Genomic DNA, 129,354 nt, shown 5'->3' with positions numbered 1-129,354 from the left:
ATTTTAGTGTTAATATTTAAGTGTTTTTTTACGTGTAGGGCCCCTTTATAACAACATGTGCTACAGGCCCCGCACTAGCTTCATCCGGCACCGACTGGAGTAGATAGGCACGTGAGGGGTAGCCGCCAGAGTCATGGCGAGATGCACATGGTGGATGTGGTGCGCCGGGCGAAGACATATATTCTGGGTTCGACTCGAGCTGGTGTATCGTGACGACGAGTCGTCGCCACAGTCCCCAGTTAGAGATATTACTGACTGGGGTTGTGGTGTGCCGGGTGGCGTCAATATTTATCCGGGTCTCCGGATGATTTTCTGCTGGGCATCTGTGAAACTACCGGACATCTGTGAAACTACTGGACATCTGTTGCAAAAAGAGCTTCATAGCTCATCAGATTCCTCCAGTATAAATACATATTCTGACCGTGTTGATGAAATTAAGCCCTGGATCCAGTTGACATGTGTTGCTACGATAAACAAAGACCTACATGTGAAAGTCGCAAGACGCGTCCGTCAGCCATGTGTAATATGAATGTACAATCGATAAGGTTATATATGTTTGTGTGCTAAGTATCGCGATTATAAAGTATTACCCTTGTAACAGAGTCGATTACAGAAAGAAAAAAAATTCGCGACCGCCCAAAATATTTAAATATATACGACACGTCATCGTGAGTTTGACTACTACGCTAAAGTTAACAGGAATGATTTAGGTAAAATATATGTGTGAGAAACAATAAACAAAAAATTGCTACAAAGGAATCGAGTTATAACAATTATAATAACCGTAAAGGACAGAGCAATTACTGGGAACACGTGAAACAGACCCCCCCCTCCCCACCCACCCACTGACAGAGGCATGCAGTGGCTCGGTCAGAGATTGAACTTTCACCCCGCGGGGCTGAGGTGTCTGTTGAGTGGGAAGCGGACGGCAGAGAGGGCCCCGTTAACGAGGCGAGATGAAGGACTTGCCGTTCCGTGCAGCAAAGCCAAAGTGTCTATTTAGACATTTACCTCAGGGTAAAGTACGGATTTTAACTCCACGTCAGTCAATCTCTGCTCTGGTTAAGGCCCATTGCCCAAAACGTCAGCCTGTTATATTTATTTTCCGCTGCAAAGCAGTGTTTCAATGACCGATGTAGCGAGTTTGTTTTGAGTTCGACCTTTGCAGCACCACCACTTTCAATTTCTATTCGCTCAACAAATGTCCCAATTGTTTGAATTGCAGTAACACAGAGAATCTCCATTAACTTGGTAGTCATTAGACTTTCACCACCACCACGATGACACAAACCTTCGTGCTGGGTCACTGCTATTGTAACATAGCTATTTTCAATTTGCAAAACTTTACTTGTAAAAAAAAAAATCCCAATCCCGCACGGGGGCTGCGAGCTGGCCAGCAGATGGCATGACAGCAAGCGGCTCACAAGCCCCATCTGGACTATCCCCTTGCTTGAATCGGCTTCCTCCGGGTTGCCGTGTTTCCTCCTACACGAAGCCAAACTCTCAACTACACACAAGATTGAGAAAGAGCAATTGGTGAAATATCCCAGTGCAGCAGAACCCTCCATGGCACGGAGCGTTGATACTTGGCGGAGCTAATCCCGCGTAAATACACCACATCGGTATCATCATTGAAATACTTTCCTTGGAACGGGGTCCCCATAAGCGAAATCGAATTTCCACCGTTCTAAGGAACTGATTCCAATCAAATGGAATGACAACCGCTTTAGCCGGTCTCGATCAAAGTGAATGGAGATTAATTATATCGTGGAAGGGGGGGGGGCTGAACTGTGATGCAGTTGACGCTGTTGTAATGATTTTAATATATAAAATAAACTAGTGTTCTTCACTGGCGGCCCGTCGTGGCCTATAGTGCGGCCCCTGACAATACACAAAATGTGAAAACACTCCCCATCATCATCATCGCCGTGCTGCTGTCAAACACCAAATGGTTTCAAATGTGTGGAGGCCCTTACACTGCTGATGTCTTATTGGCACAAGTGCCCCCCTCCCCCGCCCTCTAAATATTAGTGAAGAACACTGAAATAAACCTTCGCATCCTCCTCTTGCCTCGTGCTGCACGGGGGAGACACGCAAGCGACCCCCCAGGAAGGGTCAAGACTTTGCGGGGTATGTGATGTGCCCGACATTGATACTCCTCTGCGCTACGGTCCCTTTAGCTTTGGCAATAATAAAAATAAAATACAGGCTGGAACCCGACAGACCAGCCGTGTGTAACTTAAATTATTTAGTTCAAGCGACACCAACATAAAACACGATTGTTCAAATACCCTATCAACCGAAAATGAGCTGCACATCGTCATTATAATTACAATAAAATAATACCGAGGGCGATCCACGAAAATATTCTCTCCCCCCACTGAAACAAAGGGAGCCATGAATGGAGCAAAACGTGCCCGCCACCAATCCCAACACAGTACGGCCATCTTCTTGGTTCTTTCGGTAAAGTCACGTAGAATGGAAATAATAAAATAATAAAAATAGAACATAATAAAATAATTCTCACGACGTTTCGGCCACAACGCAAGCAGCCGTCCCCAGGTGAAGAAGAGGTCTGACGAGAAGACAGAGTCTTGACAGACCTGTTCTTCTGTTCTTCACCTGAGGACGGCTGCTTGCGTTGTGGCCGAAACGTCGTGATAATTATTTTATTATGTTCTATTTTGTTTCATTTTTATTATTGTATTATTATTTCCATTCTACGTGACTTTACCGAAATAACCAAGGAGATGAATCCCTGCAGTCACGAAAGCTTTAAATCGAAAGAGTACGGCCAGTTGACACCTCACTAACACTCGCTCCTCTCTGAGGACATGGAGCCATCGCTTTACCACGTCTCTGCCTCCTGTTGCGAGATGCTGAGACCCAGCCGAGATCAGTGGAGGGCGTGTCTGCGCGTGGATCACCCTGCATGTGTATTTATCTGGATGTTTTCTGTTGACATCCCTAAACCTCTGCGATAGGGTACGCCTGGCCCCTCACATATTGGTGCGACCTTTGAACTTAGCCCCTCTGCTCAGGCCTCGCATGCTGCCATCGTAGTTTAATTTGGGGACGTGAGAGTCATTGATGGAACCCCCGATTAACAAAGAAAAATCTAAGCTGTCAATCCGCCGCGAATGTGACGAATACTCAATCTGGAGTCCGATCCGCCTTCAGAAACTCCAGAGGCTCCCCCCCCCTAAATTAGAGTATGTGGTACATACTCAGTTCCTGAAGCAGCTCCTAGGACGCGGAGCAAAACGTCGGACGTCATTCCGAAACAACGCGGCATGACCCCGAACCAACATCAAGCGCGTTCTCCACCCTGCAGAAACTAGACCATCTCCCATCCCATGCGCAGCGCTGATCACCTTCAATGTGGCAATGGCTGTGCGGGTTAATACGTCGCGACCGCACTTGTGGGTTAGTTAATTCAGAGCTGGGTAATAAAGTCCACGGTTTATCGAGAGCAGGCACCGACCCACCCGCGTTAAATGGTGTTAAATGTTGCACAACGGGCGCAATGCAATCGTCGATGAAAGATCGAGCGCGTTGTGCACAGAGGCGACAAGCTCTGAATAAACGAATACGACTCGTACAATAATAGGCAAACGGATAAAATATATATAAACAAGTACTGCTTTTATATATACACTTAAAACGTAATGGTAATAAAATGACGCAGCGTGTTCGTGTATATTTTACGGAATAACCGCCCCCCCTCCCACGAAAAAGAAAACATTTATAAAATATATATAAAAAAAAGAAAACGTGAAGTAACATCATTACACGTGTTAAAAAGGGCAGCGAAATAAAATCCACTGTCGCCCGTCCCGACTTGTAGTTGTTGCAGTTGTTGCAGTTGTTGTTGTTGTTTGCCACAGACGGTCAGGCATCGTCAGCGCCACGCGGGCCGGCACAGGCTGAGAGATTTAAACAATAGCCGGGCGATGACGTGGGGCTGCTGGAAGGGGATAGAGGTTAGTCGTCCCAGGACGTTCGGGGCGACTGTTTCTTTTGTTGTTGTTGTTGTTGTTGCTGCTGCTGCTGGAAGCCAAATCGTGGCTCCCAGGATATTTCCCCGATCCAGCGACACCGCGGACAGGCGAAACTCACGCGTCGGCAGAGTAGCCGCTGGTCTCGGGGGGGCGGTGAAGGAAATAATAAAGACGGTGCCCTGGCACCATCGGCTCCGTGAACACAGCTCAAGAGCATTCGAGTCTCCCAATAAATTCCAAACCTCGGGGATGGAGTGGGAAGAGGCGGTGGAGGGTGGTGGTGGAGGGGGGGGGGAAGTGGACTGATCACGACCCCCCGACACCTCGACGCCGCTCATCGCATCTCCAACGGAAAGTTTAAAGAGTCCCTCCAGGTAGGTTCCAACCACCGGGTTCGCTCCTCCCATCACCTCCATTCCTCTTCCTCCACCCCACTGCCGCCGCCGCTGCTGATCCTCGACCCCTTGCGGGGGCAGCATCGAACGCGCCGCTCCACACAGCGCGTCTCCAGCTCAGCCGCAGAATGTGATCAGCAGACGCCTCCTCTACTTGGCTATGAGCCACGGCGTCTCGCCCTTGAAGGAGCGGCAAAACGTCAACGTTCGCTCACGATGCCCCCCACCCACGCACCCCGCCCCCGGCCTTCACCTCCTCCGCACCCTCGAACTCGCACCCCGCACAATCGGGCCACGTGGCAGCTCGTGCCGACACCCATCGCCCATGTGGGTTCGTGCGATTGTCACGTGGGGCAGTGTGCACGTGGCCCAGGTGTCTCTCCCTGTCGTCACCGTGACTTTGAATGTCGGGGGTTCAGTGCGAGTGGAGCGATTAATGACGGGAAATTAGAACGGTGACGGACACAGCACTGCACGCGTTAGGCCATGCGGTTTTCGATAATTCAGGTGTTCCACCACCATGGCCACCACCACCTCGTCCTCCCATATTCACCCCGAGCCATCCAGGATTTTGCTGGTTGCACACTGCGACGGCGCAGTCTCCTCCATGTTAATGATTTTAGGACACCGCAAGGAATTCGCTGAATCTATATATTTTACAAGAAACGATACGTTTACGCGTCATTAAATTTAAACCGAGCAGGTAACTCACAATTTGAAATGACTCCACTTAATACAATGTCAAATCACTTCTCTACTCTATTCTGAATGTATTTTATAAACGTGAGTCGGATCTGCATTTTGTTTTAAAGATTGTCACCCTTAAATAATTATTTTACTCGAACGAATAATTGATTGAAAGAAGCGTAAAAACTGAAAACCCTGTGAATTTTCGTCCAATGTGGAGACTTTTTTCCTTCAGATTTTATTGCCTTTACGTTATCATCACGTTAGTTAATTGGAAGGCCATGGCAAGTAAACCAGACATTTGTCTGAGGCCCGGGAGAGGTGGAGAGGAGATGGTGGGGATGGGCGCGGGAACCAAAGATTTGAAAACCACGCCGTGTTACACACACCATCATGCGAACAATAACCACTGTCCCATGTCACATGTACAGCCCATATGTGAAGCAAATGGGCTTTGTACGAATTTACGGGGGAGTGGGTCAAAAATATATTTGTTCTGCAGGTTGGTTATAGTGGGCTCTTTGGACTATAACATGTTGAAAGGCACCTTTCCCCCCCCCCCTCTATCCTGTGTCCGCATGGATTTCTAAAAAATGCAGGCACTTTTCAGGATCAATTTGAGAAGGCCAGTTTCACTGTTGTGGGTTTAAAGTGTTTTCTCTGTTCTCAGAGGAAACATGCTGTGATCTTCACAGGCTGCAGTGGCGCCTGACAACACGCCTCATCTCCAACAATACCGCACGAAAAAGCAAAGTACAACCCATGCCACCGAAAACCATCGTATACCATTGAAATTGCTCCCATGTTTAATTCATAATACTGCGCGGATGAAACGCGGTTGTCGTGTGCGGAGTGATCCACGGTTTCAAAATATACGACGGGATAAAAGCCACTTTTCTTTTAAATTGCCGTTCATGCCAGTCTCAAATGTTGTTTTTTTACATAACCGGGGTTAGAGATTCTGGATTGCTGCCAGGGATTATTGAGGGTTTTCAATTCGCAATTACATTGCTTCCAGCCAAGGTGGTTGTGCAATATTTTGTGAATTACGAGTGGAAGACGCATATCTTGAAATGGTTCAAGCAAATATCACGCTTCCTTCTATCCTGTGTTTGCGGGCATTCGGGCATTTGTGCATGGCTGGGAGAAGGCGATGTGACGTGAGTGGGCTGTGTTTGTCTGTTGTGTTTGTGAGCGTTGCGTGAGCGCGGTGGTCGTGTTTATGGGGAGCTGTGGTGCGAGTGGTTAGCGTGCTCTGCTACGGACCCCGGCGACCCGAGTTCGATTCCCACTCACGGTCAACGTCAGTGACGATTATCAAAGTCGATTCGGCCTTTAGTGAGTATCTGGTGTGATGTGTAAACATCGCCACTGGGGAGACAAAGGCGGACGAAGGTGGTTCTAGCCACCCACCCCCTCGTGTGCCGTTCCAGCCTTCATAGGTGCTCGCTAACAGCACTTTCTCCAAAAGTCTGTTAAGGCTACACGGGGGATCTTTGTCGTTACGAGTGCGGTGGCTGTGTTTGTGAGGAGTTGCTGGTAACAGCTGCCATGCTATGGACTGTGATCATCAATAAAAACATGGAGCTGCCATGATCCTGGAATGTAAAACTCTCTGTTCTACTAGAACAAGGTCTAGGAATTGCTTGAACCACCCTCGCATGTGGCTGGTAACATTAGTAAAATATTAATTGAGCTTCCATTCCAAATTAGAGGTGGGCTCCCATCTTGGACTATCTCGGACTGTGCCAGGAGGCTGTTTGGTGCTGTGGAAGCTCGTGTCACGTGATCAGCTTCTGCGTGAGGAGCTTTCATAGGTGCACAGATTACGAAAGGGATGGCACGATTCACCATTTCCTCAACCCCGTGGAGATTCGATTAATTATTGTGATGCCGAAATGAATGAAAGATTGAATTCCTTTTTGTAACATTGTGGCGAATGTCAGGAGCCTTCATGTGGCCGCACGATTGACGTGACCCAATTACATGCGTCATTCTTTCTGAAGCAGAGACCTTTGTCAATCCACCGCTGGATGAAGGCCTCCCCACGTTGTGTCGGTCGTAGGAGTTCACCGTGTTGGTCAACGCGCGTTGGTGCAGGAACAGTTCAGATGTGGTCACTTGCCACCCATGTTGGCTGAGCCCAGGAATGGAACTCGGTCGCAGGGTTTAGAGCGCAGTGACTTAGCCGCTGCGCCATTGCTACACCCCCCCTCCCCACAATTACATTTACGAATCTAAAACAACAATATATTCTTACACGTGGCACGAGTTTAAAATCAGTGATTCATCGATGAATGGATGTGTCTCGTTCCCCCCTCGGTTAATAAGTTCCATGCAGCGATGATCACAGCTATATTCTTCGAAAGTTTTGTTCTTCACTAATTTTCAGAGGGGGGGTGGGGGGTTACTTTCGCCGATATGACATCAGTGTGAGAGCCGCCACGCATTCGAAACCATTGGGGTCTGACAGCAGCACGATGATGATGATGGGGGGTGTTGTCAATTGTCGTGTATTGTCGGGGTCTGCACGCCAGGGGCCGGCACTACAGGCCACCAGGAGCCGCCCGTGGCCACCCCGGGCCTTGCAATGAAGAGCGCCGCTCCAAACGAATGTGTTTTTAGATCAATGGGAAGCATAAAACATGGGATCACGGTGGTGTATTATCCACAACAACAAACAATTGCCGGCGCTTATAAAAAAAACCGTCTTAAAAACACAACACAAAGCAGGATGCATTATCTGATAGCTTTTTTTTTGTTTAAAAATAAAACACGAAAATGTTAAAGACAATTGGCGTGATTTATGACAACCGCCGTACGCGACGTATAAAAACACACACACGGGCAATATTAAATCACACACGGGCAGCAGCAATCTGTTAATATTTGCATATGAACTCACGCAGCAACCACAGACCGAATAACCGCCACGGCGCTCAATGTGAGAGGGCCGCTATATTTGACTGCCATGAAGCCCAGGGGAGAGAGAAAGAGAGAGACGGAGGGTAGGAGAGACTGTGTCGATTTAAAAAATGATCGTAGATTTTCGGCTACCTGCGGTGGCATTTTAAGTGGTCTAGAAGAGGTAGGGTAACTTAATATCCACTTGAATCATCATTCAATTTTAGGTCGCTGTGAATCCAACGCTGAGTAAGGACCCTCGCCACAAGCCATGTCGGTCATGGGGATTGTTTGCCCATACTTCACCATACTGGACCGCGTGGGTTGGTGAAAGGGGTTGGGGGGCACTCAGCACCGGTTCAGATATCTCGCCACTGATGTTAGCCGTGGCCGGCATGAGCAACGCGTACAAAGTACAAAGGTTGATAGAAAACCCAGCGACTGTCACCGTTATCGTTCTAAATTTGCCCACTTATGATCCAAATTGGAAACGCGATGCCGCTAAGAAATTGACACTCGTGCCAATCAGTGCAACGCCTGAAGAGGACGTCACAGATCGACTTCTGGAGTCATTTCGAAAGCCGACTTTGTCCACACCCAAGGGGGTGTGGGGGGGGCGCGTGGAAACCCAACGTTAATTAGTAAAATATCCTGTCCACTGCCACTTCTCCATCACATTCACGTTCCAGTTACTCCCGTTGAATAAATTACTTGCAAGCGACGACCGCGTGGGTGGGTTCATTCCCCTGGGGGGGTCTCATGGCAGGCAAGGGACGCAGCCCCGGATTGGCCCAAAACTCTCTTGACGGCCGCCACTTGTCAACACGCAGCGCAGTAAACGTGACACGTGGAGCCGAGGCGCTCCCTCCCTACCCCCTCGTGTATACGCCAGGAAGCAGAGCTTGCTGAACCTCCCCTCGTGATCCCCACTGGCTGCAGGTTGCCGCTGCTCGTGGTCAGTGGGTACAGCACTGTTCTTCAAAGGGGGGGGGGGGGGGGCACGGGCACTTTCGCCGATAAGAAGACATCATCAGTGTGAGGGCCGCCACACATTTGAAACCATTGAGGGTTTGACAGCGGCACGATGATGATGGGGTCCGGACGTAAGGGGCCGCACTAAAGCCCACCAGGGGCCCGCCAGTCGCCCGCGGGCCTCGCAATGAAGAACACCGCGGTAGAGGCAAACTGACTGGCTGGCTGGCAGTGCAAGAGAGCCATGCATAGGAGAGCACTGCTTGGGAGAGCGCCTCCAAGACCAGAGCAGCCACGCGCGATAGCTATGTGCCCGCAGCACTAACACGATTGGACCCACACTAAGAAATTATTTGCGAGCTTAACAACCGATTTTTTTTCAAATCTGCGAATGTAATACCTGTCATTTACGATGAACGTTAAAAAATTCATTACAATTATTATTATGAGAAGACTGACATAACCACACTGCAAAACTCTTCGCGAGCTTAACAACGAATTTTTTGTGTTAAATCTGCAAATGTAATTTCTGTACTTGACGATGAATATTAAGAAATTCATTACAATTATTATTATGAGAAGACTGACATCTGTAACGCAGCGCTACGGATTTTCTCCGCTGTACCCACTGACCGATCACACGCGGCGCGGTGGCCGCAGATACGAGCACATCGTTTTATTTGGGCGCGCTTCGCGGAATGTTCGTAGGTTTCATCGCAGCCTTCCGCTACTCGGATCGGACAAGCAAACCTCGCAACTTCAACAAGGCAGCACGGCTCGTCGGAATGAAGGTCGGTTGGTCCACACCACCAGCCGTATTTGGAACGATGTAAAAAAAAAAAATCTAGAAATGCTTAATTATCCACGGAATGTAGCACGGAATGTTCGTGAACGAAGAGAACAATTCGGAAGGCCGGGTACCTTTTTAAATCGAAGCGCGCTTATTCTGTTTTAATTAAGCGAATAGTCACGCCCATCATGAATAAGTTAGCGTGAATGTAGAACGGAGATGTTGAAATTCTCCCCCCCCCCAAACCCTGCCCCCCATGGCTTTCTTAGAGGCAAGCAATTTGTTACCGTAGCAACGTACATAACACTTGTGTGGCCATAGCCATAAATTATTATGCTCATGCCTTATTACGAACCGTGTATAAACGAAATCAACGTGTAAAAAAAAACGGTTTAGTGTAAAAAAAAACCAAACCCAACAGATCTAAACAAGAACAACATCATCATAAAAAAACAACTTTACAAAAAAGCGACGTTTGATACAAAATATAGTATTTATATCTTATATACAACAGCAGCCCCATGCTGAGGGTTAGGCAGACCATCACTGCAAAAAACACACGAACACACACACGCGGGCAGTTAGTAGTGCGGGAGCTCGGTGGGGAACACGCGGTAACACACACACGGGCGCAAATAAGTTCCGTAAATCGCTCGTTGACGCTTATCTCGGACAGGTGAGGATAGCCGCCCAACGAGGCTACATTTTGAGAGTAACAAGGCGAAGTCAAAGTGACCCCCGGCTCAAATGAGCGTCGAGGCAATGCTCACCTCCCGTTTGCCGGCTTGAGTCGTTGAGAAATGCCCCATTCAAGTGATCGGGGCCGAGTCTAGCCAGTGGACAACCATTGTTGTTGACGAGCTCACAACGCGGTACCTATTTTATCGACCCCCTCACCCCGAGGTGGGATGATGGGCTGAGCCAACCAGGAATTTCAACTCACAAACTTCCGATTGTGAGCCGATTGTGGATATCCCCGATAATTTATTCATTGGGGAAAGCCGCACCGAGGCTCAAGACACTCTTTTTTTTTATCAAGGCGAATCCTGCATTGGGATGTTTGGCTAATTCCACTTATGAGCGCTCTTACGCGCGTGTGTGTGGGAAGACGCCGCAGTACTTTAAGCACCCAGAGAAAACCCAGGCACACGACAAAAGTGTTGAGCGAGGGAGCGGTCATATGTATGGGCAGTAGAAACATCCCACATGAATACAACAGGGGCTGATCAGCCTGCAGTGCGAGCACCGATTAGCGATACCGAACCCACATTTATGTAACGTCCCTGCCATTGGAATGTCGAATTTCCACCACTGGCTCAGGACCATGAATTGCGATGAGCAACACCCAATGCTTATTTGAGAGCAGGGACGCGCACACTTTGACTCGCCTTGATCTGCCGCGTTCAAATACGGCGCTGTGACTTAACGTCTCACCTGGCCTCTGATAAGGCATTCGATTGATCTGTTACTTGCGAGGCAACGTGGGATACAAACAAATAAACATCGTGGTGCCAGCTGTCGCGCGTGTTTCCGCATGGACGGCGACGATTCACCGCCACGGCGAATCGTTTACGAGCGCAAAATTATACTCTTTGGTTCTTTCGGTAAAGTCACGTAGGTAGAAGAAGAATAACATAAAAATAAAATAAAAAATAAGCGGTCGTCCTCAGGCGGAAAAAAAATCATCCAGCAGTGGAACTGCTGAGAACGAGCGCTTGTGTTGCGATCGAAACGTCGTGATATATTATTTTGTATTTTATTATTCTTCTACCTACGTGACTTTACCGAAAGAACCAAAGAGTATGGATTCCTGCAGCCACGAAAGCTTCAAATCAAGATTGAGTGCAAAATTGTTTGCAGAGAAATGCGCAAGCAACGACAAGGGGAGACGAAAGCGTGAAACAACCCCGGGGGGTTCGTGACTCATGGACTCCGGCCCCTCGGCACGACGGTTGGGCCCGATCGTCGTGGATGCAAAGTCACGTGCGCGTGGCCGAGAACCCCGATGCGGAGGTGTTTTGCCGATTTCGCGGTGGGGGAGGGGGGAACCACAAAAGGGTGACTTCCCAAGTGGCCAGCGCTCATGGGAGCCCTTGTCGAGTGTTCTCGAGATGCTAGGAGCAGTGGGGTGCGGAGAGGTTAGCCTCCTCCCAGAAACATCGATTTCTTTCCACTAATAATGAGCATGAGCACCCCAATGCACTTTGAGGTTTCCATGCTGCCTCCACCCTGAGGTGTGGCCAGCCGAGATGCTCTGGTTGTGAGGGCGAGCATGATTTTACTTGGGCACGGGATGAATGATTCCCACACGTGTTGGACAGCGAGTCAAGGCATATCATGTGCAAATGTGTGGTCCCTTCCCATAGCTGCTACTACTAAAATTAGTCTCCAAGCCTATTTAAGCCCACAATTTAAAACTAATTCTCACGCACCTGTATGTAAGCTTCAAATCCGCCTCAAGCCTGACGCCCCAGAGCCTGGCTTGTGCCCAGCCATTGTTGCGCAGTGGTGAGATGTTAACTACCTCGCCTGGTATACAGGAGGTCGTGGGTTCGATCCCGACCTTGACGCCTGCTGCTGTAGATTTGGAGTTTGCATGTTTCTCTCCCTACGGTCCGCGTGCATTTTTCTCCGGGTCCTCCGGTTTTTCCCTCCACATTTAGAAATATGCATTCGGGTATTTTGGCTGCTATAAATTTCCACGTGATCGGCCACTTCGTTCAGCTATCATTTGTGGCCAGGTCGCTTCTGAAAAACAGCTTTATGGCTCATTGGTCCTTACCTGGTAAAATAAAAAGTTTAGTTTTCATCTTAGTTGATTGTGTAATAACTGACCCGCCCACGCAGTACATCTGCGACAAAGAGCTTCATGGCTCATTGGATTCCTCGAGTCTAAACAAAAAATCTGATACTCTGAAAAAACTCGCGCGTCTACGTCCACACTTACTTTCTGCCAGCAGCCAGGTAGGGGCAGCCCGTCCGCTCCCTGTAGGGGGGGGGGGGAAGGGGTAATGGCACATCATTGGCGTGAGTCTCGGCCTGCAGCGGCAGATGCACACGGGCAGCAGGGCACGCGGTACGATTCGCAGCAACGGCGTCACCAGCTCGAGTCACTCCACAAAGTGATGCCCGTTTGTGGAGGGAGGACCTCTCCCGCTATGGATTGGGAGCTTGGGCCATGGAGGCATTGCTTCATAGTTCTCCGATGTATTTTGGCAAGACGGCCTGACATTTCACCCACAACTGAATTTAACTCTACGGTTTCCTTAAGGAGCCTCCCAGCACGTGGAGGAAAACGCTGGAAAACGCATCGGAGAGCTATACAGCGCAGTCGCGCAAACCATTGGCAGGAGGCGTTGAAAAAATCAGCTTGTGACGCCGCCGATTCAAAGATACGTGCGGAGGCGGCACCGTCCTGATCCGACATTGGATTGATCGCTGCCGATTTAAACCGGGCAGAAAAACAAACCATTCCTCCCCAGTCGTCATCGGCAAAGATGTGAATTTTTCGATTTAAAGCTTTCGTAACTGCAGGGATTCATCTTCTTGGTTCTTTCGGTAAAGTCACGTAGAAGGGAAATAATAAGATAATAAAAATAAAACATAATAAAATAATTCTCACGACGTTTCGGCCACAACGCAAGCAGCCGTCCTCAGGTGGAAAACAGGTCTGTCGAGAAGACAGAGTCTGAATTATAATTCTCACGTCGTGAGAATAATTTTATTATGTTTTATTTTTATTATTTTATTATTTCCATTCTACGTGACTTTACCGAAAGAACCAAGAAGATGTGAATTTTTTTTTTATATCTCGGTTATTTTTCGCTCGATTAATTTGTCCTGCCGTGCCGTTAGCCCATTGGGTGCAGTTCTGCGCCTTTGTTCATCTGAATAGTTCCACGGGTGACCGTGGCTCAGGTGCGATGGCTTTGTCGGTTCCTCGAGCCAGTGGTGGAATCAGTCGGTGCCGCCTTCGTACGGTCGCATTTCATTAACAATTGGCCACGGACGCGAAGGAGCCAAGCTGCAAGGAATCTGAAAATGATGCTGATGAAAAAAACACAGCTTAAAATCCCGCGAAGCAAATTATGATTTTTTTAAATGTGACGGATGTTGCCGAATATTTTTGATTTAAACAAATACACCATAAAGGGTTTATTGATATGAACGAAGCGTTGCCTACATTTATTTTTCCCTCCGTTTACATTTAAATTTCGCTCACAATTTTGGTCCTTACTCAGAGAGCACTCTCACGAAGTAAATTCACTGCAAAAAAAAATACCTGAACAGAATAAAAAATGTAGCACGTGTGAACACTCGATTCGCTTGCTTGATTTACAACGGCAAAGAAAGTTTTTTATGGAAATGCACCCGATTTTTGTTTACAGTCCATGCGTAAAGCCGCCCTTGATTTGATCCAATTCATTTGCTTCTCCGCATTAAATTTGAAGAGTGGCTAAAAACCGATGGGAATATCACGCGTGCAGGCCTGTGTTTTCTCTGACGTTCATTGACGATTAATCATACTGATCAGGGGATGTGTGCAGTCTTACCGAGGGGGGTTATTATTCCCCACTCGATGTTCCATTCTAGTCGCATAAGGGGGGGGGGGTTGTATGTACAGATGCTGAACTTCTTTCGCACCGCACGGAGCCAACCGTGCAAATCGCAGGTGCGGTGGAAGGTCAACAAACTAAAGGTTGGGTGTCCACATTTTTCTTAGTATGCGCATGAGCAGGTAATTGTTTTTTGAGTCATTAATTCTTCTTCTTGGTTCTTTAGGTAAAGTCACGTAGAATGGAAATAATAAAAATAAAACATAATAAAACATAATAAAATAATTCTCACGACGTTTCGGCCACAACGCAAGCAGCCGTCCTTAGGTGGAGAACAGGTCTGTCGAGAAGACAGAGTCAGACTCTGTCAGACAGAGTCAGACTCTGTCAGACAGAGTCAGACTCTGTCAGACTCTGTCTTCTCGACAGACCTGTTCTCCACCTGAGGACGGCTGCTTGCGTTGTGGCCGAAACGTCGTGAGAATTATTTTATTATGTTTTATCTTTATTATTTTATTATTTCCATTTTACGTGACTTTACCGAAAGAACCAAGAAGATGAATCCCTGCAGTCACGAAAGCTTTAAATCGAAATTTGATTAATTATTATTCTTGATAAAGCGCCCGTGGGTTAACAGTAACAGGGTTAACGCGGCCTAGCTTTGAAGTTCGTGGTGTATTAAAAACGAACGAGAAAATGTATATGTTGACAACCACACGCGATTTGAATTTCATGAAGTGATTCACACTGGACCGATTCTATTCAGGATTTCAATGAATATCTTAACTCTGCATTTCCCTCCCCACCCACCCCCCGCTTCGTGAAATGTAAATCTCATTTTTACTGCTCGATTCCCTGTGCGGTTGTTTGATCTGCTTATGTGCACAGTGCAAATATATCTGTAGCAGGTAATGGCGAACGGGCAGCCTCGTACAATTTATGGGTTTAGAAGGTTGTTTAAAAATTGCTTTAATTGGCCAAGCCACCATTGCAGGTCCAATTATAATAATTATATATATGTGTATAAAAAATATGGTTCAGACACTGTATGTATTTGTTTCAATTGGTTTCAGGAAACGAAGGTAATGGTCAAATGACTTGCATCTCACTTTCAGATTTACCAAAACAACAGATAACACTTTTAACACTGATGTAAATTAAGCCTGTCGGAATAGTACTTTGATAAGACACTATTTGGAGGAACAGACTATCCCGCAGTTGTGTATTTTGTTTATCAGCATCATTTAAATTTACTTGCTGTTTTCTTTTTCAGTTTTCAGCATGCATTTCTCCAAACATCACAGTTCATATCATCAAAACATATAACTTCAGGCAGCAAACAAACCTTCATGCAGCAAACATCCAAACGACACATAAATATCAGCTACATTTGAATAAAAAAATAGCCTGCACCTCTGCAAGAGGCTTGACACGTCAGCAAAGCCTGAGCAAGGCCTGCTGGTGTAGGCCACAGATGCTTATCACCATGACAACAATCAATCCCTCCCAACCAGTGTTGTCCCTCTATTAAGATCGACCATAACATTACACTTTATGTAATACAAAATTGGACATTCCACTCTATTGTGAAAAAAGTGCCAATTATTTTGGAGTTTTTTTTTGTAAATGTTTGGTGCTTATTATTTTCTGTACATAATTTTATCCAGAGGGGTAAACAACGGCCATGAACCTAGAGCAGACTGATGATGTCTACTATTTGGAAATGCTCACAAATGTGTCAATTTGTTCAGAAGGGTCTATAAGGCCATTATTCCCAGGCTGGGCACAAGTGAATACAAATAATGCAATTAAAACTAATTGGATTTTTTTTCAGTGCAGTGTTGATGAATTTAATTCTAAAGATGCTTATATTCAATGCACACTGAATATAGGTGATATTTTCAAGTGAGATTTTGTAATAACAAAAAAAATACCTTCTTGTTTTACATTGTAACGTGTGATAAATCGCATCACAATAATTGTTTTTCCCTTTGGCTCTGGTGTTCTATCAACATCGCCGCTATTGATCCGCAAGCGTGGGTTTATTCCATTAACGTTCTCAACCCCTGCCGCTCACTCCCACCGCTCCCGGGCCGTGAGGCGTGATAAAGAGCGGCCACGCTCGGAGGTGGATTTGTCTGACGTTGAAACGAAATGCACCACAAGCGACAGAGGCCGTGTCACAGCAGGGTCAGATCGCACCACCACCACCACCCCCATTTCGCACTCAAGAACAACGGGCGAGTATTGCCCTGCTCACGGTGCTGGTATTAGCTACACCTGCAACTCCACCATCGCCGAGTGCCGGTTTGTTGTTTAATATTCCATTGGAGCGCTGTCTAGAAAATCCGCGGTGCAATTCATTAAGCCCATGGGCAAAGCAGGCGCCCTCGGCAGTCACGGCTGCGTGGCGTGAATGTCGGCATGATGTGTTCCGGGTGTCGACTCAATTAGCTGTGCGTACGGCCGGGCCTGACCCGGCCCCTCTCTAACGCATCACAGGTGCCGTCACAAATCCTCCCCAGACATGAAATGCGGAGCAAAATGCATCAGGGGAAAATGGTTAACAGGGAACGGTCAAGGACCAGGAAAGGGCGTTCAGCTGTGAGGTGAGTCGGACTGGGAAGGAATCAAGGATTGCTTTGGGACTCGAGACGAGAGAAGGATTGGGAATCAGGGAGTGCAAACCAGCAAGGAATCGGGATTTGTGAGGCATTGGGATCAGGAGGTGAGTTGGACTGGGAAGGAATCAGGACTGCTAAGGGTTCGCGTAAATTATTAGGATCAGGAAGGGAGTGCAAAAACAGCGAGGAATCGGTGCCCAGGAGAGGATTGAGGCTGGGAAGGGAGTGAGGGTTGGGATCCGTACGGCAGATATGTTACAGCACTCGGAGTAAGAGGATAACGCAAGAATGGCATTGCCTTTTAAAGGCACGCAACGCCAGGAAGGAGGCACATTATTAAGGAGGCAGGAGCAGGGAGTGTCCAGGAGATGTTTACCTTAAAAGTTCACTTTGTGCAGTATTACTGTGCCTTATTATTGCCACGATCAGAATTGTTTAAGGTCTACCGAAATTACGTGATTTTTTGTTAAAGATTGTCTGGGTTTTACCCATAAAGAATAATACTTTACATACCTATGAACACGTGATTAGTAAGAAAACAAAAAGCCACACTGCCCATTACAGACAGGAAAGCGAAGTCAATATGCAGGCCAAGCAAGCCGGGGAGGAACAGAACGCGTGAAACAAAAATCTTTTGCTGGCAAAAGATTTGACACATTAGCATGTGGGTAAAAAAAAACCCTATCGCTGATAGGAGTTATCAGAGCCATGCAGAGGCGGAACATCTCACTTGAAGACATGCGCTCGGCATCGTGATTAACGACGAACCGAGAGGAAGTAGGAAAAGGGTTGCCAAGGAAGGGAAATAAATGAGGAGCAGGGAAGTGGGGACAGGAACGGATCAGCAAGGATGTGGAGCGTGGCACACGAGATGAGGCATGGAGGTGAGGAGGAGGTGGTCGGGGTGGACTTCGCGAGGGATGGGGTGGAGAGGCGAGGGTAGTTTGTTGGTGCCTCCAGTGGAGGTTGTCAGCGTCTCCGCAGTATTGTTTTAGTTGTTGCCCAACTTGGATTTTTACGTCCCCAGTTTCATAACATTCGCCATTGGTGGGCTTTGGGGCAAATGTGCCAATTATGCGAGATAAAATTTCGTGTAAAAAACTCGACGGGTATTTACTTCAACGGGCAGAGATTGGACACGTTGTCGCAATTCAGGGTTGCGAATATGTTTTTAATATATTGTCTCGTCTGTATTCCATAGTTTCATTAGCTTAAGTGTAAGATAAGTATATAATTTGCATAGATCGTGAATAATCTATTCTTACACGCACAATCTGTTCAATTTGTGGTGACTGCGAGTATTGACGTTGTTAAATTAACCTTGGCCAAAACAAACACGTGTCTTCTGATTCGTGTGTTGTGGAATGCAGTTTCATCACAACAATTTTCAACGTGACAAAAATCAGCAAAAAACATTGGCGTTTATTTTGTAAAAATGTTTTGACAATTAATTACCAGTGGAATCTGCTCTTCCACCAACACGAATTAGAGGAATTAGAGCCACTTGAGCGTGAACCAATCGAGCGGGGGGGGGAGACTTTAATCTCCTTCAGTTAAGGCCACGGGGGGGATGGATGCGAACAGGAGGGCAGATGCGATAGGGGGTGACAGGTGTGGAGAAGGGATGGACGAATGGAGGTGAGTGAAGAGGAGAGGAAAATAAGAGTGGGACAGGGAATAGGGGAGAGGAGAGGAGAGTGAGGGTACTGTACCAACGGGCATGGCGCGTCTAGGCCATCCAGGCCAGGCATGCCTGGCTCCCCCTTCTCCCCCTTGGTTCCCCGAAATCCCTGCACGTGAGACCAAGCGACCGCGTCCGTCACAAACACTCTCCCTCCCTGCGCATTAGAAGCCCGCCTCTGATGGAGGAGCGCTAGCGGGCACGGCACGGGGCGCGCGAGCCTGCCAGGAGCTCGCGTCCAAACCCCGGCGTCGTCTGAGAAACGAAAACAATGACGAGCGATAACGGAGAGAGGGGCAGGGCGGGGGGTACAACGCCGGTGGCCCCGCGGCTCGAGTCTACGCGAAAGACCGCGGCTGCAAAAAAAACATCGACCACGTGGACTCGTGCGCACATTAAACCACGCAGAGGGGGTTCGGTGGGGGGGGGGCGACCACCACCACCACAATAAAGCAGCGCTTCAGGTAATACGTTAATTCGTAAAGCAAACCGGGCTCATGTGCCCTGGGCTTAATATCCAAAATTGAACGAGCTTAGTAATTGGTTAAGTGAAGCTGCGTTTGCTTTGAGGAAGGCTTGCGCCACGCTGCTTTCCGTGGCTCGGTGACTCCCCCCCCCGATGATCCCCAGCACCTTGGCCAGGTTGGAACGTACCAAAGGACAGGGCGCGTCTAATCCGGGGGCCCCCTGCTCTCCCTTATCGCCCTTTGGGCCCTTTTTACCTCGGACTCCCCTCTCCCCCTGTGAATGCAACGGTTTGGTCAGCCACACACAGACACACGCACACAATCAGCTCATGGGGGAATAATACAGCTTGGGGAAAGTTAAATACAAGTTTTACTTGGTAAATGTTTAGTATTACTTTGTCGGACGATGTGGCTCATGTAAACACTTACATTTCTATCACTTTTGAACATGAAAATTATTGCTTGTCCATTAGTTTAGCTTATACATATAGTAGTCAGCTTACATTCTTTAGACGGTACACGAGGCTGCTATGGTAGAGAGGGGGAAAAATGTACAAAAGAGTTGAGCAAAGGATAGCTTGAGATAGCAGAAGTAAAACTCGTGTAATGGTCTTTTGGGGATTCCATTAAGTTGTTTGGCCACGTTGCTGGGTGGTTCATTGCTGCAGCCTTAACGGGATTTTTTTTTCTTCCAAGGATCTGAGGGTTTTAAGAACGAGAATGGTCTGTGTTCAAGTACGCTAAAACACCCTGCAGGAAGACACCACTCGGAAAAAGTTAAACAATTCCCATTTGTAGATGCACACCTAGCCCGTGGGTCCGCCGAATTTCCGACGGAGGAGTTTAAAGGCTCGTTTCATGAGATTGGTTCAGGCGAGCCTGAGGGGCACACTATGTCGAAACGTGCCCAGAAAGTTCGCTTGTGTTGAATCAATGCTGCTGACATCATTATGCACTCCCCAAATTGTGCACATCGTGGGGCTGGCTAGTTGTGTACGTGACGAGACTGGTATACGAAGACGACGTCCTGTGTTCTTATCTATTTCGATCAAAGATTTAACGGTAAGTGTACGAAGTTCTCCAGTGATGTCACTTGCAGGGATTTTTTTGTATAAAAATAACTGCAGGAGTCACGCCACAGTGACAAACATCACGAGAAAACGCCTTGAGGTCGCTTTAAATTGTTTCCGCTCATTGACGAAGCTTTTCAGCTTTGTCGGACAGCCTGAAGCACACAGCCCGCGAGTGCAGCTTCAAGGGGTGATCGGAAATTTGGCCCGCGTCTTCTCCTAAGGAATGTCTTTTAATTTTATTTTTTATTTAAAGCAGCGTGTTTTTCAACCGGCTACTGGGGGAGTTCATATTGGAGAGGATTGCAGAGTTGACGAGAGGCCTTAAGGGGGTCCTAAATGTGGATTATGTTTAGGCCTTCGCCGGGTTCTCAAGAGCCCTGACCACTACAAGACAACATCAGCAGCGGCAGGAGGAGCTCAACGCGCTGCTGCTGCTGCTGCAGATGCCGCTGCCCCGACGGCGATGGCCACGTCGGCTTGAGTAGTCGGGCGACGTGAAGCACCAGCGGAGGTCGACAGTCGATGCTGTTCGCCTGCCGAGATGTAGGCCTGAGGCTGGTCAACTAAAAACGATTTTTACAACCTAATTTTTATTTGACCAGGTGAGGCCCACTGAGCATTTGAGCTCTTTTTCAGAAGCGACCTGGCCACCAAATGATAGCTCAACGAAGTGGCTTATCACGTGGAAATGCAAAGCAGCCAAATACTCTAAACGCGCGTTTCTAAATGTGGAGGGAAAAACCGGAGGAAAAATATCCACGCCACCACGGAGAGAGAGAGAGACATGCAAACTCCGAATATACAGCAGGCATCAGGGTCGGGATCGAATCCACGACCTCCTGTATACCAGGCGAGGGAGTTAACATCTCGCCGCCGTGGAGCGACTGTGCCGGGGGGGCCCACTGGCCGTGAGTGGAGATGGCAGTAGCGCACAGATTGTGCCGAGTAGGCATGTAACCGTTCATATCCTCAGCGGTTTGATGAACTGTCAAAATTTGGAGGTTGCAAATTGATTTTGGGAAATCTGGTGATATATTTCACACGGTTCTTACGAATGTTGTTCACGCCTTGTTTTGTTTTTGGACTGTCTTGTGTTTACAGTTCTGTTCGCTTCATTAGCCAGCGTACAACACGAGAATATGAATTATTCCGAGCGAAGAGATTGATTCGAGACAGGGGACCGTGAAGGACGTTCATTCAGCCTTAATCGCCTCTGTTGAGCAGAATAAAAGGAACTGAAGGCAGAACGTTAGAATCTTATTTGTATAAGATTTGAATACATCTATTCCCACGCGTATCATTTTAAGTTATCGATCAGAAGCAGGAGAACCGATGCATCGTTGCATGCCTACGGGACGTGCCTATTGCTCGTCTGCTCTATCAAATCTGATGAGCGGCGCTTCAATTTTCAAAGAGTAGATAAGCACACGGGACCGATTTGGCAGTGTCCGTCGGGAGCTGCCCGTATCGTGGTGAAGATTTAAGGGTTCTAGATTTGAAGCTTTCGTGACTGCAAGGATTCATATTCCTTGGGTTTTTTCGGTAAAGTCACGTAGGTAAAAAATTAAAATTAAAATTAATAAAAGTGAAATAAAAATAAAATAAAAATCACGACGTTTCGGAGGCAACACAAGCTTTACTTGATGCAGCAAGCATGCTGTGACGGTTCCACCTGAAGACGGAAGCTTGTGTTGCCTCCGAAACGTCGTGATTTTTATTTTCTTTTTATTTCATTAATTTTAATTTTAATTTTTTACCTACGTGACTTTACCGAAAAAACCCAAGAAAAAGATTTAAGGGCTCTGGCAGGGAGGACGAAAAAAAGGGGTTACGAACGGAAGGAGGCAAAGGCCGGGGACATGGCGAACGTGACAGACAAGGAATGTAAAGTAAACATTCTGCAGCGGGAAACGGAGAGAAGGCACAGCGGGAAACGGAGAGAAGGCACAACGGGAAATGATTCGCACAGGGAGGTGGGCCCGATATGATGTGGCAGCAAAATTACGATTACATTTACAACTCGGACTTTGCACACTGTGGGCAGTGGGAGAATGGCGGCCCTGGCCCCATAGACAACGCCATTCAAGGGTTTATCAGGATTTTTAACGAGGTACATCGATGATGGATCGATGCACTGGAAATGGTGAGTCACTTTAAACCGTGATGAAATTAACGATGTCATTAAAAAACAGACGCGTCCTTGAACACAAATTCTGTCCTTTCATCTAAGGCACTCGGAAGTGAGTGGACATGAGGTTGTTTAAGGAAACAGGGGCACACTCGAGTATTTGAGCTGCCTCCAGTCTTTGTCGGCGCTCACGTTTCACTCGTGTGCGTGTGTTGGCGTTAGGACAGCGGCTGCACATCGGAAGCATTATTTTGTGTCGCGTTCTCTTGTGCCGAGTGACAATTGAGGCTGAACCTCCAGGGAGATATCGGGCCACCTCCCCCCCACACACCAATTTATTTACTTGGGGGAGAAAGCAACGCGGTGGGAGAGTCGGGAGGCACGGAAGCGGCACGCGGGAGGTTTCGGCGATGGGAAAGGGAGAGAAAGCGTACGGGAGGAAATCGACTTCACTCTGAGCAGAACATATCCGTGTGCTGAAAGTTTGGTGAATGTGAATGGCGGACGTTATCTTTTAATAGAACCATTTTCGGGGAAATAGAAAATTTGCACGCGTATGAACAATGGCACATTTTACTCGTGACAATATAGTAATGACACATTATTTTTCGGCCAGAATTTAAATGATCAAAGAAATGGTAATTTAACAGATTTAAGCACCTCAATCATCTCAATTCAACTGGGAGCTTTGAGATGCTACTTAAATTCAAATTGCTATTCTTATTTGAGGAAAAGACCCCAAAATGGAGACAAGGAGAATAGGCAAGGCCCGAGCTCTCGAGTAACCATGACGACGATGACGACGACGATGATGATGAGTTCTGTAAGCAGCGGTTGATGAGTGGAGGTGTGAGGATTGTTCCTACCCGTTCCCCCTTGTCTCCCCTCAGTCCGGACGTGCCCTGGAGAGACACGGAGCAATAACACGGCAATACGCAATGAGAAACGCGAACACACACGCATGCAAGAACACGCCAGCCGGACTTACAGTGGTGTCTGATTTACTATCTTCGGTGGTACCTCATTACAAAAAAAACCCGGCAAACTTTAATTATTTATTCAGTTGTTGTTTGTGTGCCACAATAGATGGATTAAAAGTGGCGTGCAATCCCCACTCTCACCGTTGTCTTGCCCAAACACACTGCTGTACACTCTCTGGTATTTGCTCAATGTCTGTTGCTCTGCGACTCGCAGATGGCAGTGAGGCGGCGGTTCTCAAGCTGTTAGTTCTCTCCACTAAGTGTGTTTTGCCCGTATGTCAGGTCAGGTTACCCCTTCTCACATCTCGGAAGCTAAGCAGGTACTTAGCCTGGACAGTGCTTGGATGGGAAACTACCATGCACAACAGATGCATTGGCTGTGGAGGCTAACGTTCCAGTGTGAGTAAAATCCATCGTTGTACTCTACTTCTATGCCCCCGCGTTTATGCTACCCGCCATTAGCAACCCGCGTTGACCAGCCCGGCAAAGTTTGGTTGAACCGGCGTGGCACGGGGAAGGCTCCTATCCAGCGGTGGGTTGACAGACAAGGGGCTCTCCATGGACACGCATTAACCTAGACGAACGTGGGCTCCCATTATCGAGCAGGCGTGCGGCTGGATGTGCCGACAGGTGCGGGTGACCCTCACCTGGAGTCCGGGCATCCCGTTCCGGCCCTAGACAACGAGAAACACCCACGAGGCATCGTTACTCGTTGGCAAGCCATTCGAGTCATTTGATCAAACCCCCGGGGGAACCATGACGATGATGGGCTGGGTCACCCCCCCCACAACCGTCCCCGATGGCCGCTCGTTCCACCGCCGAGTCAACGGGCACAGAGGCCACCCGTTTCTCGATTGCGATGTTTGGTCAGTTTATTTATTTAACAAGTGCTTTTTGAATACTGGAGAAAACCGGAGTAGAAGGAGAAAAAACCCCACGCATACGAGAGGATAACACTTAAAGGGCAACACTGACGGGTTCACGGACCCTCTTGCTGTACTGCGATATTGTTGACACCTTGCAGGGGGCCTAGTGGATTAGGGAGTTTCACAGAGCTCTCGGCGTTTGACCAACTCTTGTCTCCAACTAACGTCACCTCAGGCTGGACTCAAACAAACCGAAGGGAATGCGTCGATTATGGACTCCGCAGCCTAAGGGACGGAGCTAATGGACTGCTTGAGGGTTTCTACTAGACTGCTTGAGGGTTTCTACTAGACTGCTCGAGGAATTGTACAACTGCAATGGCCATGCAAGTGCCTCTTGATGCAGCAGCATGTGAATTATTAAAATCTAAATCAACTAAAAACGCAATGTTTTTTTTTTTTTTACAAGGCCGACTGAGCTATATAGCTCATTTTCAGAAACGACTCGGCCACAAATGATAGCTCAAAGAAGTGGCTTATCATGTAGAAATTTATAGCAGCCAAATACTCTAAACGAATGTTTTTAAATGTGGAGGGAAAAAAACGGAGAAAAATCCACGGGACCACGGGGAGAACGTGCAAAGTCTAAATATACAGCAGGCGTCAGTGTCGGGATGGGACCCACCACCTCCTCCATACCAAGCGATGTAGTTAACATCTCGCAACGGTGGCACGATCATTACCTCAACAACAAGTTTACATCATTAACCAAACTGGCTATCTGGGCTTCTACTAGAAATGAGAAAAAACTAAAAACCTCTCACATTTACCAATAACACTGCGGCCTTAAAAGGAAAAAAAATATATAGTCATTGACGTTTCGGGAAATGGCCCATCTTCATAGCACACGGTCATGGCCCCCCGAAACGCCGTTTTTAAAATAATATTTTCCCTTTTTAAGACCACTGTTATTGACGATCGTGTTGAGTCTTTTGTTATTTGTGCTTGTGCACCACTGCCGATGCAGTAGCAGCAGCAGCGTCACCACAATAATTTGCCACTCGAAGTGAGCGTCGTTTCCACTGTGACTGCGCAATCACTCCACGTCCGTGCCGGGTGCATTTCAGACTCTAAAACGAAACAGAATTTCCTGGCAAACAGGAGGCATGGTAATTTCTTCTCGGCAATCGTAGAAAAGCCATCTTACTCTAATTTTACCTGAGCTGTTATACTAGCTGGCCATAAATGTCCCTCGGCCATTGTGCATTGTGAACGTGACTTCCTGCTCATATGAGCGTTTGTGGCATCCGTTGCTCAACGTATGTTTACAACCCTGAGCCAGTGGTGGAAATTCCCCATTCCCATGGCAGGGGATGAGTCTTTTCATTGTACAACCGCTGTTGACTTTTCCGCAAAGTGGTATCTATTTTATCTACCCTGGAGAGATGGTGGGCTGAGTAAACCGTCGAAGAAGATTGGAACTCGCAACACTTCGGACTGCGAGCAGTTTTCTCTACCGCTCAGCCATCCGGCTGGATTTTGCGCTACCACAGCAGAGAAACGGCACCGCTATTTTGAATACAGGGAGACGTGATTATTGCAAATGTTACCACGTGTTGGGTCAAAGCGTATCGGTGTATCCATTACCGGCGCACGGGGAAAATCACCAAGGCGATGAAATGTGGTCGTTTCATCGTGACGCGAGAATGGCCCACAGAGGTCGCAGTGACCGCGTCCAACCGAAAGGCGCTCAAAGCCCGTGACCAAAACAATCCGAATCAAATCACCCCAATTCTGTCGTCAGATCTGGGAAGCCGAGCAGATCTGGGGAGCCTGGATTAGTGTTTGGGTGGTTGTTATAGGGCAGCCTTAGGGCTCTGTTACCTTGTGGACAGCAGTGCAGCAAAATCTATTGCTGTACTGCACTTCTATGTTGCCAGGTCTATATGCTCCCTGCCTTCACTCACCCGCACTGACTAGCACTGTGAAGTTTGATTGAATAGCCTCCACAACCCGCTTTGCATGGTGTGGCCCTCATCCAGCAGTGGACTGACAGAAGGGCTCTGCATTTACTCTTTCACAAGGGAGCGGGGTTGGGAGGTTCTTTGGAGGTGCAGGCACTCACGGGTAGCCCTGGGGGTCCGTGAGGTCCTATGGATCCAAAGTCTCCTTTCTCTCCCTGAGGAGGACGGGGAGGGGTGGTGGGAGGAGGTGGGGTGAGCGATGCAGAGGTACACGAATGGGTAAAGAGTCGAAAAAAGACAAGCGAAGGGTCAACACACTCAAGTGGTTAATGCACCACGTGGCGTTAACGCAGCAGGTCCGCAGTTACAAACTGGGCAGCTGGAGAAGCGATGGATCAGAGTCAAACTCAACCAAATCTCACAGGTACAAATATGAATAATGATGACGATGAGTATTATTTATGATATTGAATCGCACTCAAGCCTATGACCAAATATTCTGGCATATATCCGATCTCGTCAGAACCCGGAAATTAAGTGCTTGGATGGGTGACCGCAAATATAATAAAAATATATTAATATTTGTACCAATGGATCCGTGCTTGTGGAGTATCTGCCCATTCCTTAAATTCGACCTTGGTCTATGAGTGCCTCTTTCTTTATACAACAGACATTGATTGCCCAATGTTCTGTACGGCATCTGGAGATGGGGGTCACATTTAGAAGCTGTGTGAATCAAAACTATACACATTCTATTCTAAATAATAATGTAACTGATTTATCCAGGAAAGCGTCACTAAGTCTTTAACGACTTATTTTTCAGGACAGTCCTGCATTTGTTTGTCTATTCAATTCCCTTTCGGTAAGTGTTTCTTCATGCGGGAGGAGCAACAATGTAACATATGAGGAGATAACACTCAAACATGTCTGATGGCTTCGCCAAAAAACAAGTTGCTCTCCTGCAATCTGCTCACGTTTGTCACAGTCCAGCTGGTCCGGGAAGCTCACAGTAGTTTGTGTGATCCGTCAACCCTTAGCTTCCAAACCACTGGACAACATGTGGGTCATCGTGCCTGGCTAAGCCTATCAAAGATCATAAACCAGATAAGGTTTGGTGCAGCATTTCTGTTATTGTCTGAAAAAATGCAGACAATATTTCTTATCCACTAATAAATGGGAGCCACGGCACCGGTTTTGTGAAGACGCAAAGGTGTTGGATCTCCTGGCTGATCGTGGCAGATGGTGGAGATTTTTTTCGCGTGTTATCCTTGCAGGAGAGAACGATTCTCCACCTTCACATACAATGCACCTTTCACCTGCGTCTTCAGCCACATTCTCAGAAATGTAATTTGATGAGCCAATTAAGGCGACACCCGATTGCCACTTTCATTCCACTCATTTTCATCACTTTAAACGGCGGCTCAATTACGCACTTTAAAACCCTTCAATTTTGTGATCTTCAAGGCCATCGTTGTAATGAACTCTCTAATTTGTCAGCGCAAAGCCCCGCATAATACACGTGCCTTTTTGCCATCAGAAAGCGCAAGAGCTTAGCAGCAGCTGGGCTAAATGGTGCCCAAAGTAAAGCATCGGCCCTCACCTTCTCTCCCTTTGGCCCCGCTGGCCCGAGCGGCCCCGCTGGCCCGTTCGGCCCCTAAGCGAGATTGAGCAGCAGCAGCAGCAGCAGCAGGCAGAGACGGCAGGAGACAGAGAGAGAGAGACGGAGGAGCGAGAGAGATAGAGAGACAGAGAAGGACCGAAGCAGGGAGACAAAGTGAAAGTGACTTGACATACCGCCCCGGCAACCGCAATGTCCTTCACCGCGTGACCCCTTATCCCCACCCCGCGGTGGCGCTCTGATTAAAGCCAATGCCGATGGGGTTCAACACCCAATTTGGAATGCGGGTGGCCACGGCCTGCAACAACTTCGAGGTCCCAAAACCTCCAGCGCTCAGGGGACCAGAAGGCGTCAACCTCGTTCGCAGGGCGCTGCGGGTCGGCGGTACAAAGCGGGACGCAACGCCGTGCATACATTAGCGGCGCTCATTAGGGTGTCGTTTTGGCGGAGGGAAATGTTTTTTTTTCTCTCCCTCCGGAGGGGCTTTCGGCAAGGCCCGCTGCAGATTCACGTGCAAACGATGCATCGCACAGACCGGTGTGCGACTGCTGAGCCATCTGTCACTTCTACCGTTGTCGCTAAAACGCCGCCCCCTGTTTCAAAAAACTATTTAGACTGCTCTATACAATGCACCGGCCCGGTACAAATATTCTGTCGATTATGCATGCGGTGATGCTGCTGCTGTTGCTGCGTTAACAGCGGTGCACAGACACCAATAACAAACAAAAAGCCACACTCGTCAATAATTTAAAAACAAAATATATAATAGGCGACGTTTCGGGCAATGGCCCTCCTCCATTGCCTGACACGTAACATGTGACATGTTTCCTTTTGAAGCAGTCTTATTGACGAACGCGTTAAGTTGTTGTTGTTACGTGTGCTCGTGCACCACCGGCAACATCACCGAATTATTTATTTTCATATTTAATAAATATTACAACTTGCACACACGAGCCTGACCTTCTCCCATCCAGCAGTGCATCGACACAGATTAATCATCCTTGTCATAATCTTCGTGCATTAACCTGTGACGTCACAAGGCAGTGTCACAGACTTGTTTAGTGAATTAATTAAATCGTTTATTTATTGCACGTGTTTCACTGCAGCCGGTGTTAGCGATTGGCGGTTAGGAAGCCAGAAGCCATGATCCCCCCCCCATCTCCACCCCTCTCCCGCCCCCCGTGCTCTCACGACGGCGCCGCCTGTAACGTCTGGCGAGTTCTTTGCCTCGCTGATGGACATTAGTGGACAGCCACCATATCACGTCCCCCCCACCCAACCACCTCCCCAGGAACAGCAACCTTGAACCAAGTTCCCCCACCCACCCACCCTGCCCACCAGCAAATGCGCCTCGAAAGCTTCTGCACGTGGAGGGTTGCCCCCTGGTGGGCCAAGTAGGCGGTCTGCAGGTGGAGAGGGCCGTTCTCTGCACCGGGCAGCATCGATATTTTAGAGATTATATTTGGCTGCTGTGAATTTCCACGTGCGATGAAGCCATTTCGTTCACCTATCATTTGTGGCCATTTGTCGCTTCTCAACAAAAAAACAAGCTAATAGCTTAGTGGGGCTGTACCTGCTAAGATAAAGAATAGTTTAGTTTATTTGTATATATTTTTAAGTTATTTGTTTACGTTTCCGACCATAGTTTGCACCCCTATTGTATTTTGCTATTGTTTGTTAATGTAACGTTCTGACCTTGCCCTACTGGACTTGTATGATAAAGAGCTTCATAGCTCATCGTATTCCTCCAGTATAAATATTCCCGATTCTGACATTGTCACGGGGGCGTGATGTCGTCCGGCCATGGCGGCCGCTGTCCGTCCGTCTGTGCGTTCGTACGCGGCCGAAAAGAGCACGCTCGTGGGACGAAGCCAAACCTCCGTCGGTAGGTAGCGAGCGGAACCGGCTGCCGGCACGCACCGCTGACCGCCGAGGGTGGGACTCTCGCCCGCCTTCAACCCTTAAGAGCCACCCGGTGTTCATCAAACGGTGGGTACTCCGAATTCTCGCCGCCAAAAAATCGGCACTGCTCCTCCGCTTGTGCACGAACGGACGCTGTTGCTCAGCGAAACATGCGGGAGGGTTAATTTATGTCCACCCAAGGCAGGCTCGCACGAGAGGGCGGATTGTGTTTTCGTCGAGGTGGCGGCTTGTGGCGGCTCCAGGTTGAGGCTACAAACTGTGCCATGGGGCTTTTCAGTCTCGGGTGATAACGCGTGGAGGTTGGTTATTTCGGTAAACTGCGTCCTGAGATGCGGTTGCATCCAACCAGATTGTATCGTATCATTGTGTAGCAACTGGATGCGCTGGCGGTGGATTCGTCGTTCGCGCTTTCTCCCGCCAGACGGGCGCTCGCGGCCCGCGCAGCTTCCCAGGGTTATGATGCGTCCAGTAAAATAGATTCTTGCGGTCATGATACAAGCGTCACATTGTGTGGGTGAGCGTCAACTACAGTTAATGGATTGTGACAATCAAATTGGTGTCAGGAGGGGGTGAATCATTACATGCATAGAGTCTATCATGAGCACATCATTAGCATCATCATCATCACTATCTTGACTTTACACCAATTCATGAATCCACCGACATGTGTGACCCGAGACTGGAGAAGTCACGGTGGCGTTTTGTAGTCTCCTAAATCGCGAGCTACGAGCCACCGCCGTGGTTTGGCAAGAGGCTCATGCTCACACTGACCCAGACCCCGACTCCCACTGAAGCCTCATCCGTCGGTCACAGAGCCCACCAAAAGTCTTCCCACCTCTCCATCCCTGCTCCTCCATCTCCTCCTCATCTACCATGCACCTCATGCTCACTGTTCCCACCAACCTATGACCCCCCCACCCCTACGACCCCCGCCCCCCCAACAACCAAACCACCTCCCCCCGCCCCCCCCCCGCCCAGCACTGTGCCAGCCCACTCACCGGTGGTCCCGGCAGCCCGTCTAAGCCCGAGGCGCCCTTGGCGGTGGGATGAGGTTAATGAGGGGAGGATGAGGAGAACACACGGAACCATTAGGGGAATGGCACGGCAAAGCAAGGGTTAATCCCACGACCGCGTGGGCTGGGGTGGGGGTGGTGGAATGGGGGAACACAGAGGTGTGCGGCGCGCTCTGACCGAGTATTCACTTAAGCATGGCACGTACGCAGCTCCATTGAATGCATTAATTCCAAAAGGACATAGCAGATTTGCGCCAATCGGTGCCGATCACTGAGCGGCCGCCCTAAACCGCGGCCCGATTCGTTGTGAATTGGCTCAGAATCAACGAGGCACGGGCTCCAGCGGCTGCCTGGAATGCCAGACCAGTCCGCGCGGCCCGCTCCCCTCGTGCCGCTGGAAACACTGCCACCACCGGCACGAGAGAGCACGGATGGGGGCGGGGGGGGGGGCTAAAGGTTTCTCCTACTCGGACAGAAATCATGCACGGGTAACCGAGCGAGTCTTTCTAACAACTCCATGTCTTACGGAGATGAATTATGGTTATTTTTTCTCAACTCGCCCGGCAGTCGTCATCGTTTTGATGCGACAAGAAATCCATCCGGCTCGTCATGGCGGCTTTTAGCGAGAGCGCGCGGCTCGAGAGCGCGCTGGTCGGGTATAGCCGGCGCCGTTCCGCTGCGCGCCGGTTTGCTCAGTGTGAACCGTCTACGCTGGTGAAGGAGTGAGGCAATGTTGTGGGGGGTGGGGAGCGGGGATGAGGAGGGAGGTTGAATGAGTTGAATGAGATGAATGAGCACACAAGTAATGAATGAGCACACGACTTCAAAAACACAGCGTGGTGCGCTGGGTTGGGAGGTGAACTGCAACTCCCCCTTGAGGAGGAAGGCTGCCCCCCGCCGCCACCGCCCCCCACCCATGTGCCGTGGGCCGGTGCCTCGTTAACAACGGGACGGGTCGGTTTGCTCAGGAACATTTACACAGTGCGTCGAGCGCGTCAGCGTTTCGAGGTCCGACTGTTGTCACCGGTGACGCGCGGGCGCGAGGTCGTGGCACGTGCGCGAGCTCTTAGCGCCCCGCGCCTGCGTCAAGAACGAGTCCGGCGTTGTGTTAGCTTTTTTTCAAACCAACAATTTTTCAAACAAATTCACGGGTCACAATTATCGTTGCCGAATTCCACGCACGACTTGTTATTTTCAATTAGTTTGCGCGTTTATAATTTTCAGAAAACTTGTAAAGGGGGCAGGGGGGGCGAGGCAATTGGAGGAGCTCTTGGCGGTTAATGATGCGATTAAGCTCCAACAATCAGTCGGCCGGCACCAACAGTTCAGGAGACAAACTTGAGATTGGGCACAGAGGGCGAGGGCTTGAAGAGTTGCCAGGGGGGGGGGGGTCATCTGTACCTCCACCACGATCACAACGACCACGTACCGTGTGTGATGGAATGGTGGGTGAATGTCACAGCGGTGTTATGATCCACTCATGAACAGGGCAATGTCATGCAATTCGGAAATTCTATAGCCGGCTTCAGGGAAGCCGTGCCCACACCTCCCCCCCCCCCGCTAACACCGCCACCCATAATGAAAAGCAATGCCCCCCCCGCTCCCCTCCCGACGTGGTCCCCGAATTCAGCGGCAGCTCCTTGGGGTGACGAGGCAGGAACTCGAGTTCCAGCTAATGAAGCCATCCTGGCCAACGCCTCTGACGCCTCCACCCATCGCCATCGCTGCCAAACTCTTCTGCCAGATCCCGCAGCTGTCCCACAATGCACCCCTCCCTGATCTCCAAGTTTAGCTCGTTTACATTCCCACTCGTGGAGTTTTACACTCGGGGCTTTCTTTTATGGGTGGCATTGTCACCCGCCCCCCAACAAACCAAGTCCTAGAGCCGTCACTGCCCAAGTGTGTCCTGGTCAGTGCGAGGCCCCCTGGCTCAAGGGTAGAGAATCGGCTGCAGCCACTAGAGGGCGCGCTCCGCCCGGGCAGACCCTCAGCGCCAGAGCCCTTCACGCCGGCCCAGCAGCCCCCCCCTCGCCTGTCCCACTCTCGACCGGGCCGCACTGAGTGTCTCTGCTTCCCAGGACACCACCCCTCACCCCCTCCCTCACCCCTCCCCACCTCTCCCTCACCCCCTCCCTCACCCCCTCCCTCACCCCCTCACTCACCCCCTCCTTTTTGATCTTCTTTATACAGACGTACACGCACACACGCATGCAATTCCCTACACTATTCTGCTCATAAAGGGGTCTCATCTATATTGTTCAGAGTAAAAGCAATCATATCCATGTCCTGTTTCGCCTCGCGCACTAAATCCAGCCCCTGCCCTTCTGATGCTGGCGGTGAACGATGCAAGAGGTGCGTGGCAGGGGGGAGGGGGGGAGGGGGTGCAGGGGGGCACGAGGAGTGGGGGGGGTGAGGGGGGTACTGACTGGGAGTCCCATGGGGCCCCGGTCCCCTTTGTCCCCAGTGTCACCCCGTTCCCCCCGCAATCCGTCCATCCCCGCGTCTCCCTGTGGGCGCACACGGTCACGCGTTAGAGAATCGCCTGCCTCGGGGAGCGCCGAGAACGGCTCGGGGGCTGCGGAGGAGAAGGAGGAGGGGAGGGAGGCATTGGGGAGAGTGAACGGCATCGTGACACCACGTTTTCCAGAGGTGGCAGTGGCCAGAGAAAGAGATTACATTAGAGAGATTTCGTGATATTTTTGTGATCGGTTTTGAACGAGCGTTCGAATTCTTGGCATGTTCCCCGATTTGTGTGAGAATCTGCCCGACTGCTTCTCTTTCTGGGCCATCGTCATGGCAATCGCTTCATGGGGTGGTTTTCATCGTCCACCCCACGTTCCATACGGCATCTTCTAAAAAATAACGACAACGAAAAACTCCCATTTCTTGGAACGTCGAAGAGGCTTCGGGCGAGATAAAAGAACGATCCTTTAAACAAAAACACCACGTGAAATTCAAGCTGAAGCTTTATCAGCTGCGGCGACTGGAGAAAATAAAAATTTGAACAGTTACAAACAGCCTCTCTTCGGCCTCCCGTCGTGTCAAAACAAGCCCCGGCCGCAGCACACTGAGATTCACTTTGGCCACGAAACGCCGATCCTCAATTTCAACGTACTTTTCCCCCAAACCCCAACCTTTCAAAGCCAAAAAGTGTAATTATCGACGGACGTGCGTGGAGTTTCTGTCGCCGTCGTTATTTGTGCGTGGGCACCACCTGCCGTCACGGCGGCGGCAACAACCGCAGCAGTAGCAGCAGCACCACCGCCAAAACAATTTGTTCAACGTTGTTGTCCACGCAGAGCACAGCGCTCGCGTAAAACACCGTCAATTATTATTGGTGGTGTTGTTGCTGCCACGCTTGCGCTCGCCAAAAGGGAAAATGGCACAAAGAGCGTTTTCAAAGCGAAACCTGCAGCCGATTACGGAAAGGGGCGTGCGATTATTTAACATTTTGTCTGCCGCTCCGAAATTCGCGTTTTACAATGTCTTAAAGGGTCCACCGGGACTCACCTTGGGTCCTGGAAAACCTTGCAGCCCCTAACAGAAAACAAAGGGAAATTAACATTACGACGAGAATGGTACCAGAAGTGCGAATTGCATGACAGGAATTGCACGGAATTTTGTGGGCTAATAGCATACTGATCAACCCATTCGGTGTACCCGTATTCTCGTACAGGGAAATTTTATTTTCACTTCCATGCGGCGTACAGCCATTTCCATACGGGCAACACATTTTTTTGTCTATTTGTTCGTGTTTCTCCCAATGTGATGGGACTTTGTAGGATGAACGTTGCGATTTATAAGGGCACGGGGTGACCAATACGGTCTGAATTGGTCTGTGATAAGGTGGGCACTGATAAGGGGTTGACAGGTATGTAGCAGTCCTCGTATGGAGGGCCGACGAAGTGCAGTCGTTTTCCCAGCACACCACGTCGCCAGTTATTGGAAAGAACACCGCCTCCGGGAGACATTACGGTTTTAACGCGATTATAATTAACGATTACAACTTCGCCGTTAACTTGCGCACGCAGCAGCATCGCATCCAATCGGGCAGGTACCCTGGGAGAGCAGTAACTTTGGCACCGCACACTTCTTCTCCTGCTCTATATATAGTTTTTGCAAAACAATGAAATGTAACAATGATTCTTTCATCATCGCCATCATCATCATCATCATCACCTATTCACTGCCGGATGAAGGTCTTCCCAAGCTGTCGCAAACTGTTCCTGTTATAAAAAATATTTGGTAACATCGTGCTGGTATTTCCCATCATCATCAGCATCATGATTGCCGACGGAGTAAACATCGCCAAGGTGATTCGTTTCGACGTGGATCCAACCACTTTGCCTGCGTCACTAAGTCTCCCTCCGAGTTGCTGGATTGCAGATATGTGCACTACACTCAGTACAACCTCTACCCCCCTCCACACTCTGCGCGAAATCCGCACGCTAAAAAAATACATTCTTTAAAAAAATATATATATCCTTACGCGGTGTTGTTAAACGTGGAAGTGACACAATCGCTTACCGTAGGCCCGGGAGGACCGCTGGGGCCGGGCAAACCCTGGAGACCAGACATCTATGGGAGTAGCAAGGGGGGCGTAAGCAGGGGACGGGAGAGGTAGAGGGGTGGGTGGGATTGGGGGGGAGACGAAAGCAAAAAAAAAGAATATTGTCAGAGTAACTAAACGGGCCAAGCGAACGGTTTGTGACGGGTGTAGCATTGCCGTCACGTGGCCGCGTCTGCAACACTGCAGGTCGAGTTTCATTTTGGTCTGCGAGCCGGGCTAGTCGCTCTTAATTAAAAACGCGGCGAAAAATATTACACGGCTGTGTTCTGCTGCCATGGGGGGGCAGGGGTGGCGGGGAGGTTGGGGGCAGGTGTTCCCACGAACACGACGTTGAACAGCGTCTCGTGAACGCGCCTAATTACCGATTACAGGAGCCCCCATATTTATGTGTGTACGTTTAATACCCCACGGATGTTATGTTTTTTCTACATCCAAAAATGCAACCGGCACCGTCGCCACGTCGCGCCATTGCGCAGGACTTTTAATTTTATTTTCTTCTCGTGTTTTTCGAAATCTAAAACCGGACCGCGTCGCGGGTTCGAAACGAGTCACGGTTACGCGAGTTTCTTTGCCAAGGCGAGCGTGACCCTCCACCGACAAGGCTGTGGCGGCCGAGCGCTGAGTGGCAAACGCGACTCGCCGCCCCCAGATTCGAGACACTTTTCAACTTCTCCCACATCACCGTGGGGCCGATAGCTCCGTAGGTGTCCACTGCACATTTCGTCCTTTGGTTTCACTTTCTTCTCTGTCTTGTAGTGCCAATATGCTCAAGTAGTGGCCACATCTTGCTGGCACCATTCTGTTGATGTCGTCGTCAAGCCACTCTGTCTGCGAGATCTTCATCTCTTTCTGGTTCCTTCCATTTTTCCGAACAGCACACTTTCAATGGTCCTGTTGTTGTCCATCCTACACGTGCGTCCAGGTAGTGCCAGTTTCCCTCTCATCACTGCCTGCATCATCAGGTTGTCTTCTTCTATGTGCAACCTTTTTCTTACTTCTCCGTTGGTCACCGTTTGAGTCCAGCTTAGACGCAGTATGCTGGACCCAAAGAGCGACCAACGCTTCTCCCACAGGGGCACGCAGCTACTCTTCATAATCATCATCAGCCACGGTCCATCTACTGCTGGATGAAAGCATCCCAAAAATCCGCCGCCATTATCTCGCCATCCCGCGATGATACAACTCCACGCTTAGCACCTGCACACGCGCTTATTTCGTCGCTCCGTCTCCTCGGTGGGTGCGCTCGGATAATAAACTCCTGCCGGTGGTTAAATATTCTCCGTGTCTTGATATATTCCAAGATTCAATGGCCACGGGCAGCAGTGCGAGGCCGCTACCTGCGCACTGGTGGCGTTACGTCGCCGCTTGCCCATCATGGGTGCCACGTGCGACCGTCACCGGGACTGCGAGAGCGTCGCGCAGTTCAGGAGATGTTTGTTCAGACTGCGGTGTCCCCAGCAATCCACTCACTGAACATCCAACAAAGGAACCAACTGGCTTCTCCTTGAATCAACAGCACTGCGCTGCACTTAGCCGCGTGAGAGATACACGTGGAAGAAGCAGCTGCCTCCGTAATGAGTGGGACATTAAGGAGTCTAGGCCCAAATCTGACTGCGGTGAAGGGCAATCCGTCACTCGCATCACATGGGAGTCTATGGGTCTCTATGCGAGTCGATGGGTCTCGATGTGAGTCTAAGGATTTCCATGTCAATAAAATGGAATCGATGCGGCCAGCCTAGATGCCATCAGAAGGCTTCTCCAACCTCGACAGATGACATTCATAGACTTGTCTGTTGCTTTTCAAATGCCATACCAAAGAAATTAGACACCACAAGGAGTCGGGAAGTACTGGGTGGAGCTGTGAAAATGTGGTTCTGTGATCAAGGGAGGGAGAGAGAGAGAGAGCGAAATAAACCTCAGAACTGACACTGCTCCAGAGTTTTCGCCTCTCTGCCAGGCCACCCGGTGTGGCGATCCTGCCATTATGAAAACACGCACAGAAACACTCGCGAAAGCTGCGGTATTTTTTGCAGATTTTCTTTTTTTACGGAGCATTAGCGGTGGATTCAAGTCATTCTTCTTACTAACATTTATCGTTACCGGAAGGAAAAAAAACACCCCCACCACACTCACAAATGTTCACGGGCTGTAATTATTCTGTCCAAAACAAATATTTGCGTTGCTCCACTGTAGGACCCTGAATGCGTGATTGCCCGTTGTAATGTACAACGCACTAACTAATGACTTGTTCAATTGCACGGGGTTCTGCTCTGAAGGCCAAACAGTCCGAAGCATTCCCTTGCTCGTTCCACTGTGAAACCAGGCTTCTTGCACCCCCCACTCGCCCCCCCCCCCCACCACTGCCCCCGCTGGGAATCCTCAGACCTACAGGAGCAGGCGACTGACCCGTGGTTCGGGCTCGAGGTTCCACAGCTGCGGCGCCCACCAGCGGCGCAGTACAGGTCGCCACGGTGGCTAGGAGATGTTAACTACCTCGCCTGGTATACAGGAGGTCGTGGGTTCGATGCAGATGCCTGTGTATTTGGAGTTTGCATGTTCTTGCCGTGGCCGTCTCCGGGTTTTCCCTCCACATTTAGGATCAAGTGTTTGGCTGCTACAAATGTCCACGTGATAAGCCACTTAGTTGAGCGGTTATTTGTGGCCAGGTAGCTTCTGCAAAAGAGCTACAGAGCTCATTGGGCCTTACCTGGTAAAAATAAAAAAATAGTTTCAGCTTATTTTTAGTTTTGTGCGTGGTGGTTTAAGTACTTTGGCATAGGTGTTGAAATATTTTTCACGAATCCAAATATACCTCAGTTCCAAGCAAGTCAGATATGTGATGGTGTACTGTGTTGGTAAGTGACAAGCATTAGGACGGCGCAATTAACATCACGCCTTGAATGTATGTACGTTGAACTTCTTTCGCACCGTATGTAGCCAACCGTGCTAATCGTAGGTGCAGGGGAAGGACAAGAAACTAAACACAAAAATTAGTTCGAAAGAAATGAGTTTTAGATTTAAATGTATATCATGTGACCACCACATTGCATGTAAAATGCTCTCAGCCTTGTCCAGACCACCATCTCCATGAGAGCTGGCATCATCATCAACAACCATTATCTTTCTACTGCTGGATGAAGGGCTCCTCAAGCCATCACCATCCCTCACAGACTTGTGACCGAGATCCACGTAGCCTCCTGCACACGCGCCGATTTCATCGCTCCGTATCTCGGGCGTGTTTCCTCATCTTGGCTGTCACTCCATCATAAGTCTCGACCACCACCCACCGTACCGTCCGGCGCTGTGTCCTGCCCAAGCCCAGCTACTTTTCCCGGCTGTCAAAAATGACAATTATAACTTGCGTATGTTCTCTACTCTACACGTGTTCCTCTTTCTGACCCTCGGTGTGCTTTCGAGCGTGCACCTCTCTCTCTATGCTACTCTGACCGCACTTTAGCTGTCACGACATATTCGTTGGCTATGTCCACGTTTCTGGTCCAAATGTCAAAGGAGATGACGTGCAGCGATTGAAAACGATATTCTGTAAGGCGCATTGGTGTTTTTGCTTTTCTGCGTGGCACTGCAGAAGCACCAAAGTGCCTACTCTGCACAAAAAACGCAAACGCACACTTTCCATTGCTACCACATTCTAGTTCTAGATTTGAAGTTTTCGTGACTGTAAGGATCCATACTCTCTGTTTTTTTCGGTAAAGTCACGTAGGTAAAAAATTAAAATAAATTAACTCACGACGTTTCGGGCGCAACACAAGCGTCCTTCTTCGTCGTGATTTAATTTATTTAAATTTTTTACCTACGTGATATTACCGAAAAAACCAAAGAGTACACATTCTAGCTCTGCAGTAACTTACCAAGACCTACTAACTGACGCCTACAAGCCAACACAATCTAAAAACACCCTATATCCAGTCATGACAGCAGCAAGCAGCACACAGCACTCCCTACTCGCCACCTCAAACACACACCACCCATTACAACAAACGCGTACACACACACACACACGCTCATTGCTACACACACACACAGAAACAACACTCATCACAACACGCGCTACTTTTCATCGCGAGCACACCACCACTCATCACCGCACACACACACCATGACAACACAGGACAGGACAACACACCCCACGCACCTCCAAGTTATTTGTTTACCGTTTCTCCCATTCTGTTTGCTTGTTTATTTAATGTGTTTGTTGATTTTGCTCGTCAGCCTGAGGGGCGCTTCAGCTTGGCGCTTTGTGTATGCTTTGGCTGAAGCGTCTGGGATTTTAAAAATCTTTACAAGTCAAAATTCTACGGAACCCATGCCCGATTCCTCCCCCCCCCCGACTCAACGCATGACATTTCGTTTGTCATGAAGCAATTATCCCTGCTTCCCTGACGAGGGAACGGGTGGTGTGCTGGATAATTAGGCCCGGTGAAACTTACCACGTCGCCCAAGTCTCCCTTCTCCCCTCTATCTCCCTTCTCTCCCTGCAAGGTAGCAGCAGCAGCAGACAACAATCCAATATTATTCATCACACTCGCCGCAAATGCTGCCAATGTGTCTATAACAAAGCTACTGTGTGCATACAAATGAACGTGTTTTTTCTATAAAAATGAATGAACTATTTAAACAAAAATTATCATTAAGAACTCTGTAAAAAAATATATTGCCAACAGGGCCAGAAAAACATAAGGTCAGCCGCAAGCTCACCAAATTGAACTCGGCTTGTAACAGCGGCTAATTGTAGCCACGGTTTTCCACGCTCGAAATAAAACTCGCGACTTCAGCCGGTTCCCCTCCTGTGCCGCGTGCGGCGGCCGGGGCCATGTGCGTCTGATTATGCGTTTGGCAGCGTGCGTCGAGCGAGGCTTCCAGCGTGCGTGTGTGCGCGTGCGTGCGCGCGCGTGCGTGTGTGTTCGCTACTTATCGGCGAGGCGCATCGTAATAAAGTGAATAATGAAACTATAAAGGAGCCCTGCCGGTGATTAAAAGACGGGCCCCGCGTGCGGCCATTACTCACGAGGCCGCCCCTCTTGAGCGTGTAATCTGCCGCTCTCTACAGTAAAACGTCTCCAGATGCTCCCCGGCGGTGAACGAATCCCCGATAAGGGCCCTTCAAATCCAGCAATTTGAAGGATAAACATATCGCAGGGAACATTTGAGCAAAATAACCACAACGTGATTTACCTGCTTCCTTTATGATTTTTTTTTTAAAGCCCTTCTCTTCTTTCGGGTTTCTTTGTGTGTGGGGTGGGGGGGGGTGTTCAGCACATGGAGGGCCCACCAGCGAAGGTCGGCAGGGTGCCCATGGAGGGGCAGCCCCAATGGGTACTCGTGACCTGGCCCGCCGCCCCCCCCCCTCTCTCGGGAACGCGGGGGGGGGGACACACCCATTGTGGGCTCCCAGGCCAGAGGCCATTATTTCTCATCTTCTCAAGTATTCAGCTAATTTTGGCCTTCGTCTGAACTAAAGACGCCTGTGTTCTGGCCAGACATCGGGGTGGATAGACTCGTGTTGCTCTCGAGAGGTGCAGCCATTTAGGCAGCCGAGCGCTGAGATGCGGCAAGTGTCTGCGTCGCCGTTACGGCAACATACAAATCCGAGTCTCTCTCAGCAAGTCAGTCTTCCTATCCTTTTAATGACTAAGGTGGTGCATTATTTGGTTTTAACATCGGTGTCAGCAGAAATAGTGGCGGTCGGGCTTGTCCGCGTGGTGGGAGTGTTAGGGTGGTGGGTGGCTTGTTAAAGTCGTGAGGCGTTAGAATTGTGGGATGGTGAGGTGGCAGCTTGCTGGGGTCCTGGCGTGTGATGGCTACGAGTTGTTTGGGTGGTGGGTTGTAGGGGAGGTGGGTTGTTCTTCTTGGTTCTTTCGGTAAAGTCACGTAGAAGGGAAGTAATAGAATAATAAAAATAAAACATAATAAAATAATTTTCACGACATTTCGGCCACAACGCAAGCAGCCGTCCTCAGGTGAAGAATAGGTCTGTCGGGAAGACAGCGTCTGAATGACGCGTGGCCGAAATGTCGTGAGAATTGTATTTTATTATCTTTTATTTTTATTATTTCCCTTCTACGTGACTTTACCGAAAGAACCAAGAAGATGAATCCCTGCAGCCACAAAAACTTTAAATCGAGGTGGCTTGTGTTATGCGAAGGGGCGTCGGGATGTAAAGTTGTTGAGGTGGTGGGGTTACGTTGTGATGAGTTGTTGGGGTGTTTGAGTGGCGTGGGTTGATGGGTGACGTCATCGCACACTCACATGGCGCCCAGGTAGGCCCGGAGTGCCGGGCATCCCATCGGCGCCCGTCAGCCCATCCAGCCCCTGCGCACACCGCACGCACGCAGCTCTCGTTACCTCCTCGTACCATTAATAGCCCCGGCAGCCAATTGGAATGTGCAAATTAAAGTCTGCTGCCTTTGAAAGCAACGACGTGACGACAATGAGCTCATGCCAGAGTTGTTCTGTCATCAGGCACCGAGCAGAATTACCATGACAGGTGTTTAAAAAAAGAAACACAACATTCCAGGATTTAAATTTCACCGCTCATGTCGGCTTTGCACATTTACCAATCAGAAAGACTCACATGGTGCACAGTAATTTCCGATTCATGATTTCATCGGGTGCGATTTCTTTGGGGAAAGCGTTGCCTCCATAACCAATCATAGGGCAAACTGACGAAGCGATATGTTTCCTCCGTTTCACCAGGGATGTGAATCGGACCCCGAGAGTGTGACCCAGGGCTCATGGCCACCTCCGGCTGGTGTCACCAGTCCCAAACCATGGCAGAAGAGCAACTGCCTTGGTCCAAGGCTGTAGCTTAAAAATTGCAAAAGCGATGCCCAAAGGCCATTGACAGAGTGGAGATGCAGTTAGGCGGTCGTGCCCAGGACTGGTTTAGACATCGCTGACCACTGATTTTAACTGTGGCCACGTATCAAACTCAGGTGGCTTGGATTCGTAGCTAAGTGTGCTAACCACACGCCAACACTCCCACCCGTAAAAGGCCTCTTGACTGGTTTTAAAAAGAGACAATGCATATTTTTTGTATCGAGCTGAGCATGCGATGTTGGCCGGAGGATCTCAGCCAAGGAAGGACTTACCGAAGGCCCTGGCAGTCCCAGCTCCCCCTTGTCTCCCCTGGGCCCCGTGTGCCCCGGGAGGCCAGGGGGACCAAAGTCCCCTTTGAGCCCCATGGGCCCTTCCTTGCCGGGAAGCCCCGACTCCCCGGGGTCCCCTGTCTTGCCGCGTGGGCCCTGTCAAAGAGGATAGCGTCTCTTTGAGGCTCTTCTCACCTCGAGTAAAATCTATTGACTCAGAGACTCATTTCTCAATTTTTTTTGTTTGGGTTACGGACAGACAGGAGTAGGTGGCACGCGACTAGTAGCCTCCATCCATAGTTGAGAGGCACTGTCCAGTGTGCGACTGTGGTCATCCAGAAGAGACCAATACAACATATAACGACGCATTATCCGATGCACAAATACGAAGGAGACATCACAGCCACACACGACGCTGCTCCTAACGCGGTTGTCTGGCTTGACCACCTGAACGTGAAAGTGCGGTCGTTGCTCTGCATGTACATCAGGAGCCGTACGACAAGAAGAAATAATAAAGTGAGAGATATACTGGACAATCGTGGCTGGGTGTGGGAATATTTCCTAGGTCACTGTCCTAGACACACCCAGATGAAATTAAGCCCTGTTCATACTGACATCTCTCATATCTCTTGCACGCACAGCAGATATATGCCCAGTAAACATGCAATGCAGGGCCAACGTTAGAATGTGGTTGGAACCGTTGGACCAACATTGGTCCAACGTTACATGTTAACTGGGTATTGTCAGATACTGGCTCCCATCCCAACAAGGCAAATCATTGATTAAGACCTCCGAGACATCTACTCACCTTTTCGCCGTCCAATCCCGGAGCGCCAGGAAGTCCCATTTCACCCTGAGCAAGGGAGCGCACACATAGCACATGTTATGGACACACCACGCACACATATCGCGCACGCACCACTGAAGCAATGGCCGCATGCCATGCGCACACACACACATTGGTCCATCATACGTACATGTGTATAAACTATTTTAATTTTACCAGGTAAAGCTCACTGAGCTATATGGCTTTTTTTCAGAAGCAACCTGGCCCCAAATGAAAGGTCAACAAAGTGGATAATCGCGTGGAAATTTATAGCAGCCAAATACTCGAAACACATGTTAATTCTAAATGTCGAGAGAAAAACCGGTGTAACAGAGTAAAAATCCACGCAACCATGGGAAGAACATGCAAAACTCCAAATATACAGCAGGCGTCCGTGTCAGGATTGAATCCACGACCTCCTGTATATCAGGCGAGGTAGTTAACACCGCGTCCCATATGCCAAAGACACATGCCATTGACACGCACATACCATGGTGATGTCAACCTCTATCATAGCAACACACAACTCTGTCCGCGCATCGCTCCGCATGTGCGCGTTGATTGTTTAAGTGTGGCCGGATAATTCTCACGAGAACAGGATGAAAATGCGGACCGGTCTCATTCACACCAAAATCTCACGAGTTAACCACAGGGTCCACAGGCTGCAGGGCGAGTGAGCTGTCGTCTCACCGGATTGAAGGTGGTGCCAGAACGTGCAGTCGTCACATATCACTCTCTAATATGAACCTACAAGCTACAGCCACGGTGTTAAAGATGCTGATTAACCATCGTCACTGTCATCATCACTGTCATCATCATCATCATCGTGAGACATGGTTTATTCACTGCTGGATGGAGATCTTCATGCGCTGTCACCATCTCTCGCTCCTGCACCACATGAGCTGATCCCATCGTGCCACCTCCACGGTGTTCCGTCGTGTTTTTGTTGTTCTCTCTTCCGGATGCCATTCCATCATCACACGCGTCATGCATTGGCCATCGTCCCTCCTCGCGATATGTTTCGCCCAAGCCAGCCCAATGAACTTAATACTGTTATGTATAGGGGCGCCGCGGTGGCGAGATGTTCACCACCTCGCCTGGTCTACGGGAGGTCGTGGGTTCGATCCCAACCCCGACGCCTGCTGCTGCTGTATATTTGCAGTTTGCGTGCTTTTTCTCCCTGTGGTCACGTGAATTTTGTTCCAGGTCCTTCCGGTTTTCCCCTCCACGTTTATAACCATATGTTTAAACCATTTGTCTGCTACACATTTCCACATGATAAGCCACTTCGTTGAGCTAACATTTGTGGCCAGGTCGCTTCTGTAAAAAAATCTATGTAGCTCAGCGGGCCTTACATGGTAAAATAATTCTATCGGTTACAAAATTAAGTCTCGTTACCTTCTGCCCAGGTGGGCCGGGTGGGCCCGGAGGTCCCTAAGAGAGAGAAGGAAAACAAGAATCCGAGTGTAAAACTGTTCCATTGCGTGATTCTGTACGAGGAACACTTCGCGTCGGGGCAGCGATCACGCAAGCGGCGCATGGATGGGAGGCTGCAGGCAAACACGAGCAGCGGAGCGCGGGCACGCAACGCCAGGCAGGCATCCGCACGCAAGCACGGCTCGTAAGGGGGGGGCACGGGTAGCAGCGGTGGCACGGGCCCGTCGCTCGCGGGAGGAGCCCGTGCCACCGCCGCCCGCTCAAGGCAATCGTTTTAGTGCGGCGGGCGTTGTTGTGATGCGTTGTTACGCAACATCTCACGCGGGGGGGGGCAGGGGGGCTGGGGGACATGACACACGCGGGTACGATGCACGCGCATGCTGTGTTACGGCGCCCGCACGAGGGGTCAGCGTTGATCGGTGGTCGGGAAGCATTTTTAGGGGGCTGGGCGAGTGCTTCGGGTGACCCTCTGTGCTCACGACGGGTCCCAGCTCCACGTCAAAAAACAAAAATGACATTAAAAATCCCACACGGGATTGCTTTGGGTCTCCTGGCACAGGTAGACGGACAAAGTGTACTCCGTGAGAAATATAATCTCAAAGGGAAAACTGACGCACGTGTGCACGCGCGCGCGTGTGTGTATATAGAGCATACCATATGCGTCGAGTTACGTACACAGCCTTGTATATACGCATGTATTGGACAAATGGTGACTGCATTTTGAAAGCAATGTTAGTAAATCATTGCCACATGCAGCGCAGCGAGCGCCATGTGCAAGGAGCTGACCTTTTAACAAGATATGTGTATGGATACGTTAAGTAGAGCCAATCTCACTTAACTCCCTGCGCTCGCGTTCCCAGGGACCCTTGAATAAGCATGGTGAGAAGGCGGCGTGGTGTTGCTCAGAACCACTCAGGTTGACCTTTCACCGATGTACATTCTCTTTTCCCCAGAGCGGTTAAACCTCCCCGATATCTGTACCGGCAATGGCAACGATCCTGGTTGTTCTTTCCTGGGGCAAGCCAAAGCCTGCTCCGCTGGGACCCAGCGCAGGTTATTAAGGGAGGTGAAAAATGAACATTTTGAGGAAACTCTTCTGGGGGTGGAAGTTTCTCCCAACTCGGTAGGAGAGCTGATGATGCCCCCGCCCCCCCCACCCGGGTGTGCATGGGGCACCCGTCGCGCTAAATGCCGGCATCGTCACAAATCGCCAATTACCATGAAGGCCAGCGTTTTCACTGCCTGCAGAAGAGAAAGTGAGGCGACACGGGAATTACTGCGATGTCTGCTGACGGACGAGGCACACTCACTCACTCAAGAGCGGCGTCACGCGCACGCCGTCACGCACGCGCACTCGCCAGCCAGTTCGTTCACGCACTCGCGCGCGTACGCGCCGTCACGCTTCTTAGAAATGATCATCATTATCATCATCGTCGTTAGCAGGGCCAATACGATAATTCATTACAGGCTGCTGGACATATTTCCTTTTTACAACTCGAACTTGGCCGAGCTGATTGATGACTCGCGGTGCTCAGTCTCTTGTCGGGACACGACGGAGCCTCTGTAAACTGGGGAGCTTCTGCCGCTCGCAGGAAGAAAGACTGCCAGGATATTCAACGACCCGAACACTCGGCAGGAAACGATCAATTCCCCCGGTGATTCGGTGCAGGTACTGGAGGGGCAATGTCTTGGAAAACGTTGATAATTACCTCTGTATGTATGTATCTTAAAATAACCTTATATTGAAAAACTCAATACAAGGATATTTGAAAAAAAAGTGGCCTTACATCTCCATTTTCTTTTTAAGGTCACAGCGTTATTGACGAATGTGTTGACGTTTTAAAATGTAATCGTGCCTGCACCACTGCCAACACAGCGGCATCACCAAAATAACGCGGTTAGCTTCTTGCGGTATCATCTCCACGAAACAATGCTCCGTCGCCTTCCCAGAAAACACAGCCTCACTGTGCAAACCGGGGAGTTAATTCACCTAAGCGTTTCCATTCGACTCTAATGGAATTAACTGCATGCGGGACAACCTGGGGGCTTTCAAATGGACAAAAGTTCAGGCCCCTGCAAAGACGCCGCCAAAACATGTCAACGTCGCCCGCTGTTTCACGGAAAGGAGGGAACACAGCGACAAAGGGAACCATACCTGACCCTTCCAGTCTGTGTGCATCGATGTAGAAGGAAAAGTGGCGTTAATAATCTCCGACGCAGAACATTAGCAAATCTCTTCATACAAATTAAATTATCAGCCTGTTTCAGCTTTGCCTACACGAGCAAATACTTTTCTCTCTGGCCCTCCTGTCCAATAGGAATTCCCTGGCCCCTTAAGAGTTCACCTGCCCCCGTCTGTGAACCCACCTGATGTCCACCCGTTTGTCCACCCGTATATTTGCCTGTGTCCACCTCTCCGCTAACCCACGGAAAGTGTGTCACCCTGGCAGGAGTAGTGGCGCAGTGGTTAGCGTGCTGTGCTATAAACCCAGACGCCTGGGCGTTATTTGTGGCTGACATCAGTGGCAGAAATCTGAACCGGTCTTGGATCTCCCCAAGGTAGACTCAGGCTTTAATGAGTACTGGTGATGTGTGTGTGTGTGCATCAGCAATGGGGAGACAAAGGCGGACAGGTGCTCGCTAACACCACTTGCCCCAACAGCCTGTCGATGCACCTGGCCGTGCATCTATTCGTTCATCTGCCTGTACACCTGCCCACGTTGCACCGGGGGAGGTACAGGGGGCTAAGCCCCCCCCCCCCCCCCATTGCTAATGGCTCAGCCCCATTCTATATCCTCGCAGTATAATGAAGCGATGGGCTTCGCAGCCATTGCTCAACTACACAGGCGCCCTGAGCCAGAGCAGAATGCACGAAGCGGAACGCACCGTGACTCGTTTTGCTGAGGGTTCAATATTTGAAAAGTTTGTTTAACATTGACTGTGCTGTTCCCCCCCCCCACCCCATCCCCGGCCCACCATGGGTTTCTGTATGCCCCACTTGCCCCACTTTTAAACAAGGTCACACGAGAGAAGTGCTGTCCCCCCCCCCCACATCCCCCGCCACCGTCCCCTCGCCCTGTACCTGAAGCGCCTCCTGGATGTCGCCATTGTAGTCGATGACCTCGGTGGAACCGCGATCGCCCTTGTGCCCCTCCGCGCCCTGACACGGACACACGGCAACGTACATACAGAGCCTACAACGACACGTAACGACCCCCCTGCATAGCCTCCACAGGCTCCTCACGCAGAAGCTGATCACGTGACACGAGCTCCCATAGCTCCAAACAGCCTCCTGGCACAGTCCGAGATAGTCCAAGATGGGAGCCCACCTCTAATTTGGAATGGAAGCTCAAATAATATTTCACTGATGTTACCAGCCACATGCGAGTGTGGTTCAAGCCATTCCCAGACCTTTTTCTAGTAGAACAGAGAGTTTTAAATTCCAGGATCATGGCAGTTCCATGTTTTTATTGATAATCACTGTCCATAGCATGGCAGCTGTTACCAGAAACTACTCACAATCACAGCCACCGCACTCATAATGACAAATATCCCCCATGTAGCCTTAACAGACTTTTAGGGAAAGTGCTGTTAGCGAGCACCTATGAAGGCCGGCACAGCACATGAGGGGGTGGGTGACCAATACCAATCCCATCCACATGTCTCCCTAGTGCCGATGTTCACACATTTAAGGACGAGTCGACCCACAGGAGGCCCTAGGACCTGTTCAAATATTTGACATTGTTACTGGTCGTGCGTGAGAATCGAACTCGAGCCGCCGGGTTCATAGTGCAGCCCGCTAACCATTGCATCACACTCCCACTGCCCATACATATGTATGCGTACATACAGTACACATATATGCAGCGAAACATCAACAGTCGCATCACCGATGGCCATAAGACACGCGCGCGTATGTGCACCAAAACTATAGTTTGAAGTAATCAGTTACATGTGATTGCCAGAGGTAGGAAAACGTATTTCCAAATAGTACTCCTGGTAGGGGGGCGCTGCTGCGGTGTAACGGTTGGCAGCACAATGGACTTGGAATCTAGAGGTCACCGGGTCAATTTGATCTCCCACCGTGACAGTTGAAACGACGGTGCACGTTTATCAAGTCCCCCCCCACTTCAGTGGTATACATGGATAGACCACAGTGAGTTTATTGACAAGTCGTGTGTGATGGAAGAGTAGGCCAAATATCTTCCAGAGGGGCTCTCAGAAGTACCCTCTAGTGGAGTCCCTTCCGCCGGCAGCGAAATGAGCAAAACATTGCAGGGCTGCGCCTCTACGCATGTAAATATGTTGAACTTCTTTCGGACCGTACGTAGCCAACCGTGCTCATCAGAGGTGCGGGGGAAGGACAACAAACTAAACACAAAAATCAGTTGTAAATATAAATTAGTGTTCAATCGAGATTTAAAAGTCCATAGCTCCAGTGGCTTTCCTAATATCGGAAGGAAGAGCAATCCAGGCGGCCGCAGAAGCGCGTCTGAACGCGCGCGATGAAGTGACCGTCTTTGTTCGAGGGCTTGCCAAAAGGCGCTGCGAGGTTGACCGGAGTTCGCGTGGCGGTACCGTTTCCTCTTGGTGGAGACAAAAATGAATGTTCCGTTTGGCTGTGCCACTGGGCGGCAGGGCCGAGGGTGCACGTGCATACCTTGGGACCCATGGGGCCCATGGGGCCTGGGGATCCAAGTTCTCCCACGTCGCCCTTCAAGCCACGCTCACCCTGCGCACCGCACAGACGGACGGGGCAGGGAGCCTTACGGCACAGCTGAGACAAGCCAGGCGCAATCCAGATTCTATACCGGTCTGTGGGCACAACCGTCATTCATGTGTGTCTCTGTACATACATGTGTGTCTCTGTACATACATGTGCAAGGGTATTAGAAACACGCGTACGCATTCGTATACCATATTGTGTCCTGGAGTGATGGTGCGGTGGAAAGCGCACTGCGCACCAACACCCAGCGAGCCGAGGTAGAATCCTGGCCATGGCTAACAACAATGGGAAGTGAAATCTCAGCCGGTCCGAGACCACCATACACCAACCCGCACCTGACCAGTGTGGTGAAGTATGGTCAAACAACCACCAATCACTAACAAAACATGGGAAGGCCTTCATCCAGCAGTGGATTGACAGTGGCCTGTACATCATTATACAAATGTGCATATACGAGTAACTCGTAGCAAGCTTTATAACAATAGGTTTACCCTTTCTGGAAATAAAACAGGTGTTAAGATGTTAAAAACACCAAACTGAATAATGTTTCCGCATTAACCACACGTACTTGTGGTGAAATGCAAACAAAAACATGCTCTGATAATATAAGATGCATTGTCTTTGAAACGGATTGGTCCACACCCAAGACAGCTTTCTTGTGAGCCCAGAGAACACCAAAAGGCCAAAAGGCGAACAGCGTTTGCCTGATTAGCATTGGCTTAGTATCTCTCAGGTCACTGATGATGGGGAAGGGAATTTGGTGGTGGTGACGGTTGATGTTGAAGAACAAGCACCTCTCTCTCTCTCTGCCACTCACCTTGCTGCCGTTGAGGCCAGGTAACCCGGGCAGGCCGTATGCGCCGCTGTCTCCCGCATCCCCCTGGGGAACGGAAGAGTGGCGATTTAGCGATCGTGCACGGGGAACCAGCGCGCACCGTGGCATTGTTATCCGGTTAAATTCACAGCCCGTGTCACTTTGGCTGCGACAGCCCCAATTTCACGTCTCTGGTGTTCCCTGCGACTGTCGATGAACAGAACGGGACGTTTCCTTGCGGGTGCTGCTCCTCGGTGAAGCGAAATCAAGTTGGAACTTAAACCGGACAGCAGCACTCTGCCACACTGCCAAATATTTCGATTTAAAGCTTTCGTGGTTCTTTCGGTAAAGTCACGTAGAAGGGAAATAATAAAAAAATATTAAAAATAAAACATAATAAAATAATTTTCACGATGACGTTTCGGCCACAACTGAGGACGGCTGCTTGCGTTGTGGCCGAAACGTCGTGAGAATTATTCTATTATGTTTTATTTTTATTATTTTATTATTTCCCTCCTACGTGACTTTACCGAAAGAACCAAGAAGATGACTCCCAAATATCTCCATGAACCTGTACCCCCCCCCACCCTACCTCCACCTGCGGGGCTTCATGCGCAGTGCTCCACAGCCGCCTCGTGACTCACAGAGCGAGGGTCTTGTGGGACTGGGGGACCGAGACCACATGGCTCACCTTCACTCCCGGGAGGCCCTGCAGTCCGGGCATACCCGGCAGTCCGGGCATTCCCGGTTCCCCCTTGACAGCGACGAAAGCCGAGGCGGTGCTCACCTCTCCCTTCTCACCCTTCAAAGGTTTTACGGGAAAGTGGGCAGCCAGGGAGGGTAGGTGGGAGGGGTGGGGGGCGAAAGGGGGTGCGTGCAGGTCGTGAGTTGAGCAGCAACAACCAAGAAAACAACTCGAGGCGAATGGGCAGTGAAGCGAAAGACGTGGGGCTCTAGACCGGAGACGGAACGAAATGAGATTGACGGATGGGAGCGATGCCAGGAGGCAAAGTCGGAATTCACAGCGCTGCCGACTTGGCTTTCCCTGGACGATACTCACCGCCTGACCCACAGGCCCTGCAGGGCTTTATTTCGACCGGGTCAATCTGGATCGGTGGCCCAGAAAACATTTACACACCCAACGCATCACGTTCAGTATGCCTCTGGCGATGGTTGTGAGGCTACTTCAGCAACTATTTTTCCCCATTCCGGGAGAGTAGGAAGCCTAGGTGAATTACTGTCGTCACTTAGATAAGTCAGATGATCGAGGTAGTTAAGGAGAAGACCTTGTCAATAAGTAGAGCTACCTGTGGTGTAAGTGTGTAGCCAGGGCAGACTTTGAAATGAGTAGTGGTCGTGCGGAAGGCACATCAATGGTATCGAAACGTAGACAGTGTTGGGCGTAGACTCAAGTGATTGAAGCATCCGACAAGGGAGGGTTCTAGCGCATTACATTTGCACTCCTCCCCATCAGTATCCTTGACGCCGCGACCTCGGCAAACTTAAAGTGCCCCGGCAAGGCGACACTCTACAAGAATTACAATCAAGTGACGCGCTCGCAAACACGGCTTAATGTGGCCAACATCGGCGCTGCTTATACAACCCCAGGGACGTTTTAAAAACAGAGCTTCACTCGTTTGCACTCCATGACTCCGTGTTCCCATGAAAGTGGGGTTTACTGTGTCCAATTAAATGTAACCTTTGCGTGATCCCTCGTCGGAATAATCTACCGCCTGCCCGCGGCCGCCTAATGACATCAATCCTCGTGGAGAAAAATCTGGAGTCTTTTCTATTTCCGTCCCTGTCGGCACAATCGCCCCTTCTCCGTGCCCGCGCCTTGGGGCTAGCCGTGCCGGGACGGCATCGCGTGCGGGGCGTGGCACGGCCACGGCCTAAGGGGTGGAGGGGTTGGGGAACGAACGGTCGAGCAGCAGGTGACCAGATGGCTCTTTCGGCAGCCAGAGACACCGAGACACCTGGCCACCAGCACCGGCTGAGACGCTGGGTTTTGAATTCGGGGTTTGGCCGCCCGACCGTGATTTGACCGGTTTCTCAAGTGAAGCCGAGTTCATGACGGTCTCAGCCTGATCACCAGTGACTCTACGACAACACGATTATGCTGCGTGTTTTTCCCGTTAATTAGTCGTCATTGATGTTTATGTATTGCTTATGTAGTTTTTGTTATTTATTTGTACATTTTCTCTCCTTTGCACCCCTTTCGTTTTGGCATTGGTTTGTTGTTGTAACTTGCTGACCCGCCCCTACTGGACGTCTGTGAAAAGAAAGCTTCATAAGCTCTTCGGATTCCCCCAGGATAAATCAAAATTCCGAAATAATAAGAATAATGATGAAGATTCTGAAATGCTGAGATTTTAAATAATCGGTGTGACTGCCATCGGCCGGATATTTATCTGTGACCAAGATGAGCGGGTGGTGCATCGTCCCCCGAATGACTGTCGATAGAAAAAAAAAAGAAACAACTTGACGGGATCTCAGAACGCAGTATCTGCCCGATCGCGCCATTCTCGCGACCGGAGGCGATGCGCTGCTCTGTGGATTCGCCTCTCCGCGATTCGCCTCTCCGCGACACGACGACGCAATCTGGGACCACATTGGGAAGGGGACATAAAGTAGAGGGCGCAAGAGGGCGAGCATGCTGCACGCACGTGCCACAACACAAGCCACGGCATGCGCTCACGCACAGGGCACATGCACATCACTGCAAGACCACTGCCAACTACCCTCATTATATTTACCAGCTAGACACATCCTGCAGCTGAGCTGTCAACACCCATTACCGCCTGGCACGTAGTAGAAGATGATGCATCGATGTATGTTGAACTTCTTGCGTAGCCGACCGCGCTAATCGGAGGTGCGAAAATTTTAATTGGCTGTTACACTCACCAATCAAGCACCACATCGTACTAATTATTCTGGATTTCTCTGTACTGAATGTAATTGGTTCACGTGACCACTGCACGCCAATAGAGGTGCTACATTCATTGAAAAATAACGATCAACGCATCAAATTGAGAGGTCAGCGAATCGGTAAATTGATACTCGCCACCAAGCTGCTTGAATGGATTTGACGGTTAGATTCCTGCTGCAGCTCACTGAAGTACTGTATTCCATCCACTGAAAAGTGGAGGTTATGTAGAATCATGTGACGTGAGTCATGAGGGTCAGAAATTGCGTGCATGTGTCAGCCTCGTGGCCAAAATTTAAATGTACAAAATTACCAGCAAATAAAACTAAATATCATCTAAATGTATCAATAAAAAAACTGAAACCAGAAATAATTTTACTTTGCAATATCACTCCGGGCATGCTTTTCCACGACATCATCATTCAGATGCACCGATCAGGCCCATGCTTTACGTCATGACATCACCACTCAAGATGCACCAATCGGGTGCATGCTTTTGCGGCGAGGCACCAAATGGGATGCATGCATTTCAGCGGGATCGTACCGTGGCTCCTTTGCGTCCGGGGATGCCAGGGCGGCCCAGGTGGCCTGGGCCACCGGCTTCCCCCTTTGCGGACAAAGTCAGGGGGGCAATTAGCAACATGACTCAGACACGCAACCACAGGACTTGCCACCTGTCCTGGACTTTCCACCATCGTTCAATTTTTTCGAGATAGCTGTCCTTGCGAATATACGCAGGTCGTCCCAGGACATTGCAGTCCTGTTTTTATTTTGTCAGCTGTGAAACAATGATAATACTACTACTACTAAATGATACTACTACTACTACGACACGTGCAGTTCTCCGCACTGCCGGTATTGTAAGACTTTCTTCACCTCCCAATCACAGAGGTGGCAACCTGTAACAGCCACTCTGTGGATAAATTAAGTAATAAAAAAAGAATGTCGAAAAGCTATGCAAGACGTACACATCACATAACGATGGCGATTTTTTTTGTCATTTAATATGGTAGATGGGAGAATACAGAAAAAAATCTGTTTAAATTTGAAACACTTTTCTGAAGGTATTTGGATAAAATGGCCTAAAAACGCTCGACCTCGGTGACTACCCGTGTTGAGACTTACACGTGGGCCTGCATAAAAAAATCTAACAAAAAAGAATAACCACCACCAACAACACACGTGTTGGGCCTCCGATGTTGTAGTGGAGCTGTGAGCTGGCGTTTGGAGAGATAAATGAAATCTTGGTAGCGGTTACAGCAGTATACGTGTCTGTTGCGTTGTTGACCAATATGCCACCTACCAGCAAAACGGAAATATACCGACACTGCCAAGTCAAAGCTAAGACTCTGCAGTTATCTACCAGAATGGTTAAACTTCGATTTAAAGCTTTCGTAACTGCAGGGATTCATCTTCTTGGTTCTTTCAGTAAAGTCTCTGCACAGAATGGTTTTACGCTGGCTGGGAGAACAAGTATGAATGTACTGCACTTGAATTTGCATTCGTAATGTATGTTCAGACCAGACTGGAACATAACAGGATTGATGCATACGGTGGAGCTGACATTCCTACAGAGTGCGCACCCGGGCAAGTATGGAATGGTCAAGATAAGGGCATGGTTTTTGATGGTCTCGATTTCTAATGGGACTTCAGGAAAAAAAACATCCACCACGCTTGTTAACGCAGGATAAACTCGCCGAGTCTCAAGGCTCTTTCTCAGGAGGGTCCTGCCGAGTGTTTTCTCAGGGCGGATGTTACAATCTGTAATCTCAAGCGAGTGATTGACAGGTAGCTTTTTTCTCTCTTCAGAATTGGGATGTTTTGGCCAACACCAGTTGATGGTGTATGCTTATCTTTTTTGCTATGGGAGGAAACCCATGCAGATCAGGGACAGAAGATTGAAACTCTGCACAGAGAGGCGCTCGTGTTGACAATCGGAACCCAGCCGCTTCTTGCTGCGAGGCGCACAAGCGTTAGCGACTGCGCCACCCTTGGGCGGAAGTCACAACCGCAGGCCTGCGGAGAGCGATAGTTCTCAAGAGGAGCGCGCCAAGGCAGCGCCACCAGGCTGCAGCAGACTCAGCAGGTTTGCTGGGAGTACCGGCACGAGCTCAAGCGGCGCACCTTCCCCATACATCACGGCGCCGAGCACTCGCGCGCTAAACCACTACCGACAGAACACAACGCAACAACACGAGCCCGCCAGTGACATCACCGCCTGAAATTAATACAGTTTGTAAGCGTTTATAATGGGTGCCGCATTTAAGTTTGCACTGCGCGTCGCACGTGCTGCCCCCCCCCCACTGGTCCCGTCTCATCTTGTAAACCCCGGGGTCTGTGGTTTGGAGAACTCTTTACTCGCAAAACACACAACAGATGCTCCCCTTATGTCGACCTGAACTTTAAAAAATAGGCTTGGCTACCGAATCTCAATTCCCCCCCTCGGCACCCCTCCCGCCCCACGCCCACGACCATCCCTGCCACGCAGAGGCCCAGGCCAATGTGGCTGCGACAAAAGCCCTCAACTGGCTCTTCATAATTGTAGGTTTGACAGGTAAATGGGTAGCTCAGGGGTGAGAGCTCGGAGACGGCGGTGATGAGATCCTGGCTTCGCATCCGGGTTTCAGCCGCCCGTGATTTAAATGGGGTCTCGAGTGCAGTGAGCCGATGGCTTCAGCCTGGTCGCCCGCAGTTACACAAAAAAAACAATCGCGTAAAATTTGGGCTTTTCCCCCAAAAAATGTCCGGCTCTGAGAATGAAAAATGTGGGTTTTCACGGCCATGCGATGAAACATTTCTCTACAGCAGGGCACGTGCAACAGTGTGCCTCCGATTGTGAAGGACTTCCAGAAGCAGCTCTTATGCTATCTGCTGTCACGTGCTCTTCTCTAACACGAGGGCCAGCACCGGCCTGTTGTCGTTCTGAATGGGTGCGCTTTGTCTCGTGACAGGATGGCAATGCTACAATTGGAATGAAAAGGAGAAAAGACAAAACACGGGAGAAGAAGTGTGACGTTGCGGAGAGAGAGAGGGCACGGGTGACAGGAGGAGTTGGGCTTCGCGATGCAGAGGCACATTACCTTGAGGCCTGGAAAGCCAGGGGGCCCAAGCATGCCTGCCTCGCCCTGCCCACGGGAGAGGCACAAGCGGAGGAAGGAGGCAAACAGAGAAAAAATGAGAGATGCGCTTATATCTAGACACGCACAGGCCACAGCCTGGTGTGTACCGATGGCATTTCACTCATAAGACAGGGTCAGGCTTCAGTTGCACATTGTGGTAAGTTTTGTGCTAACAGCACAATTCTTATAATCAGTGAACCAAGTCATCTGCCTCCCGTGGAGTGTGATATTATAGGAGAAATTGCAGCTGCTGGTTACAAGTGGATACATACATGGCAACACACATACAAACACACCGACTTTGACTAACACCTCACACAAAATATATTTATTTTATTTTACTACTTGTTTATGGAACACCGTGAACTGAAAACCCCACTAAATACGAGTTTAACAGCTCCCCGGAGCCGATAGTAAGTTGTATGGTTCCGGGCAGGGCTTGAATTTGAGAGTAGCGAGGGCTTCCCCCATCACCAAACACAACGCGTATTGCCGTGAAAAAAGTCGTTCGTGAGCCGAGGGGGCAGTCAACAGCTGAGGGAGGGAGAACGAGCGAGGGGTGCTAAGCATGGGGTTAAAGCCACAAGCCCAGCAACGGGGCACAGGTATGTGACACAGGGACGTAGCAAAGGGACGCGACACAGGGATGTGTGTGTATTGAACTTCGTCCGCACCGTACGTAGCCGACCACGCTATTCGGAGGTGCTCATGAACGTAGCACAGGGGACATAGCACAGACAAGAAGGGGGGGGGGGGAGCATCACCTTCTTTCCCGGGAGCCCAGGGAGACCGGGAAAACCAGGATCCCCCTGCGAGATGGAGAGAGGCAGACGGATAGAGAGCAGCAGTTAGGGGGAGAGGGAGACAGGGAGAGAGGGAGACATGGAGAGAGGGAGACAGGGAGACAGGGAGAGAGGGAGACAGGGAGAGAGGGAGACATGGAGAGAGGGAGACAGGGAGACAGGGAGAGAGGGAGACAGGGAGAGAGGGAGACAGGGAGACAGGGAGAGAGGGAGACAGGGAGAGAGGGAGACATGGGTTATAAGAGAAACATGTCGATATGGAGAGTGGGAGACAGGGAGACAGAGAGAGAGGGAGGCAGAGCGTGACAGAAAAGTTGGTATTAAATTGAGAAAAGAGGCAGCACAGGGGACAGGGGACAGCGGACCGGGTGCAGGGGGGGGGGGCACCTTGATTCCGGCCGCGGCGGATCCTGCCCCCCCCTGGAGCAGGGACCGGATCGCAGAGTCCGGCACGAGGAGGGGTCGGCACAGGGACGCAGAGACGCACAGAAGCAGGGGTCAGAGGTGGCGCTCAAGAGCGGGAGCCGCACGGGGAAGGGAAGGTGAGGCTGAGGCTGCACGCTCGCGGCCCTGCGTGAGCAGGCTGGGCTAGAGGCGTGGAGTCCTCATGCTAAGAGGTAAGAGGGTGGTGGGGCCTTGAAGTGCACCGGAGGCGTCACGGCGGCCAGACGTTAACTACCTCGCCTGGTATACAGGAGCGCGTGGGTTCCATCCCGACCCTGATGCCTCGATAGTTGGAGCTTGCGTGTCTCTCTCCCGGTTTTCCCCTCCACATTTAGAAACATGCGTTTAGAAAATGTGGTTGCTGTACATTGCCACATGATAAGCCACTTCGTTGAGCTATCACGTCGATGCTGCCCACCTTCACCAACCCGCACAGGACCGGCGTGGTGAAGTATGGTCAAACAACCACCATGGCCGACACAGCATTGGAAGGCCATCACCAGCAGTGGATTAACATCAGGGCTACTTGAGCAGGTCTTATTATTATTATTTTGGAGCCCTTAACCTGTGCATATATACTCGTTCGCTTAGACGTTGGGTGTCCTATTTATGCAGCGGTCCTCGGCATAGCAATGTGGATTTTTAAACCGCAGGCTCGGGAACGCCAGTGTTGAAATGGAGATGGGCACTCGTTTTGGTGTGAGGACACACGTTTAGACCATTTTGTTTGGCTGTCAGGCGACTGATCGCTACGGCCCCCACCCACCCACCCACCTCCCCCCACCCCCTCACCTTGGGCCCTGCTGGACCTGTGGGCCCCATGGGCCCTGGGAAACCTTGGGCGCCCTGAGTAGGAACGACAGAGATGCAAGGGGGAAGGAAAATGAGAGAACGTAGATTCAGGTAAAGCGTAAACAAAGGCGGCCCCTGTGCAGTGGCCTCGAGGAGGAGAGAACGTAAAGGAGATGCAAGGAGAACTTCCTGTGCGATTATTGTGGGAAGCTCCTCGGAGTGGCGGTTGTCGATCGTGGTTCTCTGGCAGTGTCTGCTGCTCGTTGCTTTCGAGTTGAGGGGTTTTACGAACCCCCACCCCAGCTTTTCCAGTGGCAGGTGATGTGTGCGGGTGAATTCATTGCTGAATGGAACACGAGTTTGTGGTGATGATGATGATGATGATGATTTAATGAGACACGTGATATCAGGTTGACGATCGACAGGGAGAGTGGGATGAGACCTTCATCCCGCAGCGGATTGACCACAGCTGATGGTGATCTATATTCGAGTCCATGGGTCTCTATGTTAGATGCCGACACCAGCGCATTCTAGTTTCTGAAAGAATCCACCAGCGTGCATTAGCATCACTCGAGAACGGAAAACCCGTGGGTGGAGTTTGCAGCCTAAACCTGCTGCCACGAACCGCTGCAGTTTCCTGCTCACCTTGGGACTTCTTTTATTTGTACAACTGGACAATCACAGGGTTTAATGACTCGCAGCTGGATTAAGGCAAGCAATAATTGAGTTATTTTTGTACTCTCTCTCTCTTCACACCGACGATCTCTGCTTCTCTTCTTGGCCTGCCTGCGCTGCCAACTTCCCCCCACCCCCCACTCCTCACCCCACCGCTGCACCTCGCGAAAGACAAATCCTAGGTTATGGGAAAACCTGGGTTGGCTCGAATGTGCTCACTGCGCAAAGTAGGAAAGGAACCGAGAAGAGCAGTGGTGGTGGTGGTGGGGGGGGGGGGTGTGGGGGGGCGCTGTTTGTGTTGGCGGGGGCCGCCGCACCGCCGTCTGTGGAAACTGGGGGAGAGCTCCACCTGGCTGGAGCTCGCCGCGCCGCGTCGAGTTTCACAAACACGTGGGGACGCGGGGGGGGCAGGAGGAGTGGAGGAGGAGGTAGAGCACGAGCAGAGTAACACAGGGACAATGGCATCGCAAGGGGTAGGCGAGCGTCGAGGGAAGAGCGAAACGTCGTTGAGAAGAGGGGATAGAACGCACGCAGTGGGGAAGGGTTATTATTGAGTGTGCAGGCGGTGCGACTGCACCGCGGGGCCTTACAGGCCAGATGGGCCCAGGTGCCAGGGTATTCTGTGGACCAGCGCAGCGTGCCAGCCACGCCACGCCACTGACAGAGAGTGGTTGGGCAAAAAGAGACGGGGAAGGTGGGTGGCCGCAGAGAGGAGAGCGGTGATCGTCGAGAGGGAGAGTGGGACAATTATGAAGACGAGGAGGCAGGGGGCATGGCGGATGCGGGAGGTGGCAAGGCAGGCACGAGGCGACAGAGGAGAGCGTCTAGGTGCAATGGCAGAGGATACCAACGGACGGTCCCGTGAATTAGGCAACCAGGCAGTCAGCAATTCTAAATCATCTAAATAATACATATGGGGTGGTGTACTTTTAGTGTTAGTAAACACGGCTTCTTTAGAGAAAAAAGTCACTTGCTTGACGCACACACACAAAACTGAATGCACAATCACCATCCCCATGTGATATGCCAAAGTCAGTTCGTTTGATCAAGTGATTTCAATCTGTACAATAGCCCTGGACGGTTGACATAATGTCCAAGTAAAGAAAAACAATCGCAAATGATCACCCACATCTTGAGTGTGTGAAACGTGTTTTACCAAAATCGCGGACCCTGTACAAATTCCATGGTGAACAATGCAGGCGGGAGACGGAGTCAGGCAACAGACGACACTGAGTGTGGATGAGATCAGAAACAAGAGATGGGAAGAGACGGACAGAGAGCAAGCACGGGGTGGGGGGGGGGGGCTGGGTGTTTAGAAACGTGCGCTGAGAGTATTTGGCCGCTATGAATGTCCACGTGCTGATGAGCCACTTCGTCGAGCAATCATTTGTGGCCAGGTCGCTTCTGAAAAATATCCATACGTGGGCAATAAACAAAAAGTTTTGTTTAGGGTGGGAAGTGAGTAGTGGGGGTTTGGGGGGGTTGAGGGGGTGGGGGATAAAATCCCGGAGCGCAAAGTGGGCCCTGTGCATGGCGACTGCTCGCGGTCTGGGTCGGAGCGAATCGTCAGCGGAAAGCGGTAGCTCCCGGGCCAAGCACGGGGGGGGGGGGGGCTGGCGGGTTTCGCAATCGTCGTGCGAGGAGCGGCTAGAGGAGAAGCGCCAGGCCCACCGGGGCCGCGCGCCGTCTAATCCCGGCGATGTTTCCCAACACGCGACGAGACCCGCTCTCCCAGCTCCAACAAAAACACTTCACTCGGCGGCGCTCCTCCTCCTACGCGCCCCGACGCGGCGGGCCCCGGCTAACGCTGCAATAACAACGTCAAGTGAGCGCCACGCGAGCACTGAGCGGGCGTTTAAATCACTTCGTCTTCATTCGTTTATCATTTTCAGCCCGTAAGCTTTCGCGACCACCGATTCGTAATGGATTTTTTTGGGTTTGGCTCGCGCGGGTCAACCGTGTGTCGCGAACGCTCCGCCACCCCATGCAGCCGATTAATAATCTCACAAACATTCAAATGGCCGTGAGACTGCTCTCCAACACACACACACTGGTGTGCTGCTGAAGCAGGCATTCATTGGCACGTTTGTTGACGGGACAACTTTCTTAATCGGCTGTGTCAGGTGGAGAAACGTTACACGACACGCATTACACTTAGGTGATGCGACCCCAAAAAAAATCAGTTATGAAGCAATGTTCAGCCCCTTTGTAAATTCAAGGCTGGACGAGGGCTCCTGTACGCTGCGCTCGCAAGCTGTCGGGATTGCGTCACCAAACTTTGTCAAGCTGATGACGGCGATGCCTTCGCCACGCTGGTCACAGAGTGGGTTGGTGAAAACCAAGAGCGACAGTGTAGCGGTTAGTACGCCGTGTTACGAACCCCACGACTCGAGTTTGATTCCCACTCACGGCCAACACCAGTGATGATCATCTGAACTGGTCCTAGGCCTCCGCCCCTAGGTCGACTCAGCCTCAAATGACTACCTGGTGCGGCGAGGAGACAAAGGCGGCCGGGCGTGGTGTTGGCCACCCACCCCCTCCTGTGCCGTGCCAGTCTCCGTAGGTGCTCGCTAACAGCACTTGCCCCAACAGTCTGTTCAGGCTATACAGGGAATATTTTGACTTTTGGTGAAAGTCAGAGCGAGTGGAGGGGGGGGGCATGGGAGGGGCTGCAAAATCGGGTTCACATATCACTCACCACTGATGTCAGCCAAGGTGGCTGGGTTCACGGTGCAATTGCACGAACCGCTGCGTCACCAATCCTCCCACGCATAACTTATCGTGGAACTATATGGAGACCCACCATCGATCACCTTCACTCATTTTCACTCCGCAATAAAAGGCGACCTAATAATTACGTGCCGCGCACACGCGAGGCCTTTGCGTCCGAGCGTTTCTGAGGAACGTAGAAACAATATATTCGGCGGTACACGTCATCTCGTAAGGCCTGCCAGGAGGTAACTATTTAGCTCATTACACCATTTCATGCATTTTTGACGCTTGAGTCCAAACAAACTCGAGGCGAAAAAACAAGCCCACGCCGCCGTCGGTACTCTGCGCTCGCGAACAAGATGTACCGATGGGGTCGGCGAGACGGTCAGTACCAGGAAACCAGGAACGCTACCGTGTGGCTTAAATGAGGCTTCCCAGCAGTCGATCGCACGCACGCATGCACACGCACGCACGCATGCACACGCACGCTTCCGATCGCGCGCGTGCACGCACTCGCGCACGCTCACGTAAATCTTTATTTTTTTTCCCCTCGTCCTCTTCTGCCGTAATTTTCCCAAGGAAAAAAAACGTTTCCGCGGAGCTGGTGGTCACCGGGGGACAACCGGTGTGAAAAGCGAGACTCTGGTAATTGCTGCGTCAACACCGCTGCCGTGTCGCGCACAAAACGGGTTTGCCGCGAGTGCCATGGCCTGGGGTGGGTGAACCACGAGGCCTCTCTCCGGCTCGGTTCCCTTCCCAATCTCTGGCACCCCCAGCAACTCTCAACATCGCCACCCCGCTCCCCACAGCAATGTCTAACCACGGCTGCATGAAGGTCTTCCCCGTGCAGTGTCAGCAAATGAGGGTTGTTTGACCATACCACGTCACGCTGGTCATTGCATTTGATGGACCAGTTGAGATATCACTCGGTCACTGATGTTAGTCGCGACAGGGAATCGAACTCGGGTGGTCGGGTTCATAGTACGGTGCACGAACCACCGGGCTGAGGAATCAGAAGACCAATGTGCGCGTATTAGGTCACAATTGTGAAAGGGGCTTTTTTATGCAATGCATTAAACTGCTGCGGAGGAACATTCATATAAACTATAGAAGCCCAAACGATCTACGATCTTACACTGTGTGACTGTCGGCTTCTGCGCCACATTGTATCATTCTGTTGCCATCGAAATGACGATAATTATGTACGAGCATCATCAGCCGCTGTCTCCATCCCCCGCTCCTTGCACACGAGCCGACCTCATCGTTCCGTCACCGCTGCCCTCCTACGGCTGCCGCTCCATCACCAGTCTCATCCACTGGCCACTGCCTCCTCCTCCTCGCCACGACGTGCCCTGCCAAAGCCCACCTGCTTCACCTTAACAGTCAATAAGGCTTCTCCGATTTGTATAAATCTTCAGGCAGGATTCAAGTTTTACTTTCTTTCCCATTCACCCCGAAAGAGGACAAGGGAGGCGCGTGCCCACGCCACAACACGTGCGCTGCCACGCGGCGACATTTTGACTGAGCCAAACCGCAACCAAGTCACCCGGGGGCCACAGGCGCGTCACCCCGTGGGTCTGGTGCATGCCGGGAGGTGCTGCAGGTCACAGTCCACCATCATCGCCACTATTGCCGCCCACGCCCTCTCACCGCCGGATACCCCACATCAGGTGCCGTTCATTTACCTAACAAGCCGCCTGTAAAAGCTCCTAGCAAATCAAACCAAATCACCGTGTCAATGGTGCGACGGCGGTGCGATACGATGATAGCATGATGATGGGGAGGGGGGGCAGCAGTGCACACCTGCGTATGGCTATTTTCCCGGCCGTCGGTTCAGCCGGGATTGTAAAAAGAAAGCTCAAAATGAAGCCACGTCCATCGCGAGGAGCGAACGCGGCGCTGCCCTGCGGGCCACGGTTGCTGCCCAACAGGCGCGGGCGCCGCGGCCGCTCGTGAAACATCTGCCTCTGGTGATTTTCGTTTGTTCTCACGGCTTAATAAAAAACAAATCCCGGTGTATATTATTACACATCTGTATTTGAGCCGCGATGCCGCGCTCGGCAAGAAAGGAGCGCCTTTTGCCTGAACTTCAAAGGAGGAAATATAAAAATTGTATTCGTGCGTCCGCTGTTCATTGGCAGTCAAGGAAATTAAACTTTTCCACGGCGTTACGGCAGACATTTCCAAATTGGCTGCTACATTCCCCCCCTGCCCCCCCCCCTTTCTGCAAAGACCACTGACCGCGACGTAATAAATATCGCGATGAAGTTCAGGTCAGCTGTTGCCAATTTAACTCACTCGCGTAATCATTTTACATCAACTTCGAGCTCGTTACGTAACAATGGAGGTCGTTGTTTTGTGCCCTGTGCTGCTAACACTTTTCTCCGGCAATAAATCTCGGCGGCAGGCCCCCGAAGGCGGCATGAGCGGAGATGTTTTGGTGAGAGGTGTTAACGGGGCCCGGGCGAGGTCACCCTGTGTTGTGGATTTCTCCCCTTCCACCCCGAGGCGCCTTCGTGACGCGACCCAACATGTGGCTCCGCGTCACTCCGCTTCCCCGCGTCACTCTGCGTCACTCCGTCACTCCGCTTCCCCGCGTCACTCTGCTTCCCCGCGTCACTGCGCGTCACCCCGCTTCCCCGTGTCACTCCGCTTCCCCGCTGCAATAGGGGTGAGACCACTGTCCCCCCACTAGCCGACCACACTGTGAGAAGGGCGACTCAAAGACCCCTCCCTCGACGCCGAAGTGTCGATTGAGTTTAGAACGTTACACGAGAGGGTGATGCGGTCTTTTCCCAGTGATGATGATGATTACATGTGGCACGACAAGCTCCTGTAAGGCTGAGTCGATCTAGGGGAGGGCCGAGACAGAGTCAGATTACCCCTTGCCACTATAAACAAGAATCCTCTCAAATGTGTCACTTATGTTGGGCTAAGGATCTATTTAAAGCTCAATGTGCGAACCACAATGGGCACCACTTTTCATTTACATGAACGACTACAAAGACAAAAATCCCCCGTATAGCATTCACATACTGTTGGGGCAAGTGCTGTTCACGAACACCTATGAAGGTCGGCACGACACTCGAAGGGGAGGGTGGCCAGCACCACGTCCGGTCGCCTTTTTCTCCCCAGTGGCGATGTTTACACACCGCACCAGGTTACTCATTTGAGGCTGAGTCGATCTAGGGGAGGCCCAAGACCGATTCAGATAATTGTCACCGGTGTTGGCCTCGAGCAGGAATCGAACCCGGGTCTCCAGGTTCGTAGAACAATGCGCTAACCGCTACACTACCGCTTCCCACATACACACGCGCACACACGTGTGTGTATACATCCCCTTCAGAAAAAAACCACTGAGCCCAAAAATAATAACTGTAATTTATAAATAGGGAAGCTTAACGTCTGAATTAGTGCCTAACGCCCACACGCACACCGTGGGTGGGATTTAATCGCTCCAGAGTGCACAGCACCCTGTTCAGAACAAGTTTAGCCCATCTCATCAGCTGTCTGCCCAATAGCCAAGAGGGTAATCTTCTCATAGGTATGCTCCTGCTTGGGGAGGCCGTCATCCAGCAGTGGATGGTCTCTGCTCTCGCTGCTTCACTAACCAGCAACGATCATCATGGAGAAGTCACGGTCGACCGACTCCCACGAGCAACCCGCAATGGAGGAGGGGTCCTCATTCAGCCTCAGATTGTTAAAGGCCTGTACAATGAGCAGAGTATGTGGACCCATTCGGACTGCAATTCACACGGAAATAATTTGTCCGGATTTCTGAACGAGGGAGAAACGCTCGCAAAGCGCCACGGCGTCGGACGCGCTCAGGTGAAGTGACTTTTTCGTCCACGCTGGGATGGCGGCGGCCCCAACGATTGAGGAAGTCGAAACCGACACGTGACGGTGATAAAAAAAACCCACTAAATCCCGGGGCCTTGTTACGGCATTCGAGCGTTGCCTGTTACTTCAAATTTGACGGCGACCGCGGCGCCGACCGCGACTTGTGCGGAGGAAGCGAACGCTTCCGCCGCGTGTCGCTGACCCGGCACGTGGCTTCCACGTGTTTTCTTGTGTGACCAGGGGATCATGGGAGGCGTGCTCGGTGTGGAAGTTATTATTGTTATTTTTTAAACGGATCACGCGCAGCGAACGTGCTTGCTGGCTCAAAGTGTGCCACAACCTGCGTCGGGGCCAATAAAAATACTCGTCAGTTCGTGGGATCAATTACACACACACACAAAAAAACTCGAATGAAAGTTCGATTACTGAAAAAAAACATTTGAAATTAGTCTAACAGAATTAATTACCCGGATCCGGCTGGACCGCGCGGTGCGAGCAAAATCGCGGCCGCTCCCAATCGCAATCGGAAGGGTTTGAAAGTTCAAAACCCGGTCAGGGGGTCAAGCTCAGCCTTTCATCCGCCCCCGGTTTCAATCGAACGAGTACCACATTGTGGGAACTTAACCGCAGCAGTCCTCTGCGTAGATTTGCCCCCACCATAGGAATGCGGAATTTGCATTAATTGCCCCAGAGTTGTAAAGAGTTGATGACCCAACACGGCCAATATGATGATGTGGACGTGGACAAGGTGAACAAAAAAACCAAGTCGGACTTGGGCGGCCTCTCGACCTCATATGTCCGCTGCTTTACCCCCGCGGAACGATGCGGCAAAAACTGTTGGAGCATAGTGGAGCGAACGCAAAGACGACTGTACGTCGGTCTGTCTGCTCGGCTTGTCGCCTCCTGCGTCAAGCGCATTCTTGGGCCACGGTGGACCCGCACAGTTCCGGGGTTGGCCACGAAACTGCGTCAGCCGTGGCCTAGAGGGCCCAGATAGCATCCGGCTACGAGTGCTCCCCTCCCGCCTACCGGTCGCGATAAGCCCACGTGGCTAAACCCAAATGTAATGAAACCCAATAAATTAATCCGCGTACGTATTGTATGCTGAACTTCTTTCACACCACTCGTAGCCAACCGCGCTAATTGGGGATGCGATGGTGTCAATGGTGCGATGGCGGCGTGATGCGATGATGATATGATGATGTGATGATTGTGACGTATGTATTTGAAATGGCTTGTTGTATGTATGCATGCTGAACATCTTTTGCACCGTACGTAACCAACCATGATAATCCTTGTGGTCAACCCATGTCATAATAATAACAATAATCCCACATTCTGAAACTCATCTATTAAAGTCAAGGGGTAGAATGGTGGGGCAGTTGCAAGCACACGGCAACGTTAACCCGAGTGTGAGTCCTGGCCAGGGCGACAACTGAACTGGACCTGGGTACCCACTCCACAAGCCTGCACTGACCAAAGTGGTGAAGTATGGTCAAACAACCATTGCCGACGCACACTTGGAGAGGCCTTCATTTAGCAGTGGACTGACATAACTCTATGAATCAAGTGATACAATAAGCTCATGTGATAAACTCAAATGTTAAAACTAAACGTGTAAGCCACATTACTAAGAATACTTCCGAAAGATCCAGCCATGCATTTATATATGGCATTAAAATATACTCAATGTATTTATAGCGTAAATTTGTCAAAATGTTTGAAACATATAAAACAAAATGGGAATTTTTTTCCCTCTCCCGCTATTTGTGTTGCCTTCGCAAGAGCGGCCGGCGAAGGGTACCCACCTTTTCTCCCCGCTTCCCGGGGAAGCCTACATATCCCCTCTCCCCCTGCGAGCAGAGAGGCACAGGTACACACACGAGCACACACGCACGAGCGCACACACACACACATGCACACACACACACGAGCGCACACACACACGAGCGCACACACACACGAGCGCACACACACACGAGCGCACACACACACACGAGCACACACACACGAGCGCACGCACACACACACACATGCACACACACACACGAGCGCACACACACACACGAGCGCACACACACACACGAGCGCACGCACACACACACACGAGCACACACACACACGAACGCACACACACACACGAGCGCACACACACAACGGAGCAGGAGACAGAGAGAAAGGACGGAGCCCGAAAACAAAGATGAAGGGTAGAGACAAAGAAAAACAGCAACATGAAAAATACATTTAAATAAATTGTTGTTGGTGTTAGTCCAGCCCAGTGGTCGCGACACAAGCCAGTGGGCAGAAACTACAAGTGCCCGGGCCCTCTGAGCTGATAAAGTCACGTGCCCGCACAGGAAACAAGCCGGGGCTGAGGAGCTCAATCCAAACATTCGGCTCGGCACTTCTTGGGGACAACACAAAGATGTTGGATGTTGGAGCAATGCACCTCGGCGTGCTCGCAAATAGCTGCAGCGGCGCGGCGACACGCGGCACCACGTGGCACGACGTGGAAACACGCGGCAACACAACACACGGCAACACACGGCAACGTGCGACAACACACGGCACCACGTGGCAACACGCGGCAACACAACACACGGCAACACGCCACACGGCAACACACGGCAACACAACACACGGCAACACACGGCACCACACGGCAACACAACACACGGCAACACACGGCACCACACGGCAAGACAACACACGGCAACACGCGGCAACACAACACACGGCAACACGCGGCAAAACGAGTGGGGAGGTGGCACGAATGCACTTAGTCTTAGCGGGGCAAGCACAGCGAGTGAGTTAGCAGCAACATTTACTTAGTTTGCTCATTGATAGGAGTAGTAGCTTTGCAGATATTTTCTTACATTCGTTGTTACAGTTATTTACCCAGGTTAGCGACACCGAGTCTCAAGACTCTGTTGGCAGTAGGGGGGCGATGTTGCTCTCTGTAATCCTATTTAAGCAAATTGACAAGTGAATTTTCACACATTTGGGATGTTTGGCCAATACCAGTTAAATTGTCTGCGTGTTTTTTTGGATTCACGTGAAGGGTGTATTAGAACCAGCAGTAAATGCAGCATGCTCGCTAGCAGCAGCAGCAGCAGCTGTAACACAGCAAGTGATTTCGTGGCGGCAGCAACTATTCACTATTTTACTATTTACCAGGTAAAGCCCACTGAGCTATCAGCTCTTTTCAGAGGTGGCCTGGCAGGAACGGGGAGAGCGAGTTAGTGGTGGCACTAACGGGGAGGGCGAGTTAGTGGTGGCACTAACGGGGAGAGCGAGTTAGTGGTGGCACTAACAGGGAGGGCGAGTTAGTGGTGGCACTAACGGGGAGGACGAGTTAGTGGTGGCACTAACAGGGAGGGCGAGTTAGTGGTGGCACTAACGGGGAGGACGAGTTAGTGGTGGCACTAACAGGGAGGGCGAGTTAGTGGTGGCACTAACAGGGAGGGCGAGTTAGTGGTGGCACTAACAGGGAGGGCGAGTTAGTGGTGGCACTAACAGGGAGGACGAGTTAGTGGTGGCACTAACAGGGAGGGCGAGTTAGTGGTGGCACTAACGGGGAGGACGAGTTAGTGGTGGCACTAACGGGGAGGGCGAGTTAGTGGTGGCACTAACAGGGAGGACGAGTTAGTGGTGGCACTAACAGGGAGGACGAGTTAGTGGTGGCACTAACAGGGAGGGCGAGTTAGTGGTGGCACTAACGGGGAGGACGAGTTAGTGGTGGCACTAACGGGGAGGGCGAGTTAGTGGTGGCACTAACAGGGAGGACGAGTTAGTGGTGGCACTAACAGGGAGGACGAGTTAGTGGTGGCACTAACAGGGAGGACGAGTTAGTGGTGGCACTAACAGGGAGGACGAGTTAGTGGTGGCACTAACAGGGAGGACGAGTTAGTGGTGGCACTAACGGGGAGAGCGAGTTAGTGGTGGCACTAACAGGGAGGACGAGTTAGTGGTGGCACTAACGGGGAGGACGAGTTAGTGGTGGCACTAACAGGGAGGGCGAGTTAGTGGTGGCACTAACAGGGAGGGCGAGTTAGTGGTGGCACTAACGGGGAGGGCGAGTTAGTGGTGGCACTAACAGGGAGGGCGAGTTAGTGGTGGCACTAACAGGGAGGGCGAGTTAGTGGTGGCACTAACAGGGAGGACGAGTTAGTGGTGGCACTAACAGGGAGGACGAGTTAGTGGTGGCACTAACGGGGAGGGCGAGTTAGTGGTGGCACTAACGGGGAGGGCGAGTTAGTGGTGGCACTAACAGGGAGGGCGAGTTAGTGGTGGCACTAACGGGGAGGGCGAGTTAGTGGTGGCACTAACAGGGAGGGCGAGTTAGTGGTGGCACTAACAGGGAGGGCGAGTTAGTGGTGGCACTAACGGGGAGGGCGAGTTAGTGGTGGCACTAACAGGGAGGGCGAGTTAGTGGTGGCACTAACGGGGAGGGCGAGTTAGTGGTGGCACTAACGGGGAGGGCGAGTTAGTGGTGGCACTAACGGGGAGGGCGAGTTAGTGGTGGCACTAACAGGGAGGGCGAGTTAGTGGTGGCACTAACAGGGAGAGCGAGTTAGTGGTGGCACTAACAGGGAGGGCGAGTTAGTGGTGGCACTAACGGGGAGGGCGAGTTAGTGGTGGCACTAACGGGGAGGGCGAGTTAGTGGTGGCACTAACAGGGAGGGCGAGTTAGTGGTGGCACTAACAGGGAGGGCGAGTTAGTGGTGGCACTAACAGGGAGGGCGAGTTAGTGGTGGCACTAACAGGGAGGGCGAGTTAGTGGTGGCACTAACAGGGAGGGCGAGTTAGTGGTGGCACTAACAGGGAGGACGAGTTAGTGGTGGCACTAACGGGGAGGGCGAGTTAGTGGTGGCACTAACAGGGAGGGCGAGTTAGTGGTGGCACTAACAGGGAGGGCGAGTTAGTGGTGGCACTAACAGGGAGGGCGAGTTAGTGGTGGCACTAACAGGGAGGGCGAGTTAGTGGTGGCACTAACGGGGAGGGCGAGTTAGTGGTGGCACTAACAGGGAGGACGAGTTAGTGGTGGCACTAACAGGGAGGACGAGTTAGTGGTGGCACTAACGGGGAGGGCGAGTTAGTGGTGGCACTAACGGGGAGGGCGAGTTAGTGGTGGCACTAACAGGGAGGGCGAGTTAGTGGTGGCACTAACGGGGAGGGCGAGTTAGGGGCAGCATTAAGCTAAGCGGGAGAGTGAGTTTGGGGCGGCAGTACCTTCGTGCCTAGAGGTCCGGCTGGCCCGGGTGGTCCAACCTCACCCTAGCGCGACACAGACACGGCCAACGATGTCACAGCGTAACGGCCGACGCGGACGCGACCGTGACGGGGACGTTACGGACTCTTACCCCGCCCCCTCCACGAGCACTAATATGCGACTGAACGAGCGTGGGAACACGTTTCACGTGTGTTTGGCGGGTGGGAGGGGAGAAAGCGTGCACCCGGAGAGGACGCACTCGTATGCGGGGATAACTCTCGATAGAGCTCGGTCATTAACCCCCTCCTGCTGTACTGCATCTCACGGCGCTGTCGATCCCTACCCCCCCCCCCCCCCCCCAAGGCAGCGAGGGTGGCAGTGCCACCCTCGGCCCGTCGCCACGGCCCCAGAGGCGCGGGTCTCGCTCCCTCGCCACGCGGTGAGCGCCCTCGAACAGGACCACGGCGCCATAGCGCGCGACCCGCGCCTCTCGCCGTGGGCCGTTGTAACAACACGTGCGTTGATGAGAGCAACACACAAGTTCATCACGGATGAAACGCGAGCCGCTGGGCCGCGGTGGTTGCCTTCATCTGCACCCCGCAAGCGTGGGAGAGACATGATTTTTAACAGGCCGTAACCGCGCTAACTAAGCATAGTGGGGGGGGGGGGATCGGACTGCCGTCATTTTCTCCCCAATGCGTGACTGAGTTGAAGGCAATGTTCATTTGATGGAGGTGAAGCCAGCTCACCAGACAGATAAAGTGCTCGTCACAAGCGAACAACGATACCTCGCTGATCTCGTGAAGGAGCATAAATCATCATCACGTGAACTCCGGTCATCCTCGCAGGCAGCGGCGTTTGGATGGCCACCGAACAAACAAAGACGGTCACTGCACCGCGCGCTTTCGGATGCGCTTCTGTGGCCGTCTGGAACGCTCTTCCTTCCCATATTAGGAAGCCACTGGAGCTATGCACTTTTAACTCTAGATTGAAAACTATTTTTTAATGATTATTATGTTGATATTCTCGTCCTTTCCTCACACCTCTGAGAAGCTACGTACGGTGCGAAAGAAGTTCAACATACATATATACTCTGAAACCTTTTACCCTGCATCTGTTTCACACCCGCTGCGTTTATCCTTTTGGCGTGACATCATATACATCGCCTACAATTTCTACTACTTGTCAGCGGGAACGCTATGAGATTGTGCGTCGCAAATGTATATCAGTTTCAAGCGCCAAACATCCCTCTGGTAAATGTTAAATTAGAACATTTTCTGTAATTATCGACGAGAACCTCAATCAGACTCATGGAGATCCACTGCTACCGCCTTCCCCACGGCACCGTTCAGAAGATTCGCAGGAAACGTTCTGCTCACGGGACTGATTGTCGTTTTTTGTTGTTTCAGAGGTCACATCTTGAGGGAATGCTGCCCACCGGGGTCAGGGTGGTAAGGACACGGGCGCGGGCGAGGTTAAGCGTTGAGACCGGCGAATCTGGGGCTTGCAATCCGGCGACTTTTCCGGTGAGTAATAGTAAATAAATCGCGGGTGATGTACTTGATGTCACGCCAATCATACAAACTCGGGTGCGTATGAAGTGTTTCTGTTCAGATTCGACGCTACGCACATCCACATTGTATTGTATTGGGAAGAATGAGTTCAGGCGAACGGAACGCGCGACTTCTGGTCGCCGTGCCCCTCCACAGACCGTCAAATATGTGCTATGAAAGAGGGCCATCGCCAGAAATATCACCTCTTTTAGATTTTCTTTTAAGGCCGCAGTGTTGTTGACGAATGTGTTGAGTTTGTTTTCTGTGTTCATCGTGCTATCGCGAACTAAGCATCATCACCAACTAACTTGTTTAATTGAACGGTTGCTCATCACCATCGAATGAACAATGCCTTCAATGCAATAAACCGAGCCGTCACCTCGATGAGCACCGGTCACGTGCTGGCAAGTCATCATGTTTGTACTGCTCAAGGGAGCTCCAGTGGTCTCTCGCTGTACTTTACACATCCTGATCAGTGTGGGGGGGGGGGGGGTGGGGGTTTGGGGGGGTGGAGGGGAGGCTCTACCTGCCCATACAGGTACAGCCGTGATTCCTGAAGCGGCGCGTCCATGGTCACGCACGCGGATGGTAGAAACGGCGCCTGAATTGCGAGCCCGTCCCGCATCGCGACGCAAACATTCCGGTCGATTTTGCCCCGACACGGTTTTGCGGTGCGAGTGCGGGAACGTTTTTTTCCCGTTCTGTTTTTTTCTCTTATTTTATTCCCCCAGAGGTCATTTCCCTTAAAAACAGAAGCGAGTACCCGGGGACAGGCGCGCGTTGCTGCCCGTGGCGCCGAGCAAATAAACAGCGGCCTCAAGGCCTCACCTCAATCGCATTCCCCTCCGGACGCGCCGCCGCCGAAGCCGCGTGCGGCGCTTGCTCGTCGCGCTGTCAAACGCGCGTCCCCCCCCCCTCCCTCCGACCTCTGAACTTAAGCATCGTATTTCTCGCCAAGATCAACAAGCGTTGAAATTAACGTGCTACCGTTTCGCTGCTCGACACGCTGCGTCTCGGCGATCAGGTGCAGGGAACAGTGATCGGCAGCAACGTTACAGCCGGAATTCATGAAGCAGCGGCGACACGCAGCGTGGGCGGACGCACAGTCCCGGCCCACGAACCCCGGGGATAAAAATCCCACACCTGGCACAAAAAACACATCCGGTACATCGCTCGCTACGGCTGTGGCTGCAAGTCACGTGCCTGATCTAGTCTATGAGCGAGCTGGAAAACATTCAGTGCGTATGGTCATCGCGGCCAGAAGTTGCACGGAGCATTAAGTCACGCAAGCCGCTGTTTTGATCGCGTGTCCGAAAGGCACCCCCCCTCCCCGCCCCCCTCCCAGAAAATGTCTCCGTCTTTCGGGCGGTGGAATTTGGTCAAGTAAAGAGCGATACGCGGGACCCCTTGATTTCAAGAGCTCGCGCTAATTGTCCCCCTGGCCAGCGGCCGATAATGACTAGCACCAGGCCGGCGCAGGGCTGCTCCGTGGAGACAGGCGCGCGCGAAACGTGTTTGCCATTACGGGCAGCAGGCCTCCGCCGCAATCATCACGTGAGCGTTCCCTCGCGCGCTCCCAGCTCAGACTAACGAGCTCGGCCGCTTTGCACAGCGCGGTCCGGACGGGCGGGGGGGGGGGGTGTAAAATCCGCTAGACGGTGGCGGCACAACCCGTGCCGACGAAATGTCACGGTCACACATGAGCTCTGTCTGCAATTGAGGTGGGGGGAGGGGGGGTGGGAGTCCTGCAGAAACTGAATAACCCGCAGCGGCATCTCATTGTCAACAAAGTGGGCTTGTGCTGAGAGAGTGAATTGTGAAAATCGTCACGTGACCACCTGGGTGGATACGATACGATGAAAACCATCGAAAGTGGAAGCTGGCAGCGCGGGTTAGCTTTAAAAAGTGGGGTTATCAAAAATACAACTTGCACTATTTTGGTGTTTTTACGCAATAATCAACAGTATTCTTGTTTACCGTCACTCCGCTCTGTGCCAATTGGCCCAATGTCAACAGAGTAATTTGTGCTACTACACGAACGCCACATGGCTCCGGCTCCAGCAGCTCGAGAGCCGCCCCCCCACCGCAACCCACCCCCCCCCCCACCTCATTGCATCCCCGTATCCGTGGACGCGTGCAGATGGATTAATCGTGTAACTTTGGGATAGGGCAGGATTTGCATATATTTCATTACCAACACCATGGCGATGATACAAAACGGTCATTCGTGAAATTGACCAAACATCGCCATGCAGAACCCTCATGAAGATGAGTCTTGAGACTTAAGTGAGGCTTTCCTCGATAAACAAATGGCATTACTGTGCTGGTATCATTATTATAATGGACAGTGCCCGGCCCCCACCAGACCAGGTTAGCGTGGCGAGTTGCACGGGCTGCGAGCGTCCCTCTGTTTCTCACTGTGACCTCTGTGGGTGTCTCTCTATGCGAGTCGAATGGTTTCTATGCGAGAAGCCACCGGTTCCTCAGCGATCCACCTGCACGCGTCGCCATCCGAGGCTGGAAAACAACCCTGGAGCGGAGTTTGGTCGGCTCCTCAAACCTGGCCGCAAGAACCGCCGCTGCTCACACAGCGGGACAAATATTGCGATTGCTGGCAGGTATTTGTACGTGTCAATGGTTGCCAACTTGTTTGAGATAACATTCGGTCTCGTGCTGCTGTATAAAAAAAGAAGGGTGGGCAGTGAATAGACTCGGATGTCACTGGCATGGCCCGCATGAGGCCCGAGTGCAATCTCCTCCTACCTTCCATCCCATCATGCCTGGCAGGCCGGACTCGCCCTGTGTGCGAGAAGACAACACACCGAGCGTTCAAGAAGCTGAATACGTGCAACATAAACACAGACACACACACAACAACTACGGCCACCAGGAGGGCCTCCCCAGTAAACATGCAACGTTGCTGCATGTTTACCTTTGGACCATCGTTTGCCAACTTTGGTCCGACGTTACACATTTGCTGCGTCCGCACGCAGTGCGAGTCAGGGGGCCTATTTGACCATCCTTCACCTCGCTGGTCAGTGTAGGTTGGTGAAGGTGGGGGAGTTGGGGGAGGTGGAGGGGGGGAGCATAGATATCAGAGCACAGCACAGTACAACACTGCATTCGCTGCTGGGGTACGGGACGCACGTTGTGTCGTGCTGTTGAGCGCAGACACGTTTCCTGTGAAAAGGAGCTAATCCTGAGAGCGATCGGAACCAGATACAATCTTCTGCCCTCGTGCAAAAATGCTTCATAATTCATATAACGGTTCTGCACCATTTGCTATTAAGCATTTTCTGTTTTTGTTTTTTTTTGCTTTTTGCGGTCGCGGGAATTTCTGCTCCGCGGTAGCGGCCGGGCGCGGGAATCCGCGTCTGCCCGGCGGTGCCGAGCACTGAGCGACCGCTTCCCCCCGCCGCTCGTGATTAATGACCGAGCCCGTTCCGTCTCGCGAACGAATGAGAATGAAGCCAGAACTGCGTTTAAGTGTGACCCTCCGAGTGGCGTCTTGGTTACACAGAGCTCGGCGTGGAATCGGGAAATGAATTACAGCTACCCTCAGCCTGTTTGTCGGTGTGCGTGAAAGCCCAATCCGAGATTCGAGGACAGTGACAGAGAGATCCCTGAAGGGGAGATTGGGACATCTGGCCAATCGATCGTTCGAACAATGTCTCCATTTATCTACATCGGCCGTGCATGTGCCTTGTGTCCTTTATTCGTAGGTACGGCATTGCGCAGCAGAGGGCAGTGTAGGAAATGTATTGTTGCACTGTACTGCTATGCTCCCACGTGTACGCTTCCCAACTTCACAAAATTCTTGGTTCTTTCGGTAAAGTCACGTAGAATGGAAATAATAAAACAATAAAAATTCAACATATTATTATGTTATTTAATTTTATTATTATATTATTATATTATATTATTATTTTAATTGATTATGTTTTATTTTTATTTTATTATTTCCATTCTACGTGACTTTACCGAAAGAACCAAGAATATGAATCCCTGCAGTCACGAAAGCTTTACATCGAAATTTAACTTCACAAAAGGCGCACCAACCAACGCAGGGAAGCATTCGTCAAACATTCTCTACGATGCCCTCAAGTGTATTTTGTTTAACTGGGCGAGAACTCAAGACACCAGTGACAAGTCTCACATGCAAGAGTGAGCCCCGGGTCACGAAAATTACGAAAGCAAAACAAATCAGGATGAAGTACAGCAGTGAAGGAAAATCGAAACGAGCGCAAAAACAACTGTTACGTGAGAAATCGAAAATATTGCAACAAACTTAAATCGACGTTCGATAATTCAATTCCCGACAGATCATCCAGAAGTGGATCGACAAAAGTGTCCATCACGTGCTCATGAATTAAATTATCAACAAAAGTGTCCGTCACATGCTCATGAATTAAGTTATCAACAAAAGTGTCCGTCACGTGCTCATGAATTAAATTATCAACAAAAGTGTCCGTCACGTGCTCATGAATTAAATTATCAACAAAAGTGTCCGTCACGTGCTCATGAATTAAGTTATCAACAAAAGTGTCCGTCACGTGCTCATGAAATAAATTATCAACAAAAGTGTCCGTCACGTGCTCATGAATTAAATTATCAACAAAAGTGTCCGTCACGTGCTCATGAATTAAATTATCAACAAAAGTGTCCGTCACGTGCTCACGAATTAAATAATCAAATTATTTGACGGAGTTTGTGAGAGCACCGACCTTCTCTCCCGTCCTGCCCTGGAGGCCGCCGTCTCCCTTCTCCCCCTGCGGACGATCGCAGATGAGAGGCGAGGCAGATGAGAGGCGAGGCGGATGAGAGGCGAGGCGGATGAGAGGCGAGGCGGATGAGAGGCGAGGCGGATGAGAGGCGAGGCGGATGAGAGGCGAGGCGGATGAGAGGCGAGGCGGATGAGAGGCGAGGCGGATGAGAGGCGAGGCGGATGAGAGGCGAGGCGGATGAGAGGCGAGGCGGATGAGAGGCGAGGCAGATGAGAGGCGAGGCAGATGAGAGGCGTGAGGTCACAAGCACAGCCGCCGCCGCGATCGCAACGAAACCCGCGGAATGTGACGAGTTTGAAAAAAAGTGATGTAGAGAGAAAAGTTGTCGACGCTCACCTGAAGCCCCGGCAGCCCAGGTGAGCCCTGTGGAGTCAATACAAAATAACCAGCAGCATGAACTCTCCGTGGCAGCCTTGTTTTTTTAGTTTATCCTGGCTGCTACTGGCCTTACGACGCTCGTAACAAATAAGTGTGCGCGTTAGCTCTAAGTAGGGATGGGATTCAACGGGGCTCGTGGAAATAGCCTGTTATGTTCACAGAGCTCTCACTCTCGAACAAGTTACATATGGGCCGGGTATTTTACGCCACTATGGCAAAACAACAGATGGAATCGAAGAAATTAAACTAATACACTGTCATGAACTGTCATGCACGAGTAAAAAATAAAATAAAACTCAACGAGAACTCAAGACACGTGACTTTACCGAAAGAACCAAGAATATGAAAACTCAACACATTCGGCAATAACACTGTGGCCTTAAAAGAAAAGCAATATATAATAGGCGACGTTTCAGGCAATGTCCCTTATTCACAGCACATGTTTTTTGCTATTGTTGTTAATTGTGCTTGTGCACGACTACCAACGCAGCAGCATCACCACCAAGTAAACTCTTCTACAAGTTAGAATCGGTACGCAATGATGACTAAACACTTCGTCGTCATTGCATCGCTGCCACGCGTCTTAATTCGTTAACGCCGTGATGTCACGTGAGTGCAAATTATGGAGCGCTTAATGACGATGACATTAAAATCGCTTCACTCCCCCCCCACCCCGTTAACGACGCTTTTTCAAACTTCAAACATGGGACAGCCCGGGTAGAATATAAAATAAAATACAAGCAAAGATCAGGCACAAAACAGTGTTAAACTTCAAAGTCATATCCTAGGAGAATGAGGTGTTTGGGAAAGCAGCGCCAATCGCGGGGCAGGCTATTTAAAGGAGTCGAAATTGTGCTCGGGAGACTTTCGTGACTTATGAAGCGTCAATACTAATTACGAGTGGGGCGGCAACCCGAATCCCAGGGCATGCAGCTCACACATAGCTCACACAGTGGGTGTAATCTATTACTTTACTTTACCCAGGAAAGCCTCACCCGAGTCTCAAGACTCTTGTTAAGGAGGGTCCTGCCAAGTTTTCACAGTGGCGGGGGGTGGGGGCGAAGTTTGCTTTGTGTTGTAATCCCAATTGAGTAGTTTGCCAGTGACATTTTTTTGTTGCATAGGGATGTTATTGGCAAATATCGGTGACATTGTATGTCGAATTATTTTTTGAGCTGTGGGGAGGAAACTGGAGAGCCCAGAGAAAACCCCCATGCAGAACAGGGGGGGGGGGGGGGACATATACAGAAAGGTGTCCTAGCCGCGAATTGAACCCACCCAGTAAACCTGTCACTTTGGCCCAACGTTTGACCAACGTTAGACCAACGGTTCCAACCACATGCCCAACGTTGGCCCAACATTGGCATGTTCACTGAGCAGGTCCTTCTTGCCGCCAGGTGTTTCCACTGCGCCACCCTGCTGTCCCCCCTTAGACAGAAGCCGCTTGACATTTGGGTTACGTCTTTAAGCGCAGACGAACGCTCGCTCGCTCACTCACCTTGGAGCCATCCTTGCCAGATTGACCGGGCTCACCCTGCCGAGGAACAGACACGAGCGACAAACTGCGTGAGCGGCTCAGCTCGGGGCTGGACCCGGCTAGCCAGGCCGATCGCACCTGCGATTAGCACGGTTGGCTACGTACGGTGCGTCATAAGTTCAACGTACCCATACGTACGTACGTACGTGCATGTACGTGGGCAGCAGCGCACGGGGCAGCGTGCCTAGGCGCCGCATTCTCACGGCGTGACTCACTGAGGGTGCAACGCAGACCGAGCGAGGCCGAGAACAGCTGATGTTACATAATTGGGCCTCGCCGGACACCGAGGGTGAGGTTTGCTTAGGGGGCCAATTATAAGAGAGGTGGCGGGGACGGTGCTGGTGGTTGTGGTTGTGGCCATTTCGGTGGAGCGTGGCGGGTTACAAGAGAGGAGCGCACAGAGGACAAGCGCTGTTAGCGAGCGCCTATCGAGGCCAGAATGGCGAACGGGGAGGGGGTTGTGGTGGGTGGCTGGGACAACAAAAATAAAAAAAGAGCCGTGGAAAAAACCGACGTCCCGCGATTGAAAATCCCGATGAGATGTTTTTCGCCGGCCAAGCGCGCAAAATTCCCGAGCGGATGTTTAAGATAATTTCCGGATTGATATTGGGGATGAGAGGGCGGGTGTTATTGCAGGGATAAAGGCGCTGGGGCACAGGTGGATAAGTGGGTCACGCACGCACACACGCGTGCACTCATGCACTCGCAAAACACGCAGCGCAGATGTGGGGATGTGCTGCGTCCCTTGCACCGCCACACACACACCGCACATGCTCACGCATGTGCACGCTTTGCAGATGCACACACCAATACATATACATGTATATGCATAGACAAGGAACTCGTGTTTAGCTGGCATGGTCCATCAGGGGGGTAGAGCACCATGGCTGGTGGCCACCTTTGTCTCCTGAGTGTACATTTTCCACACTGTGCCAGGTCAACCGAAGTTAGGTTGAGGACAGCTTCACATATCACTTGCCACTGATGCGAGCCGTGTTCGGGAATTTAACTGTGACACAACAAAGACCCCCCGTGTAGCCTTAACAGACTTTTGGGGCAAGTGGTCTTAGCGAGCACCTATGAAGGCCAGCACAGCACATGAGGGGGTGGCTGGCCAGCACCATGCCTGGCTGTCTTTGTCTCCCTTGTGGCGATGTTTTTTAACAACCGCACCAGGTACTCCTTTGAGGTTGAGTCGACCTAGGAGAGCCCCAAGACCAGTTCAGATAATCGTCACTGGTGTCGGCCGTGATTGGGAATAGAACTCGGGTCACCGGGTTCACAAGCGCAGCGTGCTACCCGCTACACTACAACTCCCCACAACTCCGACACACACACACACACATGCACTCACCGGTAGCCCCAAGGGGCCACGGGGTCCGTCTTTCCCCATATCGCCCGCCGGCCCTCTGGGTCCTGGCAGGCCGATGGGACCGATGGGGCCTGGCGGGCCGGGTGGTCCGGGCGGTCCCGCCTGGCCCTGGTCTCCCTGGGGACATCAAGCCAAAGACGCACTTGGTTGGCCGCTGCGTTCACGGCACGCGGCTCTCTGCGTCGAGTGGGTCGTGGGCGGAGGGAGGAGGCTGCGCGCGGTTTTGGCCACCGCCCTGCACCTCACGCAGGGTGCCACGGCCTAGAGGACCATGTGGGTTCTATTATTTAGAGTATTTGGCTGCTGTACATTTCCACGTGATAAGCCACTTCGTTGAGCTAACATTTGTGGCCAAGTTGCCTCGGAAAAAGAGCTACGTAGCTCAGTGGGCTTTACCTGGTAACATTAAAATAATTTAGTTTATTATCCTCTCAGATGCGGTTTTCGGTACCGCGTGTTATATCCGACGGTTCGCCCCACGTGCCGGGAGCTTTATCGGTTCTTCATCTTCTTCAGGTTCCAAAGTTACTAACGATGTTGCTAATATTTGACTAGTTCTAAAAAAACAATTAACCCTGCTCATCGCTCTTCACAAAATTACACCATTACCTCTCATACACCACAAATATCGCAAACTTCTTCTTGCGCATGGATTAATAACGGCAGATTCATTATGCAAATTTGCTCTGGCACACACGAGTGACACAGCGACACAACGGCACATCGTCATCGTCATCATCGTCATCATGATCATCATCATCGTCATCATCATCGTCGTCATCGTCATCATCATCGTCGTCATTGTCATCATCATCATCGTCATCATCATCATCGTCGTCATTGTCATCACCATCATCATCGTCATCATCATCACCATCGTCGAGAACCGAATACGAGCACAGGTGCACACACCGCAGCCCCGCCCCCCCACGGGGTACCCTGGAAGCAGACGGGCGCGTTAAAAGCCGCGGCTATCGCTGGAATCTCAGCAGCTACAGCTCGATGCTATCCGACCTTGGTTGTAATTACTCTTGAACCCATTCCTGGGCTGAAGGAGGCAGGAGAATGGGTTTGTGATGATCCGTGTTTGGACAACTGGCTCGCGAGTTTTATTTCGCTCCGATCTGAAACGCGCGGTGCGGAGAAGGTCGACGGCTTTGAAGGTCAGATGTAGAAAAAAAAGCCACGTGGATAAGGAAGATGGAAGATGGAAAAACAAGAGGCGAGATTCGTGCAGCGCTGGTGCACCTGCAAGCACGCACGTGTCCTTGCGCGCGTACATCTCCCTAAGGAGGTGCACGCGCACATCACATTAGCACACACTCCTGCCGCATCGCCTCTCCGTATTATTCATATGGAGACATGAAGAGCTTTGGTCGATGCCAGCAATGTCAATTTCATGACCGGATGGATGCTGCTTCCCAAAAGTGCAGGCCTGAGGCTCCTATCGTAGACATGCCTTTATTTATTTAGTCATAACATCTGCTTAATGTTTCCCAATCCTCGCGATTACAACTGCCATTTCAACGCGCTCAACAAACCAGGGCAGCTCGCACGCTCTCGCCGATAGATTTTTGAGCTTTCAGCAGAACGGGGACCGGCAGGCAACATTACGAGCGGCGCGTCGTCCGCCCGCTCTGCTCACGATCGCAGGACGGCGGACGGAGGTGGGCCGGGCGCGAGGGCCGACCGCGCATTTTGGCACGGGGCATTGGCGGGCGAAGGAGCGCCTTCAATCAGACGTCGGTGTGGCGCGGGGTGGGGGCGGGCGGGGGGGGAACGCGACCCCACGCGCAGCCGAGGGTGGGCACGCTGGAGTCTACCTTCATGATCCGCCGCTTAATAATGTGCTGGTCGGCCGCCAGAAAGCTGTAAGCCGTTCGAGGAAACACCAGCTGAGAGGACGGAGGGTCGGTCACGCAGGCGAAAAGGATTGGGGGGCACGGGCAGCAGGAGAGGAGAAACACGGCAGAGGCAGGAGAGAGTCGGGAGAGGCAGAAGGTAAAAGGGAGGGAAAAAAAAGACAGCCGTAAAGAGAGAGATGAAAAGCCTGTACTTGATAAACGTCACAATCGTCTAGAAATCGGAATCCAGGTGCGAAACAACAAACCCGCCTCTCAGTGCCGGAATTACCGTTACCTGTCCCACATGCAGCGCTACCCTCACAGGTGCGTATGATTACCGTCGGCACCTTAGACAAATCTTCAGGGAACATAAATTAGACGGTAATGTGCCGTGATTGATATCCCCTCAGTGTTGAGAGAGGCGTTGGGGGGGGGGGGAAGCAGCTCCCACTTTTACAGAATTATGTTCGTTTCATATTTTCTCACCCCCCCCCCCTCCTTCGCTGGCACGTGTTTTTGGCAGGCGCGCGCGTTATTCACGCGCCTCCGCCATGGGGAGACGGAGAATGAGACGAAGAAGCGTGAGCAGGAGGAGGAGAAAGCAAAACTTTTCCTACTCCACACATCAATCTGGTCTCCAGCTTCCTCTTTAATTTCCGGGCGCCTGTATTTGTCGGTGTTTTGATTGGCTGCCCAGATTACCTGTGTTTTGATTGGCTGCCCAGATTACCTGTGGATTCCGACTCCCGGGCTGTTTGAGCGCACAATCAGATTTGGCCAAGAGGCTGATCACCTCAACTTTAAAGTAGAAAAGACAAGGAGACTGGATGAACATGAAAAAATAGGCGCAGTTTAGTAACCGCATGTTCAAAGCTCTCATAATTCTTCATGTCCGCGGCCAGATTTAAAAATCACGCTCGCCTCCGAGCGAAAGACAAGCGCAGTGATGTATTCCATGTACCCCTGTCCCACCAATTATTCCTCTAATTAACGCCTCGCTGCTTGCAAAATGCAGCCAGTCAGACGGGCTGTCTGGCAAGACCTCCGTATGTCTGGTGGTGGAACGAGCCGAGATCGCTGAGAATGCAAGGGAGTGGGCAAAAAAAGTTACAATTCCCGAGAATAATAAATGTACAATTCCAACTGTGGTTTGCGTCGTTGTGATAGGGGACTGCCTCTTTAGTTTGCAAGCAATGTGCTCGATGTTTGCAGCGAGCAAACACGCAGGCCTCATTCTAAGGAGCCAGCCTCCTGGTCCAAACGACACGGCCTCTTCGCCAAAATCTTGACCATCGCCCACTTCATTTGGTCTCCTGCCCAACGTCAACGGATCTCCTTATCGTCTGCCGTAGGCTTGGCTGGGGGAATCCAACCTTCGCCCGAGACAAGCTGGGCCAGTGAAACCCCCTGGTTAAAACGAGGCAGAGCTCTGTCCGTGGCAGCCTGGCCGAGGTCATCAGTTTTCTTGGCAAACTCCCATTGTGCGCGTCTCGGATGGAACCCGAGATGGAACAGGGGGGGGGGGGGGGCGAGAGGGGCCACCGAGGCCGACCCCCTGCGCTGACAGGGTCCAGACAGAAATGGCTGGATTCCAACGACCACTTAAACACAGGTCACTGGGCTTTCGCCAAACGCGCAAATTTTGTCTGCCGCCCGGCCACCGCGATGTGGGTGGGTGGTAGAACGGAGGTGGATTTTGTATTCTTCGATTCGTCAATTTGTAAAATAAGTAAATGCGTTTTTTTGGGGGCCCAAATTTGTTGCATGCAAGAATGGAGAAAATAGTTTCTAAATTCTATGGTACAATTTATGATGATCGTTTTGGCTTAGAAAATACATTACCAATGAAAAACTGGGTCATATTTGATTGCCTTACAAATCGAAATTGCATAATTGCATTTTATTAACAGAAGCTATTGCCTCACAGCTACCGCACTAAACGGGCAGACAGAATTATGGCGCACAAGTGGTGCCACAAGCGGTGCCACAAGCAGCCCAAAAGAGTCTCAGACGGCTAAATTTGAAAACAATAAATTTTCCAAAGTGGCCAATCGGAGTGAGAGAGAGTCCATCGGCAGAAAAGAGAAAAAAATAACCCATTGCTCAATCCCGCCAGCAAATTCAGTGTTTCTGAACGAACCAAGTAGCCAAATTTTATTGGCGAAAAATATCACTCAAAGGTTCTGCGAGTGGCTCTTGGCCCAGCCGCGGTGCCATGACCTGTGCTTGCGTGGAGCGGTGGCCCAAGCCAAAGGTGTGCACGCTGTGTGGCCACGGCCACAGCCTGTGACGGCGCAGAATTTGGCACTTAAACCATCCCACGACCAAACCCCCCCACCCCCCCAGAACACGGACCTTCATGTGGATCTGGTTACTGTGCAGAAGATGGCTGTGTGTGGGCGGTAACCCCGGTAAGCCCTGTCGCGTGACGCGACAAAGCCATGAGCAGGAGAGGGGATTGTGGGGTTGGGGGGGAAAAACACATCACAACGCACAGCAAAACATGGGTGAGGCATGCAAACACACATCATCACACGGGCTTTGGTTATTCATCACTGGGGCCCTCGGATTTTCTGTGATGTTTTCGTTATGCGTTTGCCTTTTTTGTTGTTGCTTACATTGGACATTGATTCATCACTTAAAATCCAGGTCCCTATTTATCACGTTAGAAAACAAAGCAACTGTTCGCTAATTGTTAAGAAGAAACGAAAGTTATGCAAGCTCAGACACAACTCATCATTACGTAATTCAATCGCGAAGCAATATGTTAGGTCTAGGGCAACAAAGTATTTTCTGAGAAAAAAAACTGGTTTCATTTTTAAAGCCATGGCTCCATTTACTCCTTTATCAATTGACGGAATGTGGTTTGGCATTTTTTTTTGTTCGGCCAGAAATTATTCAAGAACATCAAGAGCAGCTGCAGTTTGGGCCGAAGTCAGTTTCTCATAGGCCTCAAGTGAACAGGATCCCTGTGGCTCTGGCCGTCTGGGCCCTGTACCCTGCGACTGCCTGGGCCCTGTACCATGCATTGCCTCGGCCCCATGCCCTTGCACAGCCTATGTACCGTGCCCACAGACCTCCCCTGGGCGCTAGAGGCAGTGCTATCGTCTCGATCGCTTGTCGTGGGTGGCACGGGCGAGGTTCGCTCAGGAACGATTAAATCCAACACGGCCTACTGCACCGGTCACTCTGATCAAAGCCTCGCTCAAAGTCAAATGCTGCCCCACTAGTCGTAGGTGGAATTGTTTTGCAAAGTCGCTTTGAATTTTATTTTTGCCAAGAAGGTTTTTTTTTCTTCTTCTTCTCCAAAATAAATGCTAGCAAAGCCTGTCATCAGTGTTCTGGCAGCCGTCAAGATCTGAGGGGCTGAGGCCGAAAGGGGCTTGAGGGTTCTTAAGTTGGGCGAGAGGTGATCGGATTTGAGGAGGGTCGACACACGATCACAATCCCTTCACCTCTGCACTGGCCCAGCCTTCATTTAAAGGGCCGCCCTCATTTAAGCCACGCTCGCGTTACAGATTTTGGGCCGGCAATGGCAGCAAAGGGCAGTTTTCCGATGCTACTTAGAGATTTTAAACAGAAACCTCATCTGTTTGTCTAGCCTAGGCATTTGGCTTAACCCGGGGCCATGAAGCGAACCTATTTGGGACAGCGAGCCAGACGGTTTAACGGTAAATGGATGTCCCTCGCTGTCTGGCCTTCTGGGAAGCTTTAATCTCTAATAAGGCTCCTTTTCATTTAGCATCAACCACCGCGCTGCAAACTATTTAAATTACGGTAACAGCATTTTTGTTCATAACGAGGCCATTATTGCGCACGTGAAACTTTTGCGTAGCTTCAGGGATGGTAAATAGTGAGACGAATTGTGTAAGCGACGGCGGCATTTCAGCTCGGGTACAACCGCGGTGGAAGAGCGCAGATGCTGCTAAACCCAACTCCCCACGACGCCTGTGCGCGTCTGACTCGACCGCAAACAGCCACACGGACGAGCGGTTGCCAGGGCCCGGCCACCAGACAAACTGCCACCGATCAGGGGGGGGGGGGGGGGGTGGGACTCTCCGGGGCCTCACCACGGCAACCCGCGGGCTGCACCTCTTCTCTCTTTGTTTTGGGGAAATTTGGCAGCAAATTTGGAGAAAAGAAAAATATAAAATCCTCCGCGAGCCGCAGACAAGATCCACATGCGCGCGGCGTAATTGACGCCCGCTTCTGTTTGTTCTGGGCGCTCTGCTGGCTTCTGCCGCATTCCTCTTTTGCAGATTATGTCAGCAGCGAATTAAGTGACGGATCGGAATTCTCGCTGCCACTTCTGGGCTGCACGAAATCAAACAAAATAGCAAGTGCAGTGGAGCCAAGCTCTCCGCTCCACCCCCCCCCCCAACCCTCTCTCTGCTCACCCCACCAGAGCCGAAAGGAGGCAAGTTGAAATAGAAAAAAACCCACACGGCTGTTATTTTAATGTTAGTATCTCGAGGCTCAAAAAGCCATGCGTAATTAAAACAGCTGCGGGCCGGTGCCTCGATTCCACCTTACCCTCGCGCCCATGTCACCCTGGTCGCCCTGCAAAAGAAGGAGATCATTGTGTGAAGTGGTGGAAAACGCGACGGGCGGAGAGGTAAAATGGACATCAAAAAGGGGAGAAATATCTCGGTTTGTTCGAAATTAAAATTGCCCCTTTTTTGTTTGAAAATCGGTAACTTTCCATCGTTAGCAAAAAAAAACCTGATTTGTTGATCTTAATCAAGCTTTGCTCGTCGAGTGTGTTGCGATTCAGGCGTGAAGTTTTTCGCAGTCGCATCATCATGACCGTGACCGTGATTGGATGGAATCTGTCCCATGCGACATATCTCAACTTAAAAGTGATTCGCTACGTCCGAAAAGCGACGCACTACCGCAATGATTCATTGTACTGTACATCTGTATTCATGTACAGTGGGGTGTCACGCAATATGCCTTTCAGCTTTCTGGGCCCCACACCTCTCAAGTTGTTACTTTTGGTGTTAAAGTCAACAGCTGCATCTGCCAGCCTACTACTCTGTCTCACATTTACAAGTTGCTCAGAACACAATTCCCTTACTTCTCAGCATATGCGCTTATACCACAGGGGTCGACAGCTTGCGGCTCTTTAAGGCCTCTCCTTTGTGACCTTTGTGACATTATTAATTAAGGACCGCGTCTCGTATTCACGTGCATTGCGGCTTTTGAAATATAGATTTTCTTTTTACCGACTTGGAAAAAAAATTGCTCTTCTTGTCATTTTGGTTGCCGGTAGCCGGCTTATTACCATGCCTATACCTATAGATTGCACCGCATTTATCGACTCCGTTGACCAGTGGTTTCGTTTTAACGGCAAACGAATACCACCAGGAGGCCGTGATCTCGAAAATAGCAACTTTGAATTTGAGCGTCACCCCCCTTCGAGTCAGTCGACTGCTGGATGAGAACTCTGCCATGGCATTGTTGGCCGTGGAGGTCTTTTGACCGAACTTCACACGCTGGTCACGATGCGGGTTGGTGAAGGTGGGGGGAACATGCACGTGGGAGCGTACGAGTACAGTAACAACATTGTAGTTTGCTGCACTGCCCCTCTGCTGCACACAATGTGGCCCTGTAGCCGTCTAAAAACAACGTTTGTCCATGATAGTTACCCATCTAAGCACTATCCAGGCTAAACCATGCTTAGCTTCCAAGATCTGACGAGATGTTGGTGCGTCCCTGGTGATTTCGTGATGGGCGATGATTCATGAGGGGTCATTAATCAGTGTGTGCAGGAAAATGCATTTGGATTTATTGGCACGGATACAATCTACGCTGCATGTCTGCATCGGTTGTTTTTTGATCTGAAGGTGCTGATGACACCGGGGTTACGCATCCCTGGATCACTGCCCAACCAATCAAGCAAGGCAAGTCTATTTTCGGGAGAGATTGTTTTTTTTTTAATAGAAATTATGTTGCGTTAGCGTGCACTTGCAGCTCATGGGGGATCGGTATTGTATTTCTTTCCTTTGAGGGCACCCGCGAGATCGTGTGAATCTGACGTGACGGATGTGCGCCGGCTTAGAGCCTGCCGATGTGGAGTTCACACGTGAATCAATTTGGCGCAGAGCGCCCCCGGTGTCTGGCTTATACGGCGGTAAAGATGAAAACATCAGGCCAGACGGATCAACGGCAAACTTTATACCCCAACAGCTACCCCTTCAGAAAAACGTTTTTAGAAATTAACAGATACATTTGTTTTATTTGACGGAATTAAAATTGTGCCAAGGGTGACCAGAAATGCACGTGTTTCCATGTGCACTCATGCGTGCACGGGGGGGAGGGCGCGGGGAATTGGAGGAGCCCTGGAGTAGTTCGTACCTTATCTCCTTTTGGACCAGCAGGCCCCTGAAAAGAAAATTAAAACAAGCGGTCAAGCGAACACTTTGCTTTTCACTTGACCGTAGTTGCACAAACAGACACCCCCAACCTCGCGATCGCAGCCCCGCCGTGTATGCGGCCAGTAGACCCTTTCCTCGACCGCCAAGGGACGAGAAATGCCATCGTTTAGTGTCGCAATCGGTGCTAAAACACGAACCTTCACGTCGCCCTTGATTTGCTTTCACCTAGAGGGCTGGCTGCAAAAATCCTGCTTTTCGTTCCGGCAAAATATGGGCCGGCATTTAGAGCCGGTCACCACACGCTCTCCACGCTCAACATCTTCGGACAATTTTAGCCGTAAGTAAATGCGATCGCATTCAATTTGACAAATTTAAACAAAACCGCACGGCTTCCAGCGCAACATCAAAGCTGCGTGCGTTTTTGCGCACGTATGCGTTAAGTTTTTTTGAGCTCGAATTTCCCGTAAAGATACGAAACAGGCTCGAGGGGGTCGAGCGGACCCCCAGGCGGCTGGAGTCCCACGGGGCCCAGCGCTCCGTGCCGGCGAGGGCTGTTGAGCCCCAGGGCAGCGGCCAGACCTCCGACACCGGCGGGCTCCCCCTGCGTCTCTCCCCCCCCCCCCTCCCAGTGGGCCGGTGGGGCCAGACTGACGTCCAGCCAGACGTGGGCTTCATTTTGGCCAGACTCGGCTCCATTCCGGCTTGCAATCGCCCGATAAATATTCCTCGCTAGCGCTGATGGCGCCATCGCGAGAGAGGCCCGGCCATTCCGTGTGCGTTTTGCAAGTGCTGCTCGTTCCACGCGTGCGCTGCATGGAAATGATGACCCGTTCTCCTTAGAATGTTGCATTTTAAAAAATATATTTATTTTCCTTAAATTATATTTTTGCTGGAAAGTTTTTTGCTGAAACGCACAAGTTAGGCGACGATGCTCGGTCTCGTTTGTGTTGGGGGAAGAGGGGATTTCGAGAACTGACGAGCAAGCGGATATTTTGGCCAGAGCAGATTTGATTGACCCGCGGTGGATTTTAGCCAGAACCTCGGGGTTACGCCCCCTGTGGTCGTCTGCTAGGAGATGGAGTGGAATGGCTACGGGCGGGGGGGGGGGGGCGGCGATTGCGCTGACACCCATTTGTAAAGAGAAATCTATTCTACGGGCGACAACGTTGAAAATGATGCGATCGCTGGTGTTTCCGAACGCGTTTCCTATGTTGGGTGTTTAACAAACGTGACCGTAAAAGGTTTGAAAGTTTTGAGCGGTGTGGTGCAATAAAAGACGACTTGAAGTCAGCTGGACTTCTAGTAGAAGACCAATGCCCTGGGTGTCGCAGACTGAGAAAAAATGCTTGGGTCACGGAGCAAATAATGGTCTACAAAATTGAGGTGATCGAGGGAAGGGAGGGGATGATTTAAAGAAGACGTGGAGAAAAGAGGCAGAAGATGTGTTGGGTAGATGGTGCGAGAGCGATGCTTGGAATGACTGCGGTGAATGCGTCAAGGCTGGCACGAGATCATGAGAGATGGAGGCTTCTTGTGCAAGATGTCACAACCACTCAGACCTCCGAGCAATCTGGACGATGATGACGATGATGATGATTGCAGTCTTTCATTAATGCAACATTGTTTTGGATGCAAGCCGTGTGATGTTCCAACATGTTCCTTAATCCGTGTTGCAGGAATGCGGCAGGCACTTAATTTGCTCTGCAATTCTTTTCATCAAGCTCTTCATCAAGCCCGTATTGTATTTGCTCACTGGACCACTCCGTATTTGTTTGCCCTGCCCATTACGACTGTTTACTAGCTGCCTAACGATAACAATACAGTGACACAGAGTTGCGGGAATTTCAACGAATGGCTCTGGCAGAGCTGTGCTGTATAGGGGTCACGAGGTCAACTCTAAAGCCAACATTTGATGTGGGTTCTTGTTTTTTTCGAAAAAACAACAACATTAATTGCTTTTCGTCCCCCTTGATAATTCTTTCTTTACCCCCCCCCGCCCAACCATTTCAGCGCCTTTCTTGGGCCAACTTCAAGGGCTGCTGTTCGTGCGGGAGGGCACGAGTCGGGCCCCAAAAGGGCTCCGCTGGTACAGGGGGCATGGCTCGAGCCCGGATCTCGCGTTTTCTTGCAAAACGATAATTGGCCGACCCTCCGACTCCCTAACCCTGACCCAACGCTCTGATACTCAGATCTTACATTGGTGATGTTTGCCCGATGGCATTTTGCCCAATGACATTTGAAATGGCTTGCTGTATGTATGTTGAACTTCTTTTGCACCGTACGTAGCCAACCGTGCTATTTGGAGTTGCGATTAGCAGTGTTGTTGACCAACCCGCACTTATCAGTGTGGTGAAGTATGGTCATACAACCCGCCCCCCCCCCATTACTGATACAGCTTGGAGAAGACTTCACCCAGCAGCGGGACTTGTTTCATGCCTGTAAATGATTAATTATCGATTTGAATCGCAATGCAGTGAAAAAAAAATCCAAGAATAAACAACACAGCCACCCAGCTGCATGCAGATATTCAGGGATTTAACAATCCACTGCTGGATGAAGGCCTTACAACACTCTGTCAGCCATGGGGTACAATAACGGGTTGAATATCACTGGCCACCGTCATTAGCCGTGGCTGGGAGTCGAACTCAGGTTTTCAGGTTTGTAGCCCAATGCGCCAATAAGCACTGCGCCACCGTTTCACCCAATACACGAAGCAGATCATTACTGCAAAATGCCAACGTATACAGTCACCAATGAACATAGACACTCTCTCTTCTGTACGACGCAGGGCAAGGCCGTGTCCAGAAGGGCACCTGAAACCGCACAGCGATGGACGCCCCACGACTGAGCCAAGACTGAGCCAGGGATGAGACGACACGGTTGAGCCGCGCGCCCAGATTTGGCTGGCGAGTTCTGAGCGCCATCGTCTCTCCGTGCCACCCATGGTGGCCGCTTGCCGAGCATCCGTCACCGGCGCGATCGGAAACCCAAAGCGGCTAAGAGCATCAGCGCCTCTGTCACGGCTCACGGAACCGAGCAGCGCGACTCTAATCATCGTCACCGCTCCGACAATCAACGCCTGGGCCGCCACGATTTGTTTTTTACTTGCTTATGTATTGCAGGAAGATGTTGAACTTGTTTTTTGTTGTTGCATACGTCTCTTGCGGAAAAACAGCTATTTGAGACCCAGAGGGATAGCGTGCTACGCGTGTGGTGGGGGGTTTGTCATTGACCATCGTTACTATCGTGTTATTGTATACGGCACTGTTATTAGCCTGCCGCAAAGTGGTTACGGCAAAAGGTTGGCTGCGGCGCGTCACTCGGTGAGGCAGCGTTTGAAGTTGGTTTCTATCGAAGTCGTTTCCGCGAGTTTGCCAATTTGAGCTCGATCCGTCACGTGTTCTCCCATTGGCCGCCTCAACACAGCCTCGGGGCTGTGTAATGAGTGCACGGCGAACATGGGTGACATTGGCGCCAAACTGAGAGATGCATGGGCCACATCAAGGTCGAGGTGAAGAGGTCATCACGGCCAACATATGTATGTTGAACTTCTTTCGCACCCTATGTGGCCATCCATTGCTAATGGATTCCATAACTGTTGTGCAGTAAACACACTTACAGTCTCATCATCATCATCAACACTGCCATCTGGCATTAGATTTTTCCCTTGGTCCCCAATCACAGGGTGCCAATCCAATGCTCACATTGGTAACCTGCCCTCCTCTATTCTGCACACGTGTCCCTCCCATCACGACCCCTGCAATGCTTTCCCACCACGTTCTATTCCCAGCCTCCAAGTTGCTTAATCCTATCCTCCTCCGATCCTCACACGTGTCTCTCAGATTGTAACCTCATCTTTCTGACTTCGTCGACGTTTCCCCGCAACGTTCTATTCCAAACTGTCAACTTGCTTTTCCGTGCACGCGCATTCAAAGGCGTCGCTTCTTGTCGCTTTGTTAGAGTCCGACTTCTCCGAGCCATCTGTGCGGTGGACACAGTCACTATTACTCTTGCTTCAAAACAGTGGACCATGTGAGAGTGTGGGGGAAACCGGTGGTGGCGGTGGTGGTTGGTGGCGGTTGGTGGTGGTGACGGTGGCGGTGGTGGCGGTGACGGTGGTGGCGGTGATGGTGACGGCGTTGGTGGCGGTGGTGACGGTGGTGGCGGTGACGGTGGTGGTGGCGGTGACGGTGGTGGTGGCAGCGGTGGTGGCGATGGTGGTGGCGGTGGTGGTGATGGTGGCGGTAGCGACCGAGATGACTAAAAGACAACTCACAAGCTCTCCTTTGGTACCCGGCTGACCCTGCGAACATAAACAGCGGGGAAGGGGCTATGAATAATCACTCGAGGCATTGGAATATTTATAACAGAGCTGTAAATGAATCCATTGAGATGCAGTTGCATGCAAGTGCTTAATAAATGTAAATTCCTCTTCTTTGCTTATACGTACTAAAACATTTTTTGTGAGTTTTAGTAAAAAAAAAACAGTTTAAAATAGTCTAAGTACGGCAACATTTGTTTGAGAACGCTGCATATTTTATCGAGTATTCATAGTTTGAATACTTTTCATAATAAATCTACAACTGCCCTGCATGAATCCACTGGTGGGTGGATGTCTCCCCCGTGTCTTGGCGGTCAGTTTGACCATACTTCACCATGCGGGTCAGTACGGACTGGTGAAGAGGGTGGGGGAGTTGGCAGTTTGGGATTGGGTGGAGCGAGATATCACTCGCGACTGATGTTAGCCGTGGCTGTGAATCGAACTTAAGTCGCCGGGGTTATCCTGGCCGAGTCCACTAAACACACAGCGCCATCACGAACTCTAAAACAATCCTAGTATAAATACCGTGGATATAATTCCGTTGTACAAAAGCCAGACCTAAACATGCACGCCCATTACATTAACAATCGAAAGTTAAAACAATTATGCTTCTGTGCAGCCGAGATATTTGACGTACGTGCTTTCCATCCAGTCCAATTGGGCCCTAAAACAAACGACAAAGAGAGAGAAAGAGAGAAAACACAAACACACGCGAGAATTATAACGGGAAACGGGGAGCAGCGAAAAACACGACAGACGCTTCAACAGAGCAACTGCAAACAATTACGGGGGGGGCGGGGGGGGACATTAGCTTGAGCATAGACAATCGGGCGAAAGTGACAGGTGATCGGAAAGGGAAACAAATGAGCGACAGGTGGAGCAGCAGAGCCAGCGGAGGTTCGGAGTGAGGCAGAGAACCAGGGGGAGAAGAAGGGCCGTCCTCGCCTCTCGCGAAATAATGCATCGGTCGCCGAAAAGCTGCTTCGGTGGTGGCGTGTGCCTGCCACCAGCTCAACGGGGGGGGTGGGGTTGTACGCGGAGCTGCTCGTTACATCCGGAGTTTGGGGGGCAGGCGGGCAGAAAGGGGGGTCTCCCCTCCCAATTTCCCCCCTACACACCCTCCCCCCAAAAACCCCGCCTACCCTTCCAACTCTAAACAACCTCACCCCCCCTCCCTCCATGCCCATGGCTAAACACAATCGGTTATGCCCTGGCGATGCCGTAAACACTGCGTAGTCGTTGGAATTAAAGCCACGTGAATTATCCTTTCATTCAACAATCCGATGTGCGCAATCATCAAACACACACACACACACGTACTGGCTACGTTTGTAAAGTGTGTGTGTGTGGGTGTGTATATATATCGTGCACTTTGGAGTTAGTCACTGCTGATGCCGTGACCGCACGTACAAGTAAAACATAAAACAAATATGAACAGGATTTGTTATTCTGGCAGCGAGAAGTGATTTCTCTCGTAACGGCCTGGTCAGAGAGCCCAGTTGCATTTACAACAGATTACATCATCAATGCACAATTGACTAAAACCTCCGCTGGTGCATAACGCTACATTACACTAAACTATTTATATTTTACCAGGTAAGGCCCACTGAGCTATATAGCTCGATTTCAGAAGTGACCTGGCCACAAATGAAATGGCTTATCATGTAAAAAAGTATAGTCGCCAAATACTCTAAACGCGTGTTTTTTTTATGTGGAGAAAGACCACGTGGAGAGAGACATACAAACTCCAAATACACAGGCTTCAGGGTTGGTATCGAACCCACGATCTCCTGTATACCAGGTGAGGTAGTTAACATCTCGCCACCACGGCGTTTGTTCAAATGCAGATCCCACGTCGAGTCGTAGATCGTTGGGGGTCAAGTGCCCTTGGCGAGTACCTATTAAGGCTGCCATGGTACGCAGGTCGAAGAGGCACGTGTGGCCAGCACTAAGCCATGACCATCTTTTGTCTTGCCCCGGTGCTGATGTACACACACCGTAGCAGCTACTCGTTTACGGCAAATTTGACTTCGGCGAGGCCCTGACAAAGTTCTCAGTCATTCGCCGCTGATGTTGGCCGGAAGCGGGAATACCGTCCACCCTTCGCATCACCGCTCGCCAAGCTCTAACATTATTTTCAAACACGCACGCACGCGTGCGCACACGCAGACTGGTGCCACAAGCCGCGTACATGCAGGTGAGTGGCACGTGTGCGGGTTCGTGTTTCGTCCCGCGTGCATAAACAGTTTATTATGCGTTTAGTGGCTGTTTTTGCCCGTCTCCTGTTCGCAAGGGGGGTTTCCAGGTTGGACAAGGCCCTCGCGGGGAGTCCAACCTCAAGCGCCCAGTGGTTATTCATCACAGCTTTGGTCGTTTGTTATCGCGTTCGTTCCCAATTCTATGGGCGCCCACGTCCAAACTGACCCCGCATTTCCGCCACGCTACCGCGGGAATTCCCAGATGCACGCTGTTCTAGCCGACGCGTTGCCTATTTGCACAGCCAAGGTGCCAACCACCACACAAGCGAGCAAGTCCCGGGGCACAGGGTTCATTCCATGGGGACGGGTAGGCCTGTGGGGGGGGGGAGTGGGCATGTTTCCCCATATGCACCCCACATTCAGAGGTGCCTCCCCAGGGTGGCTGTGGTGGCACTCAAGTTCAGGGTAACTGGGTCTGTACGGCCATTACGGGCAAAGCTGTTGACAGCACCACTCTCTTCCTCGCCCTGCTGTCAGATCCTGCACATTCTGCTCTCACGGTCTCGTTTAACCCGTGGAGCTTTACGCCGAGGGTGTGGACATGGGTGCCGCTCCATAACATGGATATGGTTGCTCTCACATCCATATTATTATTAAGTGGCATCCCTCCTTGCTCACTCCACTGCTCAACTGTGTTCGAGAATCTGACCAGGCAGTTACGCCTTTAGTAAAAACATTAAAATTGGGAAACCACTGGTATTGTGTGAACTGCTGGCGTCAGCAGTTTTCCTGCTGTGTTTGTTTCACACGTGATGACGGTTGCTTGTGTTGCGACCGAAACGTCGTGCCCTATTAATTTTCTATCTACGTGACTTTACCGAAATAACCACAGAGCATGGATTCCTGCAGTCACGAAAGCTTCAAATCAAGATTGAATAAAATGTGAAGATATCCGTTTCAAGGGTTTCCATTGCCTCTGTAAGCCTACGATGAGACAGACACAGCACATCGTAAGAAGGCTCCAGGAAAAGGATAGAAAGTGCCCAGACGTAATGTCAAACCATTACTTATTCCCACGGGGCTTAAATTAACGAGTTAATGCCCCAAAGCATTAATTATGACAATTTCCCGAGCAATTGTGGCAACGGGCCAAGACCCTCCAAGCAGGCTACATCTTTATGCGAAATGTCTCAAAGCCGTTAAAGAACAACATTCGGCAAAAGCACAGCTCAAACTAATGTCTCCCAGAGATAATCATATATCATTATAAAGTAATTAAATCCTCTTTTCCAGGCCAGATGCCTCGCTTAGCCTTGTATAATACTGTTGGGGCATAATAGCGTTAGTGAGTAGGCTGACATTGGTGCACAATGGGGTGGTACATCCAGTACCACACGTACTTGATAGTTTAAACTTTGTATACACACGTGCATACACACAGAGATGACGATGCCCTGCTTAGAGCTATAGAACAGTGCAACTGTTGGCTGGCATCTGCTAAGACTGATACTGTGCACTGGGAGGTGGTGTGGCTTGCACCACACCAAGCCATCTCGTTTTGGCCCAGTGCTGATGCTTATACACCGCACCAGGTACTAATTTCAGGTTAAGTCGACCTAGGGGAGACCCAGGACCAGTTCAGACATCACTTGCCCCTGATATTAGCCATGACTGGGAATAGCATTCGGCCCTCTGGGTTTGTAGCACATTGTGTTTGACACTCTGACAGCACTCCCCAAAGACAAAGCCCCCCCGTGTAGCCTGTAACAGACTGTTGGGACAAGTGCTGTTAGCGAGCACCTATGAAGGCCGGCACAGCACAGGAGATGGGTGGGTGGTCAACACCACGCACGGCCGCCTCTGTCTGCCCAGTGCTGAAATTTACACACTCCAGCAGATCAAACATTTGCCACTGTCATTGGTTGTGAGTGGGACTTGAACTCGGGTCGCCGGTTTCGAAGTGTAGCGTGCTAACCACTGCGCGACCGCTCCCCGTGAACGCGCGCGCACACGCACACACTTGCGTACACCGACAGAGCCCTGCCACGAACAGCGCTCAGCCTGCATGTCCGGCACTGCAAACTCCTGCCAGCAAAACAACAACACGGATAAACACAGCTCACACGCAATGGTAAACGATTACAGCAGACGCACACGGGCATGCACGTTGTTGTGCGTGCCATAATTGGCGGCGTTTGACTCCGCTCCGTGCTAAACCAATACGGGGAGCACTGTCAAGCTTCAAGAGCGTCGCAACGCCATGCCCACCCCCCCAACACGCGCCAAGATTTGTAGCAAACAAATACCCGCGCGCGCACGCACACACACACACTGATCCCGCTGCCATCCACGTTGCGACTAACATGGAGAGAAGTACGTTTGTATGCGTGTTCAACTTCTTTCGCACCGTACATAGCAAACCGCGCTATCGGGAGGTGCGGGGGAAGGACAACAAACTAAACACCAAAAAGCAGTTCTAAAGAAATTAGTTATCGATCTAGTTTTAAAAGTGCATAGCTCCAGTGCCTTCCTAACGTCGGAAGAGAGAGAGAGCGCGTTCCAGACGGCCGCAGAAGCACATCTCTTTTCGATGGCCAGCGAAAAGCCGCTGCTGCGAGGATGAGCGGTAATGGGATGGAGACGTGAACATGCCCAGCACGTTGGGCAGTCAGCTGCTGAACGAGGGCCTTCGTCGTGCAGCAGTGTACTGCCATCAGCTACTCATTTAAAGCTCCAGCCTCAACCTAGTGGAGGCTCCGTAACATGTTGACATAATACTGATTGCTGATATTGCTGCACATGGCTAGGAAACGCACTTGAATTAATAATGAACTTGCATTCGTAAATAATAACAGACATATAAACACAAACACACACATTATAGTCAAATACACACAAATAGATGTACAAACATAGCAAGCAAAGACCCCCCGTATAGCCTTAACAACAGACGAACACCTATGAAGGCTGGCACCGCACACGAGGGGGTGGGGGGCCAGCACTATGCCCGGATGCCTTTGTCTCCCGAGTGGCAAATATTTACACATCGAACCAGGTAGTTATTTGAGGTTGAGTCGACCTAGGGGAGGCAAAGGACTGGTTAATTTCGCCATCACTGGTGTTGGCTGCGAGCGGGAATACATATACTAAGAGAACACGTGGTACACACTAAGACTGACCACGTTGCAGATGCTTTTCATGAGAGGCTGCGTGAAGTTACTGGCCTAGATGATACTCAAGACATTGTTGAAACTACAGACGGTGAATCTGCATAAACAGGATCCTCTATGCACATGCTTGTCCTGCCACACGCTGTCCATTCCCCATCTCACACGTGATATCCCGTGACGGATTAAGCTAGTGCGGGGCCTGTAGCATATGTTATAAAGGGGCCCTAAATTAAAAAAAAAACACGTAAATTTTCAAACACATACATTTTTTACTTGCATAGTAAAGTACTTGTATTTTGTCATTTGCTATACAGCCCAGATAATACGACAAATCGCTAACCTCAAAAACCCAGTCGTTCATAAAAGTTGAAGGCGGTATAGTACTATAGTAATAGAGCAAGTGCAGAATCACTGATCCGGAATTGCTAGGTTGAAAGCATTTAGCGCGGGGCCCTTGAAAGTGCGGGGCCCGTAGCATATGCTAATTCTGCTACTGGGATAATCCGGCACTGGTAATATCCCGTGACAGCAGCGGACTGCTCATGCTTATTCTAAACTCGCTATTCGCCATATTACACGCGCATCTTGAATTCAAATCGACGACTTAAAAATACGCCAAAAGGTCCCTTGTATAGCTTTCATCAGACTGTTGGGGAAAAGTGCTGCTAGCGAGCACCTATGAAGACCAGCATGGCACACGAGGGGGTGGGTGGCCAACACCATGCCCCAGTGTTGATGCTTTACACGTGGACAGAGCCACAACACACAGAAAGACGGTTTTCGCGAGGAGGGACATCACCGTCTGCGCTTCTCCTCAAGCTGTCTCCATCGTCGGGTTATTGTGACAAGTTGTCTGAACATCTGCATTGCACCGCTATGGATGTTTTACATTTCTTCCCATAAAGCGCTGCGATCATCCACCCGCTTCCCCAATGCCTCACTCCCGGCTTCTTAAAATATGCACAAAAACACACACACACACATCTCTCAATCGCAGCTGTGAAACGGAGCTTTAATCTTTTTCCGGGCCAAGTGAACTTTTCTCTGAAGTATTAAAAAATGCTCCATGGGTGCCAGTCCCCCCCCACCCCCCCCTCCCCCCCCCCATGCTGCACGGATGCCACTTCCCAGCCAGCGGAACAAATGGGGGGGGGGGGGGGGCCTTTAGCACATGCTCAACGCAACTCTGACAAGAAGATAACCAACCGGGAAAACATCTCTATTCCTATGCGTGCAATATGTTTGCATATATATGTTCAGTGAAACAACCCCGCCCCCACCACCCATCCTTAACCCCGACAATAAAGGATAGCGAAGGCCGTCACGCTGAACCCTGTCGCTCGCGTCGCCTGCACAGCACCGCGCGTTGTGGTTTTACGTCGGCGGAGACGAGGGCTCGTGTCTGATGCTGCTGCCTCTGCCGCTAGAGGGCCCGCCCGGATGTCCACTGAAGCGAATTTTGTCGACAAAACCCCGTGTTTGTGCTAAAAAGGCTAAAGACTACTTTTGGCATTAGCCGGTGGCTGTTAAGGCATTCATATCCGTTTCCCTTAAATGCGTTTAAACATTTCTCGGGTTTTATAATGCAGGCAGAGATTCTCGCATCTGCCGCTGGCTCGGTTTGCTCGGAACGCAGCTCACGCGGCCAAACATTTGGAGAGTCGGGAACCTAACCGGCACCCTGGAAGCGTTTTGGTGTTTTAATGTTATCCTTAATATTTTAAACGTCTGCAGTTATTTTCCCTCATCCATCTCAGATGATCGCTTTCAGGAGATTCTTGCATAATGGGTCAGTAGATATTACAAATAGGTGAAATATTTTTTCTAAAGGACGTGAGTGCCTCTGCGGTAAGCTGTTGGCACTGGCAGTAGGATTATGTCTGGATGGAAGGGGGGTTAAATCGGTGAATTGAGTTGTGGACTTGCGGGGCGGATAATTCGGCAAAAAACGATCGCACCGACCGCAGGAAACGCTCACGAACGGAAATACAATAAAAACAAAAAGAATGATCCGGAGCGCTTTGAAATAATAAAAAAACATCCCAAAACCCACAAAGGAAATCTTTTGACAGTGGTGCACAAGCACAGATAACAAAATCAAAATGAAACTCACCATCTTCGTTAATAATACCACGCTATAGCATAACATTGTTTGGCAAACATCTTGGGCTACGATTCTTCGTCACGACAGAGAATAAAATGCCATTGCTCTGAAGTTGAAGAACCGATGTTGTTAATGTTAGCTCTGTCAGGGGATCGATTCCTGTCACGAGGCAGTGCCAATGATGAAGGTGGCCGATCTTTCCTTCTGGTTTGCCCCCTAAGCACTTTGCTTTGTTTCCTACAACATGGAAATATCTGGCTCGGTCAACAGAAAATTAATTAGAACACCTGAGGATCACCAGCGCCAAGAGCTTAAATGTTACAGCCACTCAAAGAGCAATGGGTGGGGTGGTGGGGGTGGGGTAGTGGCGGGGGGGGGGGGGCTAGCGGTGCTCAAACTCAAATTAAAACCGCGGCAACGTTGAAGGATTTCTCAAACAGTGCCCCAGTGCAACCGGCCGGCGAGAGAGTCGCGCGGCCGGCGGGGCTGGAGGCCAGACATTAGTAGTAGATGCAATGCAACGGAGTCCGTGGGGTGTTTGCCAGGTTCAGGTTTTATTTCCGGACAGGTCAGCAGGGAGGCGGTGGCAAACGCGAGCTGCCGAGGGGCAAAAGCGTCAGTTGGGGTGCCACGGCAAAAAGAACACACAAACCAGGCGGGCGTTAGTCGATGTGAAATTAAAGTAAATGAAGGATTGTTGTTGTTTGCTGATTTTGATCTTATGAGTCGTTTTTTTTTGCTTTCGCTCACGGCATCGTGCCATGGGACTAAGAAATTTCCATTCGGAAACTCTCGCAGCCAGCAGTGAAACACCTCGCGTCAGAGCACGGCCCTGGCAGATGAAATGACAGAGCACCACTTCTGAAGTCACTTCAATTCGCCTCTTTATCAACGCAAGGGAACAACTTTTAGTGGCCCTGCAAAGGGTGTTCGTCACGTGACAATCATACCCAAAATATTTAATTCTCCGAGATTGAAATATTAAATAAAATTTAACACGATGTTTTCCCCTGCTGTCATTGGACGAGATGATCAACTCCGCTACACCTGACAACCCATTTCAATCGCGGGTGGCTACCTGGACTCGAGTCTAGGATTCACAGCAGTGAGTGCCGGCTCAAGTGCTCTGCCCCAACGTGAGCCACATGGCCCGCTTTCATTGCTCTTATGATTTATTTTGGAACATTATTTGAACGACTTTTAAATCAGGTTGCCGAGTTTTCCACACACCGGAAATCCTGGGAAACCTCGCGAGCCAGGCTGCCCCTGAAAAACAGAACAGAGTAAAAATGTTAGAACAAAATTAATACTTAAAATACACACCCACACACACATGCGCATGACACGCCAATGTACATATGGAGGAAAGCGGCCACTCAGGGGATAACGCGCTGCACTACGAAGTTTGCCATCCGAGTCCAAGTCCTGAGACCTTGTCTGACACCAGCAGCACATGATATGTGAACCAATCCTGGCACCTCCACCCCTCACCAACCCGCAAATAAGGTCAGTCAAACATGTTGTAAAACTGACGCGAGGGAAGACTGAATCCAGAAATGCATTGACAAAAGGGCGATAAATTATAATCGTGAATATTATTATTGTGTACATATGGACAGCTGTGCTATAATGTGTGGCGGAGGCTGGTGGGTGTTGAGTCATGGGGGGTGCGTACAGAAGATGCCACGACGGGGAGAATGCACGTGGGCAGGAGGGAGGGGTTGTTGGCTCTGTGCGAATCTCAGCACCGGCCACACAGAGTTGAAGGGCTCCCAGAGGCTCCATCGCCCATGGACTTTGGCTCACAATTACCTCGCGTTTTACGCGCGTTTACGTAACGCGATTTTAGCGCGTGAGATTCATTCAGACTTATTTTTGTTATTCGCGCACTATTATTGAATGGACGCACTCCAGCGCATTGGCCATGGTGTGTGGAACGTGTTGCGAGCTAATCGTTAGTCGGGCAGAAAAGTTCAGTAGCGATGCTGCCTGAGGTGCAGTACGACATCCAAAAGCACGGGCAGCATCAACATCTCCTTCTCGCTCGCCATTTTGAAGATCCTGTCCACGTGACCTTTTTCTTGTGCACACATTTGCCTACCAATATGTCCGGTAAGCATCTCACTACGTGTTAAAATATATACTTTTTCATTAATATGTTGCTACTATATTTAAGACATGAATGGCAGTATTGTAAATATAATATGTACTGTAACCAGTAAAATACGTAGATGTAAGCATGAGGTTCGATAGTGTGCTCTCCCTAACCCCAACCTTTTTCTTTATTTCTTATGGGAAAATTACGTTGAATTTACGTGGTTTTAATTCACGCGTCATTTTAGAAGAACACAACCCCCGCGTAAAACGAGAGGTAGCTGTATTCATTAAGGTCAGAGTGGCTGAGTGGCTCAGGGATCACAGCGCTGGGATACCGGGTTCCAATCTGAGATTTGGTCGCTCGCGATTAAACCGGTTACTCAAATGTAGCGAGTCGGAGTGCGTCTCAGTCTGGTCACCCAATAACTTGCACAAAAAATCATCGCGAAAAAAATGTGGCTTTCCGAAGGGACACTTCCAACTCGTGAGCACAATAGAAGTAACGTTTAAAAGAAGACGAAAATAAGTAAAAAGTTGAGGTCAAGAGTTAAGTTAAGGTCAGGGTCACGATCATAAAAACAACCCCCCCCCCATCATCCCCACAGGCCGGAGGGGATGCTGGGATGCAAACGCAAGTGACGTGTTTGGCGGTGACACTCGCCCGACCCCACGGCGGCAACAGCACCTCTGGCCCTGAACGCAAACTCCCCCTAAACCACTTTAAAGCGAAGTCCTTTGGCTAACAGATTAATGGCGCTGCCTAAACGCACGGGTATAGATTGAATGATAAGGTTACACAATTAAGCCACGCTGCATGTTTCTCTAATATAAATTACCTAAGGAATGGATGGGGGCGGGGGAGGAGGGGTGGTGGAGGAGGGAGGGGGGGGTGGTGGAAGGAGGTTGACACCACCATCTACCGAGGGCGGTTGTGAAAAAAATTCCAGCGAAACATTTCCTCCATCTGTCACCGAAAACTGCGCGCACGTCGTTCGCGACGTTGACGAACTCTTGGAGACATTTTGAATAAACAGCGGCAACAGCGGCGGCCAGCAACCAGTAGTCCCACCCCCACCCCCACCCCCCACCCCCACCCACCCCTCCGCACCCCCCCCCCCGACCCTCGCAAACTCAAGCCATGCAGACCGACGCTGACAAATCGAGACGGGCGTTACTCAGAGGATTTCTCGACCGGCTGCCATCGTTCAAAAGTTGGCCGAAATCCTGGCTGATCCTTGTTAAGGGATCAGACTGGCCGCTTACTGCTATGCCCTGGAAATATTTCGTCCGTCCAATACGTCCATCCGTCGGAGGATGCTTCATGTGCTTTCACAAAACACCCCCAGATAATTTGCTAAACACCTTACCGCATAGCTTCCCAATATAAGCTTGGGCAAGATTGGTAAAGAAAAAAAAGAGTTTGCACGCATACGTATAAAAACAAGTTTTCAGATGTATTAATGCGATCAGCGCTTGTGCGTCATAAGGCGTCCGAGTGCCTGGAGCCTCCATTAATGGACTGGCTTTGCCAGCTTGTTATTTTACTTTGCTCACTTGGGAATATCGTTATCAAACTGCGATGCCGTAGCTATTTGCATGGGATTCTGAGAGGCAATTAACAGCTGCAGAAAGTGTGTCTGCAGAGTTCTCAGAAATCGCGACCACAGCCGCCACGCGTTGTGAACCCCAGTGGCTACAGACGCCTCCTTGTTAGCGGTCATTTAAACTCGCGCAATCTGGAACGGGTCAGATGACAACTTCGAGAAAAACTTCAAACCCGCTACACGAGTCGTACGGATCGCGACAAATCGCAGCAAAGGGCAGCGTGGCCAAGACCAAAAAAATAAATCTCATTGTAATAATAAATCCCACTGGCCACGGTTGTAACTGTAACAAACAGCCTGGCATAGTGAGCGTGCCTGGGGTGATGTTAAAAAGCACCACATTAAACAGCCACCTCGTCCGAAAATTGAGCGCGCTCTAAGAACAGAATGTGCGTTACACGTGGACGTAATTGCCTTTTAACGCGGTACTTTGTCAGCCGGCTGAGCAGGAATTCAAGCGAGAGCCGTGCGCGCTGGGCTGGTTTTTTTCGTTTTCGCACCGCACTTTCACTGTGCCCGTATCTCTCCGCCATAAAACGGGAGAGAGACGAACGTCGGAAAGTGGGCTCCCAACACATTTTTTCTTTCCTGGAGCGACGCTGGCATAGGGCCCGGCACACCCCCCCCCTCCGTCCCCCCCCCCTCCCCGGGGTCCGAATCACCGCGAGTATCGGCGTCGCCAGGTGTGCCAAACAATCATTGCTGCTACACACGAAGCGCAGCTTCGGCCAAAGTTGCAATACGGCAGTTGCCTCCATATCACTCTTCTATCGCTACTACCGTGGTTACTCTTCCCGTGAACTTCACTCATTGATCCACTCCAGTCACTCGCTCACATGAACATCGCTCATTGATTCCTCCAACCATGTTTAGGACTCAGTCGATGGGACTGACCGTTTCGTCTCGACCGTGCCCCGTGTTCGATCACCACACCTCGCACTGCTGCTCCACGTTGGAATTCCCTCCCATCCGTATCTTTCGCGCGCAAAGTCCTTATAACCACCTCGCACAATTCAAGAAAACGCATTAACTCATAGATTGCACCTTCCAACGGTGCTCTTTCTGTTGCCGGCCTCTTGGCGTTTCGGTCCTTCGGGTCTGTGCCCAGCAACCGCGATGGAAAAGACATTCCCCGTGGCTACGGGGGGCGTTCGCCTCGCGATTCAACATCGCTGCTGTGGCGGCGATGGCGGCGCGACCAGGACAGCACAGGGCTCAGCCGACCGCCCCGTTAGTCCTCTGATGAGATTTATAAAAAAAAAACCTTTAATGATTTGTTTCTTTCTTCGAGACAACGAGCGTCGAAATGGGGTACATGCGAAGGGAGTGGTGCGTGAGGAAAACTTTAAACAAAAATTACGGCGATTTTAAGAGAGCGTTGTGGGTTTCTTTTTTGCCAGTGTAAGGGTCAGGGAGCAGCAGTGGAGTAGGCTCATTATAGTATCAGCCCATGAATGAGGCCAAGCGGTGTTGATGTTTGACCTGATCGCACTGCTGCTGCGAGCTCGCGGTTAGGCGGGAGGGGGGGGATAAAACACTGCAAGATTTTACTTTCAACGTTCAATGCTCAGCGTTGCGAAAGGGATTCAGGTTTTTTTTTTGCCCCAAGTAATTATGTTTGCGCGCAAAATAGGTATGGGACTTTAAGAAAACGCAGCGACTGCACGCAGACTCTGGCCAGAAACTCAAACTTAGAAAAATTAAACAAACAGACGCTGGAAATCGGATTCTAATTACACTGGATACGCGTTGTTGTGGCCCAGAACCACACGAAGTCACGCAACTGCCCGCTGACAAATGGCTCTACGATCAATTCATCATTTGCTTCTTTAATTCCTTGCAAATAATGGCCGTTCGTTAATCTTTACTGCTGCCACACGTTACCGCAGTGTGCCGAGGCTGAACGGACCGCAGGATTAAAGTCTACGCGCGGTGGAGTGTGCGGATCACAGCTGGAACAAACACCCTCGGAGGTTAAATCCCAAAAGTGGATTGACGAGGCCCATCACCATTCCTCAGGGTGGGTTAAAATTACGACCGCTTTGTGGGGATCTACGATGATATTTGTACGGCTGGAATGTCCACTGCCACGGCAAATGTAGAATCTTCGCCGCTGGCTCATGAACGGAAACGAATATGAGAATGGCCCCATGCTCGCTTGAGTGTGGGGCCGTACACTTTGACCCTTGTGTAACGTTACTCGAAACTTCGTGGAAACTTTCCGTTGTACTCAATGCCTCCTAATATAGACACCATCCTAAACATTTACACTGCAAACTAAATAAACCGGAAGCTCTCTTCAAGGTATAATAAGTGACGGTTCACTGGCTATCATTCCTCATTTATATATAATTACCTGTAACTGGTAGCAGGTTTGGACTCACAATCGACGGGAAGCGAATTACTTGGTTCACGACCAATGGGGCTGGTTTGTAATGTGGGGACTTTAGGCTGAGTTCAGTGAAATCAATCAACCGTCATGCTGTCATTTTTCGGGACCCAAATAAAAAAATGTAGGTTTCAGATATTTTTTTTTCCCACAAATTTTACGCCAATTGTGCTATTGGCGTCATGTCAGGAGACAACCCCCCCCCCCCCCCAACTGGACCTCTCGCTATGTTAAGCAAGCGGCCCGCTGAAGCGGACATCACAGAGCGACCCTCTGAGGTCGATGCAAGTGACCGCGGCTTTACGCAGCAGGGGGGAGTACTTTCCCGAACCCACCTTCCTGGAAAAGTACGGTTTGTCGCATGATGGTCGATCCGTTATTTTCAATTTACAAAGGTCGAATTCGACCAAATGAAGTGCAGAGCCACATTTACGACGGCGGGTTTGTTTCTGCAGTCAGAAGTGTGGTCGAGCGAGCAAGATGCAAACCCACACGAGTCCAAACTCTGCGCGCTTTCATTTGCTTCTGATCTATTTATTTTGTTTGACTGCAGCCTGACTCGATTAAACTGAAGCTTTGGACTTTTCTTTTTTTAGTTTTGCTTATCAGAGCAACGCATGCAAAACCGATCACGGTACAACAGGGCCCCCCCCCCACCCCCCCGCAACGGAAAACAAAACAAACGCGGGGTTTTAAGTGCGCAGCGAAGACGGCAGGCCGTGAGCGATCCTCGCCTTTCGCCGCTTCGTAAATCTAACGCGTGATTTGGAACACGTGCGTTCGCAAAAGGCCGAAAACAAAAAAAAGGGCGCGCGGGAGTGAATGAATCGCTGGCGCTCGCTTGACTCTCTCTGCGTCTGCGTTGCGCGCGGGCACACGGACAGCCCCCGCGGTCGGAAGGAGCCCACGGAGTTTCGGCCATGCAACACCGAGCGGGGGAGTTGACTCGCTCTGCTGCCCGCAGCTGCTGCGCTAGTTAATCGTGGCCGAGGCTCCATTCTAACTCGGCTCTTCTTCTCGTTGTCGGCCGACGGTTTCCCACCTGCCGGGCAAAGGCCTCCGTGCCGTTTTCTTTCATTTATTTTCTAAAGTCGCTGTTTTCCAGCCGTGGCCTCTGAACGCGTTGATTTTTCGTCTCTCTGCTGCTGTCTCATCCGCGGTCTGCTTTCCTGCTTCTTTCGCTTTGGCTCACGATTGAATTCGTTGTTAATGTTGTCCGTCGCCTCTCCCTTCTACCAAACGTTGTGTATATATATATACCACATGGAAGAGTCTGCAGTCTATTCCTCCCTCCCTCCCTCCTCCTCTTCACCTCGAACATCTCCGAGTGGAGGGAGAAGCCATCGTTTGGCTCGATTCGTCGCTGCAGCTGGTGACCGGACCCCGGTAAACAATCCCGGTCCTTCTGTGCCATCGGAATTGTGAGTTGTTTGCTTTGTGCTCTTGTTGGTGGAGTCCGACATGAATGAAACGGACGATGTTATCATGGTGTTGTTATGATGAGCGGTATTATCGTTGGCGCCAACGTTCAAATCGTCCAAAAAACGCGATCTGATCTTGTCAGATCCAGGAAAGACAAGCAGCAGCATTGAGGGAGCCGTGGTACAGCACCCGTACGGGCGACCACCATGCGAAACAGGCAAGCTATAGGCTCCTGTGGCAGCACATGGTTGTACTGTACTTCTATATTCCCAGGTCTACGCTCCCCACCTCTGCCAACCCGCACTGACCAGCCGGGTCGAATAACCCCCGCAACCAGCATGGCGTTGAGGAGGCTCTAATCCAGCAGTGGAAAGTGACTGTACACGGGCATTATGATGATCGGGCGGCTGAGTACAGCAGCTTACTGCTATAAACCCAGGTTAACGCACTCTCATAGCTGCTTGGATCGTGTATAAATGGTAATGACCAAAGTGCACCATCTACTGCAAAGTGGCCTTTCAGGGATAACTGTGACAGCGTCCTGTAGTCTGTCACCCGAGCACGTGACCAGTCATCTGTCTGGGTGCCACCACGCCTGGTAGGATGCCTGACCCAAGTGGAAGGTCACCAGTTAAATTCATTGCCAGAGGTCGCAACTACGAAATGGGTCAACGCTTTGTGGGAAGTCGAGCCGGGCGGCGTTCACCGTGGAGCGAAAGAAACTAGCCCCCTGCCATGGGAATGTGGAATATTTCACCAGCGCCGACGCAAGAGCCGAGACGAAATTCCCAATGCCCGTTCGGCGCAGGGAGACCGTCGCGACTTCGACTCAACCCGAACTGGCGAGCTTCACGTGGAGCCGTTTTAAAAAAAATAAAAAAAAGTCGCATTGCACCGAGCGGGCGATGTTTACCAAAAGCAATTACACCTCACGATAAGCGCCGCATTAATGATAGCTGCGAGCGGTGGTGGCGTGGGTGAGCAGCGGTGGTGGGTTGGGGGGATGCAAACAAACAGGCGATTAAAGGGCTCACGCAAGCAGAATTACAGAACTTCAGAGGGGGCCGCGGGACATGTTTTTTACCCAGCGCCCCCTCGCACACACACGCATAAAAAAAACAACATCCATTCCACGTTAACGTATTAGGGCAACGAAAATAATTTAAGGATGCCTCCCTCCTCCACCCCCCTCACAGCCATTAACTCATTAACCACAGAAAGCCATTAGTAACCTAATCCAATTTCCTTCCAAAGCGTTCTCCTCGTTCCCGCTTTCATTCAAAAGCCACGCACACCAAAGCCCACCACCACCACCACCGCGTACGCGATCGCCGGGGAAAGCTCACGCAGAGCCGCGCACAAATCCGACGGCCACAGACCGAATGCGGCGATTCCTAAAATAGAGTCGCGGGTTCACGGGCGAGGGAGTAGGTTTCAAGACAAATTGGGGCTCTTTAATTGCAATTAAATTAATGAGCGACCACCTCACTCCCAACCCAAATTGCAGAAATTCAATTGACTTCTGTACCTTGCTGATTAGAGGGCCCGGCGCTGTGACTGGGCGCCTCGTGAGACCCGTGATTGCTGGTTCTTAAGCGCCGAGTGAGTCTCAGGTGGCAAGTGGCCTGGGTGTGGCTGTCACCGTCTGTGCCAGAACGATTTTGCAGGCCGCCACCGCCGACGATTAGAGCTCATTCAACAACAACAAAAGTGAACTCTACGGAACAACACCTAACTCGAGCAATGAGGAACAAAACAGCAACCCGGCAGTTTTCTTTCATCCTCGGACTCCTTTGAGTCCACGGAGGTCCTCGGACTCCCGCTCGCGTTTGCGGAGACATTTGAAGCAGTGCAGAGACAACTGCCGACCGGGGGCCGCACTTGGAACTAGGAATTTTTCTTCATCGCCATTAGCGGCTAAAACGCTGCACCGTCGAAATTCTCGAGGCAGTTTGACCGCCGCAGGTCCACAACGTGAAATCATTTTGCCGTTGCACGCTACAAAAACAAACTCCCGCAAATATGTGTCAAAGATAATGGCTGACGTTTCGCGAAATGGGAACACTCACGCCTGGTCCCCACTACGCCACGGCGTTTATTTTTAATAATCATGTGGAAACGGGATTGTCTGAGAGTGAAAATAAACGCGCTGCGGCTGCAGGTTCGAGTTTTATTTAGACGTGAGCCCCACACGTGTGAGCACGTTGCGCTCATGCGACCATGCGTGTGTGCACGATGCTGGACGCGTGCGTGCGTGCGTGCGAGCGAGCGAGCGGGGCGTGCGTCCACGCGCAGATGTCCGAATGAGCAAAGATGTTGAGCCAGTGTGAGAGGCTCCTCTGCTCCAAAGCAGTCCTTGTCTGGGCCACTGTTACTTCTAGAGCAATCGCAACTCACGAATGATAAACCCTCGTAGACAGGCCACCCTTGGGGAGCTAGATCTAAACAGGACACGCACGTGGAGGAGGAGGTGGAGGAGAGGGCAGGAGGGAGGGCAATTGCAGGAAATTAACGTTCTGAAGCCAATTTACCAAAAGCTTCACCTGCCCTGCGTCTCCTCTGGCAGCGGCGGCGGGAAATCTCAGACCAAGAGGAATTCCGAGCACTGACAAGTCCCGAGCAGCTTGCGCGATCCTGTCTGCGAGCAACGACTGACGAAATTTTATATTATTATTTTTATGATTTTCAACAAAGTATGCAAGGATCTGAGTGAGTCACTGCAAGTGCTGGGGTTTTGCCTGCACAGGATCAATACGTGGAGGTATGTGAGTTATTCGTGCTCTGCAAGAACTCACGGCGAAGAGACGTCCCCTCTCTCAGCCGAGGCCTGGCAGACGTGAAACATCGTGGGCCGAAGCCCTGCCGAGGCACCGAGTTACCGCGATGCATTGTTCGCGTGACTTTGTTCGGATCTGTTGTCCACGGCCATTTCCACTGAATCACGGGAGTGCCGAGAATTCTGGGAAACCCTACTCTGTCAGACATCGCCACGCTCGTTTCCGTAAGTGAAAAATCGTTTCGCCGTGACCGTTCGATAGCATCGAACCACGCCGTTGACTAGAGGTGCTCATAAAAGCCTCGATGCAGCAGCCTGCAGTACAATTCTTCACGTTATTGAAGAAGTTGATTTAGATTATTCACAAATTAACACCTTTGGCAGTATTTACTTTGGCAAAAGTCCAGGTCGCTGTGCACAACTGTCTACAGAAAAAAAACAGGACTTTGAAGAGCTGTCGGCTGGAAAAGTTGATTATTCTCAATGTTAAGGGAATAACTAACGCTTTATACTTTTAAAAATACATTCACTCCGCGGCATAATTCCATATGACCACAGAGACCCACAACACTGCCGGTCCCCATCTCATAAAGGCAACCGCCAAATGTATATATTGAGCGTGCTTGCACGCAGCAACCGCCAAACAAAGCCCGTTTGTCTGCAGAAGCCTTAAAGGGTAATTTCAAACAAATATTACGCGCAGCTATCTTGTGCTGGCCATAAATTGTTCCCAGACTTGTGGCATGATTCGGTACGAAAAAAAGAACTCCACCGCCACTTTGGAGCGAAGATGGCAACGTGGACGAGCCCGCCGCAAACTCGCGAGTGTCGCACAATTCAAGGCAAACATCGGGACCTGAAATTTTCCAATTTAACTTTTTCCGCAGCGATATACACATTACACTGTATAATGCGGGAGATTACCTTTCATGTTTAAATCTTTGTCTAAACCCCAACATCATTCTCTGATTATGTACCCTGAGGATTGATTGATCGGTTATCGCGGTCACTGCGGTGATCGCGGTGTCTATGTGCGGTGCGGTGGCGTCGACGGCATTGGTCCAGATGACTTTTTTTCTACACGAGTAGTCTGCTGTGCGCATGGCCTGTTTGATTTTCGGCCAAAGATAAACATCAGCAGCAAAATGATATTTGAACCGCTCCCTGGGTACGCTCATTATTCACCGACACGCATGGACCGTCGTTCATGAAGAATGGTCAACAAGCCTCCACGACCGACATGGATTTTTGTGTTCAGTTTGTTGTCCTTCCCCCGCACCTCCGATTATCACGGTTGGCTACGTACGGCGCGAAAGAAGTTCAACAACATACATGGGGAGGGCCTCTCATCAAGCGGTGGATTGACAAATGGTTGAAAGTTATGTTATACGCGGGTTCAACTTACATCACAATCCTAAAACAATAAATACGTAAAAAAAATATATTACTTCCCTACGACAATAATATGTATTCCTGACAATATTTGGACTTTTTCCCAATTTCTTGCATAACGTGTTCCGTATGTTTCCAAAGCGCGAACTGTGCAGTGTTGGTGTCAGCCCTGGATCACAACGCGTTTGAGACAACCGTGACAGCGACTACAAAACAAACGACATAAACGCGAGCACTTGGGCTCGGAAAAATAAACCCGAGATCGCTTTGAGTTGCCACAGTAATTGACGAGCTATTTTTGTAATTGAATATACGGAAATCGTTTCTTGCGTAACGCAAGACGCTCGTGGCACTGCCGTTGAAAGATGCGATGAAAATTCTTTCATCGGCGATCATTTTGGGTTTTTCCAAATTTTCCCGCAAAGTGGATCGGAGCGCCAAATTGACTGCGATAAGTCGGTGGTAGACAGAAGGAGGGACCAGTGGGAGAGCCAGCCGTACTTACAGCTGGAAGAGATTTGACAAGGCCTTCCGTTTTATCTTCCCCTTCTGCATCTACCTCCGAGTCACTCGTGCTGTCCCCACTCATTCCACGACGACACTGTCGGTGGTTTTTTTTATTCGACGAAAAAATGCCTTCAGGGCGGTGCCAATCTTTGTTGGCAACTCCACGTTCGTATGTATGTAGAACTAAGTAGCCAACAATGCTCATCGGAGGTGCGGGGAAGGACAACAAACTAAACACAAAACATATTGTATGGTCAGAACAAATATCGGACAACTGCTGTTGACTCTCCAACTGTTGGTGTTCTTTTCACTGATTTTTAAATGGTTGATGGCGATGATGATGGCCTTCATTTCAGCTGGGTCTTTCTGGGTTGGTGGCCCCGCTAAATATTACCACACCCAGCACACCACATGCAGTATACTTCTTGGTGAGCCCGTGGCGACTCGCCACGTGCTGCACTACTCAAAGTCTATCAGCAACCTTGAAAATATTACAAGCGAAATCAGCCCCTTCCTGAGTCAACCGCGGCTCTAAATCAAACGCGTGTGCTCTCAACTGGGCGGGCTACTTTAACAAACGAGCCGCATCAATTGGGTTATTCATTCATATTTTAATTCGTCACATATTTAGATTATTTAAACCTCAGCCTTGGTCTGCACTTCGCTGCAACCAATTTAAAGCTCCCGTTAAAACAATCGCGAGCTTTAAAATCTTAGTCGAGTTAGCATCTGCGGACGACTTGAGTGGATGGTGTGAGGGGGAGTGCGGTGGGAGTGGGGGAAGCTGTAGCACAGTGGTTAGCGCACTCCGCTACAAACCCCGCGACCTGAAATTCACTTCCGACCATGGCTCCCGTCAGTGGCGAGTGACATCCGAACCAATGCCTGGGGCTCCCCCATTTCACCAGCCCGCACTCGACGACCAGCGTGGTAAAGTATGGTCAAACAACCCCCATTACTAACGCACCATGGGGGGAGGGCCTTCAAGCCAGCAGAGTATTGGCACATTACGCAATTTTTTTTTTTATTTAAAGGGGGGAAAAACATGCAACGCACGAGGTGTTTACATGCAACCATCCACAGGCCTGTGCCCATCTCTCCTGCTCAGCCCCTCGTGAAATCACCGCCTCACCACAGGCCTGTGCCCATCCCTCCTGCTCAGCCCCTCGTGAAATCACCGCCTCACCACAGGCCTGTGCCCATCCCTCCTGCTCAGCTCCTCGTGAAATCACCGCCTCACCACAGGCCTGTGCCCATCCCTCCTGCTCAGCCCCTCGTGAAATCACCGCCTCACCACAGGCCTGTGCCCATCCCTCCTGCTCAGCTCCTCGTGAAATCACCGCCTCACCACAGGCCTGTGCCCATCCCTCCTGCTCAGCCCCTCGTGAAATCACCGCCTCACCACAGGCCTGTGCCCATCCCTCCTGCTCAGCTCCTCGTGAAATCACCGCCTCACCACAGGCCTGTGCCCATCCCTCCTGCTCAGCCCCTCGTGAAATCACCGCCTCACCACAGGCCTGTGCCCATCCCTCCTGCTCAGCTCCTCGTGAAATCACCGCCTCACCACAGGCCTGTGCCCATCCCTCCTGCTCAGCTCCTCGTGAAATCACCGCCTCACCACAGGCCTGTGCCCATCCCTCCTGCTCAGCCCCTCGTGAAATCACCGCCTCACCACAGGCCTGTGCCCATCCCTCCTGCTCAGCTCCTCGTGAAATCACCGCCTCACCACAGGCCTGTGCCCATCCCTCCTGCTCAGCTCTTCGTGAAATCACCGCCTCACCACAGGCCTGTGCCCATCCCTCCTGCTCAGCTCCTCGTGAAATCACCGCCTCACCACAGGCCTGTGCCCATCCCTCCTGCTCAGCTCCTCGTGAAATCACCGCCTCACCACAGGCCTGTGCCCATCCCTCCTGCTCAGCCCCTCGTGAAATCACCGCCTCACCACAGGCCTGTGCCCATCCCTCCTGCTCAGCTCCTCGTGAAATCACCGCCTCACCACAGGCCTGTGCCCATCCCTCCTGCTCAGCCCCTCGTGAAATCACCGCCTCACCACAGGCCTGTGCCCATCCCTCCTGCTCAGCCCCTCGTGAAATCACCGCCTCACCACAGGCCTGTGCCCATCCCTCCTGCTCAGCTCCTCGTGAAATCACCGCCTCACCACAGGCCTGTGCCCATCCCTCCTGCTCAGCTCCTCGTGAAATCACCGCCTCACCACAGGCCGGCCAGCTGGCTGCTCCAGGACGCGCTATTATGCACCCACATCTATGGGACCGCAAGCGCCATTTATCATTTGCCAACTTGGAACATTTATCATTTGCCAACGTGGCTGGCTCTCATCGGCAGGATTCTATTATCCTGGGCTCCTTCCCGATCCCTTTTCCACTCTCACTCTGCGAGCTCCCAATTTCAGCAGCCCGCCCACATCCCAGCTCGGCCGACCTCCCATCTCTCCCCGCGCGTGCCCAGCCACTGCCACCACCGCTGCCACCGCTCTGCCCCTGGCATGCTCCAGACACGACCGCGACCACATAGAGAAGTGCTCAGGGTTTGGAAAACAATGCGCGGCCCAATTGCTACAGATGGCCCTGCAGATTTGACTTGGAAGCACGTGTGTGTGTGTCAAGAGGCGGTTTTGAGGATAAGTAGTAGGTCATAGAATGGACCATGCTGCTTCCACTTAAAGATTAAGTACTCACGTAGACCTGCCTCACATTTCAAGCAGGATTTGTCCTTGCATAGGGTATTATTCATGACTCCTTGAGGATTTGAAATTATGCAACGAATATCAGGGTTACATCCCGTCAGGTCGTGCTGTTGTCTGAGCGAATGTCCCGCAATCAGAAGGTCGCAAGTTCAAATCCCTCCAAGGAGGCGTGGGGGTTGAGTTAGCCCGACATACTCCATGTGGTCTACAACACGTGTAGCGCCGTTGTAGGCGGTCAACAGCGATCTTTCCTACGGAGTGACTCGTCCCCGTTTGAACAATGTGTCGTTTCCACCAACGATTCGTGTCTGTCAAAAGGAGACGAACACTGCTGTCATGGCCCTGTGAGTTGGACATGAATCAGGCTTGGTTTGTATTTCATCATGTTTGTTATTATTCTAAGAGGGGGGTGGGGGATATAGAACGGCTGCAGCTTAGGGGGTGGTGGGGGGGGAGGGATGGCGAATGCTCACCGGGGGTCCTCGGGGTCCGATGATGGATAGCCCTGGCTCCCCAGGGGACCCCTGCAAGCAGAGCGACACGGTCAGCGTTTCCACGCTCTGATGGCACCGCTCTCAACTGTCGCGCACGGCGCCCGCGACTTAAAAAACACATTTAAAGCAAAAATAAAAAAAAACGGCAGCTGGATTTAATAAACGGGCGAATAAACCGGCGACGTGAAATAAAATTGCTCTCGTTATTCATGACACGATAGCGAACAGCGGTGGCGTCGAGTCGATCGCGCCGAGGCATCGGACGGGTTGACATAGCACCAAGCAGGGTTGTCGAGCGGCGTTAATTCGTTACTCGTCAGCTGGATAACGGGCGGCTTCGGAGGGATTTTTCGTGACGGGGGTATGAGATATATGCCCGACTATGTCAGGTTAACGCTGCCAAGGGAGAAGGGGGGGGTGGGGGAAACAGCCTCCTCGAAATCACGGGCAATTAGAGAGAATGAATCTGTCACAGGGTTCGCAGGAACTCGAGCCAGAATTAGGGAAATTAAACAAAATCCCTGAGCGGGAAGACAGGACACACCGCCCCCGACAGATTGTGAAAGTTGCGGCCGATTTGGGGCGCAGGTGGGAAGCTTCTCGAGATCGAAAACTCATTTCGTGAGCACTCTGCTTTTTGTGCTTCGTTTGTTGTCCTTTCCCTCCACACCTTCGCTTTGCATGGTTGGCCACGTGCGGTGTGAAGGAAGCTCAGCACACAGGACATTCGCTCCCGTCCCAGTGGTTCGTGGCGAGCGACTCACGGAGTCAGCCCGCAGGCACAGTGGACGAACTATCGCTGGCTCTACTAACATCGCATCTTTCAATGAGCTGGATGTGCTCGTCTGATCCAGAGCTCACGACGCGACATTAGCCACGCGGCCCACAGGCGCCGCTGGGCGGGCACCATGCGAGCGGAGCGACTCCACGGGTGAGCACCGAATGTCTATCCGACTGGTGCGTCGCAAAAAAACACACCCGAAACTAAACATTTCTCGCATGTTTTTTTGTTTGTAATGCACGGCTGTTAATAACATTGCTACGTATGTAATACGGTGTATTCTGAGCTATGCATGTAGCTGTAACAAATCACGTTTCCCTTCAAGCAGTAGCTGTAATTAAATACGCGAAAAATGCAACGTTACCGCAAAACTGTATAACGAAGTGAAAACTTGAAGCGGTCCAAATTTAATAAAGGCAACTATTAAACACAACAGAGCGATTAATTTTGACTGCAGTCATCGAGCACATGGTAGCAATAGTGTGCGTTATTGTAATTCCAAAATGTTTGGACATCCGTGTACACAAGCACACACACACACGCAATCACGCGCCCTAGCACGAGCGTACGCGTGCACGCACGTGCTCACAAGCGCACGGTAGCCGTGCGGCGAACAACAACGCTGCTGCACCGGAGCGAAATTGCAGCTGGAGAACCTGGCTAGCTTCAAGAGCCACTCCACCTAGAGGGCTGCCCCACGGCACAAGCCAAGCCTGCACCTGGGATTAGCGGGGAAGGGGGTGAGGGGGGGGGTGCTGAGTGGGGTTGTTGGGGGGGGGGGGCAAGGGCAGGTTGAGCCGTGAGCGAGCTGCCGCCGGTCGGACAACCCTAGGGGGGGAGCTGTGGTCAGGAAGGGGTTTTGTTGAAGCCGCATTTCAGATTTTTCATTTTTTTTTCATTTGCCAATTACATCTGTACAAGTATTGAGCCCCAGGAGTGGGTCGCGCTGGAAGTCGCTCGAGACTCGGCAGTGGCCGTTATTGAGTCATAATTCAGAACATGCCGATGTCGTGCATGAATGATCGACAGTTTTAGAAGAAGAAAAAAAAATCGCGGTGAGGGATGGCATCTTAATGAAGCCTCTCAAATGATTTGCTCCCTGGCTAACGAGGCCAGGGGTGATGATGAGAGAAAAATACGCGGCGAGGGCTAGCAGCTCATCGATACTCGATGATGCACTTGGTAATTTGCAAGTGTAAATGTATGCACGGAGTGTGTACACGAAACGCTATTGTGTACGCAGAACTATGTATGGGAATACGCATTGCCACCGAGCGTGGTGTAACCGCACAGGTGTTTTACGCTTCAAATCGAATGCAGCGCGCAGGGATATTAAAACCCCAGCAAGAACTTTGGTCACCTGATAACCAAATCGCTCTAAAACGTGCCTGCAATTATGTCAAATCTTGGCAGCGAAGCAGATTTGAGCCTGCTTGGTCCTTGCATTGGTGACTGCCAGGGCTTGCCAGCTGTAAAGGGGCTTCGACGGGCGGCCACGAGGTGGTAACGCCGAGCGTCACCCCCCCCCCCACGCCGAAAACGAAACATCCGTCAAAGGCGGTGGCCAAACATCGCGGCGAGCCCGGACCCCCTCCTGCAAAGGAGGCTTGAGACTCGTCGAGGCCATGCCGACCAAGTCATTTCGCTTTCACCGTGCGGAGCTGTGGCCGCGTTCACTCTGGCGGCGGCCGACGCCTCGCTCGCGAATCTCACAAAAGCCGCGTCCCGCGGGCCTCCCCCCTCGGCCCCAGCCCCCCAGTCATGTGCGGCACCTGCGGGTTCACCGTTTCTCCGACCCTCCCCGACCCCCTCACCACACCGCCCCTCAACTCCCCTCGCCTAACTCTCCCCCCCCCACACCCCACCCAGCCCGCAGCAGCCCCGTGTTGATGGTTTATTATGATGAATGCGACTTGACGTGTTAAACGCGCCCGCGTCAGGCCGCATTCATCACGGGAGGGCATCTTCAAAGCGTGGCAGCCAGGCAGGCGCGCGTGCGCATTTTTTTCAGTGGGGGGGGGGGCGGGTTGGTTAGGTAATTCGTAGCAGAGACGGCTGCGTCTGGGGGAGCCGAGCGGTGCCGCACTCACCTCCAAGAGCCTCGAGTTTCCCCCTCCCCCTCCCGCCCCCACCCCCCGCCCGAGCTCGTACACTCGCCTGCCTTGGGTCTGATACTCACACCGCGCCCCGAGCCCCTTGCGGGCCACTCGGAGCTCTCGCCGCTCCCTCGCCCTCTGTCTCCCCAACGCGAGACCAACTTCCATCAAACGCGCAAATTCCTGCACGAGATCTGCGGCGGCTTTTGAGCGCGACTGCTGCCCCCGCCGGGACGGGCGCTGGTCTGGGCACGCGCCGGGGGCAGCCCTCCTCGCGGGGACGAGACGAGCGCTGTAGCCGTGTCGGCCCCGTAGCCCGCGCCCACGCGCTCCCAGCGCCCACGCGCTCCCAGCGCCCACGCGCTCCCAGCGCCCACGCGCTCCCAGCGCCCACGGGCTCCCAGCGCCTTCAGATTGACGAGCGCGGCGCGGCGACGTGTAAAGGGGCCGTCCATAAATGACGTCACGCGATTTTGGACGATTTTTGCCCCCCCCCCTTGCCATACGGCGTCACAAAAAGTCAGACGCCCCCCCTCAAATATGACGTCACAAAGCTCTGCCCCCCCCCCCCCCCCAAAAAACCATATTTCCATTTTGAAAACATGCTTCAAATCGCTTTAAACTATTGTCGTGCGTATTTAATGTGGCGATGCACTCCCACCGCCCCCCCTAGGTGCGTGACGTCATTTATGGACGGCCCCAAAGATGCCAATGCGGCGCGTGCGGTTGTCGTTAAGAGTTTGGGTGGCGACTTAAAGGAAGAGGGGATGGAGCAAATCAACAGCCCTGATCTTGTGGCCACACGTCGAGGCTGTATGAGACCTGCGCTGTTGGAAACACGTCTGAAGCTTCGCTCATGAGGAAAACAAATTACTTTCAAGTGACTTTGAGTTACACCACTGCGGTGACACGGCAAAGGCGTGTTTCAATATCCGTAACGCAACGTTGTTGCTGAACGCGTGTCAGGCAACCCAGGTCACGTGGCCCAAGTGTGAATCTGCACAACAATAGGAGCTGTTTGTGTGCCTGGTTTACATCTGCCTCTGATATCACTGCCAACGATGTGACTCTCAACGCAAGCAATTTCTAGAGGAATCAATTCCGTCATCGTCATCGTTCGTTTCAATTAATCCGCTCGCAAAATTATCTCGCAAAGCAGAAATTGAGCCAAATTTTCGTGCCAAAACGATTTCGTGGGGAGGCCCTCACTCATCCAATCATGAATTGATAAAGGAGTTATTTTATTTATTTATTTCTGGCCTCATTCCCGGGATGCCCCTGCGAGTGCTTGGGCGAGGGGGCTGCCTTTGTCGGCCACTGAACGGGAACCCCGGGGAGTGCTCACCTTTTGTCCGACGTGCCCCTGTGCGCGGTGGAAAGGACACAGCCACATGCAAGTCAGGCCAGCAGCGGGGGAAAGGGACACACAAAACACAGCGCGTTAGTGCACGCACGCCAGCCTGCCAGCCTCTCAGCCAATTCACTGTTATCGTGCTCACTCCCCCTTGCCTCTCACGCTCCCTCTCTCCTCTCGCACTCTTTCACATGTCACACCCTCGCCGTATCTCACACTCTCTCAGCTACTCATAGACGCGCACACGTATATATTATATGCACTCTTCCAGTTTGCTGTCTTTTCTTGCATTTTATGTTTGCACATAATCACTTTAAGATGTTTTCTTGTTCATGTTTTTGTTTTTTGTTTGTTGCGGTTGCACCCGAGTCAAGAGCCGAATGGCTCACAGGGCTATACCTAATACATGAACTTGAACTTGAGTTACTCGCCGTCACTTGTTTACTCATTCGCTCATTCTGTCAATTGCGCTCATCAATTCGCTCTGCTAAGAATCCGACTATTCCGTCTCTCTGGGAAGTCGGTCACTGGTTTGCCCACAGGTCCAAGGCATTCACCTGTTCACCCACTGATTTGCTCATTCATTCACCCTCTTCCTCAATCAATTCCCCACTCATCTCCATTTAACCATCGTGCATCTCACCAGCTCACTGCCTGATGCCTCAAATTGGGCACTGCTGCCAATTAGTTGCCGACGATGAACATTGTGACGTAAAAAATATATCCAAGGAAACTGGGAGTGACGTTGGCACGAGCTCTCACTATAGAACACTATACCACATCCTCTGTTCCAATCAAAATCAATTGAGGATTCTCAGGTTAAATTATCACCTGCAGTGCCCAGCCACCCAGACATCAGACCGGGCCGTCTCACTCGCGTGCGAGTTGTTGAGGGCACATTTAAGTTTCCCCTCCCAATAAATACGCCACTAATCCCAGCTTGGTTAATATAAGGAAATCGAATTGCTTTTCGACTGCGTCACACACCAGTGAGGAAGGGCCTCAGTGTCTGATAACGTGGGCCTCCTCTCTCCTGGACTCCACTACGACACTCCCCGGGCCGTGACCTCACACGGCATTGAAAAGCAATAAACGCACAGCAGGTGCGGCAAGTCGAGGCTAGATTAAAATGTAACTCAATTCGCAACGACTCCCACAGTCCACACGTGGTGCAGGGGAATAAATACATTGAAACACTCGCAGCTAAATTACGCTCATTTGGTTCGTGTGGTTTGCAAGTGGTCCGATGTGGCCCGTAATTGCCAGCAACATTCATTCGCGTTATGCAACCTTGTTTTGTAAAAAAAATGAAATATATATGTACATTTAGGACCAGGCCGATTGGTGTTGTGGTTCAGAGCACTCGACTACCGATCAGAAGGTTGCGAGTTGAATTCATGGTCGATGGTCGAATCGCTCCAATATTGCTCAGTGGTTGATAAAACAGGTATTTGTGGGCCAGTGAACGGTGGTCGTCTCATACAAAGACGCTGCCCGGCCCCCACCCCCCGCAACAAAAATGTGGAATTTCTACGATTGGCCAATGGAGATTAGCACCAACCAATGGTTGTTCGAGCGGGAGAAGAGACACTCTGGAATTTGGAACAAAATTTACGCCGATGCCTGTAATAGGCCCGATGTTCTACGCTGACCTTTAATGAGAGGTCGGTGTGGGGTCGGCACTGGGGAGAGTGAGGTCACGGCGTGGAGGAGGCGCCCATCAGCAAGTTTTGAGATTTACGTCCATGTTGAAAAAAAGCCAGGGTCGAAAGCTCAGGTGGAGAAATTAATATATACGAAGTCGTAACACAATTACCCTGGGAAATGTTTCAACGGTGTTAGAATTAAGCTCATTTGCCAACCGTTACTCGAACAACATTAATAATGTTAACAAAGCAGAAACAGCGTACGCATGTTCGCGACACGGGTCAATTAGAATGAGCTCATGCTTACGTTAATACAATTTTATAAAGAGACATTTCAATGCTCGTCTACCACGTGGACCAAAGCAATTCGCTGCTTGGGGTGAGAGCGAAAATTAAGAACAAACGCAGCCGGCAGGTCGCAAAATTAACTGGTACCGCCACCTGCGAGGCTCATCAGCTCTGCCTGAGTTTAGCGGGGATGGCACATGGGCAGCACAATTAAAGCTGGCAGCATCACGCTCATTACAAGCAGGGATCACTGGAGCCCACAGAAGCACCGATTTCACAACGGTGAAACTCGCTTCACTCCTAGGTCACTTTCGGAAGATGAGGTGCAGGGTGTGAGCTGACCCTTGACCTACCGCCTCAGTTTAAGACAGAGAATTTTCACCACAGGATAAGATCGTATTTTTCTTAAGGGGAGAAAGAAGCCATTGCCTGTTCACAAGGCCCATGGTTTAAAATATGCTTTTCTTTACGTTTGATCAATTTCACAATTGTTTGCGGGAACTATGAAACAAATCCATGCACGCATTAGCGCAAAGAGATGTATCACTAGATATTACACTGGGCAGCGGTATAGAAGCACAGCCGAGAAAAGCTCACCACTGACTTGCAGGACGAACATTCACAAACGGCTAACGTTCTGTGCACTGCTCCCTAAAAGTGAGGGCCGCAGCCCAAAATATCCGTCCGTTATCTATTTCTCCGTTGCAGGGCAATGTTGCATGCTGGGATTCCCTGCGCTGTGTGTAAACGAGCATTTTCTAGAGAGAGAGGGAGAGAGACGCGGGTGCTTCTGCGGGGGGGACAGGGGGGGGGGGTGCGAGGAGGTTTATGTTGGGAAGTTGCGGGAAAGCGGCGCACGTCACAGGAGCACTCACCGGGGGTCCCGCGAAGCCGGGGCTCCCTTTGCTGCCCTACACAGGGGGGGAGGGAGCGATCCAGCCACCGCGGCCAGCGTCAGCGAACTCTCAACTCACGGAGGGGTGGGACGGGGGGTGGGGGCCGCGGTGGGGGGGGGGGGGTGCCGACACCTCCGCCGGCTCCGTCCACAAAACTGATGGCTGAAAAACACTTGAACTGTCCGCGGACGGGCGAGGCGGCCGGTGGTGTGAGGTGCTGGGTTTTGTTTGTTTGCCACGGACACCGAAGAACGGCCGACAGGGGACGAGCTGGTTGGGTCGGTCCCGCGGGCCTCGGCACCCCTGCGCGATGTCTCGACGGTAATTTGTGAGAAGCTTGACCGACAGATGCTCGCACGTGAAAGCTCCCTCCCGAACCGCGGACTCACCGTCACGTGCCGAGGGGCTGACGGAAAACCGGCGCTGCGGTGATGATGGCTGAACTCCACGGCGTGCGCATTTACAACTCGGTCGTGAAACCCGTCCGAACACATCACGCTGCAGCACAATTGTTTTCGCCGATCGCCGCGGTGATTTCTCACCGTCGTCAGAGCTGGAATCCGCTCTGAGCGTTGCCTCTCTCAAAAGCAACCGAGCAGCCCCCTCTCACACACACAGCCCCCCCCCTCCTCCTCTTCCTCAGCATCTTGAGACGTGCCAATCTCCCGTCGTTCTTTCTGCCCAGTACAACAACTCACCCCCTCCCCCCCCACCGCTCCTTCGTTAGGGAAACTCGCGACTGAGATGCATTACTTCAGCGTGCGGACGGGAGACGCGGGGAGAGAGCGAAAGGATTCGGCGAGCAACTCGTGGCGTCTCGCAGCGAGCACGCACTGCAGTGGGAAGAAAGCGCTGGAGGATGGGATGTCATCAGAGAGGAGCGCACAGTCCGTCCGGTCGCCTGGCACGGACGTGCGCGGAGTGGAGAGCGCGTGGATAGGGGGGGGGGGGACGCGCGCGCGTAATTGACGCGAAGGTGCGCTTTGAAGAAGAGAAAGAGGACACAAGGGGAGGAAGGGAGGGAAACGGGAGGTGAAGTGCACGAGGTGCGTAGGGAATGAGGGAGGAAAGGTAGTTGTGCGATTTACCGGAAAACCATCTCTTCCGGGAGAACCCTGCAAAAGGTTGAAAGAAAAAAAAATAAACGTCAAAAGTAAACGAGACATCTTATTAACGTGCTAATGTGTGCAGTTTAATCTTGATTTGAAGCTTTCGTGACTGCAGGAATCCATACTCTTTGGTTCTTTCGGTAAAGTCACGTAGGTAGACATTTTTTGTATTTTATTTTTGATTTATTTTATTTCTAACTACGCGACTTTACCGAAAGAACCAAAGAGTATGCGTAAAGTTTATTTTTGGATAGAGAACAGGCACGCAAGCGAAGCTCTGCGTGCCGCGCGGGGCAGCATTGGTTCGTGCTGCGACCTCCGTTTGCGGCACACTTCACTGCTGCCCTGCATGCGCTGCGGTCTGCTATGATGATACTACTACTGGGAGGAACCTCCTGGTTCCACCAGCCCACAGGGGATTATTGTGTTCGTCCGTCCGTCGTGCAGGGAGGGGCTGGGTGGGGAGGGAGGGGCTGGGTGGGGAGGAGAGGGTGGGGCTGGGTGGGGAGGGTGGGGCTGGGTGGGGGGTGGGAGGGGTGGGGCTGGGTGGGGAGGAGCTGGTCACCCCGTGGTGCCCTTATAAAACTCAACGTTTAACCTACTCACGCCGGCTTGTGCCCGCACTCACAGTCGGGCATATTTGCGGAATACACCACGCCGCCGTTGACCCTGGCCATTGACCGAGCAACCCAACGTTCCTACCAGCTCCCTCCGCAGCAGGAGGAATGTGTTTGCTCTGTGCATGCCGTGCGGCCTGCTGTGTTTCGCTATAGTGCCGCTGCACACGACGCGGTGTGATGCTTTTCGACTACGGCGCTCGGGTCTGCTGCTGTGTCTGCTGCACTTCACTACTCTTCTGCGCGTGTGGCCGTGGTCTGCTTCGTGGTTCTGTGCAGCAGTGAAAGCGATGCACGGGCAGGGGGGACGAGGAGGGGCGGATGTCAGTCGCTCCACTTACCGGCTTCCCTGCAAGACACACGCACACACAGAAGAGCGCACGGTTAGACGCTGCGACATTCATTATGATATTAACCTTTGTTATTTATAAAACACAGAACATTTAAACAATAAAAATGATCATTTACAGACAATTATATATCCACTCAGAGACAAATACATCTGTATGCTTTGTCAGTCACGGGGGTTGTTTGACCATACTTCACCACACTGGTCAGTGTGGGATTGGTGGAGGGTGGATTGGGGCAAGGAACGGTTCAGACTTCAGAGATCACTCAGCCCTGATATTATTCGTAGCCACGACTCGCCGGGCTCACGGCTCGTTGTGCCAACCAGCAATGTTGATGACAAACGTGGCGAGTTTGATTTTACAATATTATGCTTTCTCACACGTGGCTTCGCAGATCAGGGCAAAGAAACATGTTTAGATTCCCCGAGTGGCCGGGGACCGTTCTATGGACGAGAGCAGAACGAGTCGTGCCCACTCCGTGCCCAGCGACCCTCACGGCCCCTCCCCCCTGTCCCCACACCCCTGCCCGCTCCCCCGCCTGCCCAACTCGGAGCCGTGTGTCCGGCAGGGCTCTCTGGTTTCAGTGACCACTCGCACAACAAAATAATTCCTCGGCGGCCTTCGACAAACTGCATCAGCGGCAGCAGCAGCAGCAGTACCAGCCGCTGGGCTGCCCCCCCCCCTCCCGGCCCACGCCCCCCCCCCCTCCCCTCTCCACGGCATCTCGCTAGCGCCGGGCATTAATTGTGCTGACAGATCAAATCGTGTGCAGCACATGTCGCGGCGGGGCCGGTTGGGAGCGAGCGTTTCCGGTGCGGTGCCGCCCGCACTCTTCGGCTCACGCAGCGAGACGGATCCGATGCCTCGCCGGGTCCCCCCTCTCCCCGCCGGTACTGCGCCCCCCACCCCCCACCACCCCCCCCCCCAAAAAAAAAACACAATTCAAACCAACACCCCAAGCCAAAAACACCGCGACTAATAATCTGCACGCGAAAGACGACTTAGAGATAACACGAGGCGCGATTGTGACAGCTCATTCCTGCCATCGCACCCCGCATGTCACGTGACGTCGCCCTACTGCGTGCGCAACGGACACGATACTGTGGAGCCAACGCAACTTGCAGGGGTCGCGTGCCAGTACACCTCACCCCCCCCCCGCCCCCCCATGACTCCTTCCTGCCCAAGTTCCCATGAAAAATCGATTTTCTGGGCGAGCATTGTCGCTGGTTCTCAGTTGTGCGTCTCCCTTTCGATTTGTCTTCATTCTATTCTTGGGTCTGTCGGTAAAGCCACGCACCGAAAGACCCAACAATATGAATTCCTGCGGTCACAAAAGCTTTGAGTCAAGATTTGTCTTCATTAGTTCACCTCTTGGACCCGGTATATTTGGTGGAGTGCTAGGGAGGAGCGATGACTTCAACGCCGCCGTCAGTAAAATCGGATTCGCTTGAAGGGAACGGCACCTCTCCTCTGTCGAACCACTGGTGACATCACTCGCAATGGCCCAACATTCCCACTCGCTCATTACATTTCCACCCTCGACACAGGAATAAACAAAACTGTACGAGCAGCATAATCTTCGGTTACTTCCGCCGTTCCTTTATTAATATTTTATTTCGCCTCCTTAAAAAAAACCCCTCTAATCCAGCCGCTACTAAACTTGTCCTGAGCAGTTGTGAGGCTCTGGGGCTTCCCCGCCCGCCCCCCTCCCCCGGCCACGCATCACAGCCGCCCATGCCAGCTTTCCTAATTGGGCGGCAATTAAAGAAAACTTCTACACCGAAAGTCCGCGGCTCTCCGCACACACGCTCCTGGATCTCCTCCGGTGGCTATCGCTTTACCGGAAGCCTGCAAAACGCGCTTCTGTGCAGCGCCAAGCGCGAGCCTCGTGTTACCGCTGTCTCCCTTTCTCCGCTGCTATATTTATGCGTGGCACTAGAAGCTGGCGGGCGGCCAAGCGCCTGCGCTCGTCTATTAAGAAGCCAATATTTCAAACAAACTTATCACCTCTGACACAAAGGGGGCTTTGAGAAACGTCTCTATTTTTAAACCACGCCGCCCTGATTATTCGACAGCTAGCGCGGAATGGCGCCGTGACAAACTCGTTAAGGGGTTAATTAAAATGATTAACAAAAACAAACTCGGGCGACCGAGGGACGAGCGCCGTCGAACCCAAACCCACGATATTCTCAGGGTTCTTGGGACGCGGGCGGGGGGGGGGCAGTGGCACTGCGGGGTGTGACGAGAGACTCGACACTCATAACACTTCCCCTGCAAACATTCCTCTCGTGATTTTGATATCACAAAACATCCCTGCGAACCATAACCACAATCGTTTCAAGCTCAAACACCGTGAGGCACGTTCAGACGATTACACCTGACGCGTGGCTGGAAGTGAAAAATAAATAAGCGGAGTTCACAAGTGAGATTCTTAACCCCCCCCCCTCCCCGCCTGAACCCACCGTGGCGTATCTCAGCCTGGGTTGTGGAGACCCCACACGGTACAGCTTCCCTTCATTACCAACCACAGGTGGGTGGCAGGTGTGTCGTGGCTTCATTTACATATGACAATAAACTACATGTGCAGACTTTGTTTTCAATCCACTGCGGGATGAAGGCCTCCCCATGCCGTGCTGGTCATGGGGGAGTTATTTGACCGTGCAATTCACCCTGTTGGTCAGTGTAAGTTGAAGGTGTGGAAACATAGACATAGGAACATAGAAGCACAGTACAACAAATAATTTTCGCTGCACCGCCCTCTGCAGTCCACAATGTTATCCCGCAGAAAAGATTGGTAAGAGCAAAAAGGCAGACGGAATGAAAATCAGAATCTTTATTTAGACTGGAGGAAGCTGGTGACCTCTGAAACTCTTTTTCACGGATGGGTGTCGCAAGGACCGGAGCGGAGAAAACACTGAAGGAGAGCGTTCCGCCCAGACTTGATACACGTTTGGCTCTCGCTTGCTTTGGGACGTCACGCGCTGTTGTTCGTAGATTCATCGCTAAGTTTAGCGCTCGCATGCCAGAGGTACCCCACTTAGAGATAGCCCATTCAGAGGTACCCCACTCAGATGCACCCCACGCAAAAGAAAATTCATCACGTGAACTAGCAGAGGGAAATAAAATGAAGGGACCGTGAACACAAACGTGAAACAGTGAACGAATGAATGAATCCGCATGCGACGCGAACAAAAGTAGCCCCCCACAAAAAAACCCGTTACAATTATGAGGGAAACGCGCCGTGCCAAGAGTGAAAGGATTTCTCAGGTTACTGGGTGCTGTGATTACAGCTGGCTCCATCAAAGCCGCGCACCTTTCCCAGCCCCCCGGGCTCCCGACCGAGCATCGGCGAGCGCTAGCCGGCGACGGCGCCCACCACCATGAAAACAGGTACACGGAGAGAGAGAAAGAGAGAGCAAAACTCCGCACGGAGAGAGAGAGAGCACAACTCCGCACGGAGAGAGAGAGAGAGATCAACGCCGCGGGCCGTGGGTCCGGCGGCGGTGGACCGCACCCTGCGGCAGGTGCGCACCTGGCTAGGGTTGTCACCTGTCCTGGTTTGTGTTCCCCCCCCCTCCCCCCCCCAGGATTGTTTTGGTTTTGTGATCGGTTTTGAAATCGCTCGCCAACTGACGTTAACCATGGCCCGGAATCAAACTCAGTTTGGCAGGTTCATAGTGCCTACACCACCTATCTTCAAGTACACCAATTAAACAACAACAACAATAACTGCCATTCGCCACTAAGTAGCGGTGATGTCACCATGGTGCCAGGCTATGTACACTTTAAGGCCATGTGAAGTGTCAGCAAGCTTAGTTAGATATTTTTACACGTGTTTTCGTGGTGATTAAAATCAAGGTGAAGGGGTTACCAGCCCCTTGCACCCGTCCACAGCCCAAGTTGGCCGCTGTGGTGGCTACAAGTGCCCATTCACACACACACGATTAACATGTGATTGAGTGGCCATGCATCACCGCAACATCTGCCCGGCGACTGCCCACGAACGACGCGGCCACCGCGTCGTTCGTGCCAAACGACACCCCCGGCCACACCTGGGCTCTTTCCCCCCCCCCCCCTCTCGCCCGGTGCCCCCCATATCCCCAACCTGGTTAGGCCAGGAAACTGGTGCATTAGGGAGGAATGCTCAACTCAAGCCCGGGCAGCAGCAACTGTAGCCTCGACAAATCCGCGCCGCGGCTCCCGGAGGCCACGTGCGGCACCTCGAGCGTAGAGGGCCCCCGGGCCGGTGGCACACACTTTGTTCCGTTCTCACGAAGATCGGGGAAATTGTGTCTCGCAGATTTCCTTTACGTGCGCTCTATTTCCAGGCAGCAGCTGGGTACACAGGGACTGTCATCGGCATTTTCTGACTCCCCCCCCCCCCCCCCCCCCTTTATTTATAGCTCTCGTATTAAAAGGCAATTATCGTCAGGTTACAGGCGGGCCCCGCCTCGGCACTCCGCGCCAGGGCTCCAGCTCGACGTCAATCGCCCGACGAAAGACTTCTCAACGCGCTTTAGCAGTAAAATAAACCGCTGCGCCTCCGCCGATGT

The 129,354-nt window shown here is 51.2% G+C and overlaps 1 protein-coding gene across 1 annotated transcript; it reads right to left on the bottom strand.

Annotated features, from left to right (window-relative positions):
• Positions 1-7,854: 7,854 nt before the first annotated feature.
• On the bottom strand, positions 7,855-123,838 carry LOC144934222 (uncharacterized). Its single transcript, XM_078859829.1, has 38 exons — positions 123,814-123,838; positions 93,445-93,471; positions 92,763-92,789; positions 88,467-88,493; positions 86,643-86,669; positions 84,465-84,527; positions 82,089-82,160; positions 80,248-80,382; positions 78,855-78,890; positions 77,315-77,341; positions 76,919-76,963; positions 74,958-74,993; positions 58,203-58,256; positions 57,354-57,386; positions 56,928-56,972; positions 56,125-56,169; positions 53,589-53,651; positions 50,810-50,920; positions 50,122-50,184; positions 49,239-49,310; positions 47,661-47,738; positions 45,797-45,820; positions 44,540-44,575; positions 43,124-43,168; positions 42,319-42,471; positions 41,477-41,539; positions 39,658-39,702; positions 35,167-35,217; positions 34,150-34,176; positions 33,066-33,146; positions 30,625-30,660; positions 27,686-27,739; positions 26,247-26,300; positions 23,906-23,932; positions 23,145-23,180; positions 19,265-19,351; positions 12,697-12,735; positions 7,855-10,295 (listed from the first exon to the last, which is right to left on the bottom strand). Exons 5-38 carry the CDS (start codon positions 86,652-86,654, stop codon positions 10,293-10,295), a joined length of 1,851 nt encoding a protein of 616 aa, XP_078715955.1. The 5' UTR covers positions 86,655-86,669; positions 88,467-88,493; positions 92,763-92,789; positions 93,445-93,471; positions 123,814-123,838; the 3' UTR covers positions 7,855-10,292.
• Positions 123,839-129,354: the final 5,516 nt, after the last annotated feature.

The sequence above is a fragment of the Lampetra fluviatilis genome, chromosome 9, assembly GCF_964198595.1.
Source record: "Lampetra fluviatilis chromosome 9, kcLamFluv1.1, whole genome shotgun sequence".
In the NCBI taxonomy this organism is placed as follows: Eukaryota; Metazoa; Chordata; class Hyperoartia; order Petromyzontiformes; family Petromyzontidae; genus Lampetra; species Lampetra fluviatilis.
Note: the sequence above shows the minus strand (reverse complement) of the source record. Positions and strands in the feature narration are given on the sequence as shown.

Bases quoted from the DNA above. Each gene is read 5' to 3' on its own strand.
- LOC144934222 (XM_078859829.1), bottom strand. The intron at 78,891-80,247 runs GTGAGTGCATGT...GTTCCTCGGCAG, and splicing joins GTGGCCCCTTGGGGCTACCG to GGTGAGCCCGGTCAATCTGG. The intron at 77,342-78,854 runs GTGAGTGAGCGA...TTGACTCCACAG, and splicing joins CTGGCAAGGATGGCTCCAAG to GGCTCACCTGGGCTGCCGGG.